This window comes from Homo sapiens, chromosome 3 (assembly GCF_000001405.40).
Source record: "Homo sapiens chromosome 3, GRCh38.p14 Primary Assembly".
Classification (NCBI taxonomy): domain Eukaryota; kingdom Metazoa; phylum Chordata; class Mammalia; order Primates; family Hominidae; genus Homo; species Homo sapiens.
Window position 1 is genome coordinate 110,550,138 of NC_000003.12, and position 144,179 is coordinate 110,694,316.

Consider the following 144,179-nt stretch of genomic DNA (forward strand, 5'->3'; position numbering starts at 1 on the left):
AGTCTTGAAGCAACCAAACAAATAGAAGTTTGGTAAGATCACAATGGGATGATCCACTTAGTCCTTTGAGGGATTGTGGATAAAAGAATAAACATCTGGGGTTATGGGTTACTATAGTTCTCTATTTTAAATCTTTATTTTCCTAACTTTTCACAATTTTTATGTATTATGTTTGCCATTGTAAAGAAAATTAAATATTTCCCTATGGCTGTCGAGAGTGGAGTGGCATATCTAAGCTTGGGTACATATGAATAAAGGTAGATTGAAAAGGTTTGGGCTAAATTCCATTAAAGGTTGTTTTAAACAATGAGTCAAAAAGAGACTGGGGAAAAGAAAAAGTCATTTGATCAGATAATAAGTGTCTTTTAAAAAGCAAATTGCTGGTAGAGAGAATCGATTACTTCTATTTATGGCAAAGGGCAAAGAGTGGGATTTTTCATGAATAATTCTGGGGTCATTTTTATCTAACATCTCATAAATGATCTGAAGCAGAAGCGCAGAGTAAAATCTCACAGTTCAGAAGCACGCAACTCTTCCAGAGAGTAAAGTGACAAGTGAATGAAGATAAGCAGTAGTAAATTTCTCAGCGTCTGCAATGGACAGTATAACAGATAAAGGGCCCTTTGAAGGTAGAGACCGTGTAATTTCATTCAACTCTCTATCTCTAGCTCCAATCACATGGTATGCACTCCAATATTTTTGCATAGAAAAAAGAAGGAAAGTTTGTCAAGTGGAAAACCAAAAAGTTAAGTCAAGGAGAGCAATCTATGATACTAAAGAAGTACAATTATAAACTTAAGAACAGTCAGCTGCAAAGGGACAAGAAAATAGATGGAGGTAGTGAGCTCAATATGCCCCTGGGACTAAGACCATAAAGTCAATTCAGTTCAATGCAGCAAACATGGAGCACATGAGGAGACCCTGGTATAGATAGACTTGAAGTGAATGACAGCAAAGGGGCCTGGATTAAATAATTCCATCTCCCACTTGAACGTAATTGAGCTCTTTACAATTCTCTAATTTTAGTTAGCTATTTTCACTTGGCTTATACTGTGATAAATCTCAACACTTGTAGTAAAGCAACTTTATGAAAGACAATGGCCAAACAGAGAAGTTAGAACAAGAGATTATTTGTTGAAAAATTTAGATGTTTTTATCCTGAGTTTTTTTTTCAGCCTTGATTTTATAGATTGCATTTCCATGGCCACATTTGATATATTTCTCTGTCCCTTTGGTTTTCTCCAAATTGATAGTTTTACAGGTTCCAGCAGATTTAGGTTCATCTTTAGCAAAAATATTATTTGAGGATATATTTATTTTAAGGAGACTCTCAAACGTCTTCCAGAGGCCAATGTGATGGGAAAAAGGGAGTTTACTTGGATAATATCATTTTAGGGGTGTATTTCAGAAAAAAATGTAACTCAGAAATAGAAGATTTATTTACTAATTTCACTCCAAATAGCTGTACAGACAATTCCAAAAATGGTTGCAAAGACTTTTTTTAAAGCTCTGTCATTGAAATAAATGTAAGACACTCTTAAGGTGACAATTTTCTTGTGAAGTATGAAATTCCCTGTATGTTTGGAAAATTGATCCTTGTTGCTGTTGTTTTGCTATTTTGTCTTATGATCCTGATTCTCAAGAGTTTAAAGCCTAGTTGGGGATCCACAATAGACAAAATAATTAATGAATACAAACAAATGCATTAAAAGGTACTTAATAAAATGTCCTTGGAAGTAGGTGGCAATGCCTTAATAGTTGTCAGGCCCAAGGGCCCCTTCCATTCTTGTCAAGGGGAGTGCTAGCCTTCTCTCCTTGCATAGCACACAAAAAAATGTCCTTGGGAAGAGATAATTCTCACCAAGAAAAGAGAGAGTATTTTCTATATTTGAGGAATATCCAATACTATTAAATTCTTTATAACTAAGTCAAATTGGAAAACATGTAGTTATTGGCAGGAAGAAATGCTTAAGGATAGAGTCATTTGATGACTCTTGAAAGAAACAGAATGACAAAGGAAAAAAAGGACCTATTAAAATTCTTTAAATTTCCAAAATTCAATGACAATACAAATGTTTAGACAAGTTACACCTGTGCTTGATTTTAGGTTCATATTTTATATGTCAAACAGGTGTAATAATGTCTTGTTAAATGTAGCAAAGTTAATAATAAATTGCGTTCACTGTGAACAAATAAATAGGCAGTGACTTTAATAACTACTATAAAAATAGCTTAGGAAGTAGTGGGTTGGAAAAAAAATTATAAGTTAATACAGTATTAGAGTAACATTAACAGAATCTTTCAGAGTGTGAGAAAATGTGTTCACAGGTGGTTATCAGTGGTTAAGCTAATCAAGAAAGAAACTCAGTAGAACTTTTAGTCCAAGGACATTCCCTTATCAAGATTTTTATTTAGGAGCTCTCACATAAGTCATTCTGAGAATTACAAAATATGTCTTCATGAGATGCACTTCTCAATGGAATACAAAATAAACCATATGATAAAATATCCTATAATTCTACAATGGTATTCAGTGTGGGGTAATGTGATGCAAAAATGAGTAGATCATAACTTGGAAATTACCTGATGAAAGTGTTGTGTAGGTAAAATACAAAACATCTTTTTGCCACACCATGTCCCTCCTCATGGTAGATCCTATGAAATACCCCGAATTGTGTCCACAGAAATATCACCTTCAATTGTACTGTGGGCCTATAAGAGAGCTGGGTATCTGTCAACAGTAATCATGATATAAAAAGAAAGTATGAGTGCATATTTATGTGTGGGTGATTGTTTATCTATTTGGGATGAAACTGTGACTAAATTTTGTGTCCACTGAAAATTGACCTACACTTTTCTCCCTGCCTTTTCATGTGGCTAAAAGATAGCAGCAGTTTAATTCATCCCCCTGACATTTTCTCAAACATATTTCTAGTGATCTAGGTAATGTATTCTAGCCAATGTATCTTACTTGACCTATCAGGAGTATTTGACACACTTAATCACTTCTTATTCATTGAAACACTTCTGTCTTGGCTTCCAGGACATCACACTTATCATTTCCCCCTTCACATCACTGAATTCTCCTTTGCCTTTTTCCAGCTATTTTTCATCCCTTTGACCTCCAACCATCAAAGTGCCCCAAGGATGAGTCCATTGATCTTTGCTTTATCTACAATCCCTCTGTTGGTGATCTTATTCAGTCTAAAAATTTAAATACTAACTATGCCAAACACTCCCAAATTTAGACCTCCTGCCCACTTTTCTCTCAAACTGTAATCTTCTATTTCCAACTCCCTCTTCAGGATCTTCACTTTAATATCAAATAGGTAACTCAAATGCAACATGTCCCAAACTGTACTCCTGTATCTCAGTCCCAACCTACATTCTACAATCTTCTCCATTTGGTAAGTGTGATGCCATCTTTCTGGTTGCTGAGACAGGACCACTAGAATCAGTGATGGTTCTTCTTTTCCTCTCAAGTCCCAAATTCAATCTCATCAAATCCTGTTGATTCTATTTTCAAAATATGTCCAGAACTGACTCTTTTCTTCACTTCCCAGGTGCTGATACCACCCAGTTCCAAAGCATCGTCATCTTTCACCTGGATTAAATCTGTAGCCTTGTGACTGGTTTCCCCGCTCCAATCTTGGCCACAGTCCTTCCACCCCTTACCAATCTGTTCTCAACCCAGTGGCCAGAGAGATTCTTTTAAGCCTAAGTCACGGCACGAAACTCTTTCCAAATCTCTTCTCGTCTTTCCTAGATTAAAATCACTCTGCAATAAGGGAAAGAGATGGAATTAGAGAGGAAATGAAGCTGGAGCCTATCATGAGGGCTCTGAAGGCCTTCTTGAGAGCTTGGGATTCTTCTGTGGGAGAGAGGGGAGACTTGAAATGTTTTGAGCAGACTATTTTATGTCACATGGTGATAAGAGCTCCAAGGAAAAATAAAGCAGAGAAGTGGGGAGGAGTACTGGTGTGAGAAGTGATGGCAAAAACCGCATTTATTTTTGCACCAACCTAGTAATATTAAACAGACTGGGTCAGGAAAAGCCTAAAACCCAGAAGGGAGCAAGTTGTATGAATATCTGGGGGTGTGTTATTCTAAGAAGAAGAAATAGTAAATGTAAAGGAAGACCCTAATTTAGGAGTATAGCTTACTTATTCAAAGAAATTTTACTTCACAGGATATGCATTTAATAACAACTTATTGAATAAATGATTAGATAACTCAATTTAGATGTAATTATATATATTGACTCAAACTTTAAAATTATTTTCAGTGGTCTGATTCCATAATTAATACAGTCCCCATAAATTTCACAATCTACTGGCTTTCACTTTTCACATGGCACTAGCTAAAGAGAACAGAAGATGCTGTGAGTACTCATTAAAAAAATCCTTTTGTGACAGCTCCACTCTTCCCAGTCTGGGTAAGGTATCCCTGTGCTATTATTCTTTATTACGCTTATCTTAACCCTCATTATACTGGATGTACTTGTGTCTAACCCCACTATTGAGATTTTAGAGGTTAATGGATAAATTCTTCCTTGTCTAAGAAAGGTAGATAGACACAGGAATTGAACACATAGAGATTTTAAGATGTTAGTTTTATTATTGACTTATTAAAAGAAGAAAAAGTTTGGAATAAAGATGTATGACCAAATAATCATGATAATATACATCATTGAGTTAGATATCTAATACTCACCTTACTAGTTGTCACAGCTGGACTAACATTGGCCTTCTCTGATCCGTGGAAAATGCCCCTTTTACCGCGTAACAGAAAGCAGATATGAGCACTTGCTTCCTGTAAGCAGAAAGATTCCAAATCTGAGTACTTCCACAGGGGTGAAGCCATGCATGCCTAGTACTCAATCCTAAATTCTCCATCAGATAAAACATTTAACCTTCTCTGGGGAGGATTGGTAAAGAGGCAGAGAACACTCAAGATTGATGATTTTCCTCTACTTGGAAACAAGATTGATCCATAAAGACTCAACACTCAAGGATGCCTGTCTGTCATGTTCTCTAATTCTCAGTGCTTAAGAAAGTGCCTGGTGTATAGAAAGTTAAAAACAATATTGGATTAAATAAGTAGTTAAAGATCATGGTAAAAATCTAATGTTATCCTTGCCTCACACCCTAAAAACTAAACCCGTCAAAAGTATCCAGAAGAGGCAGGTTAGATGGAATATATGCTTAAGGTTCTTGCTTAGTTTCCACAGCATCCTGCTAATACTGCCAATACTTATCTTTATGTCTAGTTTAAAATTAATCACCAAGATAGTATTTCTCATTCATCTAGGAAAACTACACAGTGAAAACAATATTAAGAACCACTGTCTTGTTTTGGATAAATAGGAGCCAAGGACTGGCCAGAGGGTACGGAATGGGTGATCCGAGTGATCCAACACAGTGTAGATGAAAGGAACATGTACCACCCAACTGAGGTATCACTCCAAAGAAAAGAGGCAGAGACACAAAAATCCAATTTATTTTTATTTTTATTTGTAAAGGCTACATAATAGGTATATATATTTATGGAATATCAAATATGAGATATTTTGATACAAGCATACAATGCATAATAATCACATGAGGGTAAATGGGGTATCCATCACCTCAAGCATTTATCCTTTCTTTGTGTTACAGACAATCAAATTATACTTTTTTAGTTATTTTTAATTGTATCATAAATTGTTGACTGTAGTCACCCTGTTGTTCTATCAAATATTAGATCTTATTCATTCTATTTTTTTGTACCCATTAACCATTCCCCAACCTTCACCACCCTTCATAACCTCTGGTAAACATCATTCTACTGTCTATCTCTGTGAGTTCAATTATTTTAATTTTTAGATCTCACAAATAAGTAAGAATATGTGAAGCTTGTCTTTCTGTGCCTGGCTTATTTCACTTAACCAAATGAACTCCACTACCACCCATGCAGTTTTGAATGAAGGATATCATTTATTATGACTAAATAGTACTCCATTGTGTACATTTTACACATTTTACATTGTGTACATGTACTACATTTCTTTATTCATTTATGTGTTGTTGGAAACTTAGGTTGCTTCTAATTCTTGGCTATTGCGAATCATGCTGCAATAAACATGGAAGTGCAGAAATCTCTTCAATACAGATTTTCTTTTTGGAGGGCATATACTTAGCAGTGACATTACTGGATTATATGGTAGTTCTATTTTTAGTTTTTGCAGGAAGCTCCAAATTATTCTCCATAGTGATTGTAATAATTTATATTCCCGCCAACGGTGTACAAAGGTTCCTTTTCTTCACATGCCAACCAGCATTTATTATTACCTTTCTCTTGAATAAAAGCTATTTTAATTGGGGTAAGGTGATATCTCGTTATAGTTTTGATTTTCATTTCTCTGACAATCAGTTATATTGAGCACCTTATAATGTACCTGTTTGCCATCTATGTCTTCTTTTAATAAATGTCTACCCAGATCTTTTGCCCATTTTTGAATCATATTATTAGATTTGTTCCTACAGAGTTGTTTGAGCTCCTTACTTATTCTGGGTTTTAATACCTTGTTAAATGGATAGTGTGCAAATATTTTCTTCCATTTTTTGGGTTGTGTCTTCACCCCGTTGTTTCCTTTGCTGTGCTGAAGGTTTTTGACTTGATGTGATCCCATTTGTTCATTTTTGCTTTTCTTGTCTGTGTTCATGATATCTTACTCAATAAATCTTCACCCAGTCCATTGTCTTGGAGAGTTTCCCCAGAGTTTTATTTTATTAATTTTATAGTTAGAGGTCTTAAGTGTAAGTCTTCAGTCCATTTTGATTTGATTTTTACATATAGTGAGAAATAGGGGTGTAGTTTCATTCTTCTGCCTGTGGACATCCAGTTTTCCCAGCATCATTTATTAAAAGGCTGTCCTTTCCCCAAAGTATGTCCTTGGCACCCCTGTCAAAAATGAAATCACTGTAGATGTATGAATTTATTTCTGGATTCTATTGTATTCCATTGGTCTATGTGCATGTTTTCATGACAGTACCATGATGTTTTGGTTACAATAGCTCTGTACTATAATTTGAAGTCAGGTAATGTAATTCCTCCAGTTTTGTTTTTTTTGCTCAGGATAACTTTGGCTATTCTGGATCTTTTGTGGTTCCATATAAATTTTAGAATTGTTTTTTATTTCAATGTCTGTGAAGAATATCATGGTGTTTTAATAGAAATCACATTGAATCTGTAGGTTGCTTTGGTTAGTATAGATATTTTAATTATATTGATTCTTCTAATCCATGAACATGGGATATCTTTCCATTTATTTGTCTTTCCTTCAATTTCTTTCATCAGTGTTTCACAGCTTTTACTGTAGACATCTTTCACTTATTTGGTTAATTATTAGGTATTTTATTTTATTTCTAGCCATTTCAAATGAGATTTTTCCTTGATTTTTTTTTACTTTTTTAAAATTTTATTTATTTATTTATTTTTTAGATGGAGTCTCACTCTGTCACCCAGGCTGGAGGGCAGAGTGCAGTGGCGCCATCTCGGCTCACTGCAACCTCCACCCCCTGGGTTCCAGGGATTCTCCTGCCTCAGTCTCCTGAGTAGTTGTGATTGTGATTACAGGCATGTACCACCATGCCTGGCTAATTTTTTTTTTTGTATTTTTGGTAGAGATGGGGTTTCACTATGTTGACCAGGCTGGTCTTGAACTCTTGGCCTCAGGTGATCTACTGGTCTCGGACTCCCACATCCCTTAATTTCTTTTTCAGATTGTTTGCTGTTGGCATATGGAAATGCTACTGATTTTTGCATGTTGATTTTGTATCCTGCAATTTTACTGAATTTTTTTTAGAGTTCTAACTTTTTTTGGTGGAATCTTTAGGTTTTTCTAAACATAAGATTATCTCATCTGGAAAGAAGAATAATATGACTTCTTTCCTTCCTATTTGGATGCCCTATATTTCTTGTCTGATTACTGTAGCTAGGACTTCAGTACTATGTTGAATAACATTGGTAAAAGTGGGCATTCTCCTCTTATTCCAGATCTTAAAGTGAAGGCTTTCAGTATTTCCCCATTCACTGATACAAGATATGGGTCTGTCATATATGGCTTTTATTGTGTTTAGGTATGTTCCTTCTATACCCAGTTTTTTATGGTTTTTTTTTTATCATGATGGGATGTTGAATTTCATTAATTAGGTCTTCAGCATCAATTGAAATGACCATGTGATTTTTGTCCTTCATTTCATTGATATGATATATCACATTGATTGTTTTGCATATATTGAAGTATCCTTGCATCCCTAGAAAAATTCTGCTTGGTAATAATTATGGTTAATGTAATGTGTTGTTGAGTGTGGCTTGCTAGAAATTTGTGGAGGATTTTTGCATCAATGGCCTTCAGGGATATTGGCCAGTAGCTTTTTTTTTTTTTAATATGTTTTGTCTGCTTTTGGTATTATTATAATGCTGGCCTCATAGAACGAGTTTGGAAGTATTTTCTCCTCCACTTTTTTTCGGTGGGGGGTGGGGAGAATAGTTTCAGTAGCACTGTTATTAGTTCTTCTTAAAATGTTTGTAAAAATTAACAGTAAAGTCATGGGGTTCTGGGTTTTTCTTTGCTGGCAGATGTTTCTTTACAGCTTCAGTTTCATTACCTGTTACTAGTTTGTTTAGGTTTTGGATTTCTTCATGGTTCAATCTAGCTGGGCTGCATGTGTCTAGAAATTTATTCATTTCTTCTATATTTTCCAATTTACTGGCATATGGTTGTTCCTAGTCATCTTTGAATTTGTGCATTATCAGTCATATTATCTCCCCTTTTTCATCTCTGATTTTATTTATTTGGATCTTCTCTCTTATTTTCTTAGTCTGGCTAAAGGTTTGTAGATTTTGTTTATCATTTTAAAAACCCAATTTTTCATTCTGTTGATCTTTTGGGTTGTTTTCTTCATTTAAATTTCATTTATTTCTGATAAATAAAATTTATTATTTATTATTTTTTTCTCCTACTGATTTTGGGTACACTTCATTCTTGCTTTTCTAATTTTTTAAAATGTATCATTAGGTTGTTGATTTGAAATTTTTCTACTTTTTTGATGTAGACACTTATTGCCATGAACCTTCCTCTTAGTAAAACTTTCCCTGTGTCCCATAGGTTTTTGCATGTTGTGTTCCATTAGCATTTGCTTCGTGAAAATTTTCAATTTCCTTCTTAATTTCTTCATTAACCCACTGGTTATTTGGAGACATATTGTTTAGTTTTCAACTGTTTGTATAGCTCCCAACATTTTTCTTGTTATTGATTTGTAGTTTTATTCCATTGTGGTCAAAGAAGATACTTGAAATAATTTGAATTTTTTTGAATTTTTTAAAACTTGTTTTGCAGCCTAACGTATGATCTATGCTTGAGAATTACATGCTGAGGAGAAGAATATGCATTCTTCTGTAATTGGATAAAAGGTTCTGTAAATAAATATTAAGTTTATTTGTTCTATAGTGCAGCTTACATCCAACATTTATTGAATTTATGCCTATGTAATTTGTCCAATGCTGAAAGTGAGGTGTTTATGTCTCCGATTATTATTGTATTGGGATCTACCTCTCTTCTTAGCTCTAATATCTGCTTTATATGCAGGGTGCCCCAGTGTTGGTTCCATATATCTTTAAAGTTGTTGAATCTTCTTGCTGAATTCAACCCTTTATTATTGTACAATGACCTTCTTTGTCTCTTTTTATAGTTTTTGTCTTGAAATCTATTTTGTCTGATATAAGTATATATTCTTTTGCTTTTTTAAAATTTCCATTTGCATGGAATATCTTCTAACCCTTTATTTTTTCAATCTCTGTGTGTCTTTATAGGTGAAATGTGTTTCTGTTTGGGTAACAGAGCTTTAGGCCTTGTTTTCTTATTGACTTAGCCACTCTTTGTGTTTTAATTGGAGAGTTTAACCCATTTACGCTCAGTAATATTATTGATAAGTAAGGACTTACTCCTGTCATTTTGTTATGTGTTTTGTGGTTGTTTTGTGCTCTCTCCCTTCTTCTCTTCCTTTTAGTAAAGAATATTTTCTCTGGTGGTATATTTTCATTTCTTGCCTTTTGTTTTTTGTGTATCTTTTGTAGATTTTTTTAAAATTTGTAGTTACTATGAAATTTGCAAATACTATCTTAAAACCCATTATTTTAAACTGATAACATTTATTGCATAAACAAACTAACAAGCAAAGAGAAAGATAATAAACACTACATTTTATCTTTATTCTCCCACTTTTAAACTGTTTGTTTTATCTATTTATACCTTATTGTACTGTTTATGTTTTGAGAAGTTTTGTAGTTATTTTTTACTGGTTCATCTTTTGGTCTTTCCACTCAAGATATGAATAGTTTATACATCACAATTACAGTGTTTTAATATTCTGTGTTATTCTGTGTACTTACTATTACCAGTGAGTTTTGCACCTTCAGTTGATTTCTTATTGCTCATTAACTTTCTTTTCTAACTTCCTTTAGCATTTCTTGTAAGACAGGTCTGGTGTTATCTCTCAGCTTTTGTTTGTCTGAGAAAGTCTTCTCCTTCATGTTTATATAAGTTTTTGCTTTTATATAAGTAAAAAAGAGTGAAACACACCTAGAAGATTTAGAAAATTTATTTTCTTTTGTCTCATCTGACTGTGTATTTTCAAATAGGCTGTCTTCAAGTTCACCAATTCTTTCTTTTGCTTGACCTATTCTGTTGTTAAAAGATCCTGATGCATTCTTCAGTATGTCAGTTGAATTTTTCAACTCCAGAATTTCTCCTTCTTTTTTAATTATTTCAATCTCTTGGTTAAATTTATCTGATAGCATTCTGAATTCCTTCTCTGTGTTATCTTGAATTTTGTTGAGTTTCCTCAAACCAAGTAGCTTGATTTCTCTCTGAAATATCACATATTCTGTGCCCTATAGGGTTAGTCACTGGTGCCTTATTTACTTTGTTTAGGCCATTTCCTGGATGGTCTTGTTGCCTGTTGATGTTTGTCAGCGTCTGGGCAATTGAAGAATTATGTAGTTATTGTAGGTTTCACAGTCTAGGCTTGTTTGTACCTATGTTTTTTAGGGAAGGCCTTCCAGGTATTCAAAGGGACTTGGATGTTGTTATCTAAGTTTTTGCTCACTGCCATCTTATCTGCATTAGGGAACATCCCAAGCCCAGTAACATTGTGGATCTTGCAGACTCGTTGAGGTACTATCTTGATAGTCTTATTAGATAATATATGGAAAAATTATTTGTATTACCACACAGAGTCTCTTACTCTCTTCCCTTTCTTTTCTCCAAATAAATGGATTCTCTCCCTGTCTCTGTGCTGAGCTACCTGGAGCTTGGGATGGCATAACACACTCCTGTGGCCGCCACCAAAAGCCAGCACAGCACTGTGTCTCACCAAAACCTGTTTTAACAACTGCATTGCCACTGCCTCCATTTACTTAAGGGCTAGGGCTCTACAATTAGCAAGTGACAAATCCAGCCAGGCTTGTATCTTTCCCTTCAGAGTGGCAAGGACTCCCCAGTCCCAGGTAGATCCTGAGATGCCGTCTTCTAGGTGGGGCATGATGGCAAAAACTTTAGGAATCTTTCTGATGCCCTATTCTACTGCAGCTGAGCTGGCACCCAAGCTGGAAGACAAAATCCTCCTCATTATTTCCTCCTCTTTACACAAGTAGAGGAGTGTCTCCCTGTGGCCACCAATGCCCCAGAACCACAGCAAGTACTGCCTGGATATTGCTAATGTTCATTCAATGCCCCAGTCAGACTCTGGTGAATGCTGCCAGGTCTGGGACTCTCTCTTTAGGTCAGTTGGCTCCCCACTGGTGCAGGGTAAGTCTGGAAGTGCCATCCAAGAGCCAAAGCCTGAAATCGGAGATGCTAAGAGCCCAGTTGGTGCTCTATCCCACTGTGGCCAACCTGGTACCCAAGCTGCAAGACAGTGTCCTCTTTATCCCTTTACTCTTCTCTCTCTTTTTCTTAAGCAGAAGTGCTGGGTCAGACCTGAAGCCAATATTTCTCTCAGTCTCACCCAAGATCCACAGTGAGTACTTCCTGGGTACCACTATTGTTTATTCAGGGCCTAAGGGCTCTTTAGTCAGCAGGTGATAAACTGTCCCAGGACTGGGTTCTTCTCTTCAAACAGGCAGGTTCTCATTTCACCCAGGGTATATTGAGAAATGTTGTCCAGGAACTAAAGCCTAGAATGGGGACTGCCTAACTCTGCCTGGTGCCCTATCCTGCTGTGGCTGAGCTGGTATTTAAGTTGTACGACAAAGTCCCCTTTACTCTTTCCTCTCCTTTCCTCAAGTGGATGGGAGGTGTCTTTCCCAGAGCTGTGAGCTCAACTGCTTGGAGCTGGGGGAAGGATGGTGCAAATGCTCTCTTGGCTACTCCAGGAGGTGTCTCAATAAGTTGCATGCCCCACAAGTCTACTGACTCTGGGCCCAGAACAGCACAAAGACCTCTCCAGGAATTACAATTATTATGGCCTTGACTGCCTTTCATGTTTATTTAGGACCTCAGAGCCCTTTAGCCCATGGTAGCAAGGCTTACCAAAACTCAATTTCCAACTAGTGGGATAGACGATTCCCCTCTGACTAGGGCTGGTCTAAGTGCTCCTTCTGTGGGCACTGGCTGAGTCATGCTTGGTGTTGTTTTCTGCTGTGACAGGGCAGTACTGAATTCCAAAGCAAAGTCCCACAATCACTGCATTCTCCTTCCCCCAAGTGTACAGCTTTTCCATGCCAGGCAGCCAGTGCCAGGGAATGGGGGTGGAGTGGTATCAGCAATTCAAGACCATTTTTCCTACTCTTTGCAGTGTCTCTTTTTAAATATCTGTTTAAAATCTAATTTTTGGTTCTTTTAAGGTACTGTTTCTGTGTTCAATTTGGTGATCTTAGGAGAGGAGATGATGGAGGAGGCTTCTATTCAGTCATCATGCTTTGCCTCCAAAAATCCAATTTTAATACATTGTAAAAGATAGGAATACTAGACCAGAGCACAGGAGAGTAGGCAAGAAGAATAGGAGATAATGCCTGGAGAGATTCCCATTCAAATAATACAGGAGGTTAACATTTGTGCTTTTGATACTCCAGATTTCTACAACCATAAATAGCAAAGATTTAGATCCATATTCACTTGCTCCCCCATTGGAAGAGATTAACAAAAAGAAGGTCCACAAAGAAGCACTTGTTGTTTCAATTGATATGATTACTGACACACTGGGAATCATTTTACATTTATGTAAATCCCTACTCCCATTTGGCAGAGGTCATGCTCATGCTTTTTTGAGTTTTATATTTAGTTTTTAGCATGTCTGTATCTAAGCATATTTAGAAATAATTAAATAATTACACTATCTTCTTATCCTTAAATTTATTGATTTTTTTTATTGGTTGTGTCCAATCAGATATTAATATTGTTGATTATATTTGATTTTTTTTTCTGAATCCTTCCTGGAATTTCCCCTAACTTTACTTGATTATTTTCCTGTGGTTTCATTAACATATTGATCACAGTTAGTTTAAATCTCTTCACTGATATTTTCAACATCTTGATTATCTGTCCCTTCTTCCATTGACATTTTTCTAATTTTTGCAGTTTTTGTATTTTTTATTGAATTCTGAGAAGTGTGTTTGAAAGAACAACAGAGGGCTATGATAAGCAGACTTCTGAGATGGCCCCTAATTAACTCTAATTTTTGGCATCGCTGACCTTCTGTAATGGCCTCCCCTTGAGTGTGAGCTAGACTTAGTGGCTTGCTTCTAACCAACAGAATATGTGAAGGTGATGAGATAGCACTTCCATGATTAGTTGACAAAAGAGTGTGACTTCCATCTTGATAGCTGACTGTCCCTATTACCTTCTTGTCTTGCACACTTTGATGAAGCAAGCCACCATTTGAGAAAGGCCCATGTGACAAGGAACTAAGAGTGGCCTCTGGCCAACAGGCAATAAGGAACTGTGTCCCTCAGGTAAACAACATTAAAAAAAATCGAAGTTGTCAACAATCATTGAATAAGCTTGGAAAAGATCCTTCCCAGATGACCCTTTAGATAAGATAGCAAGATCTTCGGCCTTCGTTATAAACTGTGGGAAATTGTAAAGCAAATGGAGAAGCTAAGCCACAGAATCTGTGCAATTATAAGTATGTTTTTGTGGCAATTTGTTGTACAGCAATAAATAACTAATGAGAGGTCTTTACTTTGTGAGGAAGCTACAGTAAAATTGTGATTAGTTTATTTCAATAAGATTTTGAATAAGTTCAGAGAGAGGCTGAAACTTTAGTCTTTCTAGCAGGGCAGAAGAATTTAAGTACCAGGAGATTAAAGAAATATCTCTTTGCTTTTCCACCTAGCTTCCAACTTTCTACATAGTCACAAGGTGCTGATATATTTGATCTCACCAGAGGTTAAAATGCGTTGTAGCTTTCATTATTTTGCCTCTGGATTCAAACGTTTTGAAGGTGAGTTCAAGTCTCTTCCTAAGATAGGACCTTGGAACCAAACACCATTAGACTTCCAGACCTCCAAATTGTGGAGAGTTTGAAAATGGCAGACATTGATACCATGAGAACATGGGGCTGAAAACCTTAGGACTGCAGGGCCATGAGATTTGGAAATTGTGAGATTCAGAGATCATGAGATCTCTTTCCAATTTCTAGTGCTGCTTTCAACTTCTACTTACTCAGCAAAATTCTCATATGAAACAGTTACTTCAGGAAGAGAATTCTTTTGGTGCTGGGCAATGTTATAGACTCAAATTCAACATTCCAGCACAACAGTTCATCAAAAGTTTGGCTGGTTTCTCCTTCTCTGGACAAAGTCCTGATCTGTAAGCTGTAGCTCCCCTTTCCCCAACACCAACAGGTGGGTTCAAATATTAAAGCATCTTCTGTTACTTGTTCAACTGGAAAAGTTTGTCCCTGTGGAGTTTAGATGTTTTAGATTTATTTGTGTACATAAGTCTTCAGTGAAATTTTTAACTGTATGATTTTTTGGTTAATCCTTTTACTTTTTTTGCTCTTTCAGCCAGAATAAAGGCCTTTCATATTCTTCCACACAATATTCAAAAGTAAGTCACCTTGATGTTCATTTGTGAATTTATAAATTCGCTACTTAAAATAAGTTCATTGTTTTTATCTATATAAAACTACCTATTCCATTCATAATTGAAGTGAATATTCAGAACGTCTAAGTTGAAATCTCTTAAATGTAATATATTCACATGTTGCTGCAATACATGTGAGTAAAATTGTTTAGCTCAAGCTTTGTATTATTTTAGCCTACATAAGAGCAAAATAAAATTTATTTTTTCATTATTTAACAATCCTTAGACAATCCAGCCAAGTGTTAATTTGAACACGGAGGAAGATCAATAAATATATTTTTTCTGATTAATTGATCTCATCTCTTTGTATAGCAGAACTAAATGCTACTATAGAATCTAATTTCAGAATTTTAAATAAAGTACATTATATTATCAAATAAAATTGATATCCTTAAGATTTCACTACAATATCATGAAACCAGTGTATAACAAATTTAAGATGCATTTTAAATGATTTTCTTAAGATCAAATATATTGATAAACAAGAAAATATTTATTTACTTATTTATTTATTGAGAAGTGAAAAGGTTGATCACTATTTGGAAAAATATACTCATATTTTCCTTCTTTAATAGTTTAATCCTCTTTGATTTGATATAGTTATGGTGAACCTTCTTCTAAAGTGTAAGTTTAATGGTGACTTTTTTTCTTAAAGATCATAGGAAAGGTCATTATGTAACTTAAATTGGAAAGCCATATTTTAATTTAAAACTGAATAATTAAATTCCAGTAGTAGTTAGTGTTCACAAGAAATAATCTCCAATAAAATATTAAAATATATCATTGCTGTTTGTCTGTATTCAAGATAATCAAAAGTATTATTCTGAAAATTCTAAACAAGACAGAAATACCCTTCTCCAATTACCAGATAATTATTCTTATTTGTTAGGTAAATGGTGTATTTACATCTTTTTGTTATAATCTTTCAACAAGTGAAATAACTCATTAAGACTTTATATTAATCAGAATACTCAGATATAGAAAATACAAATACTGTTGTCTTCTTGCATGCATTTTTTCCATAATGAAACTCAAATAGACAGCACCATATGTTTACTTAGTTATATAGGTAGTATGAGAAGAGGAAATAGCTGTGTTGGGCACAAGTTAGTATTATAAATGAAGATAGTTGAGAGTTAGCCTATGTGGCAATTTTATAAAATAGTCTATAAAACTTTCTACTTAGAAAGAATGGTCCATTATTTCTGGGCATCAGATTAAGAGCAAACTTTGTGCTCTTTACTCCTTAATCTTCTCCAAAGTTTAAGGAATATTTTCATACTTAGTTTTTCTGTACTCAAAAAGCACTTTTATTCTCACATATCGGGATTCAATACCTGGATAATTTTAGCCTTTTGATTACTATTGTTGTAGGCAAAAGAGCACTTTACAGTTTTTTTTTCCTTTCTTTCTTTCTTTCTTTTTTAAAATCTGGTACTAAAACTTCAACTTAATTTATTTCAAACTGAAAGTTAAACTCAGATTGACTTTGGAAAAACCTTCTAACATCTTAAAAATGAAGAAACATTACATTGATCACAAAATAAATATTAAAATTTTATTGATAGATCAACAATTTAATTTATAAAACATTCAAGGCCTATGACTTTTCTACAAAGTTAATCAGTGAAGAGAAAATGGAAAGCCAGAATATATGTCTGGATATCACAATACTAAGAGCAATAAAATGTTTTCAATTGCCTCAGCATACATAACATTTTTATTTAAAATGAAGTCCTATAACCCAGAGTGCAGAATATTTAAACTCTGCTGCAATGAATTGATTGTCTTGATATAGAAAACTACTGCATCCACAGTGATTAAGATGGAATACGTTAATGAAGTAAGAGGGCATTTTTCAGTCAAAGTTGGTGGTGTTCTTGGATGTACTGTCTTTCCTTCTTTACCTTTTCTCTGCTATGTTTATCCTCTCCGAGCTGCTCTCATGTGTAAAGGCTCTGGAATTCCTGAAAAAATGATACACTAGCTTCATTCTCTACTAGTATAGTTTAAACAAGATGAGCTCATGTTAAACAAAAAGGGCAGCCACTAAGGGATTTAAAATGTACAAGTTGGTCATCTGAGAGGGTTTTGTACTTATGATAAGGGAGGAGACCACCCCTCATATTGTCTTATGCCCAATTTCTGCCTCCAAAGAAAGAAAAAGTAAAAACTAAAAGGCAGAAATGAAATCCACAAGCAGACAGCCCGGCGCCACACCCTGGGCCTGGTAGTTAAAGATCGACCCCTGACCTAATCGGTTATGTTATCTATAGATTACAGACATTGTATAGAAAAGCACTGTGAAAATCCCTATCCTGTTTTGTTCCGATCTAATTACCGGTGCATGCAGCCCCCAGTCATGTACCCCCTGCTTGCTCAATCGATCAAGACCCTCTCACGCACACCCTCTTAGAGTTGTGAGCTCTAAAAAGGGACAGGAATTGCTCACTCAGGGAGCTCAGCTCTTGAGACAGGAGTCTTGCCGATGCCCCCGGCCGAATAAACCCCTTCCTTCTTTAACTCGGTGTCTGAGGAGTTTTGTCTGCGGCTTGTCCTGCTACAATGAGACTTGTATATAGCTTTATGCTATTAAATGAGTATAGCATAAGTTTTATGCCTCAATTAGCATCTTTGAAGCTCTCTGTTCGTCTCCCCTCTAGTGGGTAGATCCTTTCTCTATTGCATACTTTTATGTCAGTGTGGTTTAATTTCAGCTAAATCCTACAGAAGCATATTGAATACTCACTGTGTGCTACAGCCACGAAGATGAACATGACATTGCCTTGCCTCAAAAATACTTAATATTTAGCAGGCCATTAAATATTATATATTCAAGGAATACTTCAAAGCAGATTCAAAAACTATAGCAATTCATCAAGAGGGAGCCTCTTCCTCTTGTAGGTACAAAAATCTTAGACCTTACTCAATAAACATGCTGAAGAAAACTACTATAAAATCTGGACATATTGCAAACAGCAACTCCCTGAAGGTGCTGGAGATTGAGCAGAAACAGATTCTGCACAGACTAACCTGAGGAAGAAAGACAGAAGCTGGACAGGGAAGTAACAGTCCCCACAGCTTTTAACCTTGAACTAATTTCAGTCCACACCTCTCATACAGTAGTAATAAAGACATGTGTACCAAAAGCCCACAGTCTTTCTGGCCTGGGGAACCAGAATACTGAAGCAGAGAAACCACAAATGCTGCAGAGAGTCGGGGAATAGCCAAAGGGAAAGAGTCATAGAGGGAATCCCTAAAGTTTTCTCACATCTCTGACTAATTCCTGAATCATGCATTTACAGAACAGACTAAAAACGATTCACTTAAAGACCATAGGCCTAAATTGAGACCAGAGAGCTGTCCAAGAAGCAGTTTGCAACTCAATCCCATCTGAAAAAAAGTTACTTTATACAACAAAGGAAACACTCATTGGAGAAAATAACACAATACAGATCCTCCATGACTTCACATTCAGAGTGTCTAATATGCAATCCAAGATTATGTAAAATAAGAACTAAGAAGATGGAACATTTTCTCAAAAGAAAAGAAAATATTGAAACTAACTGGCATGAATTTGAAGCTACCTGTTATATCTATTCTCAGTGAAATAAAATAAAACATGATGTCTTTATAAATAAAAATATAAGCAAAGAAAAAAGAAAGATTAAGGGGACTTTCAGACAGGTGATGAAAATCATCGAAGGTGAAGAATATAGAGAAAATAATAAAGCCATAAGGACTTGTTAGATTATACAAAATTGTCAAACATACATGTAATTTTAATACCAAAATAATAGAAAGGAAACAAATCAGAAAACTAATATTTAAAGAAATAATAGTGAAAATTTTTCTAAAAGTGTTGAAAGACAGGAATTTGGAGATATAAGGTGCTAAAGGTACCCTAAATAGAAAAAACCAACCAAACAAAAAAGTCTGTGCTGAGGTACATCATAGTGAAACTGTTGAAGGACAAATATAAAGAACAAAACTTGAAAGCAGCAAATAGAAAATGACATATTATGTACAGGGTGACAACAAACCCATTACTAGCTGACTTCTCACCATAAATAGAGGTTCCCACAAAAGACTGAAACAACACCTTTGTGATGAATGTTTCGAAAAGAAAAAGAAAATAAAAAAAGGGAGGAAAACCTGCTAACCCAGAATTCGATAACTAATAAAAATATTACTTAAGAATGAGGGCAAAATAAAGATATTTTCAGAAACTCAACACCAGCAAATCTGCACTATAAGACATACTAAAGTAAATTGTGCAAACTGAAGAGAAGTGATACCAGATAGAAACTCAGATTCCAAGAAAACATTAAAGAACACAGAAAATAGTAAATACCTGCAAAATTGCAAGTTGTTTTTTATTTTACTTTTTTTTCCTTTGGTTCTTTATATACCATGTCGATGTTTAAAACAAACTTAAAACATTTTCTTGCAGTACTTGAAGATGTACTTATATATTATACATAACAACTACCTGTTATAACCAAAAGGAAGCTAAAATGGATCTACATGCTTTCAAGATTTCTATAATTGATTCTAAGTAGTATGGTGTTAATTATAAGTGGACTGTGAAAAGTTAACGATGTATGCTTTATAAAAAACAACCACTTAAAAATGCAAAAGTGCCACAAAAATGTTTATTAAAAATTTTAAATAAAATTCAAAGAATCATCCAAATTATTTTTTATTTATTTATTTTATTTTTTTTTTTTGAGATGGAGTCTCACCCTGTCGCCCAGGCTGGAATGCAGTGGTGCGATCTCGGCTCGCTGCAACCTCCGCCTCCCGTGTTCAAGCAATTCTCCTGCCCCAGCCTCTCAAGTAGCTGAGATTACAGGCGCACGCCACTACCGCCCAGCTAATTTTTGTATTTTTAGTAGAGACGGGGTTTCACTGTGTTGGTCAGGCTGGTCTCAAACTCTTGACCTCATGATCCACCCCCCTCGGCCTCCCAAAGTGCTGGGATTACAGGCGTGAGCCACTGCGCTCAGCCCAAATTATTTTTTAAAAGCAGAAAAGGAAGAACAGAGGAACAGAAAACAAAAAAGATAACCAAAAAATAAAAAGCAAAATAGTAGTCTCAAATGCAAACATGTCAATTGTTACATTAAAAGTTAATTAATTAAATATTCCAATAAAAAAAGTTTGCCAAAAAAAATTTTAAGCCAAACATTTACAGACCACTTACAAGAGATGTGCTTTAAAATATAAAGATTAGTTAGAAATAAATGAATAAATGTGAACACTGAGCATAGAGGCTAGAATGACTACATAACTATGAGAGAAAATAGATATTAAAACAAAAAAAATCATAACTGTGTGTCAGTTCATCAGAGAACAATAATAGCTGATGTGCAGATAATAACAGAAGTTTAAAATACATGATGCAAAAATTAACAAAATTTCAGGAAAAATTATACACTTCTATAATTTTATGTGAAAAAAACTCATTTCTCTAAGTAATTTATTAAATAGCTAGACAAAAATTAGCAGACATGGATCTGAACAGCACTATCAAATATCTTTCGTTGATTGATATTTATAAAAGGCTACACCTCAAAATAGAAGAATGCATATTTTTAAAATGTATATTGTTCATTTTTCAGGGTAAATTATATTTTGAGGAATTAAAAATGCCTTAATAAATGTAAAAAGTTTGAAGTCATACAATATGTTCTCTAATCCCAATGGAATTAAATTAAAATTTCCTAACAATATTGCCAGGAAAATCCCTGGTATTTGGAAATTACACAATATATTTCTCAATAAATATTTGGCTAAGAAGAAATTATAAAATTGGTGATAATAAAAATATAAAGTATCAAAATTTGTGGGGTTCTACCAGAGCAATGCTTAAAGGAAAATGTATAGCACTAAAAGTTTCTATTAGAATATAAGGATGTCTGAAATCTATGATCTAATTTTCTACTCTAAAAAAAAAAAAAAGCAAATTAAGTCCAAAGCAGGCAAAAAATTAGAGCAATAATCAATGAAATACAAAAAAATAATAAAAATCAATGAGATTAAAACTTGTTTTTGAAAAACAGTCAATATAATGAATAAATGCTTAGCCAGAGAGAATGAGGAACAAAAGAAAAAAGGAAAGAAGGAAGGATGAAAGGAAGGAACAAAAGAGAGAAGCAGAGTTAAGGCACAAATTATTAATAACAAATGAAAGAAGTAACATCATTACAGAGCCTTAAGAGTTCAAAAAGATAGTAATGAAATATTATGAACAACTTTATGGCAATACATTTGACAATCTATATGAGATTAACACATTTCTTGAAAGAAATAAACTACCAAAGCTAATGTAGGAAAAACTAGAAAATGTATATTGATGCACACAAATTAAAGAAATTGAATTCATAATTAATCCACTTCCTCCTCCACATTATTTTAAAATATTTCTTCCAGCTTATAAGGCTCCATTGATTATTCTTTTTTCAAACATTTAAGAAAGAAACAATTCCAATTCTACAGCTTCAGAAAATAGAGGTCTGAACAATTCTCAACTTATTTTGTTGAGATATAACAGGAAACGAGAATGACAGACTAATAGTCCTCATGAACATAGACACAAAAGCTATAATATATTAGCAAATAAAATCCAATGAAATGTAAAAAGAATAATACATTATGACTATGTGGAAGTTTATCCTTGGAATTTAAGGTTGGTTTATATGTGAAAAATCAATCAACTTAATTCAGCATTTTAATAAAATAAAGGATAAAACCATATGACCCCTTCAATGCATGCAAGAAAATTATTTGAAAAATATTTAAACCTTTTCATTGATAACAATTCTCAGAAAACTGAGAATAGAAGAAAACTTTCTCAACCTGATTAAGAAAATCTGAAAAATCAACAACTAAGATTATCTTCAAAGCTGAAAAGATGAGTGATTCCTACTCAAGGTTAAAACAAAGAAGGTCAATTCTCACCACTTCTATTTAAAATTTTACTGAATGTTCAACTAACACATTAAAGCAAGTAAAAGAAATAGAAACCATATGGAGAGATTATAAAGGAATTATAAAACTTTTCTTATATGCACACGACATGATTGTATATGTAGAAATAAGCTAAGAAATGCATAAAAACTTTACTAATATAAATAAGTGAATGTTACACTCTTTTGGGATGCAAGATCAATATACAAAATTAGTTATATTTTTATATAGCAGTAAAAATGATTAGAAAACAAAATTTTTAAAAAGCAACATTATTTATTACAATAGCAACTGAAAATATAATTAGGGCTAAATTTGACCAAAATGTGCAAGAACATAAGTTGAAAGTATAAAATTAAAAAAAAAATGAAGTTAAGGAAGACCTTAATATACAAAGATATATACTATATTTATGAATGGAAGATTCTGTAATGGTAACATGAAAATCTTCTTCAAATTAAATTGTAGGTACAATGCAATCACAATCAGAACACTACTGGACTTTGTGAAGAAACTTGTAAGCTTATTTTAAACTTCATATGAAAATGCAAAAGACCAAGATTATTCAAAATAATTTGAGAAAATAAGAGTAAATGTTGAGCACTTACATCAACTAATTTAAAAACTTATTCTAAAAATAATCAAGCAACATGGTCTTGGTATAAGGGTGGATTAATTGATCAATGTGACAGATCGGAGAGACCAGGAATAAACCACACATACATAGTAAACTGATTTTTGACAAAGGTCCAAAGTAATTAATTAAGAAAAAATATAAGCATAGCCGTAAAATGTATGAATTTTATTATATGTAGGCAGTATTTTTAAAAGAATATGAGAGATTACACCTTGCTCAGAGGGTCAAGAGAGTTTTCATTCACAGTTGATGTACAAGATAAGGCTTCAATGATGGATAAAATGTTTATTGTGCTCTCGGAGGTAAAAAAAATTCCAATACAGAAAATCAAAATATTTCACACCAAAATACACTTCTTTGGCATATTTTGAGATTGCGGTTCAGAGGGCCTGCAAAGAGAAATAACCTGGAAAGCTGTCTTTTGTGGGTGAGATTTGCATCTGTAGCACAAATCGGCATCTGAGGCAGCCAGGATTTCTCTGAGACCTTCCGTTGGCTGAATTTAGGGAAAATTAACAGAGAGTCTGACACCTTTAAAAGTCTGAAAGAAATATTCACAACAGCAAAGACTTGGAGCCAACCCAAACGTCCATCAATGATAGACTGGATTAAGAAAATGTGGCACATATATACCATGGAATAGTATGCAGCCATAGAAAAGGATGAGTTCATGTCCTTTGCAGGGACATGGATGACACTGGAAACCATCATTCGCAGCAAACTAACATAGGAACAGAAAACCAAACACTGCATGTTCTCACTCATAAGAACAATATTCTTATGTTCCATGTATTCTTGAACAAAAAGAATACATGGACACAGGGAGGGGAACATCACACACTAGGGCCTGTTGGGGGCTGGGGGACTAGGGGAGGGATAACATTAGGAGAAATACCTAATGTAGGCGACGGGTTGATGGGTGCAGCAACTACCATGGCACATGTATGCCTGTGTAACAAAACTGCAAGTTCTGCACATGTAGCCCAGAACTTAAAGTATAATTTAGGCCGGGCGCGGTGGCTCACGCCTGTAATACCAGCACTTTGGGAGGCCGAGGCGGGCGGATCACGAGGTCAGGAGATCGAGACCATCCCGGCTAAAACGGTGAAACCCCGTCTCTACTAAAAATACAAAAAATTAGCCGGGCGTAGTGGCGGGCGCCTGTAGTCCCAGCTACTTGGGAGGCTGAGGCAGGAGAATGGCGTGAACCCGGGAGGCGGAGCTTGCAGTGAGCCGAGATCCCGCCACTGCACTCCAGCCTGGGCGACAGAGCGAGACTCCGTCTCAAAAAAAAAAAAAAAAGTATAATTTAAAAAAAATTTTTTTAAATAAAAAAAAAGAAATATTTACCATCTATTCTCTCTGAGGGCTGCTACCTGTGAGGTTTCATCTACAGGACAAGGCTGTCTTTGCTTGCCAGGCCTCATCTTTCTCCAACTCCCATAACCTGTTTACCAGCAGAACCTATTTGGCTACAGTCCAAGCCTCTATTCTTTCTATAACCTCAAGATGATAAATAAGCTTCTGAACCCCATGGGAAGGTTGAGGGAATTATTCTGTGGCTCTCCTCCATGTACACAGTCTCACATATTTATGCCTTTTTTTTTCAGTTAATCTCCTTTTGTGAGCTGGTTTTTCAATAAACCTCAGAGAGGAAAAAAAAAAAAAAAAAGTTTTGTGTCCCCTTTGGCCCCTACACCCATTGTAGTGACTGCACTACTTAGCACAGCATCTAATTGATATAAAAACATCAGAAATATTTATAAAGGAAAGATAGGAAAAGGAAAAGAATAGAGAGAGATAAGCCATGATCAAAAGAGGAGAGAAAGTTCAGGATGGACAATTTGTTTCAAGTTCCCAGGTCTCTGAAAAAAAGGAGTACTTGATTTGTGAAAGCATTTGGATTTTATTTAGACTATAATATAAATGTAGAGTGAAGTTTTCTCGTTTATGTTTTAAGATTATTCTGGCAGCTGGGTAAATTGTGTATATAAAGGGGGACAAAATGGACACAGGAAGAAAGAGTAGGAGGAGAATATTATCACAGTGTACATGAGAGATGTTTGGAATAGGATGGTAGCTCTGCAAATAAACAAGTGAAGAGCTATATTTTGGAAACAGATCTACAAGATTTGCTGGACTAGTGGTAAAGGAAAAGAATGAAAAAAAGGATGATACCAATACAAATCACTTGAGCAAATAGGTAAGTGGTGATGCCCTCTCCTTAGACGGAGAAAATTTTACTAAAGAAGAAGGTAACCTTATGAATTTTTAACATTTTATAATTGTCCCCTTTAGTATATATAATTTGACTTTTCACCATTCAATTTTTGTGACCTTATTTTATATAAAGGCAGACAAAGATTTATACTTAAAGATGATTTGCTCTATCACACTTCACAATCGGGTACTGAATTTTAATATTCCAAGCAGCAAGTTTCTTAAACATGAGATTTCTGATATCAAAATATAAGAGTGTTCTGGAAAAGATGTACTTTCATTAAGCATTGGGATACAAAGTTTAAGATAAATATGTTAGACAAGATGCCTAAGAGTTTTACAATGCTACATAAGCAACGATTGGCCAGCTCTGATTCCATTTTCCTAATTTCTCCAGAATCCTGACAAAAACACAGTCTGAGGGAAAAACGAATCACTTTTCAGCTGGTTTCTTGTGGTGATGTCTTGTCTGTCATGAATCACTTCATTAAAATTAAACCACTTATTGTTGTGAGAATTAAGATGACTTGAAATTAAAATTAAGCTCCATGGATGAAAAATTTTCTATGGCTTATATTTATGGGCACTGGAAATCTTGGGAGCTTGCAAGTCCACAAGATACTACAGAATTAAAACCAACAAAAACATCTCTGAAGTGACTGCCCAGATTTAAGGCTATGTGGCTGAAAGAAAATCTAAGGCAACTGGATCTTCATAATTCATTAAAGTCCAGGAAGAAGGGCTCAGAGCCTACTCCCTGCCCAAACCACACCTGCCTTTGTAGCTGACAAGCATCACCACCAGGAGGTGAATCTGTGGGTACCATGCTAAAACCGGAAGGGAATTCTCCAGAGCACGATGAGGACATTTTGCTTCAAAAACGTATGTTTTAATACTAAAATTTGATGTCCAAGAACTTCTTAGTATGTTAATACTATCATTCAAGCAAGGAAAGAAACAAGTAGAGAGATGGAAGTAGACAGATGGAAGCAGGCACTTACTTCAAACTCCTGAGTGGACACATAGATGTTTTGTAAATTTTTGTTTAGTGATGTATTCATTGAACAAAAAGCATTTAAAAGAGGATGGAAAAGATATGATTCCATGTCTTGAAATAGCTCACTTTACCAGAATATTTACAAATGATACTATACGCTATATATGTGACATGTAAGCATTATTAGCCTACTTTAAAACTACAAAGTCATCCTTTTATTAATTATTTGTAACACTCTTCTGTGGCTTTTTAATTTTTTTGCATTTACGTTTGCACATTATGTCATTATTGGTTACTACAAACTGTAAAGCTCTCTGATAAGGGGTTTAATTTTTTTTTAAAAAAACACATGATTTCAAAAACTAATCAATTACAATTTGAAATGGGTTTTGAAATAATTTGGTTTCAAGGTAAGCTATTGTTTTCCCTGGTGCCATCTGTAAATATTTATAAAATAAATTAGTTCCTTAATAAGCCCTCTGGTTCACTCCCTGACATCATTGCTACCCCAGTTGTACTGAAGAATATACCTTTCAATCCATTTTGAAAGCACTTGTTTACATGATATAATGCACTCAATTTTTCCATATGTCATTATTAAACACCCACTTCATGTCAGGCACCATATTAGGCTTTTAGAAAGAGAATATTAATAATAACTCAGTTTAAGTTATTCATTAAAGATGTGTCCAAATGATTTCTAGGCAATATTTTGTTGGTTAATTGTTAACATAATACTTTTGGTAATAATAAATTTGTATACATTTTGTAATCATTTAAAATTTTTACTTAAAAATGAAATGATGAGTATATCTGATAGTTCTTGCCTCTGGTCAGGACTTTTCAATTCATCTTAAACTCCAGACCTTTCTATGCACAACCTTTGATAATGTACAAATACAGCACCTACTCTCAGCTCAACCTAGAATTTCTCATCTTCTGTTCTTGGGCATCTCTGACTCAGCATCAAGCAGTCATGCAAATGCAATGCAAACAATGAGGAAGTTAATACCCCATGGAGCAATTGTGAATAAATGTGCCAATCTTTTGTTCCTTGGGTAGGTTTTGTGAGATGACTCCACAGAAAGCCCCAGCCTAATCAGCCCCAGATGCCCTTGCAAGGACAGCTTAGTATTTATTGAACCTTGCATGGCCTTGTCCTCCATCCTCGTTTCCCTCATCCCAGCGTCACTCTCTCCTGACTCGGGATGATTTCTCAAAATAAACTATCTCCATGTAAGCCTGTGTCACAGGCCCTGCTTTCATAGGGGAAGCCAGGGTAGGAAGTGAGTTTTCACAAAAGTCACAAATCCAGGTAGGCATGTGGCTGCAAATTCATACACCACTGCAAAAGTAGTTAAAAAAAAATAAAAAGACTTCATTATTATATTCTGTTCACAACTTACCTAATAAGACCTACATTTCTTGCTTAGCATTAAAGATTTTTAATACTCTGTACCTCAACCCTGGCCCCTTCCACTCACAGTATGCAATCTTACTCCCTTTTTGTAAACTAACCGTACTTGCTACTCAGCCAGGACCTCCAGCTAAAGGAAGGCCCCTTCTATCGCACCCACTGGTCAAGCATATCCTGCTTGGACATCTTTCTTCCCTGAACTCCCATTGCTTTCATAGCCTGCATTACCAAGTTTTTAAAAGATTGTATTGCCACAAAATCTTATCTAATAATATTGGGGATTTTTTTTTTTACTCTCTCCAATTATATTTTAGCAACTTGAAGACAGAGACACTAAATTTTGTTTTTACATTTCATAGCATAGAGAAAATTGCGGACACATAGTAGGTCTTTAATAAATGTACAGTGTTCATGGATTCTCCCTTCAGTATACTTGACAGAATCTTAAAATCTATTATAATATCAAGATGCCAGGAAAGACAGCCTAGCTTTTCCCTGAGGTCAGACTCATCACTCTCTGCTTTCAAGAATGATTAAGATTATGACCAAGTCTCACAGAAATTAGCATGCACACATGCACACAGGCACGCAAAAAGTAACTGCTAAACTTCTGCTTCATATTAAAATATCCTTATTTTTTTCAAAGGAAATTTTCAGTATGAAGAAGTCTAATTATTAGAGAAATGTAGCATTTTAACTTTCTTGGCCAGTTTGGGGTGCAGAGAAGCCTAAATTAGCTGTGAGGAAATAATGCCCAGACAAGTTGTGATGCTGTTCTTGAACTTCCTTTCTGCAGTAAACAGAACTACAGTATGCCTTAGTTCAAGCCCGTCTCACTCCCTTTCTCAATTAGTATGTAAAATTGCCCAGGGTCTGTTCATTGGATAAAATGCAGTCTTCTTGTGGGGAGCTTCAAGGTCCTTCCTGATTTTCTCTCTGAATACTTCCTCAATCTAGTCCCATAAGCCTCTACCTTTCCCAGTCTTAAGTTCCAGTCATTTGGAATTAATTGAAATTTTCTTTTAACATTGTTTTTAAACATTCTATTTCTGCTTTTTGAAATGTTTCTTCACTTGACTAACTTATTTTTGGTGTTCAACACTCAGTTTAGTTACTATTTCCTTTAGGAAGATACCTCTGATGTTTCCACTCTAGTTTTATAATGTATTGTTTTCTGCCTATCACTATAATCCTATGCATCACCTTGAACTGCATTTAGCTGTTTATCTGTATCTGTTTCATTAACCTCCAAGTTTCCTATGATCATAGATCAATTAATACTAGTATTAGTTCCTCAACATATAGTAAGAATTCAATACATGTTTAAAGAATAAATTGACACTAAAGGAGATTGAAGTAAGAGTGGGTATGTGATTAGTGTTATGAAGGAAGTAGTGAAGCAAAGCTCTTAACTATAAAAAGAAAACTGAAAAATTGGGACTAAAATGAATTGAGCAAAATAAAGAGAAACAGTGTGGGACTGAGATGGTCACATAAATCCATGACTAGTGATCCCCAAGCAGGGCTGACTGGGATGGCCTGTCAAGGAGCAAACGAGATCAGATCAGAGAGAACAGGAGAAAGAGCTCTGTACATGTGGCTTGCTGTACATGATTTACAAAATGAAACTCTTCACACTGGTAAGCACCTCTTGCATATTAATTAACTAAATGATGACTAAATTTGCATTTGGGGGCTACAGCGACAGGTACAGATGCTGTGTTCACCATTTACTTTCTGTGTGTGTTTAATCGTTCTAAATCAGTTTCCTCACCTGCAATATGAGATGAGCAATATATCTGAGTTATAATGGGGACTAATAATAGAGCATACAAGGATTTCAGGACAGATCCTAACACATCCTATTCAATAAATGGCAGCTACTGTTCTTAGTAGCAGTAGTAGTAGTTATTGCTTTCATTTTAGTGGTAGTAATAATAATCTTATCTGAAGAAGAGGAAAACCTCAAATTTTTTTGGTGGCAGCAGCAGAACTAGCTGGAGGTAAAAGTGAGAATTCCTCTACTGAGAGTCTGTTATATACCCTCCATAGGCTCTGCAGAGGTCATTTCCTCTTTTACCAGATTTGCTACTGTCAACAGTCTGAGCTACTTGAAGCACATCAAATTAGGGAGGTATTCATTATTGTGTGACTAAGAAGATGCTTGAGCCATGGTTGTCTTCACTACAAGCATTCCAATAATTGAGCATCTTCTCACCCCTTTATTTCATGATCATTTTAAGGGCACCAGAAAAAATAAAAACAGAGAAGTCACAGTGAATTGGATACAGAAATATTGTTCATTCTTCTTCTACCATGTTTTACACGTCTTTCTCAGGTGGCCTACTTGCCAGCAGCTTCGGATACCTCTAAATCCTGGAAGCTAGGCAAGTATATTTTCTAAAATGCCTGAGTAGCAAATTAATTTTAACAACACCTCCCATCTCTTCTTCTATGCAAGAGCATATGACTCAGAAACTACCCTCCCTCCTGCTGACTGCAATTCCTCTCTCATTCCAGGATAAATAGACCAATTTAGTGTCGGTAACCACTCCATTTATGCTGGGATTGCCTAGTTAAAGAGACCTATGCTTGATATCTGTAGGGGTCCAGTTAGATATTACTAGAAAACAGGATATCTTTTTCAAGTTTGATCTGCTGCAAGGGTTTATACACAAAGTAAATATCGATTGCTTTGTCAGGATTTTGCTTGCATCTCTCCTTTAATTCAAGTTTGAAGCAAAATATAATGATGAGACACAAGGCTACTGAACAATATTCAAATACCTCTCTGATGGCAAAACTCATTAAAAGCCACAGGGCTCTTGTGATGAGCCAGTGCTTTCCACATGACATCAAGACAATATGTGTATGACCTTCTCAAAAAACCTGCTGGAAATTACATCTTTTCAAAAAGCAGGGTCAGAACTATGAATCAGCCCATAGAATATGTATAAAAATCACCGGCATTTTGGTGAGCTAAGAAACAAGCTAACTGCCTGCAGCAGCATCCATTTAGTGACAAAGAAGAAAACACTAGATTTCTGTAGTGATCCATCTCTGTAACTTCTATAATCACCTAATAATCCTAACATCTAGCAAATTTCAGAAATATAGAAGGAATACATTTTATCTTCAAACTTATATAGGATATTCCTACCACTTCACTACATTATTTTAGTAAACAGTAGGAATATTTTAAGATAAATTTTAAAAGGATACCTTCTCAGTAATGCAGTTGAAGATGGTATGTATCTTCACACTGAGAGAACACTTTTTGGAACTATAATCACTACTGTACAAATTAGAGCCCAAAATAAGATAACATGTTATCAAAGGCCTATACTTATTACTCTATATAATTCATAACATAGTAGCTTTCAGGAAAATTACATGTTTCTATAAAAAAGCCAAGCCACAGTCTTTGGTTTAGATAATTCTTGTGAAGCTGCATCTTGTAAACCTAGGAATACGGAGTTTAAGAATGTCATACCTGTAAAATCAAATACTGTTCTTGATGCTATTGCCTATCCAGGATTTTAAATAATCCTCTTGTTCAAAATTTTGTTTATAGTAATAGATGTGTGTAGCAACACACTTTTTAAAAAATTATTTATTTATTTTATTTTTATTATTTTTTTGTGTGTGAGACAATGTCTCTCCCTGTCTACCCAGGCTGGAGTGGAGTGGTGCAATCTCAGCTCACTGCATCTTTTACCTCCTGGGATCAAGTGATCCTCCCACCTCAGCCTTCCGAGTAGCTGGAACTGCAGGGCGCATGCCACCATGTGTTGCTTTTTTGTTTTGTTTGAATTTTTTTATAGAAATGGGATTTCACCATGTTGTCCAGGCTTGTCTTAAATTCATGGGCCCAAGAGATCCACCCACTCAGCCTCCCAAAGTGCTGAGATTACAGGCATGATCCCAGTCTTATTTTTTTATTTTTCAATAATATCAACGTTCATTTTAGAGTCAGGGGTACATGTGTGGGTTTTTACATGAGTACTTAGTGTGATGCTGAGGTTTGGGATATAATTGAACTTGTCACTCAAAAATTGAGCATAGTACTCAATAGTTTTTCAACCCCTGTCCCCTCCACTCCTCCAGCCGTCCCCAGTGTCTACTGTTGCCATCTTTTCATCCGTAAGTACTCAATGTTTAGCTCTCACTTGTAAGAACGTGTTGTTTGGTTTTCTGTTCCTGCATTCATTTGCTTAGGATAATGGCCTTCAACTGCATACACGCAAAGAACATGATTTCATTCTTTTGTATGGCTGTATAGTATTCCATAGTGTATATGTACTGCATTTTCCTCATGTAATCTAATCTCTATTTAATTAATCATTGATAGGTACCTGGGTTGATTCCACGTCTTTGCTATTGTGAATAGTCTTGCAATGAAGATATTAGTGTATGTGTCTTTTTGGTAGAATAATTTATTTTCATTTGGATATATACACATTAATGGGATTACTGGATTGAATGGTAGTTCTGTTTTAATTTCCTTGAGAAATCTCCAAACTGCTTTATACAGTGACTGAACTAATTAACATTCCTACCAACAGTGTATAAGTGTTCCCTTTTCTCCACAGTTGTGCCAGCATCTGTTGTTTTAACTTTCTTTATTAGAAATAAATAATGGTCATTTTTACTGATGTGATATCCCACTGGGTTTTGATTTACATTTCTCTCATGATTAGTGACGTTGAACATTTTTTCAAGTTTGTTGGCTTCTTTTGAGAAGTATCTGTTCATGTATTTTGCTGATTTTTTAATGGGGTTATTTGTTTTTGGTCTGGTGTCCAGGCTGGAGTGCACTGACATGATCTTGGCTCACCTCAACCTCGACCTCCCAGGTTCAAGTGATTTTCCCACCTCAGCCTCCTGAGCAGCTGGGACAACGATCAGATGGATGTAGGTGTGCAGCTTCCTTTCTGAGTTCTCTATTCTGTTTCATTGGTCTATGTGTCTGTTTTTGTGCCAATACCAGGTGTTTTGTTTACTGTAGCCTTATAGTATAGCTTGAAGTTGTGTCATGTGAGGCTTCTGGCTTTGTTCTTTTTGCTTAGGACTGCTTTGGCTATGTGGGCTCTTTTTTGGCTCCATATTAATTTAGAATAGTGTTTTCTAGTTCTGTGAAAAATGCTATTGATAGCTTGATAGGAATATGGTTGAATTTGTAGATTGTTTTGGGCAGTATGGTCATTTTAACAATATTGATTCTTCAATCCTTGAGCACAGAATGTTTTTCCATTTGTGTCACCTATTATTTCTTTAAGCAGTGTTTTATAGTTCTCTTTGTATAGGTCTTTCACCTCTCTGACAGAGAGTGACTTAGACAATTTTGGCTGCTATAACAAAGTCTACTTAGTTAGAAACAACTTTACATACATAAAATATCTATTCTTCAATGGTTCCTGTACATGGTTCCAAAACATACCCCAGGATTAAAATGAATTTTTCTCACATACATGCCAGTGTTTTTTCAAACCACTTTATGACATCCTACTACTTTTTTCTTTTGCCACAGCAGTTCAGTTTGAGAGGTTCTGTGAGATGTCTTTGATATGGAAGAGTTACTAAAAAAGGAAACTTAGAGCTTAGAGAAACAGGAAATTTTGCTTCTAAACATTTAAGTATAGAAATAAACACAGCTATACATTGGTGAAGACAACATACTGTTAGTATCACAATGAGATGTGGCATTTGGATTAAGTTGAAAGGAAAGTATTTCTAATTATACAACTGAATTACAGATGACAATTTGAACTGCTTAATGTAGTTTATAGATTAAAAAGTTCATAGTGACATTTTCCTTTTTCTTCTAGCCACCCTTTGATAACCCCTTTAATGGAATGTTGTGAGCCACAGGTTCAAAAGTAGTGAACGCTTAGGAGGCTTAACTTATCCTAATGACCTTTCAATGCAAAGCAAAAGGTCAACAGTTAGTGTTACATTGAGGCTGACAAAGAATGTTGCCTAAACCTGAATGACAAAAGCTTGCTACTGGAGGTCACCTCTTAATTGACTTTCCTGACATTAATGCTTGTTGTAAACCAGGAAACTCATTTTGAAGTTGCAGTCCTTTCTTCAAAGTCTTGCTTATTATAGATAACATATTTGTCATATCGGTCACTGTTTACTCAGCCTTATGAATGTTTTATAGAAACCATCAAATGTTGCTCATTCTTTCACAAGTCACATATTAAGTACAATTTCTTTAAACTCAATTGGGGTTTCAAGCTTTGTCTGTAATATGTACACGCATCTAATGAACTTTAGGTCTTTGGCATTCCTGGACATGTCTATTGTGTTAATACCCTTGGTGTGTTCATCATTTACAGAAGGCAAGGTGGAATGCAGACTGGACTGAGCAGACCAGTGTTACAGTGCCCACACTAACATACCTTATTTTTTAACTTGGCATTGTTTAGATGCTACTCTTAAATTCAGGAGATGCCTAAAAGTTTATATGCGAGCCTAGTAGACAAGAGTCCTGTTTCTCAAACTTTCTAGGTCTCATTGTTCTAATTTATAAATTTAGAATTTTTGTAAGTGATCTATAACTCTAGTTATACTGATATTGTATTTCAAACATGTTTGTTCTCTGTTACCTTTAGCTGAAATAGAACAATGTGAATATTCCATAGCCTCTGATTATTCATATTTTGTTGAATATCTGTTCTCTACCACTCCTCCAAATTTGGCAAACATGTCTTTAAAGTACTTGAGACAATCCAAAGCATATTCATCAGTCTTTTCCTCCTAGATGTCTGTCCCTTATTCCTTATAGAGGAAATATGATCTCATAACCTCAAGTTTAAAGAACCATACAATATTAAGCTAGAAGAGACTTTAAAAAGTCATATACTCCAGCAGTGCTATTCATTGGCCACTCAAATCTGTTCCACTCTTCCCAAGAGGTCTGCTAGACCTGCATTGTACAATATGAAAACCATCATTTAAATTTAAATTTAAATTAATAAAAATTAGGTAAAATTAAACTTTACTTCTTCAGTTGTACTAGCCACATTTCAAGTGCTCATAAGCTACATGTGGCTATCAGAGTCCATATTGCACAGCACAGAAATAAATTACTTCCACCATCACAGAACGTTCTATTAGACAGTGATGATGTAAACTAAGCTTTAATACTTTCATTACATTAAGCCCACCACCTCCCAGGTACTTTGATACTTTTACAATACTATTTTGTTAAAATTTTTTTTCCATATTTGTAATCAAACTCTTGAAATATCTATCCATTTATTCTTAATTTTATTTTTTAAAATTAGCCTTCTAGTCACGCGCTCTTCTGCATTTCTATCCTTTCAGATATTTAAAGAAAATTGTCATGTGCCTCATTTTCTCTTTTTTGTGTCCTCCTATATAGCTATCTCCTGTATTTTAGGTGTATGATAGAATTTGCCCTGGAAACATTATTTTAAAATCACAAAGTTTTAGTTGCATTCTTAGTCACAAATTGACAAACTTAAGTCACAGATATGTAAATACATAAACATTTACATAAAAAGAAATAATAACTTTTCCTCCTAATCCTCCCACCCATCCCCAGTGCCAGGCATAGAGTAAGCAATCAGTAAATCCTAGCTGAATTAATGCATGAATAAACTTCACCATGTTGCTCTTAATATATTAATGCTTGTTCTTGATGTGTTATCTTCTCCATGTAGTAAATTAAAAACTCTTATTATAAAAATAATATTCATCCTAGATAACCTGGTATATACATAAGAAAAAAAGATCAAAATACTACCATTTGAATGGGCAGTCAAATCTGTCACTTAGACATGACTAATATTAATCTTTTTTTCCTATATAGGTTTTGTTTAACAAAGTTGAAATATGTATTTATGTTTTCTAAATTTATTCTTTCACAACATATTATGTGCATTGTTTAATGTCATTGAAGAAGCTTCTATTTTTTATTAACTATATTATATTAGATTATTTTATATCAGTTTATTTTGGATCATTTAATATTTGCTTAATGTTATGAACTGAAGGGTATACTCCCCAAAATTTTTAGGTTGAAGCCCTAACCCCTAATACCATAGAATGTGACAGTATTTGGGGGTAGGACTTTTAAAGAAATAATTAAGTTAAAATGAGATTGTTAGGGTGCGTCTTGAATCCAATATGACTGATATTCTTATAAGAAGAGATTAGGACAGAGACAACACACAGGGCTAACCATGTGAGAACACTGCAAGACAGCAGCCATCTGAAAGATGAGGAGAAAGGCCTGAGTAGAAAGCAGGCCTGCTGACACCTTCATCTTAGACTTCTAGCCTAGAGAACTGTGAGAAAATTAATTTGTATTTTTCAGCCACTCAGATTGTGATATTTTGTTATAACAGGAAAACTTTATTTTCAAGTTTTTATTGTGATAAATAAGACTGTAATTTCACAGAATTTTTGGCCCATCTCTGATTATTTTCTTGCACAAAATTTTTACAAAAAATAGTCTTTTAAAAATCTATGAAAAAGACTTTATATATACTTTTAAACTGTCTCTCGAAAAGTTGTACTTTGCAACATTTTCCTCAATTCAATAAGGAAAAAAATCACGTCACTCAGTGTATTTCATTTTGCATTTTAAAAAATTAAAGTGAAGTACAACTTTTGTAATGGCTATTGTCCTTTTTTGTGGTATTGTGATGAGTAAATTTTATAGTCTTAACTCACATGTTAAGTACATATTATTAGTTTTACATGTATTTAGACATATATATTTATATATGATATATGACCTCTGTCCTTTGGTTTTATCACTTAAAAGATTATTTTGGTGTGAATTTGCATGGTAGAGTCAGTTCATTTTCACTGTTGTATAATATTATTCTACATGACTATATCTTGATTATTTACCCATTATGATATAATGGATTTTTAAGTCATTTCTTTTTTATTTTTTTCACTAACAGCATAATTGCTACGAAGATTGTTTTAATGCATTTTGAGCTGCTGTAATAGAATATTACAGACTGGTTATGGTAGCAAGAAAATAAATTTACTGTCCTGGAGTCTGGAAATTTCAATATCAAGGTGTAGGTATCTGGCAAACGCCATCATACCTCATTATCCCATGGCAGAAGGTAAAAGGGCAAGTGAGGGCAAGAGTGAGAGACAGAGGGATGAACTCGATTTTTTTTTTTTTGAGATGGAGTTTCGCTCTTGTTGCCCAGTCTGGAGTGCAATGGCATGATCTCAGCTCACTAGAACTCTCAGGTTCAAGTGATTTTCTGCCTCAGCCTCCCGAGTAGCTGAGATTACAGACATGCACCACCACACCCAGCTAATTTTGTATTTTTAATAAAGACAGGTTTTTCTATGTTGATCAGGCTGGTCTCGAACTCCCGACCTCAGGCAATCAACCCGCCTCAGCCTCCCAAAGTGCTGGGATTACAGGCGTGAGCCACCACGCCCAGCCCTGAACTCAATTTTACAGCAACCCACTGTCATGATTTTATAAACCCACTTCAATGATAACATTAACCGATTCATGAAGGCAAAGTCCCCATGATCTAATCATCTCTTAATGATTCCACCTCTTAATACCATCACAATGATAATTAAATTTCAACATGAGTTTGGGAGAGGACATTTAACCTATAGCAAACATATTCATACTGTTTCTTTTTGCCATGGGGAAAATTCCTCTATGATATATGTCAATAAGTGAAATTACTGGCTTTACTTGTTGGAAGGGACAGCATAATATAATGGTCCCTTATAAAGGGACAAACTCTGAAGCCAGACTACTTGGGTTCAATGCTGTTTGTACCATGAATAGGTTTTTTGATTTTGGCGGTTACCCAACCTCTCTTTGTCAGCTTCCTCAAATATAAATAATGAAAATGGTAGTATTTACCTCACAATTATTAGGATAAAGTGATTTTGCATTTGCACATTTAGGAAAATAACTAATATAGAGCAAACACTCCACAAATGTTTATTGTATTTTCAACAAACCTGATAATCATAAATTATTTTCCAACGTGGTCACATAAATTTATATTTCCACTAGTGATACTATGAGGTCATGCTAACTCATCAGCACGTTGCATTACAGGACTTTTTTACCAAGATGAATGTGATTAGCTATAGTTTATTCATTGTCGCTACTGTATAGTATGCCAGTGTTTACATTTATCGCAGTTCAATCATTCTTTCAAAGGACTGTTGAACTGTTCTCCATTCTTGCTATTACAAACACCACTGATACAAACATTCTGATACGTGGTTCTTGATGTCCACTGGCAAATGCTTCTCCTTAGTATATGCAAAATATAGGCATCCCAAAGACAAGAACATGCCCCAAATTTGAGAGCAAATCAGTTAAAAAGCCTTAGATAATGTATCCATGTCTAAAGTTTAGGCTCAAATCACCAATTCCTGAATATTTCTAAAGGTTTCCCAAAAATCAGCCCTGATACATACAGTATTTCCAAGTCATAAAAACTGATTAGCTTCTTCTCCTAAGAGATTCAGTGGCTGTGTTTCTGGAAAGAAATAAAGGGTTTGAGAGAAGAACTTCAGAAATGAAGTAACAAGTGCTACAACATGCCAAGATAATATGTATTATCTCCAAATGAATATTCTCAATAGCTTGAGTTTGGGAGAGGACATTTAAACTATAGCAAACATACTCATACTGTTTCTTCTTGCCATGGGGAAAATTTCCCTAGGATATATATGTTAATAAGTGAAATTACTGGCTTTACTTGTTGGAAGGATTGCAGAGTTGAACATTCCCTTCACCATCCACAGATTCTGATCATTGGAAAAATAGCACAACAATACCATTGAATAAAGGAAATATTCTAAGTTTATTCCAACATGTGTAGGTGAGGAGCACACAGTAGCAGAGACATAAAAAAAACTTTATCTTCTGCCTTTCCTCATCTGCTTCCCTGCTGGGATTATACCAATCATCCTCAATTTCTTGCCTTTTTATTTAGTCGCTTCTTTAGTATTCATCTTTAATAATGTGTAACCACAACCTGTCATTACAATCAAAGGACAAAATCAAACATAAAAATGTGAATAGAGGCTACATAAAAAAATAATCAGTTTGCTCATTACAGAACCACTGGCAGCTGCCTTAATTCATATTAAGCCAAATCATCTCATTTTATCTTCCTCAGGCTTGGGCTCTCATTCTTCCTTCTGCAATGACCAGAGAGTCTTTGGCTTCTTCCGTCTTGCTGGAAAAAGAACATTCATGGGTACATATGATCTTTTAAGAAATTTCTACATTAAGCCTGTAAAAACAAGGTGGTGGAAATCTCCATTAGATGAGATGTTACAACATGCCATTCAAGTTAGTTAAAATCTAGAGTCCCAGATCTTGTAATAAAGGCAGAAAAGAAATATCAAATGTTATGTGTGAAAAACATGCAATGAAAATAGTGCTGGTTTACAAACGGTTTGAACTTGATGCTTTCAAATTCCTCATAGTTATAATGTTAGAAGCTATTTTAAGCGATAAGTACCACTTGATTAATTTTAACATGGCCAAAGCAATATGTAAAAATGAAACACTGGAACTGAAGTCAGGAGGCATGACTGGTCTTTTACAGGCTGTGTAACTTTAGACAGATCACTACATTTTGTGATTTATAGTCTCACTTTGGTAATAACACATGTGGAATTAAATCACTTTCACTCAATAATCAGAATAGTCCTCCCCTTGATTCACGTACAAGGACAAAAATCAGAAACCCCCTTCTCCATGTTAACCAAAGCTACTTTAATCTGTTACACATATTGGATCAGATGATCTCTAAGGGGCCTTGCAGGGTCTCTAAAATCATCTTAAATAACTAAAGCCATTATGCTCAACCTTGGCTGCAAATTAGAATCATCTTGAGAACTGAAGAATTCTCAGTGCCCAGAATACACCCTCAGAGATTCTGACTTAATTGGCTGATGGGGTCTTGCCAGCAATAATATTTTAAAACTCTTTAGGGAGTTCTCTGCAACCAGGGTCAGGAAACCCTTTTCTCAGGAATTATAAATACATGACTGGATTGGGATTCCTGCTTTGTCCCTTCACATTAACCCACATGCCAAACACCCAAAACCATCCAGTTGGCAAGAAATTAGGCAGCAGACTTGAAAGAAATTGAATAAATATTGTCTCTCCTTGTTAATCCCTCTGGCTAGACTTTCTGTGGAAATAGATTGTTATAAAGTTAATGTGGGCAGCAGAAGCTGGTGTATCCTTAGGCCACGAAGATGAGGAACCAAGAACTGTCTGGGAAAAGCTAGACAGGGTGCATAGATTCAATGAAGTTCAGTAAACTTGGTGGAAACTTTGTAAACCTTTCAGAAAACCTGCAGACTTCCTGCATCAATGCCCCAGGGCAGAATCTCAACAATAACCATGCCAATTTTTGCTGCTGGTTATGGGTGAAGAAGCACAATTTCATGAATTAGTGGAAGATTTATTCTCATTCAGTACATCTAGTCTGCCCTGATTCAGAGAAAGTAGGCACTCAGTTGGTTTTTTATTGTGAACTTTGTAACCTAAATAATCTGTCTTACTCTAGGTATAGAGTAACTCTGTAACCCTAATTCATTAGTTCATGAAGCAACATTCATTAGTTCTATTAGCATTCTTCCCAAGACATGAGATCAATCTACATTTCATGTTTTACAGCACTGTTCTTTGCAAATTATACATCATAGAACTGTTAGTTCCATTTCCATTGGCAAAAAAACAAAAACAAAGTTATTCATCTATTTTAAACAAAACTGAGAAAAAACTATGAAAATTTCTTTGTAATATGAAAGTGCCTATTATGAACATAAGCTTGGTTAAATAAAAAGCTGTCTCTTTATCACAATATGGCAGCATATTGAAAAATGGTGAATAAAAATAATAATTTGTTAGTATTAATATGTATTAATGTATTAAGTACACAGGATCTTATATAATCTGAAAATATCAATAAAATTAGATAGATGATACAAATTGATAGATAGCAATACAAATGGGATAATATAAAAATAACTGATGAAATCATTAAAATTGAATAGAAAGGGCAAAACACAGAACTGAATTGGACATGAGTGCATATATTCTTATTTTCTATAAGAGGCTACATTTGTAGAAATGGTTGAATCTTGTTTAAAGCTGCTAAATATGATGTCAGTTTTTACTTAACACTCAAATGCTCAGTTTTTAGGGTACATTGTTGAGGAGGGGACAACAGAAAGATGACTTCTCTTCTTTATTTGAGAATGTAAGTGGTAAAAAAAAGAAGCATTAATATATAATAACTAAATGTTACATAAATAATGTCTATCATTTGAAATTACTATGTTTCAGGTAGTAACAGACTATATGTCTTATCTTACTGAATTATGAAAGATGAATATTACTATCTTTGTGTTACATGTGAAGAGACTGTCTCTCAGACCTTACATAACTAGCCTAGGTCCATATAACTTATAAATGATAGCCCTCTGTGAGTAACAATGAATATAATTACTATAATGCATGACAATTGATAAATGAATCTGAAAATTATTCTGGCTATGTAAGGAATTGGTAAAACATCTTGGAGGAAATAAGCCACTTATTAGCCATTATTTTTGTCAGTCTCTATTTCCTCATCTCCAAGATAAATAACACCATCCTTGAAGCATATTTATGCTCATTTAATGAGATTCCAAAGCCTCTATCTCTATGAATGGCACCAATAACCACTTAGCTAAACACCTGGAAGTCATCCTGACCTCACTTCATGTCTAATTAAGCCATCAAGTTCAAGTATTTTCCTCCTAAATAGCTCTCAAATTCATGTTGTAGTTCCTATCTCACTGACATGGATTGGTTCAAACCCTTATCAATTCTCACTAAGGTTACTCTCACTATTCTTTAACCCATTCTTTTCATTGTGAAAAGTATCATTTTAAACAGCTAATATAATTGGTTTCTATGTTCATTGTTTTTGCGTTACTATAAAGAAATACTGGAGGCTGGGTAATTTATGAAGAAAAGAGGTTTAATTGGCTAGTTCTGGAGGCTATACAGGAAGCATGGCATGGGCATCTGCTCACCTTCTGATGAGAGCCTCAGAGAGCTTACAATCTGTGACAGAAAGACATGCAGGAGCTGGTGTATCACATGGTGAAAGGGGAAGCAAGAGAGAGAATAGGGGAGGCGCCACACTCTTTTATAAAAACAGATCCCATGTGAACTTTCAGAGTGAGAACACGCTCATTACCAAGGGGAAGCACTAAGTTATTCATGAAGGGTTCACATCCATGATCCAATAACTCCTACCAGGCCCCACCTCCAACACTGGGAACTAGATTTTAACATGAGATTTGGATGGGACACACAACCAAACCATATCATTCTGTCCCTGGTCCCCCAAAACTCATGTCCTTCTCACACTGAAAACTACAATTACCCCTTCTCAATAGCCTCCCAAAGTCTTAACTGATTCCAACCCCAAGTCCAAAGTCCAAAGTCTTATTTGAGACATAAGTCAAGTTCCTTCCACCTATGAGCCTGAAAATAATATATTTTTTAAAAGAATGTATTTAACTTCCAAGGTAACAATGGTGGTAAAGACATTTGGTAAACATTCCCATTCCAAAAAGGAGAAATCAGCCAAGAGAAAGGAGCTATAGGCCCCAAACAAGTCTGAAACTCAGCAGGGCAGGAACTAAATTTTAAACCTCCAAAATAATCCTTGACTCCATGTCCCGTATCTAGTGGTGGGTTCTCGAGGCTTTGGGCAGCTCCACCATGGTGACTTTTCAGGGTGCAGCCCTTTAGCTATTCTTATGGGTTAGAGCTGAGTGCCTGTGGCTTTTCTCAGTGCAGGCTGCAAGCTGCCAGTGGATCAACATTCTGGGGTCTGGAGGATGGTGGCCCTGTTTTCACAGTTCCACTAGGCAGTGTCCCAGTGGAGACTATATAGAGGCACCAACCCCACATTTTGCTTCCATACTGCCTGATATGGTTTGGCTGTGTCCCCACCCAAATCTCATCTTGAATTGTAATTCCCACAATCCCCATGTTTTGTGGGAGGGACCAGTGGGAGGTAACTGAATCATGGGGTGGTTCCCTCCTTGCTGTTCTCATGATAGTGAATGAATTCTCACAAGATCTGATGCTTTTATAAGGGCTTTTATAAGGGGCCCATCCCCCGGCCCTTTGCTCTGAACTCCTCCTTGCTGCTGCCATGTAAAGAAGGACATGTTTTCTTCCCCTTCCACCATGATTGTAAGTTTCCTGAGGCCTCCCCAGCCCTGCAGAACAGTGAGTCAATTAAACATATTTCCTTTATAAATTATCCAGTCTCAAGTATTTCTTTGTAGCAGAACGGCTATGAAGAATAAAAATGGACTAATACAGTAAATTGGTACTGGGACTGGGGCATTACTACGAGGATACCTTAAAATATGGAAGCAACTTTGGAGCTGGGTAACAGGCAGAAATTGCAACAATTTGGAGGGCTCAGAAGAAGATAGGAAAAATGGGAAAGTTTAGAACTTCCTAGAGAGTTGTTAAATGGCTTTGACCAAAATGTGGGCAGTGATATGGACAATAAAGTTCAGGCTAAGGTGGTATCAGATGGAGATGAGGAACTTTATGGGTACTGGATTAAAGGTCAGTTTTGCTATGCAAAGAGACTGGTGAGATTTTGCCCCTGTCCTAGAGACCTGCAGAACTTTGAACTTGAGAGAGATGATTTAGGGTATCTGGCAGAAGAAATTTCTAAGCGGCAAAGCATTCAAGAGGAAGCAGAGCAAAAAAAGTTTGAGAAATTTGCAGCCTGATGATGCAGTGTGAAAAAAAAAAAATTTTCTAAGGAAAAATTCAGGCCAGCTGCAGAAATTTACATAAGTAACATGGAGCCAAATGTTAATCCTCAAGACAATGGGGAAAATGTCTCCAGGATGTGTAAGAGACCTTCAAGGCAGCCCCTCCCATTACAGTCCTGGAGACCAAGGAGGGATAAATGGTTTCCTGGGCTAGGCCACCAGGTCTCTATGCAGCCTTAGCACATGGTGCCCTGCATCCCAGCTGCTTCAGCTCCAGCCATGGCTAAAAGGGGCCAAGGTATAGCTCAGGCCATTGCTTCAGAGGGTGCAAGCCCCAAGCCTTGGTGGCTTACACATGATGTTGGACCTGCAGGTGCACAGAAGTCAAGAATTGAGGTTTGGGAACCTCCACCTAAATTTCACAGGATGTACAGAAATGCCTGGATGTTCAGACAGAAATTTGTTTCAGGGGCAAAGCCCTCACAGAGAAGCCCTGCTAGGGCAATGCAAAAGGGAATTGTAGGGCTGGCACCCCCACACAGAGTACCCAATGGGGCACTGCCTGGTAGAGCTGTGAGAAGAGGGCCACCATCCTCCAGACCACAGAATGATAAATCAACCAAAAGCTTGCACTGTGCACCTGGAAAAGCCACAGATACTCAATGCCAGCCTGTGAAAACAGCTGGGAGTAGGGGCTGTACCCTGCAAAGCCACAGGGTCAGAGCTGTGCAAGGCTGTGGGAGCCCACATCTTGCATCAGCTTGACCTGGATGCAAGACATGAAGTCAAAGGAGATCATTTGGAACTTTAAGGTTTAATAACTGCCCTATTGGATTTCAGACTTGTATAGGTCCTGTAGCCCCTTTGTTTTGGCCAATTTCTCCTCTTTGCAACAGGTACATTTACCCAATGCCTGTATCCCCATTATATCTAGGAAGTAATTGATTTGCTTTTGACTTTACAGGCTCATAGGTGGAAGGGACTTGCCTTGTCTTAGATGCGATGATTGGACTTGGACAATTGTGTTAATGCTGGAATAAGTTAAAACTTTGGGGTACTGTTGGGAAGGCATATGGTGTTTTGTAATGTGAGGACATGAGATTTAGCAGGGGGTAGGGGTAGAATGGTATGGTCTGTCTGAATCCCCACCCAAATCTCATCTTGAATTACAGTCCCCATAATCCCCATGTGTCATGGGAGGGACCCAGTGGAAGGTAATTGAATCATGGAGGTAGTCACCTCCATGCTGTTCTCGTAATAGTGAGTGAGTTCTCACAAGATCTGATGGTTTTATAAGGGGTTTTTCCCCCACTTTGCTCTGAACTTCTCCTTCCTGCTGCCATATCAAGAAAGGTGTGTTTGCTTCCTCTTCTGCCATGATTTTAGGTTTCCTGAGGCCTCCCAAGCCCTGCAGAACTGTGAGTCAATTAGACCTCTTTCCTTTATAAATTACCCAGTCTTGGGTATTTTTTCATAGCAGCATGAAAACCGACTAATACATTGCCTTAGTAGAGTTTCTCTGTGGGGTTCTGCCCCTGTAGCAGGCTTCTGCTTGGGCACCCATGCTTTCCCAGACATTCTCTGGAATCTAGGTGGAAGCTGCCAAGCCTCCTTTATTCTTGTATTCTGTGTGCCAGCAAACTTGACACTATGTGAAAGCCACCAAGGTTTATGGAAGCTTGCAATCTCCAAAGAGATATCTCAAACCTGTCTCTGGGGCCCTATGGGCCACAGCTGGAGCCAGAGGGGCTGGGGATGTAAAGAGCAGTGTCCCGAGTCTGAGCAGGGAAGTGTTGCCCTGTTCCTGGCCTGTGAAACCAGTCTTTTCTCTTAGGCCTCTGGGCTTGTGATGGGAGGGGCTGCCTGAAAGATTTCTGAAATGCCTTTGAGGTCTTGTTCCCATTGTCTTAAATATTAACACTTGGCTCCCTTTTAATTATTCTAATTGTTTAGCAACTGGTTGTTCCACAGCCTGCTTGGATTCTTTACCACAGAGGCAGACTGCAAATTTTTCAAACTTTTATGCTCTGCTTTTATTTTAAATAAAAGTTCCAGCTTTAAGTCATTTATTTTCTCTGCATCTGAAATAGTCTATAGGATATTAGAAGCAGCTAGGCCACATCCTGAATGCTTTACTGCTTAGAAGTTTCTTCTGCCAGATAACCTAAATTATCACTCTTAAATTCAAATTTCCATAATTCCCTAAAGAATGGACACAATGCAGCCAATTTGTTGTTGTTGTTGTTGTTGTTGTTGTTGCTACAGCATAACCAGAATGACCTTGGCTCCAGTTCCTAATAACTTTCTTATTTCCATCTGAGACCTCATCAGCCTGGACTTCACTGTACATATCTCTGTCAGTGTTTTGGTGACAGCCACTTAACAAGTCTTCCTTTGACTTCCTGTCTTCTTCTGAGCCCTCCAAACTCTTCCAACCCCTGCCCATTACCTGCTTCCAAAGCCACTTCCATATTTTCAGATATCTTTATAGCAACACCCTATTCCTCAGTACCAATTTTCTGTGTTAGCTTGCCTTTGCATTGCTATAAAGATATACGTGAGGCTGGGTAATTTAAAAATAAAAGAGGTTCATGGTTTTACAGGCTGAACAGGAAGCATGGCACTGGCATCTGTTTGGCTTCTGGTGAGGGCCTCAGAGAGCTTACAATCATGGCAGAAGGTAAAGCAGGAGCCAGTGTGTCACATGGCAATATGGTGGGGAGGTGCCACACTCTTTTAAACAACCAGATCTCATGTGAACTACCAGAGCAAGAATTCACTCATCAACAAGTGGATGGTGCTAAGCTATTTATGAGGGATCTTCTTTCATGATGCAGTAACTCCCACCAGTGTTATACTGGGGAGTTCTCTCACCCTCTAAATCACTGAGCTTCTTAGAGATCACCACAGCATCTATATCCTTATTTTAAATCACAGGCCAACTGAAGGTTGAGGTACCTTGAGGTCCAGCATTCTATGCAGACACTATAGTTGTCTTCCTTGTAGACAAGGAAGGGTTGGTTAAATGAAGGAATGATTGAATGAATGTGTAAATGGAATTTGAACCTTCTAATGCAGACCTTCTGGACACTATTATTGCTATACAGAGTTTAGTTTCTATATCACCACTCCTTATTTGCCCCATGCAATTTTTAGTTCAAAATTTAGCAAGTATCTGAAGTTATTCTTATGAAATACCAAAATCACCATTTGATTTGTCAGTAAAATCAAACAAAAATATTCTGATTATTTCCCTTTAAAATGAACATATCTATTGTTACTGCACTAACAGTTTAGTGTATTCAAAATAATTGAATACACTCTAATACACATCATCCAGTTAAATAGAGATGTAATTGGCATAAGTTTGTATTACTGGAGTTTTTATATTCCAGATATGGTTAGGCCAGAGGTTGAGAATAGGGGAAAATACAATTCTCTCAAAGTATTATTTTTTCTAAACCAGTGGTTGCTGCTGATTTCTGCCCCTCCCTCCCCATTTTGTAACAGGTTAACTTGGTCTAGGTATTTCTGTTTTTCTTCCACCACGTCATTAATGATATATTTATTTTGATGTCGGTATAAAATGTAGTTCATAGGCATTAATGGGGAATTTGTTCCAAAAGTCTAAAGGTCATAGTTAGTAGAAATATTGATTTTATAGATCATTACTTAATGGCAAATTATGATCTGCTCTCTTGACAATCCCTAAATTGATGGAAATGTTTGCTTGTTGAATAAAATTTAATATTTTCTGCTTAAAACTATAACTTATCAACAATTTTTGAATCTTTTTAAATAAATTATTTTTAACTTTTCCAAAGTCCAAGAAGATGTTTACTCAAAATACTGTACTCAAACATCTTCGGTGAATGCTATACCTTTCTTTTTAAAACCTCTGAAGGTTTCTGCTTTAGGAAAATCTGTTCAAACTAAAATTTTCTAAACCTATTTGCCCAGGGAACTTTCCCATTTTTAACCCAAGAAAACCATTGTATTCATTTATTTAAATCTGTTGATACAAACTAATTTTTACTATTTTTATTATGGGCTTTCTCCTGTGCAAAGCATTGATCTGGGTAGGCATGCAAAACATGTAGAGGGATAAGGCATGAGTCTCAAACACAAAGTGCAATACATTCTAGAAGAGAGGTAGAAAATGAATAGCAATACTGTACATTGTAAATTCAGAAAGACCTGAGTTTAAACTTCAGTTTTCCACTTAAGAATTTTGAAAACTTGGACAAAATACTTAAAATATTTTATATCAGTGTTTTCCTCTAAAAAAAAATGAGGATGATAATAATATGTACTTCATACCATACATGGCACACAGTAGGTGTTCAATAAAAAGCAGCCAAAATCAGAGTTAAAAAAAAAAAAAAGATGAAAGAAGAAGGAGCATAATTTGATGGAGGCTTAAAGACAATATAAGAGATTTTGTTAAAAGTCAAATTAATTATATGATTATTCTGATCAATTGCAGAAAAGATCAACTAAAATGGATGAAATAAATCAAACAAGAACCAATTTAGAAGTCATGTAGAGATTAGTCATTTGTATTCACATTTTGCCACGTACCTCTATTTCTATTTCAATGCAAAGTCAATGCTAATAATTTTAGTATAATTAAGATTATTTATATTTATCATCTTTATTATGCAAGCTTTGAAACAGGCAGATATTGTTATTATATTTCTTTTTACAGACAAAGCAGTTCTAGAAAGAAAATTAATTTATCAAAGCCAGTTAGCCTTCAACTAAGTAGAATCTCCTAGTTTCTATTAAAAGCTCATCCACTAGACTTCACTAATTCCAGGACCTAGACCTAGACCTAAAACAGCGATATGTTAATTTACCTGGCCCTACCTATGGACAAAATTGCATGGCTGGCTTTCAAATCATGAGTTGATAGCCCTTGCTTTAAACCATCACAACTAATCAGCCTTGTAAATAGTAAGAATATCCACAGGGATCAGCAAATATTTTCTGTGATTTACCAGATAGTAAATATTTTAATCTTTGAGGGCAATATGGTCTGTCACAAATACTCAACTCTGCCCTTTTAACGCTAGAACAACCATAGATACAAACACACACACACACACACACACACACACACAACACCATAAGCCATTATTATTAATATCACATTAAGTAGTCAGTATTCACTCACATTTACTCATGTAAACCAAAAATAAAATTCTAAGTCCCCCAGTTGACTGAATACACTTCTCATCTTTGTCAATGGAATTTCAAATAAAACCTAAAAAACTACTTCAGGCCATGATGGGAAGGCAGGTCAAACATGCCTCCTTATATACTTTTTCCTTGAGAATTTAGGCACAACTGACCAGCATTAACATTAAAATAGCAATCATAAGACCCTCAAAACAGACTCTTTGTAGAAATGAGATACTAAACTCCAACCTGACTCTGGTATAACATCACATGACAGATAGCAGGTTCTAAAGAAAATAAAAGCATTCTAACACAAAATATATTTCTTTGACATATTTTGAAATGGTCATCCAAAGCCTTCTCTTGTGGAGAAAATTTGCATTCTATAGAGAATGCCCTTCCCTTTCCAGGTCTTTTCCTGAAGCAAGAGAGATTTAACTAAAAGTGTGACACCTTTTAAGGTGCCATAAGAAACATTTACCATCTATTCTCTCTGAAGCCTGTTACTTAGAGGCTTCATCTACATAACAAGAACTTTGGCTTCCAAACCCTTCTTACATTAACTCATGCATTTCTTTATGCTGACTTAAACTCTTCAGGAAAAGCTTAACTCTTTTAACCAATGGCCAGTCAGAAAATCCTTGAAGCTATCTGTGTCCTGGAAGTCCTGATTTTGAGATGTCCCACCTTTCCAGGCCCAACCAATTTATACTTTACATGTATACTTTACATGATTTATGTCTTTGCCAATGACTTCTGTCTCTAAAATGTATAAAACCATGCTGTAACCAAACCACCTTGGGCACACATTCCTGGGATCTCTTAAGACTGTGTCATGGGCCAAAATTATTCAAATATGAAGCTTAGAATAAACCTCTTTAAATAATTTACAGTTTGGTTTTTTTTGTCAACACTCACATAAATAGCTTTCTTGTTGCTCTTCATTCTTTCTTTTGTCATTGTATTTCAGTCTGGGATTATTTTTCTCCTGCCTAAAGAGCTGTCTTTAGTGTATGCTTTCATATGTATCACATAGGAATAAGTTTTTGTTAATTTGAAACATCTTCATCACTTTCATTTTGAGGAATATTATCATTGAGTATAATTTTCCAAGTTGCCAGTTATTTTTGTAGTTCTCTAAACACGGGATTATTTGTCTTCTGGCTCCCTTTATTTTTCCAAACAATATACATTGTTGATATATTTTTGCTTCATTGAAGTTAATGAGCATTCACTACTTCTATAACTGCATGCATTTAAGATCTCTTGTTTTTAGCTTTCAGTAATTTTATTATAATATGTCTGGGTGTGCTTTTCTTTGTATTAATAATTTCTGGAAGTCACTAAACTTCTTAAATCTCTGGGTTCATGTCTTTAACCAGTTTTGGGAAATTCTTGACCATTCTATCTTCAAAACTTGCTCCTTCCCATTCTCTCTCTTTCTTTTCTCCATCAAGAATTCCACTTACATATATGTTGGGCCTTTTCATATGTCTTGTAGTCTCTTATCCTCTCTTCTGTTTTTCCATTTTTTGGTTTTTCTTTAATTTAAAAACGTTTTCTGGTCTTACATTTCCATTCTGTAGCCTTCATCTTTTTTTTTTTTAATAAAGTAAGCAGTTAAGCTACTTTTGTCTACCAATGCATAATAATACTAGTAAATTAATCATTTAAACTTAGGTTTCTGTTATTTTCTCTTCTCTTGGCTTTCAGTTATTTGGTCTTCCTTCCTGAAATGCATGGCTATTTGAAAAATTCTAGAAGAATAAGAGGAAAAAGAATGGAATAAAGACTAGTAGACTTCTGGAATTTTAATCTTTCTTATGGGAGAATTTAATTTTATCCTGGAAGATAGATAGAGTATGATCAGAAACTATGGAAAGTATAGATTAAGTCTTAGAGACATGCCAACCAAACTGAAAAGAAATGAGGTCAATTATATATTAATACCTTAACCATTACTAGATGAGAGTTGCTTTGGGAGAGTTGAATATTCAGAGTTTCCAGTGTGCCCATACATGAAACGAATGTATTTTTCCATAAGACGAAGCTTGCAGGCAAAAAGTCGCAGATACATTCAAAACTTAGAGATGAGTGTGCTGATGAAATTGGTGCAACATCAAAAATGCTTGCTATAAATTTTCTCTGTAATCTTGGACCCTTAAGTCTTTCTGCCATGAAAACTTAATTCTTTCATGAATCTTTAAGTTCTTAATTATTTTCTTATGCCTTTAAATATCTGTTTTATGTAATAATTATAAACTTATTAATGATTTAGAAATTGTTTAGCTTAATAATCAATAATTTTAATTATTTACTTACATTAATAACTGTTCTTGGTGGGAGAAAAGAATTTCCACCACAACGGCCACATGTAGAAATCAGCTCATCCTTTCCCTTCTAAATTTAAGCTATAAACACTGAGAAAGAAGCTCCAGGACACCAGAAAAGAGATGAATCCACAACACCTTCCATTAAGTAGTTTTACAAAATTCTAGGTTTGAGGCTCAGCAAAAATGGAAACTGGGAGAAAATCCAAATATTTGAAACCAAATAAAACACTTGCAAGTAACCCTCAGAATTCAAGGAAGAAAACAAAAGGAAAATTAGGAAGTGTTTTGAAATGAATGAAAATGAAACATGTTAAAATTATGGAATGTAGTTAAATCAGTGCTTAGAAAGAAAATTATAACATAGAGTGCCTATGTTAGAAAAGAAGAAAGATACCAGAAATAAACTCTCAGCTTCTACCTTAAGGAAATAGAAAAGAAAATTTTAAAAAGCAGAAAAATATCAGAGGACAAATCAGTGAAAGAGAAAACAGAATGATAGAGAAATTCAATAACACCAAAAACTGGCTCTTTGAGTAGATCAAAAAAATTGATAAACCCCTAGTTAAACTCATCAAAAATTAAAAAAAAAGACACATATTATCAGGGTCAGGAATGAGATGGGAAAAATCACAACAGATTTTACATAGGTTAAAAGGAAAATCAAGAAATACTATGAACAACTTTATAGTCATAAATTCAGCAACTTAGAAGAAGTGGACAAATTTTTTACAATACACAAGTTCAAATAAACCATATAGCCTTATATGAATTAAATAAATTTATTTCATAGCAAAAATTTTTCCTATAAAATAACCTTTAGGCCCAAATGACCTCATTAATAAATTCTACAAAATATTTATGAAAGAAAAATATAAATTCTACAAATACTCTTCCAGAAGATTAAAGAGAAAGGAATGCTTGCCAACTCCTATGAGACCAGTAGTACTTTGGTATCAAATCAGAGAACATCACCACAAAAAGAATACTAAAGACCAACATCTTTCATGATTATAGATATTTAAGTTATTTTTATTAATTTAGTAAGTCAAATTCAATAATGCATTAAAAGAAAAATGCAGTATGTCCCAGTGGGGTTTTTTCCTGGGAAAGCAAGCTTGGTTTAATATTTTAAAATCCATTAGTATAATTCACCATATTTACAGTCTAAGCAAAGAAAAACCATATAATCATCTCATGTAATGCAGAAGAAACATTGATAAAATCCAACATCTATTTCTGATTGAAATCCTTCCTAACTTGATATAAGGAATATACAAAAAACATAGTTCATATCAGAAGTAATCCTGAGATACTGAATGTTTTCCCCCTAAAATCAGGAATAAGAAAGTCTTATTTAACACTGTCCTGAATGTCCTAGCCAATACAATAAGGCAAATAAATAAATAAATGCCTAAATCAATCAATAAATGGCACCCAGATTGGAAAAAAAAATTGTCTTTATTCACAGACATCCTGATTGTCTATGTAAAAAATTTTATGCAATGTACAAGAACACTACTAAAACCAATAAGTGAGTTAATCAAGTTTGCATAATGAAAGACCATTATACAAAAATCAATTATTTTTCTATGTATTAGCAAAATGCAATGGGAAGGTTCCATCTTAAAAATATCATTTATAATAGCATTGAAACTGTAAAATACATGGGAATAAATCTAACAAGATATGTACAAGACCTGTATACTAAAAACTACAATACATGAGAGAAACTGAAGACCTTTAAAGAAGTAAAAATATGTACCATTTTAATGTGCTAGAAAATTTTGCTATTTTTATAATGCTAATTATTGATAAATTAATCTATAGTTTTAAGACAATTGCAACCTACATTCCATGAACATTTTCAAAGAAGGTCACAAGCTAATTCTAAAATTCATATGGAAATGTAAAAGGCAGAGAATATTTAAAATAACTTTAAAAGCACGAATAATTTCTTGTTTCAAGACTTCTTGTCATATTACAGCAATAAAGGCAGTATGGTATTGTCATAAAAATAGAAAAATAAACAATTATTGGAAGATGGCAGCGGAAGAAGCACCAGGAATCCCTCTCCCAACCTAGACAACAATTGCACTGATGTGACTATTTTGAAACTCTGGAGTCTTTTGAAAGATTGCAACCTCCAGAGGAAGGCTTACATGGTAAGTTGCATCTAGTTCCAGTCAGTTTTAACTCTTACCACAATAGCAGCTATCCATGCCCTACCTCCACCTCCATTACAAGCAGCTGTTCGCAAAATCCAGGAGCAGTTTGCACACAGTTTGTGGGTGCCAGGGTGGGCAAAAAGAACCTTTGTTCTTCAAATATTGAGTATCAGTTCTGAATACTGATTGCTCCTTATGCTCACAGAGTTGCAGACAAAGAGGAAGGTGGCCATTGTTACGCCTCCCTCAATTGTTCCAAATCCCTCCCTCTCTGGTCGAAGTGACTTCTAGAAAATATGAAGGGCCAGTGCCTTTTCTCCCTCTTTATTTATTTATTTTTATTTTTATATGTTTTTTTGAGATGGACTTTCACTCTTGTCACCCAGGCTGTAGTGCAATGGCACGATCTCGGCTCACTGAAACATCCGCCTCCCAGGTTCAAGCGATTCTCTTCCTCAGCCACCCGAGTAGCTGGGATTACAGGTGCCCGCCACCACCCCGGGCTAATTTTTTTTTTTTTTTTTTTTTTTTGAGACGGAGTCTCACTCTATGGCCCAGCCTGGAGTGCAGTAGCGCGATCTCGGCTCACTGCAAACTCCACCTTCCGGGTTTACGCCATTCTCCTGCCTCAGCCTCCCGAGTAGCTGAGACTACAGGTGCCAGCCACCACACCTGGCTAATTTTTTTGTATTTTTAGTAGAGACGGGGTTTCACTGTGTTAGCCAGGATGGTCTCGATCTCCTGACCTCGTGATACGCCCACCTTGGCCTCCCAAAGTGCTGGGATTATAGGCGTGAGGCACTGCCCCCAGCCTAATTTTTGTATTTTTAGTAGAGATGGGGGTTTCACCATATTGGCCAGGCTGGTCTCAAACTCGTGACCTCATGATCTGCCCACCTCAGCCTCCCAAAGTGCTGGGATTACAGGCATGAGCCACCGCTCCCAGCCCCTCTTTATTTTTTTATTTCCCCCCCTTTTTGGTACCAAACGTTAAAGACTAGGTCACTAAGAAGCAACTACTTATATGAGGAAAATTAGAAAGTGACCATATATGCCCAGAGAAAGACGCAGGCTCAGAAAACACGTGAAAAGACCTTAAGTTTACACCTCAAGCTGATCCTTGGCATGGAAAAAAAAAAAAAAAGCCTACAACAATAAAAGATAAATAAAATAAAATAAAATAAAAACAATAAATAAACAACTGCAATAACAAAATAAGGGCAAACTCTGGAGAATTGGGAGAACCTAATTACCAGAATTACCATATTATTAAATTTAAATGTCCAGTTTTCAACAACAACAACAACGACAAAGTCACAGGCGTACAAAGAAATAGGAAAGCATGTCACATATAAAAGAAAAAATAAGTAAACAGAAACTGTCATTGAAAAAGACCTATTATGCAAAAATTCTAAAACAACTGTCTTACAAATGCTTCAAAAATTAAAGGAAGATGTTGATATATAAACAAAATAGAACTATCAGTACAGAGACAGGTAACCTAAGTATGAAACCAAAAGTAAAGTCCAGAGCTGAAATATAGAATAACCAAAATGAAAAATACACACAAGGATTCAAAGGCAGATTTGAGTAGGCAGAAAAAAAAAATTGCAAATTCACAGATAAGACTGTGGAAATTATAGTGTCTGAGGAAGCAAAAGATAAAAGATTAAAGAAAAGTGGACAGAGCCTAAGGGACCTATAGGACAGCCATCAAGTGGACCCACATATACATTGCTGAGTCCCAAAAGGAGATGAGAAAAAGAAAGGAGAAAATAAAATATTTAAATTAGTTATGGCTGAAAACTTTCCAAATGTGATAAAAGGCATTAATACAGAAATCTAAGAAGCTCAACAAATTTCAAGTAATATGAACTCAAAGAGACTGACTGGAACACATTATAATAATACTTTCAAAACTCAAACATAAAGAGAAAATCATGAAAGCAGCAAGAGAGAAGCAACTCACCATATAAAAGGGATCAACAATAAAATTATCAGCAGATTTCTCATCAGAAACTTTGCATACCAGAAGGCAGTGGGCTGATGTATCTAAAGTGGTAAAAGAAAAAAATAAAGTCTGCCAAGCAAGGATCCTATCTCCAGCAAAAGTGTCCTTCAAGAATGAGAGAGAAATTAAGACATTCTCAGATAAAAACTAAGGGGGTTCATTACCAATAGGCCTGCACTGCAAGAAATGCTCAAGGGCATTCTGCAGGGTGAAATGAAAGAGCACTAGACAGTAGCTCAAAGCCATATGAAGAAACAAAGATCTCAATAAAGGTAAATACAAGTACAATTGTAAAAGCTGGTATTATTCTAACAACCGTTAGCAATTCTACTTTTTGTTTTCTACATGATTTAAGAAACTAATACATATAATATATATAAATATATATAATTATTAGTCTAAAATCTAGTATCATAACCTTGGTTTATACCTACATTTTGGTTTTCACAAAATTGAGGACTCTAATGTACGTGAAAATTATTACTTTATGTTTTAGGGCACACAATGAGTAAAAGTATCATTTTCCGGCATCAATAACAGAAAGGGGTGGGGACAGATTAGTAAAGTAGTAGAGATTTTATATTTTATTAAAGTTAAGCTGGCATAAGTTGAAATTTGTGCTGTAACTTTAGGATGTTTAATGTACTCTTTACAGAATAGCAATGGAACATACACGAAGAATATGGGCAAGAAATTAAACCATTTTACTTCAAAAAATAAACTAAACACAAAAGAAGAGATTGATGCAGTGAATGAGGGACAAAAACTATAAAGCATCTGAAAAACAAATAGCACAATGACAGGAATAAGTCCCTCCTTATCAGTAATTATTTTACATGTAAATAGATTAAACTCTCCAATCAAAAGACAGATTGTAAGAATAAATTTCTTAAAAAATATGTTTTAACATAATGTTATTTATGAGGACTCACTTTAAACACAAAGGCACAAATAGATTGAAAGTGAAATAATGGAAAAGATGTCCCGTGCAAATGCAACCAAAAGACAGCAGGTGATAGCTATGCTAATACCAGACAAAATACACTTTAAATCCTAAAAAAGCTACAAGAGATAACAAAGAACATTATATTTTTATTTTTTATTAACCAGTTATAATTGTATATATTTATAGTATAAGATGTGATGTTATCTGTATATAATGCACAATGATTAAGTCAAGCCAATTAACATATTCATCACCTCATCCACCATTTTTTAGGGTGAGAATGTTTGAAATGTACTCCCTTAGCAATTTTGAAATACACAATACACTATGCATGATGTGTGCAGTAGATCTCAAAAAATTATTCTTCAATGTAACAGAAACTTTATACACTTTGACCAACATCTCCCCATTCTCCTCATCACCACCAGCCAAGTGTAAAAATCATTTAACTCTGTACTGTTACAAGATTGACTATATTAGATTCTACATATCTGTGAGATCATGTGGCATTGTCTTTCTGTGCCGGGCTTATTCACTTAACATAATGTCCTTCAGGTTCATTCATGTTGTTGCAAATGAAAGAATCTTCTTCTTTTTTTAAGGCTGAATAAATTCCTTTGAATATATATAGATATTCTTTTAATCCATTCATTCTTTGAGGAACCCAGGTTGATTCCATATCTTAGCTATTATGAGTAATGCTTCAATGAACATGGGAGAGCAGATATCTCTTTGACATACTTATTTCAAATCTTTTGGCTATATACACAGAAGTGAGATTTCTGGGGAATATAGCAGTTGTATTTTTACTTTTTAAAGGAAACTCTATACAATTTGCCATTGCGGCTATACCAATTTACATTAATATCAAAAAATGTACAAGGATTCCTTTTATTCTGTATCCTCTTCAACACTCATCTTTTGTCTTTTTGATAATAGCTATTCTAACAGGTGTAAGGTGATATCTCAATGTGGTTTTAATTTGTCTTTCCCTAATGTTTAGTGATGTTGAGCATTTTCTTCAACTACATATTGACCATTTGTGTGTGCTCTTTTCAGAAATGTCTCTTCTAGGTACTTAGACATTTTTTAAGCAAGTTCTTCCTTTTCTTGCTGCTTAGTTGTTTGACTTCCTTACACAGTTTGGATATTAACCCCTTATCAAATGTATGGTTTGCAAATACTTTCTCCCAATCTGTGAGTCATCTTTTTATTCTTTCAATCATTTTATTTGCTGTGCAGAAGCTTTTAATTTGTATAATCCCATTTATCTATTTTCGCTTTTGTTGCATGTACTTTTGGGGTCACATCCACAAAAATCACTGCCCATGTCAATGCCACAGAGCTTTTCCCCTATGTTTTCTTCTAGTAGTTTCACAATTTCAAGTCTTACATTTACGTTTTTAATCCATTTTGAGTTAAGGACTGCAACACTACTTTCTCAGCAATGGGTAGAACAACCGGACAGAAGGTAAGGAAAGAAATACAGGACTTAACCAACACATTAAACCAACTTGATTTAACAGACACATACAGAACACTACCTAACAAAAATAACATACATATTCTCCTCAAGTATACATCAGATTTTTTTCAGGATAGACCATATGATAGGCCACAAATAAAGTATCAATATATTTTAAAATATAGATGTCTTATGAAGTATCTTCTCCAACCACGATGGGGTAAAAATTAAACAACATGGAAACAAGCAATGGATCAAGGAAGAAATCACAAGAATAAATAGAAAATACTTAAAAATGAATAAAAGTGAAAACGTAATGTACCAAAACTCATGAGACACAGAGAAAGCAGTGATAAGAAAGAAATTTATAGCTATAAAGGCTTACATTTAAAAAAAAAAAGTCTGTAATCAACATCTTAAATGTATAACTTAAAGAATTAGAAAAAAAGGAAGGACAAAGTAAACTCAGAGCTAGCAGAAAAAAAAGGAAGTAGTAAAAATTAGAGCAGAGATTAACAAAATACAAATAGAAAACCACTCAAGAAAATCAATAAAACTAAAAGTTGATCTTTTAGAAAGATCAACAAAATTGAAAAATCTTTAACTAGATGGACAAAGTAAAAAGAGAGAGAGAGAAGACGTGGCCAGACATGGGGGCTGATGCCTGTAATCCTAGCACTTTGGGAGGCTGAGGCAGGAGGATCACTTGAACTCAGGAGTTCAAGACCAGCCTGGGCAACATAGTGAGACCCCATCTCTATTATTTAAAAATAAAGATTTAAAAAGATGGAAGACACAAATTACTAAAATTGGAAATGAAAGTGGAAACATTATTACCAATTCTACCTAAATAAAAAGATTATAAGAGAATACTATGAACAATTATACACCAATGTATTGGATAATGAAGATAAAATGGAAAAATTTCTAGAAATACAAAAATCCACCAAGACTAACTCATGAAAAAACAGAAAATCTGTATAGACCTATAGCTAGTAAGGAAATAGAATCATTCATTTAAAAACTCCCAAAAAAGAAAAGCCATGGAGCTAATGGTTTCACTGGTGAATTCTACCAAACATTTAAAGAACTAACATTGATCCATCTCAAACTTCTCTCAAAAAAACTGAAGATAAAGTAACACTTCCTAACTCATTCCATGAGGTCAATATTACCCTGATACCAACTACAGACAAAGACACTGCAAGAAAACTACAAACCAATGTCCCTGAAGGCCACTGATGCAAAAACTCTTAACAAATAATAGCATATTGAATATAACAGTATATTTAAAAGATTGCACCATGACCAAGTGCAAGAATGGAATGCAAGAATGGAATGCAAGAATGATTCAACATACAAAAATAAATCAATGTCATACACCACATTAACAAAATGAGGAAGGGGAAAAAGCACATGATTATCTCATTTGATGCAGAAAAAAAACACTTAAAAAATTTAACATTCTTTTATTATAAAAGTACTCAATGAACTAGGAATGAAAGGAAACTACCTCAACATAAGAAAAGCCATATGTGAAAAAGTCAGTGGACAACATACTCAATGGTATAAGATTGAAAGCTTTTCATCTAAGGTCAAGAATAAGGCAAGGATATCTACTTTTACTACTTCTGTTCTACACAGTACTGGAAACTCTAGCCGGATCAGAAAGGTGAAAAATTAAATTTACAAAGGCATCCAAGTAAAAGAGAAAGAAGTAAAATTATCTCTTTTCACAGATGTTATGTTTTATGTAGAAAACTCAAATGATTCCACAAAAAATGCCTAAAACAGATCAATGAATTCAGAAAAGTAGCAAAACACAAAGTCAACACACAAAATTCAGTTGCATTTCTATGCATTAAAAATGAACAATAAAAATGGAAATTATAAAACAATTCTAAAAAATAAAATATTTATAAATTAATGTAAGGAATAAAAGACATCAACAATAAAATTACAAAACATTGCTGAAAGAAATTAAAGAAGACATATATGGTTGGAAATACATGCCATGTTTATGGATATGACAACTTAAAAATGTGAAAATGTCAATATTACTCAAAGTGATTCATAGATTCAATTTAATCCCTATCAATATCCCAATGACCATATTTGCAGAAATAGAAAAACCCATCCTAAAATTTGTGTAAAATGTCAAAGGACTCCTGAATGGCCAAAACAGTCTTTAAAAAGAAGAACAACCTAGAAGACTCACACTTCCTGATTTTAAAAGATACCAAAAAACTAGAGTAATCAAAGGAATATGGTAGTAGCATAAAGTCAGACATTTAGACAAATGGAATAGAATGGAAAGTTCAGAAATAAACTCTTACATATATGTTTTTGCATCAAAAACACTATCAAGAGAGTAAAAAGGTCACCCATGGAATAGGAAAAAATATTTTCAAATTATATTTCTGATGAGGGATTAATAATACACAGAACTCCTAAAACTCAATAACAGAAAAAACAAACAAGGTGATTCAAAATGGGCAAATAATTTGAATAGACAAATACATGGAATAGAATATAGTCGAAAATAGACCCACATACTATAAAATTTAACAAGGGGCAAGGGCAATTCAGCAGAGAGAGAATAGCCTTTTAACAAATGTTGCTTAGACAACTGGATATGCATATGCCAAAATAAAAACAAATAAGCAAAATAAACAACCAAAAAACTTTAACACTATATCCATCACACTATATATTTTTTAAACTCAAAACGGTCATAAACCTAAAACAAAAAGAAAACATAGGAGAAAATCTTTGTAAGCTTGTACTAGGCTTGGATTTCTTAGAAATAACACCAAATGCATCATCCATAGAAGAACTATAGATAATTTGGGCTTTATTAGAATGTAAAACTTCTATTTTCTGAAAGGCACTGTTAACAGAATGGAAACATAAGTCACAAATTTGGAGAAAATATTACAAATCATATATTTGGTAAAGGACTTCTTTCCAGAATAACAAAGAAAGCTCCAAACTCAATTAAAAAAAACTCAGTAAAAAATAAACCAAAGGTTTGAAGAGACACTTCACCAAAGAAGATATACGAGTGGCAAATATGCACACACAAAAAGTGTTCATCAGTTGTCCTTAAGCAAATGCAAATTTAAAAAATAATGAGATACTACTATACACCTAGTGGAATGGCTAAAGTTAAAAATCTGATGATTCCAAGTGTTAACAAGTTTGTGGAAGAACTGAAAGTATCATACATTGCTGATAGGAATGTAAAGTAGTTCAACTACTTTGGAAAACAGTTTGAGAGTATCTTAAGAAGTCAGATATACCCTTAGCATATGTTCAGCCATCTCATTCCTAGGTATTCATCCAAGAGAAATGAAAGCATGTCTGCCCACACAAAGACTTATACACTGATGTTATAGCATTTGCATATTTGTTATCATAGTTGTAATTTACAAAAATGTATTTGTAATTTACAGAAACTAAAGACAACCCAAATATCCATCTTGAGTGAATAAATAAACAAACTTGTAAATTGATACAAGGAACCAATCAGCAATAAAAAGAATGGACTATTTATACATGTAATAACATAGATGAATCTCAACAATAATTATGCTGAGTGAGAGAAGCAGTTTCTATAAAATTCTAAAAACTGCAGATGAATCTCTGGTGAGAGATGGGAGATCCACTGATGCCTGAAGGTAGCGGATAGGAAGAATAGATGGTACTGATTAAAAAGGGGCATAAGGACACTTTTTCAGGTGATAAATATGTTCACTATCTTGATTGTGGTGGTGGGGAGTTCATGGATATATATATGTCACATATTATCAAATTGTACATCTTAAGTATATGCAGTTCATTTTGTGTTAATTATACCTCAATAAAAGTGCTTTTATAAAGTCCAAGGAGCTCAAAATACTCTTTCTCTTATACTTGGGGAAGGAGATAAGGGTTTGCCTGTCACTTCAGCATGGGTTCAAAGATACTACCTACACTTGCTGAGGAATGATGGGAAGTGATTACATCCAGTGCTAAATTTGTACCCTCACTTGAGGAAGTTCCAGTGGGTTAGACTTCACCTACTCTTAAGGATATGCATTAACAGATCTAAGAAAAGTTTCTGTACAAAGAATCTTCTCCCCTTATTTTGCTAAGATTACTTATTACAATATTTTGTTTCTGAGAAAAGCTGTAGAAAGCCTTACGCAGTACACTTTATTGTCACATTTATTAATTCTGTTTTTCCCCAGGAAAAATAAAAAATTAATTACACAGTAAAAATCTAGAAGGATATCTTTAGGCTCATGAAAGGAAAGTACATTCAAAAAGAGGATTTTACTGAAGACTGTCTAGAACCAACATACGTTATGAACTGAGCCCTTAAATGCTAAAATTTGAGAAGGAGGGGGATATTCCAGGTGAATAAAATAGAATGATCAGATCAAGCAATGTTAACATAAGAGTAGTAAAAAATTACAATGATTCTTTCCCTAATATCCATATTATTGCTTTCCCATCTTGTCAGACCTCTGCTTAGATGTCATCTCTTCACTCAGAACTCCTAATGCCACTCTGCATAATGTTAGCCTTCAACTCTTTTGCACTACCATCTTACCCTGCTCTGTTTTTTTTTTTTTCTTTTTTGGAGCATTATCAGCACCTGACATCTGTAGCTTGTCATGAAGTATTTATTTGTTTCCCTTTTCCCCACAAGAAAATAATATCCATAAATGTAAAAACATTGTCCAAAGGTCATGTTCACACAATGTCCTCAGATCCTAGAACAATGCCTGGCACACAATACCAGCTCAATAAATATTTGTCGAATAACTGTAGTAGTAGTAAACTACAAATAAGCAAATATTTGTGCCTCTTCCTTACTACTACTCTGTTGTGAAGCGTTTAGAAAGCAATCAATAAACTAGATTCTATCTTGTGTTTCTTTCCCCAAACTCGGAGCTTCTCCTGGATCACAAACACCTGCTAACACGATCCTTTGAAGCCAGAGCCCATTCTTCATTTTAAAGCTTTTTTTATGTGTTCTGTATCCCAGACTGGCAAATAAGTCCCCTACGTTCCAGAAGCTTACATTCTAGACTTGCTTCTTATTACAGGCTTCCTGGATACCTTTGTCAATAAAAAAAGGAAACAGGAGAAAAATAATTAGATTTGCATATCTGCAAGAGTCGTTTAATTTTCTATCATAAGTGTAGCTCCTGAAAAAAAATTCCACTAAGATTCATGCAAATCACTTCCAAAAGACCTCACACTGAATAAAATTCTTAGAGTAAAATAGCGTCTTCAAGGGTATAGCCAGATACGCCTCTGTAAAGTTTAGTGTATGAATGTAGACATGGGCATCTGTTTGGTGGGTTTGATGGATCACAGCACCAACTGGCGACAGGGTCCGTGGCTCCCTTGGTCCCAACCCTGAAAATCTCTCCTCCACTATGGATATGTAGGAGTAATTATCCCAGGTCCCAGACTTCAAGATGGGTCAAAAGATAAATAAATTATGGGTTTTCTACAAAAGGAGCCTGACAGTGGTATCTTGGTTCCAGATAATTTTAATAAGGTCCATGGTCCTCTCTATAAGCTGTAGAAAAGAGAAGTACTGTCAGTTTGTCAGACACCTTCATGCTAACTCACTGGTATATGAAGCAATTAGAACTAACTTGTGCTTATACCATTTCACAGCCACACCTCAAAATGCTGCTAACCTTTAGCTAGAACACCATGCTCAATCATCCTCTAATATTACCGGTGCCAAAAAAACTAAAAATTCCCTAAGAGATAACAATAAAAAGTCATCCATTTATGCTGCAAAATGCATCTCCCCATGCATATAGCACAGAATGCAGAAGCTAGGAGGACTTTAATTAATAGGATGCTTAGATTCTGATTCAACTGACATAAAGAAGTGAAAGATACAGGAGGTTAAATAATTTTCTCACACTCTAGGAAACAAAGCTAGGATAAGAACCTGAGTCCCCCAACTCCCATTTCAGTTATTTTTCTACAACCTTCAATAATGTTCTAGATTTGTGGTATTTAAGCATTTTTGTTTAGCAGCAGGACCCTTTCACAAAAAAATTTCTACTATAAATCTAACATAAGCAACAAAGATGAGGTGATCTGATGGGAGAATTGTGGAGCCACCCCTCCACAAAATAGCAGAGTCCAAGCTTTGCTTTTTGATATGGTTTGCCAGCCCCACCTCACCTTGAATTGTAATAATCTCCTTGTGTCAAGGGCGGGACCAGGTGGAGGTAACTGAATCATGGGGGTGGTTTCCCCCATGCTGTTCTCATGATAATAAGTGAGTCTCATGAGATCCAATGGTTTTATAAGTGTTTGGCATCTCCCCTGCTTGCACTCATTCTCTCTCCTGCTGCCCTGTGAAGAGGTGCCTTCCACCATGAGTGTAAGTTTCCTGAGGCCTCCCCAGCCATGTGGAACTGTGAGTCAATTAAACCTCTATCCTTGATAAATTACCCAGTCTCATGTATTTCTTTCTTCACAGAAGCATGAGAATGGACTAATACACTTTTCCTATCAACAGTTGAAGACTAGAAGAAATGACTAAGAAAAAATTGCAAAGTTTTTGAAATCTGACTACAGCTCACAGCACCACTGTTTCTAATACACTTTTCTCTATTTGGTGGTCTAACCTGTCCTAATTTATGATGCATTTAGCCCCTCTGAACAATAACCCTATTATTTAAAGCTGGAAGCAGTCATTGGTACATTGATTTAAAACTATTCTCACTAATACTTATCCAGTCACAGTCCAATTTGCCTTACAAGACTCTTTTTAATTTTGAAATATAAATTTCCCTCCTGTTAAACATTTTAAACATTTGAGAACAGTTTAGGGCAACCATGTAGACAACAGAGCTATAAATCTGCTATATGAAGCAGAGATCTCTAACTGACTTTGGTTATTTCAAGCAACCCGAGCTGAAATCAGGAGGACTATATATTTTCTTTTCAGCTCTACATGCCTGAATTGTAAAGCTGACCCAGCCAGTTACTTGCTATGTAACCTTTAGTACATTTCTTTACTTTTCCTAGTATCAATTTTCTTATCTGCCAATTGGGCTTAATCATTCTGTTTCAGAAGTTTGTCAAGAAGCAACAAAGATGATAAAGAATATAGTACAGCGTACAGTGCTTAGGGCAACAGTAAACATTGATCCAGTGTCTAATTTCTTCTCTCCTTTTGGAGAGATGATGGTTTGAGTAAAATAAGCTGTGACTGCTAATGTCCTATTCCAGGTAGCTGACGGAAAGGAAGATACCATCAGCTACAGTGTTTTGGAACTGGTACATATTCTTCCCAAATAAAAGCTCACTCTTCATTCCAGCCCTTTCCCAATCTTGATTTTTACTCCTTTGCTTTCTAGATGGTTCATTCATTCAACAAAAGTGGGGTTTTAATTCCTGGTTTCTTTCTTTCTTTCTCTCTCTCTCTCTCCATCTCTCTCTCTCTCTATGTCTCTCTCTCTCGCACACACACACATACACACATGCACACAAATAAGGCACAGTTTATTTTCTTAAGGGTTAAGGTTCTGTATAGAAAAGCTACACATTTTTCTCATAGCCACACACACCTAAGGGTTTCACAAATACTTATGGGGTGGTTTATCATATGTAGGAGTCCTTAAGATACTAACAGAATTATATAAATAATTATAGTTTAGGATATGAAAGTGGTTGTGTATATATACCTGTTTATCCTACAGTTTTATAAATGGCATATAGTTAATTCTATAAAATGGGTGTTAATTCTCATCTTTATGTGGTCTTTTTGAAAACTCAAACTAAAATAACTTTTCAGAAATTGAAAAGAAACTTAATTAAATGGATGCCAGTGATAAACTTAATTAAATGGATGCCAGGATTTCAGTGTCCAGAGTGGGCAAATAAATCTAGAAGTCTTCCTGTCTCAGTCATAGCATCACTTGACCAAGGGCTTCCTATCAGTCTCCAGCTTAGTGCATCCCCCCCTTCCCCTGCTCTGTTTTTGTTCCACAAGAAATAATATTTCCTAGGATCTTCTGCCTCTGGGCCTCTGGATAGATTTGGCCAATAAGAAGACAGTGGCAGGGGATTGGAGGATAGGATGAGGAAGTAAGCTGAGGTACTTCTCCGCCTTCTCTATTTCCTGTAGTGTCTTCAGCAGTGGCTATGTTTCCTCCATGACAATAGCTCCTGTTGGACAAATGGACTGTGGTCCAGTTCCTGTGGAACATCCTCTCTGTCTATCTAGCCAGGTGATAGGGACTTCCTGCTAATTCTGATTGCTTGATTGCCTCACTAGCTATTTGGCTTCCCAGAGATTCTAGCACCTGTTGAATCAATTCCAAGAGTTAATTTTCTTGTTTTAGATATATACAGTGATCTCAGTATTTGGACTTTGCCTTATATACAAGGCTTGTTCTGATGTAAGTATACTATACATTTAGATATGTGCTGTGCATATGTCTGTGTAAATGCTGTGAACACAGATAAAAAATTAACTTATGTTATATCCAACACATTACCTGGGATGCAGTAGGTATTTAATGTGCATTACTTGGTGAATTGACTGTATATGGTATCAGGGAAAATAGCATAAAACGTAATTCAAATGTGAAAAATACATACTAACTATAATCATTTTATGACTTAAAACCATTTATGCCTCTTCACTGTTGTGACAGTAATACATGTGTCAAATCAACAGTGTTCAGTTTCAATTGAATAGGTATATAAACTATACATAGGTCCACCCCTTCATTTTTCACTCATTTGAAGTGATTGCCTTCTCAACACTTAAATATTTATATTGCTGCCAGGCACAGTGGCTCATGCTAGTAATCCCAGCACTTTGGGAGGCCAAGGTGGGCGGATCTGAGATCGGGAGTTCGAGACCATCCTGGCCAACATGGAGAAACCCCATTTCTACTAAGAATACAAAATTAGCCGGGTGTGGTGGTGCATGCCTGTAATCCCAACTACTCAGGAGGCTGAGGCAGGAGAATTGCTTGAATTTGGGAGGCGGAGGTTGCAGTGACCTGAGATATCTCCATTGCACTCCAGCCTGGACAACAAGAGTGAAACTCCGACTCAAAAAAAAAAAAAAAAAAGAATGTATATTGTCTGTTTTACAGGAGACTCCTTTCCTCAAAACTCCAAAATTTGGTTAATGTAGTTTTTTGTTTGTTTGTTTATGTTTTTTGGTTTGGTTTGGTTTTCTTTTGTTTTGAGAGACAGGGTCTCACTCTGTTGCCCAAGCTGGATGGATTGCAGTGGCACAATCACAGCTCACTACAGCCTCGACCTCCTGGGCTTGATCAAGCAATCCTCCCACCTCAGCCTCCCAAATAGCTGGTACTCCAGGCACACACAACCATGCCCAGCTAATTTTTAAATTCTTTTGTAGAGACGGTGTCTCACTATGTTGTCCAGGCTGTTCTCAAATTCCTGGACTCAAGCAATCCTCCTGCCTCAGACTCCTGAAGTGCTGGGATTACAGGTGGGAGCCACAATGGTTGGCCCTGATTAATAATCTGTTTAGCAACAATTAATCAATATTTTAATGGCATTATATCAATACTCTCTGGAGTTGATAGGGCAAATGAGAAATCAAAATTGATTAAAAAATTAAGTATCCCCAGAGAAGATATAATGATATAGTTGATTTTTTAGTCTAGACTATCCCTATAAGATATAAATATTCTGAGTTATGGAAACAATTAGAAAATAAAATTTTAAAATAATTTACAATGGAAAGAAGTAGAAAAACTGATTAGAGAAACATTGTTAGCAAACCACTTAGAGTATTAAATCAATATTTTTAGGAAGATTAATCAGTAATGTGGCAAAGTGAGTGAAAGAAATTAGCAGGCTATCATAATTAATGCATGAGATGAGACGAGCACAAATGACAGTGGTCACCGTTATAGTGAAAAGAGTGGAATGAGTGCTAGAAACGTGGTGAAGAACACATTTTTAAAGAGTTATGTCTTCTTGATTAATAATACAAATAATGCTAATTACCATTAATATTCAAAAGAAAAGATGGCAATAACAATGACTTCAAAGTTTCTAGTCAAGATCCAGAAGACTGGTGATACTGTCTACAGAAATAGTTAAGGTAAAACAAGAAACCAGCCGGGTATGGTGGCTCACGCCTGTAATCCTAGCACTTTGGGAGGCTGAGGTGGGCGGATCACGAGGTCAGGAGATCGAGACCACGGTGAAACCCCGTCTCTACTAAAGATACAAAAAATTAGCCAGGTGCAGTGGCAGCACCTGTAGTCCCAGCTACTCAGGAGGCTGAGGCAGGAGAATGGCGTGAACCTGGGAGGCGGAGCTTGCAGTGAGCCGAGATCTTGCCACGGCACTCCAGCCTGGGCAAAAGAGCGAGACTCCTTCTCAAAAAAAGAAAAATAAATAAAATTAAAAAAAAAAAACACAAGAAACCAAGCAGGAGGGAAGATGGTTAATTTTGGCAGGTACATAGAGTTTAAATAATGCTAAATATCCACATTTAAATGTCCAGCATAATGGGAAATTTCAACCTTCAAACTGGATTATTTTCAAAACTTAAATTTATTTATAGGTGAACTACATTCTTACCCTGCTAATTAGTTGGTGAAATACTTTAAATAGAAGGAAGCAACTAAATTCACACTTTAAAAGTCCATGGAAATTTTTTCTAAAGCACCAATGGGGAGGAAAGTCAATATTTTTATTTGTTCATTTGATTGATAGTAATGAATACTGGCTTTGCTCAGACAAGGCAAAGAAATTTAGGATTTCCAAAGCAGTAGCCAAGTATGATTTGTTTATTTCATCCATAATCTTCTACCTGAGTGTTTCTTTCTGAAGAAAATTACACTTCTTGCTCTTAACACCACTATAAAGAGTGGAGTGCATCACGTTGCTTCCCCTTCAGCAGGTTTAACTTTATTTTGTAATTAACAATAGCTAGTTTGGGAATTATACTGTGATATCACTTGGTTTTGAATTTTCATTGAGTCTTTTTATGAAAAATTACAAACTCCTCAGAGGGACTGATGTAGTTTGTTGCCATGGATAATTGTCTCTAAATAAACTCAGGGTAGTTAAGTGGATATGAACAGATGGAAATAAATTGATTGAAGTTGTCTATTGTGCCTCTTGGCTCCTGTTTATTTGTTACCAGCAGCATATCTTTTTGTCTTGTCAGGCCTGGCATTTTGTGCACTTGAACTTTAACAATGTCAGCTGGATTCCTCCTCAAAACTGGCATAGAAATTGCTCCAGGGTACAGCCCTCTGCCAACCTGGCCAGAACCACAGCAGAAACCAATAGCCTAATTACAGTTCTCTAAGCCTCATAGGAAGAAGGTCACATATATTGGTACAGCTGTCTAACCATGTCCAAGTTTATCTAACCTCAGATGAATTGTAGGCAGGTTCTATTAAAGCATCACAATCTCTCCACTCTTATTTTACATATAGGGAAAATTAAGTTAGAGGAGAGAAAAATATTCAGCCTGGTGTTTAGTCATTCATTAAACTAATTTCACAATTACGTATTAAGTGCCAACTACAGGCCAGCCACTATTCTGGGCACCAAGAATTCAATAGTGATAAGGCACAGTCTCTGCCGTGGTGTTGGTAAGGGTGACAGACAAGTCAGCAGGAAATTAAGATACAGTATGATCAATACTTTGAAAAGCACAAGCTAAGAATGTAAGAATGGTATAGGAGCTCACAAGAGGGACACTTCCCTTAGTCTTGATGACTAGTTTCCAAAAGAAGGAACACCTATTGTGACCTGAAAGATGATCAGATAACTGGCCAAAAAATAACTCACTGCCAAACTTACTGGCCATCCAATCAACCTTGGCTCCTAAATATTTCAATTTAAACCAATAAATGCTTATGAGAATCCTGCATGTTTCTAACACTTTGATAGAAATTCTAGGAGAATTCCAGAAAAATATAATACCAAGATGCCTGCCCTCAGAAGACTGCAGTTCTATTGGAGAAAGCAGAATCAAAACACTTGAACCAATTAGGAGACAGTAAGAAGAATATTAAAGACTATGACATGTGTTATAAATAATATTATTGTATGAGAGATCCTCAGAGTCACTAGATAGACATCAATTGAAAGGCAGAGCTAAGCTGAGGCTTGACAAATGGGTAGGCAGTAAAGTGAGAATTTTTATCTTCTCCAGATATCACTAATCTCACCCCAAATTATGGTTAGATTCTACCCACAACATTAATGCTGAAAACATTTTTTTTCAGACTGATTCTTTTGGAAACCACTTCTTTTCTCAAACCAACTCTTACAGGCTCAATGGCGTTGCCCCCCAAAACTAGGCTGAACTCCCAGTAACTGGAAATGTTACCTTATTTAGAAATAGGGTCTTTTCAGATATAATCAGGTTAACATGAGGTCATACGAATTAGAATGGGTCTGAATCCAATATGACTGGTGTTCTTATAAGAAGAGAATCAGAGACAGACACACCAAGAATTAGTATGATGTGAAAACACACAGAGAGAATGTCATGTGATGATGGAGGAAGAGATTAGAGTGATGTGTCTATAAGCCAACGGGCTCCAAAGATTGCCAGTAACACCAGAAGCTAAGAGAAAGGCATACAACAGATTCTTTTACTGAGCCTTCAGAGAAAGCATGAAAGTAAATGACACCTTGATTTCAGACATTTAACCTCCCAAACTGTGAAGGAATAAATTTCTGTTAAGTCACCTGGTTTGTGGTACTTTGTTATGGTAGCCCAACGAAACTAATACACAAACTGGGCGTGTTGACTCCTGAAAGAAATTTGGCATGTGTGAATACTGTAAATGAATAATAGCTTTAAGATTGTGTGGAATTTCAAGTGATATGAAAAGATAAAGGATTCAGCAGCAGGGCAAGGTTGATTACCCAAAGGGCGTTATTGCAGATAATGAGCTTCTGAACACAGAGATTAAGCCCTCCACAGCATCAGCCTCAGACATAACGGCATTAAGGAACTGGAGAACCTCTGCCATAACTAGTGTAGGCTTCTCAGGGGCTCTGGTTCTCCTCTCCTAGGAATATCCTTTTAAATAAAATATTATAATATCAAAGGTGTGAATATTTTGCTCAAGGAGTATGAAAATTGCAATATTGTTTTATGTAGTTTTGGTTAGCTGATAAGTTTTACAACATCATGTAGTTTTTTAAATCATATTTAAAAAAATACATATAGAAAGAAAATAATAAAGAAAAAATATATATACATAATCACCAAATGTTTAGAAAGTACATATTTACACTGATGGTGGCATTTCAAACATCCTGGTAGCTCTACTTTTAAAATATATGCGACCACTTTCCATAAATAGCAAATCTGCATTTATGGTCCAAGCCACTGCCATCTCCTACCTGAATTATTGCAACAGGTTCCTCACTGTTTTCATTCTTACCCCACAAGGGTCCACACAACAATCAGAGCAATGTTAACAAGTCAGTCTACATCATTCCTCTGATCAAAACTCTCCAATAACCCCCTATCTCTTCTAGCATGAAAGAAACCCAGAGCCCTTACAGACAGTTCTTCAATGCCTTATAAGATCTGGACCCAGTTACCTGTCTGATCTCATGTCCTACTATTCTACTCCTACAGAATTTCTATCTTCCTAGGACTACAATCATGCCGGGCATGTTCTTGCCACAGGCTAGATATCCCAGAACGTATCCTTCACTCCTCGAAGCCTTTGCTCAAATGTCACCTTCCTATCAAGGTCTTCCAGACCATATTATTAAAATGACATCACACACTCTCTACATTCCCCAACCCCTTTCTTGCTTTTTCTCCAATGCACTTATCATCTTGAAGTATACAACATAATTTGCTTATTTAATTGATTTACTGCTTGTTTCTTTCCCAGCAGCTATAAGATCCATGAGAACAAGAATTTCTATTTATTCTGTTGGCTGCTATATTTTATTGCCTAGAATCATATCTGGCATAATAGGTACTCAATAAGTATTTGTTCAATGACAGGATAAGGATATTTATCTCAGCATTATTTAAAATAGCAAAACATTGGAAATGACCTACATGTCCAATAAAGGAATGGCTAAATGAACAATGATACTTTTCAACAAAATATTATATGCCTGTTAAATTAACTATATGTGCTGCATCATCTGTGCAATTATTTACAATCAAATAATTTTAAAAGTTGAATACAATCATAGGTTTCTTTTAAAGGCAACTACATCAAATTGCTTGTGAATATGGAATAAGAAAAAATAAAAATGCTTTGTTAGGGTGATGGAATTATAGTACATTTTGGAGTTTTAAATAATAATGTTTGATATCTGTGTCACTATACATATTTTTAAAGTAAAATTGAGCTATATTAGAATACTAAAAACAGAACTGGGTTATATTTTGAGAGAGCTACATTCATTGTCACGTGGTGAAGTTTTAAAAATCAACTTTATTCTGATTATTAAAACTAGCAGCTTCATTCTTGAAGAGCAGAAAATGTCATTGATGTATTCAAGTTATATAAATGAAGCAGAACTTTTCTGTCATGCATGCTGAGTTAAACTATTACATAGTTTAAATTTACTCAGAAAATTCTGAACATAGTTTCCCTATGGTTCAAAGTAGGAAAGTGTTATTATGTTGACTAATACATGCCCTGAATTCAAATGGGCTTAGGGAAATTTGGGACTTTAAAGAAATATTGACATACAGGCCAGGTGCAGTGGCTCACACTTGTAATCCCAGCACTTTGGGAGGCCAAGGCAGGTGGATCACTTGAGATCAGGAGTTCAAGACCAGCCTGGACAACATGGTGAAACCCTGTCTCTACTAAAAATACAAAAATTAGCCAGGTGTGGTGGCAAGCACCTGTAATCCCAGCTACTCTGGAGGCTGAGGCAGGAGAATCTCTTGAACCTGGGAGACAGAGGTTGCAGTGAGCCAAGATTGTGCCACTGCACTCCAGCCTAGGCAACAGAGTGAGATTCTGTCAAAAAGGAAAGAAAGAGAGATAGAAAAGAAGGAAGCAAGGAAGGAAGGAAGGAAGGAAAGAAGGAAGGAAGGAAGGAAGGAAGGAAGAGTCTTGACATACAACCATATGTAATAAAGCCTGAATATCAACAGGGAAACCCAAGGCTTTAGGAGAAACATTGCTTATGATAAAAAATATTCCTGCTGAAGGAGAAAGGCTGATACAGTTCCAGAAAAAAATGTATATCTAAACTTTAGGTGAAGTTTTTTTCTGGCTTTGCAGTAATTACCCCAATATCCTCAATCTTCTCTAAAAGTCTAAGCTGTCCAGTATTTATATTGATTGTGCTCTATAGAACCTGGGTTCATCCTTGGAGCAATATATGAAAGAAAACAGAAAACAGCCACAGGAGCCTGGAGGGACAGAGGAGCTGGTCGCTTTGTGGACCACTGTACACCTGAGAAAGGTGACTCTTGAAAGGAAAAGAGGTAGGAAGACACGGGATCCTGCTGCCTCTTGGGTGGACACCATGCAGGTGGGAACACTTTGGTTATACACAATTCCTTTCCTATCTACAAGGTTGCATCCTGTCACATTTTATGAAAATTAGTGAGACAGCATACATGGCAGTTGTTTTTTTATACACACATAAAATAAGTAAAATGAATAAGTAAATAATATAAATAAATGAGTGGAAGAATGAATGAGGAGGAAGAAAAAGCAAAGGAAGAGAGTGGAATGAAAAGAAACAAAAAGAAAGGAAAGGAAGAAGCACTATCACTAAATATGAAAATCAGAAAGAAAGAAAAGAAAAATAAATGACTAGGAAAATAAATTTGGAATGAAATAGATTAAAAGAATGACAAAAATATAAGAAATTTAAAGTAACTGGAAAAGAAAATAAAAGAAAGACCCAATTGTTAGAAAATGCCTAGTTTTCCAAACAACATTTCAAGTTTTTTCAATATTCTGTGGGAGTCACACATGTAAAGAGAATGATGGTTTCATCTGAAGGAGAGTGGACAAATATCAATGGAAAGATTACTCTAAAATATTGGTTTTTAAAGTATCTGGTGATTTTTGTTCTCTTATCACTTTTTACATTTGGAATCAATCATGCTAAAAGGATAGTTCACTAATATTAGGTTTCTACATACAGTTAACAAAGTTAATAGAGAAGACATTAGGTTGAGAGAGCTCTACCACTTTGATTTTCTGTGTAAACAAACTGAAGTCCGAGGTAACCAGTAAAACAAAACTAGACTTAACCAATCAGAAACCTCCAGCTAACCTCTAACTAGGGACTTTCCATCAGATAATGCCCAAATAAGCCAAATGCTGAGCTGTTGCCAATCAGTAATTTCTTCACTTTGCTTCTATAATCACCTTATGAAAGTCCACTGCCAAAACTGATGAGGCAGAGCTCTCTGAATCTCTTCTGGTCCTAAAGCTGCCCAGTTCATGAATGGATCCTTGCTCAAATAAACTCTGCTAACTTTAATCTGTCTGAAGTTTTTTTTTAGACAGTAACTTACAACAAAATATTTCTTCATATTTCAAAAAGCACAGTAAATCATGAGGCAGGTATTAAAGAATTCATCAACCCTTTTGAAGGCCATTATTATTATTACATTAAAAAATAATTAATATTTAAAATGATATGGTTTAAAGACGTTAAACCCTTGGTGGAGTAAAGAATTGTCCTAAAAATAATACTGGAGATTGGTTGTATAACACTGTGAATGTACTTAACACTAGTGAATTATACACTTTAAAATATCTAAAATGGTAAATTTTATGTTATAGGCTTTACTATAATTTTTTAAAATTTTAAAAATTAAAGATATCTTAGATCATAGAGCAAGAACATTAATGATTCAGGGAGAAGCACTTAGTTATAATAAATCTGATATAAATTTAAATTGCAAAATCTAAATACCTATCCTAAAGTGATGATTTTGTATTTGTAAATACCTTAAAATTAGGCATGTGGGGAATTGTGAACGTAATAACATAGTTGCCTAGGAGATCAAATTTTGTAAAATGAAACAGAGCCTGAATCCAAAAGTGATTAACTTCCAGAAGCTTGATAAATAAACATCCACAAGATTTTAAACCTTAAAAAATTTTGATTTTGCTATTATCTCTGAGACTGCAATGCTTGAAATTATATGCGTGCATATTTTGTATTATGCTATCTAACTATCTTCTTATCCCCTCTTTGCTAACCTGTAACATCCACATCTCCCCTGCTTCTCTTATGGGGGACCCAGGTAAGTAGCTACAGCTGTTTACTTCTCTTTCCCTTGGCATCAATTGTTGGGTTTCAGCTTAAGTTGTTTAAGGAAACGTCATCACTCAAAACTGCCTTTGGCAAAATGCCTCAGATGCTAGCCTGTGAAGAAAAAATTATATGCTGAACTTTAGAGAAAATCATTATATTACGTGTGGTGAGAAAATATGAAAATTCTCACATATAGAGACCCTCTAGGAAACTGAGGTCTTGATTCTACCTACATGTAAGGGCATGAAGAAGTAAAACAGGAGTGAGATAGACTGTCCCATTGTGAGGAAGGGTATTTAACAGATTTAGGTAGAAAACAGCCAAGCATCAACCGTGCCCCTCTCTCCTCCAAGAAGCTCTTTCCCTAATAGCCTAAGTAATACTAATAGATGGACCTGCATTGAGTGAGAGCAGAGGCCTGAGCACCTAACACCTCCACTATCATGTAGATTGTTAAGGGGCAGACACTTCCACTTTTTGTTGGTTCTCCTGTGATAGAAACATTTAATTTATCAGTACTTACACTCTTCCATTAAGACTCCCCTGCTTCCAGCGTTACAAGGAATAGAAGGCCATGAGTATATCAGTTATGCTTGAGTGAGGTCACTGATGTGAACGCAGGTAGGAGAAGCAAAATACAGCCTGGCAGCTTTGCTGCAAAGGCTGCCAATTTGAATGCCTAAGGAGGGGCTTAGTGGGAACTGTGAACTGCTTTGAACCAGAGTAAAAAGTGCCTTATGAGAAGAAAGTCTAGGGTTACCAGATCTTCTGGTTTGTCAAGAAATGCTGAGATATCTGGATTTTAACATGAAATATCCTGACTTTCAAAGGTTGGAAAGCAATTCAAATTTTTCAACACTATGTGAAGGCAAAACTCCAGATGCCCGAGGGCTATATTCAGACTGCAGGTTATCAAATCGTGACCTCAGCTTTCCATACCAAAGACTGAGCAGCTGGAGGGGGACTGGAAGGGAGAGATAAGAAAAACTGAGCTTTAGATAGCTGTTAAATGGAGTGGAATTTGGAGAGAAGGAGATTCTTAAGGGAAAATCTTAGGGTTGTTTTCTGTGTAATGGGTGGTGTAAATCCATTTGTAAACCAAAACACCTTCAGTGCTTTTAAAATTGGATTTGTATTTTTTTGGATATGACAACATGCTAATACAGGCTTTAGAGTAAGAGGGAAAAGACTTAGCTATACATGTTTACATTTACAAATGATAAATATTGAACTGCCAAATTTTTATGAAAAGATCCTATTGGATTTCATGTCACAGTTTACGATAAAACCACAACTCTCAGAGACTTAGTAAGGCCATCAGAGCTGTTCAAATAGAGTATAAAGGTGTAATGCCTCACCAGGTTATTACTATTTCTAGCTAGCAGATGAACCCAACCCAGAGCATAAGTATGAAAAGATGGACTGTAATACTTTCAAGATATCTATTTTGTAATCTCCAGACATACACACACATGTGCACACACACACATCTGACTCTATAATAAATGCTATGGACTGAATCATGCCTTCTCATATTCACATGTTGAAGCCCTAGTCCTCAATGTGATGGGGTTTAGATGAGGTCATCAGTGTGCAGCCTTCATGAATGTGTTCAGTGCCCTTATAAGAAGAGACACAAGAGAGTTCTCCCTGCCTCCCCGGTCCCCCTGACTCTGCCATGTGAGGATACAGCAAGAAAGCAGTCATCTACAAGCCAGAAAGAGGGCCTTCATCAGGCCCAACCGTGCTCTTACCCAAATTTCAGACTTCCCATAATTCCAGAACTGTGAGAAATAAATGTCTGCTGTTTAAGCCACTCAGTCTATGAAATTTTGTTACAGCAGCCATAGCCGACTAAGACAAATGGATACTCCAAAATTGCAACATATCATTGGGAAGGTATTTATAAATACCTAATTCTTCCAGTGAGTCTTCAAACTACCTCCATATGTGGGCAAAAATCTCCATTATCCAACCAACCTACTGAGGTACTAAGTGGCTAAGTTGGCTGGACTTCCTGGGTCAGTAGGGACTTCACCAAGGGGACTTTCCTCTAAGCCAAAATGAGTCATAGCTGCAAGCTAAGGGATTGAAACTTCAACCAATCATATAGGGAGTTTAAGCTATAGCTGCAGCCTGATGGTTTTAACCAATCAGGCCCTCCAACCCACAAGCAGATAGAAAATAAGCTAATCTTATAGGACAGAAAAAGGAAAAGGGGAGGAGTCATAAGGGGATATAAGCATAAGACACCCAAGCCAGAAACAGCAACCCTTCTGGGTCCCCTTCCACTGCATGGAAGCTTTACTTTCACTTTTGCTTTAATAAATCTTGCTGCAGCACTCTTTGGGTCCGCGCGTTTCTCTAATCGAGCTCTAACACCTGCTGCTGCGGTCCATGGCTTCATTCCTTGAAGCCCATGAGACCACAAACCCTTCCATAGAGAAAAATCTTTGATCAGAAGAAGACTTCTCATCTCATTTCTAAAATAAATTTTAAAATCAGTCCTTAAGTAGGGTGTAATTATAGAATACCCGACTATTAACTGAATGTTTGGGTCCCCCTAAAATTCATATGTTGAAATCTAACTCCCAAGGTGATGGTATTAGCAGGTAGGGCTTTTGGGAGGTAACTAGGTCATGAGGGTGGGACTCTAATGAATGGGATTAATGCCCTTAAGAGAAGAGGCCAGAGAGCTAGCTCTCTGTACTCTCTCCCATGTGAGAATACAAAGAAAAGATAACCATCTGCAAATCAGGAAGAGGGTCCTCACTAAACATGAGATCTGCTAGCACTCTGATCTTGGATTTCCTAGCCTCCAAAGTATGAGAAATAAATGTTTGTTGTTTAAGCCACACAATCTATGGTATTCTGTTATAGCAGCTCAAGCTAACCAAAGCGGACTCCCTTCACATTTTATATTCTTAGTTATTTTACTTATTTAAGTATGGTTTTTAAATTTAGTTCTAGAGGCATCTATAACATTATAAATATTACTTGTACAATCTACACTCCCTGTTACATTAAATGAGAGAGTTAAGTTTGTTTAAAGAAAATAGGCTTGAAGTCAGCAAGACCAGATTCTATTGTGACTCTGCCACTTACTAGTTATGTGATATGGGGCACCTTATTTAAGCAATCTGAGAAAAGAATTCCAGCTCTGTAAAATAAGGATATTACTGCAACTGCCTTTGCAAAAATTTTAACAGTGAGAAAATTATGGCAATAAAAGGGATCTGATCTAACTAACCCCATCTTGCCTTTAACCTCCAAGCTGTCCTTAATCATTCCTGGGCTAAGGCCAAGCTAACATTGAGAGACATTTAGTTTATAGTTTAAACGATAACAGCCCTTCTCCCAAACTAAAACACCTTTGTAAAGCTAATGAAAGACCACCAGGTTAGGAGGATAAGAAGGCTAAATTCTGCCAAGGTGTAGACATAAATGATTACCAGCAATTATTCTGGAGGTCACAAGGTTTGCAACTTCTCCAATTACTCCTGCAGATAACATACGTATTGTAGAACCTAAGACTGGTCTCTTGAAATGTTTTTTCAGGTTTTTGCATTTCTGACAATCAGTGGCTCCACCTGGACCCACCAACTGGTCCTGTGGCCCCATATAGAAGCAGACTCCCTGGCTCAACAAACTATCCTGAAAAAAACCCTAGCCTCCAAATTTTCAGAGAGATTGATGTGAGTGTTTGATTTGAGGGACTGATTAAACTCTTTATTGCAATGCTATGGTCTCAGTGAATTGATTTTGTCTGTGCAGTGGGCAGGAAGAACCCATTAGGCAGTTACACTACTAACTAGCTACAGGATTGTTAAAAATATTAAGATTTGTAAATGTATCTAACCCATAGAAAACCATAATATTTATTTTGCCATTTCTCCTAAAAGTGAAGCTATTGCTTAAATCTAACCGAAAGAATTATCCTTGGGTAGTTGTGAGGAGCTAAGTTTTCCCTAGGGGCAATTGCTAACTCAGGAAGAGGTAGCTAAAAGTATAAGAAGCTGATCAGAACTTCCAACAGGCCAAAGGGACAAAACTAAAAATTAAAAAAAAAAAAATTGGACTCCAGGGTCCTCCAAAGTTGAGGCCTCTTCAAAACTGCAAGCTATAGGTCAGAACACTGAAGGACCATACACTAACAGAGACGTTGAACAGGAAGCAGGTGATTTATGTACTGAAGCCTAACTTTGAATTAACTCAATGCACAAAACTAAATTAAGAAAATCTTAGCTTTCGATTGCCCCAAATTACCAGAAAAAAAAAAAAAAACTGTTACAGGAAAGGGGTCCTGATCCAGACCCCAGGAGAGGGTTCTTGGATCTCACACAAGAAAGAATTTACAGTGAGTCCACAGTGCAAAGTGAAAGCAAGTTTATTAAGGAAGTAAAGGAATAAAAGAATGGCTACTCCATAGACCCAAAGAGCAGAGCTGAAGGCTGCTGGTTGCCCACTTTTATGGTTATTTCTTGATGATATGCTAAACAAGGGGTGGATTATTCATGCCTCCCCGTTTTAGACCATATAAGGTAACTTCTGACATTGCCGTGGCATTTGTAAACTGTCATGGTGTTGGTGGGAGTGTAGCAGTGAGGACAACCAGAGGTCACTCTCGTCACCATTTTGGTTTTGGTGGGTTTTGGCCCGCCCCTTTACTGCAACCTGTTTTATCAGCAAGGTCTTTATGACCTGTATTTTGTGCTGACCTGCTAACTCATCCTGTGACTTAGAATGTCTTAACCATCTGGGAATGCAGCCCAGTAGGTTTCAACCTTATTTTACCCAGCTCCTATTTAAGATGGAGTTGCTCTGGTTCACACACCTCTGACAAAACCACATATCCTCTCTAGAGAAAGATACCATAATGCTAAGCTGGAAAATATTTTTTAATTTTTTCACATAAAATAACTAGCAGTCAGCCGGGCACGGTGGCTCATGCCTGTAATCCCAGCACTTTGGGAGGCCGAGGCGGGTGGATCACAAGGTCAGGAGATCAAGACCATCCTGGCTAACACGGTGAAACCCTGTCTCTACTAAAAATACAAAAAATTAGCCAGGCGAAGTGGCGGGCGCCTGTAGTCACAGCTACTCGGGAGACTGAGGCAGGAGAATGGCATGAACCTGGGAGGCGGAGCTTACAATGAGCCAAGATCGTGCCACTGCACTCCAGCCTGGGCAACAGAGCGAGACTCCGTCTCAAAAATAAATAAATAAATAAATAAAAAATAACTAGCAGTCAATAAAAAATGATCATGAATATGAAGAATCAAAACAATATGAAAGAAGAAAAAAAACAGACATTAGTAGGTTTGAGAGGCAAAGTTAAGTCACTTAGAAACAGTTTGATCCTTTCTAGTTTTGCTTTTAAGCAGGACTGCTTCACAGGTATATGACCTGGTCAGTCACACAGGACCAAAGGTTAGAGAGGCTGTAGGCTTGATTTGGTACTCTACTCTTGCCAACGTGGAAGTCTTAATTTTGAATAAGGGGTCTGGCATTTCCATTTGGCATTGGGTCCCTCAAATTATGTGGCTGGTCCTACTTTTAAGATTCATTAGATGAGACCAGAGCAATGTTTAATCTAGGGCTGAGTATACTACTGAAGCAAGACTTTGCAAAGTACTCCACCCAATGCCCTGTGAAAAATCAGATTTCCCAGTTGGACTGGAGGGATCAGGTGCTGTTCCCAGCCCTGTGTGAGGGCATGGTATTTTCTCTAATATTCTCAGTTAGTTTTTCCATCTACCTCAGATAGTATCTTCACATGCACATGCTGATGTGTTCTCCTGAATACCCACAGAGACTCTGAAGATTCATAAAATTCTCCCTATGTAGCTGTCCCTCTCTGGTTTTGTTTCTTGAAAACCAAGGGAGTCCATCTGGGATCTCCGTTCCCGCACCATGGCCTGCAAACTCACTTAGTAATCAATTGTTTGGCCACCTCATTTATTTCTCATCTCATAGGTATCACTGCCCTTCATTGTCTAACATCTTGTGTTTTGAAAACAGTTGTTACATATCTTGTCCAGTTTTGTTGTTGTTACTATCCCAGATGGAATAATTTATCCCATCCTGTTACTCCATATTGGTTGGAAATAGTAGTCCAAAAGCATTTTATGTAACAGCTTACAAAAGTCTAAACATCCCCAATATTGATGAACGGTAATATAGATACACAAATTGTGGTATGATCCTACGGAAAAAAATGCCATTAAAGAAATAAAAATAAATAAAGTGCAACCACATTCAGCAACAAGGATGAATTTCATAAGTAATGTTGAGCAAAAGAAATAGAACACAAAATAATGTAATAATGCATGCTGTATGACTCCAACACAGGCAAAACTAAACTGCTGTTAGAATTCAGGATAATGGTTATCTTTCAAAAGAAGAGAGGGAGAGAGGGTCATAATCTGAGGGAACATAAAGGAGGCTTCTGTGCCCTGGCCATGTTTTTTTTCTTGACCTGAGTGGTGGTTATGCAAGTGATCTCTTTATGATAATTACTGAATGTTCTTTGTACTTTTCAGAATTCTAACAAGTGCATTTGGAAAGCATTTGTGTCAAGTATATAACATATTTGCTGAGAGTATTCTAAAATTCCTGAGACACAAGCTATACGTGCTTACTAAAATAGAGTGGTTTTTGACATTGATATACATTGCCATGATGTATGTATGTTATATGTCAAGAAGCTTCTCTGCTAAAACAAGCCAAATTTCACTAAATTGTTTCCTTGTCTATGGAGACTTTTAAGTGTATTTGTTTGCAATCATTTCCATTAAAATATTTAGTACATGACTAACATCTTAAATTTTGGGTTATTGATAGGTTGCTTGACGTACCCTTTGAAGTTCACGGGCACTGCAAAGAATGCATTTTTGTAGCTGATCCAGCTCAAATGCCCAGATTCATCCACATCTGCAGCTTATGTCACAGGGCTGGCAGCTAACAGAAACCATCAGATCTGCCTTTGTTTTCTTATCAAATCATATGTGATAATGTCACAACCAGTAAGTTGTGTTTTCAGGTATGTGTTTGTACTGACTTGACAGTGAACCTAAAAAGTGAAATAAATATGAAGAACGAGAAATTCTAAATTCTCACCCTTCAGGGGTGTTGGTATTATCAATTTGCCTGTGTTGTCTTTAAACACACACACACACATACACACACACACACACACACACACACACACATCTTCTTTAGCTCTGGTGTATAGAAAAGCAGGACAAATCCTACATTGACAAATTAATGACAGTAGTAAGCTAAGTCATTTTATTTTATTTTATTTTATTTTTCTTTATTTATTATTATTATACTTTAAGTTTTAGGGTACATGTGCACAATGTGCAGGTTAGTTACATATGTATACATGTGCCATGCTGGTGCGCTGCACCCACTAACTCGTCATCTAGCATTAGGTACATCTCCCAGTGCTATCCCTCCGCCCTCCCCCCACCGCACAACAGTCCCCAGAGTGTGATGTTCCCCTTCTTGTGTCCATGTGTTCTCATTGTTCAATTCCCACCTATGAGTGAGAATATGTGGTGTTTGGTTTTTAGTTCTTGTGATAGTTTACTGAGAATGATGATTTCCAATTTCATCCATGTCCCTACAAAGGACATGAACTCATCATTTTTTATGGCTGCATAGTATTCCATGGTGTATATGTGCCACATTTTCTTAATCCAGTCTATCATTGTTGGACATTTGGGTTGGTTCCAAGTCTTTGCTATTGTGAACAATGCCGCAATAAACATACGTGTGCATGTGTCTTTATAGCAGCATGATTTATAGTCCTTTGGGTATATACCCAGTAATGGGATGGCTGGGTCAAATGGTATTTCTAGTTCTAGATCCCTGAGGAATTGCCACACTGACTTCCACAATGGTTGAACTAGTTTACAGTCCAATCAACAGTGCAAAAGTGTTCCTATTTCTCCACATCCTCTCCAGCACCTGTTGTTTCCTGACTTTTTAATGATCGCCATTCTAACTGGTGTGAGATGGTATCTCATTGTGGTTTTGATTTGTATTTCTCTGATGGCCAGTGATGGTGAGCATTTTTTCATGTGTCTTTTGGCTGCTTAAATGTCTTCTTTTGAGAAGTGTCTGTTCATGTCCTTCGCCCACTTTTTGATGGGGTTGTTTGTTTTTTTCTTGTAAATTTGTTTGAGTTCATTGTCGATTCTGGATATTAGCCCTTTGTCAGATGAGTATGTTGCAAAAATTTTCTCCCATTTTGTAGGTTGCCTGTTCACTCTGATGGTAGTTTCTTTTGCTGTGCAGAAGCTCTTTAGTTTAATTAATTTGTCAATTTTGGCTTTTGTTGCCATTGCTTTTGGTGTTTTAGACATGAAGTCCTTGCCCATGCCTATGTCCTGAATGGTAATGCCTAGGTTTTCTTCTAGGGTTTTTATGGTTTTAGGTCTAACGTTTAAGTCTTTAATCCATCTTGAATTGATTTTTGTATAAGGTTTAAGGAAGGGATCCAGTTTCAGCTTTCTACATATGGCTAGCCAGTTTTCCCAGCACCATTTATTAAATAGGGAATCCTTTCCCCATTGCTTGTTTTTCTCAGGTTTGTCAAAGATCAGATAGTTGTAGATATGTGGCGTTATTTCTGAGGGCTCTGTTCTGTTCCATTGATCTATATCTCTGTATATCTTCTTTCATATTGGTACCAGTACCATGCTGTTTTGGTTACTGTAGCCTTGTAGTATAGTTTGAAGTCAGGTAGTGTGATGCCTCCAGCTTTGTTCTTTTGGCTTACGATTGACTTGGCGATGTGGGCTCTTTTTTGGTTCCATATGAACTTTAAAGTAGTTTTTTCCAATTCTGTGAAGAAAGTCATTGGTAGCTTGATGGGGATGGCATTGAATCTCTAAATTACCTTGGGCAGTATGGCCATTTTCACGATATTGATTCTTCCTACCCATGAGCATGGAATGTTCTTCCATTTGTTTGTATCCTCTTTTATTTCCTTGAGCAGTGGTTTGTAGTTCTCCTTGAAGAGGTCCTTCGCATCCCTTGTAAGTTGGATTCCTAGGTATTTTATTCTCTTTGAAGCAATTGTGAATGGGAGTTCACTCATGATTTGGCTCTCTGTTTGTGTGTTGTTGGTGTATAAGAATGCTTGTGATTTTTGTACATTGATTCTGTATCCTGAGACTTTGCTGAAGTTGCTTATGAGCTTAAGGAGATTTTGGGCTGAGACAATGGGGTTTTCTAGATATACAATCATGTTGTCTGCAAACAGGGACAATTTGACTTCCTCTTTTCCTAATTGAATACCCTTTATTTCCTTCTCCTGCCTAATTGCCCTGGCCAGAACTTCCAACACTATGTTGAATAGGAGTGGTGAGAGAGGGCATCCCTGTCTTGTGCCAGTTTTCAAAGGGAATGCTTCCAGTTTTTGCCCATTCAGTATGATATTGGCTGTGGGTTTGTCATAGATAGCTCTTATTATTTTGAAATACATCCCATCAATACCTAATTTATTGAGAGTTTTTAGCATGAAGGTTGTTGAATTTTGTCAAAGGCCTTTTCTGCATCTATTGAGATAATCATGTAGTTTTTGTCTTTGGTTCTGTTTATATGCTGGATTACATTTATTGATTTGCATGTATTGAACCAGCCTTGCATCCCAGGGATGAAGCCCACTTGATCATGGTGGATAAGCTTTTTGATGTGCTGCTGGATTCGGTTTGCCAGTATTTTATTGAGGATTTTTGCATCAATGTTCATCAAGGAAATTGGTCTAAAATTCTCTTCTTTGGTTGTGTCTCTGCCCGGCTTTGGTATCAGGATGACGCTGGCCTCATAAAATGAGTTAGGGAGGATTCCCTCTTTTTCTATTGATTGGAATAGTTTCAGAAGGAATGGTACCAGTTCCTCCTTGTACCTCTGGTAGAATTTGGCTGTGAATCCATCTGGTCCTGGACTCTGTTTGGTTGGTAAGCTATTGATTATTGCCACAATTTCAGAGCCTGTTATTGGTCTATTCAGAGATTCAACTTCTTCCTGGTTTAGTTTTGGGAGAGTGTATATGTCGAGGAATTTATCCATTTCTTCTAGATTTTCTAGTTTATTTGCGTAGAGGTGTTTGTAGTATTCTCTGATGGTAGTTTGTATTTCTGTGGGATCGGTGGTGATATCCCCTTTATCATTTTTTATTGTGTCTATTTGATTCTTCTCTCTTTTTTCTTTATTAGTCTTGCTAGCAGTTTATCAATTTTGTTGATCCTTTCAAAAAACTAGCTCCTGGATTCATTAATTTTTTGAAGGGTTTTTTGTGTCTCTATTTCCTTCAGTTCTGCTCTGATTTTAGTTATTTCTTGCCTTCTGCTAGCTTTTGAATGTGTTTGCTCTTGCTTTTCTAGTTCTTTTACTTGTGATGTTAGGGTGTCAATTTTGGATCTTTCCTGCTTTCTCTTGTGGGCATTTAGTGCTATAAATTTCCCTCTACACACTGCTTTGAATGCGTCCCAGAGATTCTGGTATGTTGTGTCTTTGTTCTCGTTGGTTTCAAAGAACATCTTTATTTCTGCCTTCATTTCGTTATGTACCCAGTAGTCATTCAGGAGCAGGTTGTTCAGTTTCCATGTAGTTGAGCGGTTTTGAGTGAGATTCTTAATCCTGAGTTCTAGTTTGATTGCACTGTGGTCTGAGAGATAGTTTGTTATAATTTCTGTTCTTTTACATTTGCTGAGGAGAGCTTACTTCCAACTATGTGGTCAATTTTGGAATAGGTGTGGTGTGGTGCTGAAAAAAATGTATATTCTGTTGATTTGGGGTGGAGAGTTCTGTAGATGTCTATTAGGTCCACTTGGTGCAGAGCTGAGTTCAATTCCTGGGTATCCTTGCTGACTTTCTGTCTCGTTGATCTGTCTAATGTTGACAGTGGGGTGTTAAAGTCTCCCTTTTTAATGTGTGGGAGTCTAAGTCTCTTTGTAGGTCACTCAGGACTTGCTTTATGAATCTGGGTGCTCCTGTATTGGGTGCATATATATTTAGGATAGTTAGCTCTTCTTGTTGAATTGATCCCTTTACCATTATGTAATGGCCTTCTTTGTCTCTTTTGATCTTTGTTGGTTTAAAGTCTGTTTTATCAGAGACTAGGATTGCAACCCCTGCCTTTTTTTGTTTTCCATTTGCTTGGTAGATCTTCCTCCATCCTTTTATTTTGAGCCTATGTGTGTCTCTGCATGTGAGATGGGTTTCCTGAATACAGCACACTGATGGGTCTTGACTCTTTATCCAATTTGCCAGTCTGTGTCTTTTAATTGGAGCATTAATCCATTTACATTTAAAGTTAATATTGTTATGTGTGAATTTGATCCTGTCATTATGATGTTAGCTGATGATTTTGCTCGTTAGTTGATGCAGTTTCTTCCTAGTCTCGATGGTCTTTACATTTTGGCATGATTTTGCAGCGGCTGGTACCGGTTGTTCCTTTCCATGTTTAGCGCTTCCTTCAGGAGCTCTTTTAGGGCAGGCCTGGTGGTGACAAAATCTCTCAGCATTTGCTTGTCTGTAAAGTATTTTATTTCTCCTTCACTTATGAAGCTTAGTTTGGCTGGATATGAAATTCTGGGTTGAAAATTCTTTTCTTTAAGAATGTTGAATATTGGCCCACACTCTCTTCTGGCTTGTAGAGTTTCTGCCGAGAGATCTGCTGTTAGTCTGATGGGCTTCCCTTTGAGGGTAACCCGACCTTTCTCTCTGGCTGCCCTTAACATTTTTTCCTTCATTTCAACTTTGGTGAATCTGACAATTATGTGTCTTGGAGTTGCTCTTCTCGAGGACTATCTTTGTGGTGTTCTCTGTATTTCCTGAATCTGAATGTTGGCCTGCCTTGCTAGATTGGGGAAGTTCTCCTGGATAATATCCTGCAGAGTGTTTTCCAACTTGGTTCCATTCTCCCCGTCACTTTCAGGTACACCAATCAGACGTAGATTTGGTCTTTTCACATAGTCCCCTATCTCTTGGAGGCTTTGCTCATTTCTTTTTATTCTTTTTTCTCTAAACTTCCCTTCTCGCTTCATTTCATTCACTTCATCTTCCATCGCTAATACCCTTTCTTCCAGTTGATTGCATCGGCTCCTGAGGCTTCTGCATTCTTCACGTAGTTCTCGAGCCTTGGTTTTCAGCTCCATCAGCTCCTTTAAGCACTTCTCTGTATTGGTTATTCTAGTTATACATTCTTCTAAATTTTTTTCCAAGTTTTCAACTTCTTTGCCTTTGGTTTGAATGTCCTCCCGTAGCTCAGAGTAATTTGATCATCTGAAGCCTTCTTCTCTCAGCTCGTCAAAGTCATTCTCCGTCCAGCTTTGTTCCACTGCTGGTGAGGAACTGCGTTCCTTTGGAGGAGGAGTGGTGCTCTGCTTTTTAGAGTTTCCAGTTTTTCTGCTCTGTTTTCCCCCCATCTTTGTGGTTTTATCTACTTTTGGTCTTTGATGATGGTGATGTACAGATGGGTTTTTGGTGTGGATGTCCTTTCTGTTTGTTAGTTTTCCTTCTAACAGACAGGACCCTCAGCTGCAGGTCTGTTGGAGTACCCGGCCGTGTGAAGTGTCAGTCTGCCCCTGCTGGGGGATGCCTCCCAGTTAGGCTGCTCGGGGGTCAGGGGTCAGGGAGCCACTTGAGGAGGCAGTCTGCCCGTTCTCAGATCTCCAGCTGCATGCTGGGAGAACCACTGCTCTCTTCAAAGCTGTCAGACAGGGACATTTAAGTCTGCAGAGGTTCCTGCTGTCTTTTTGTTTGTCTGTGCCCTGCCCCCAGAGGTGGAGCCTACAGAGGCAGGCAGGCCTCCTTGAGCTGTAGTGGGCTCCACCCAGTTAGAGCTTCCTGGCTGCTTTGTTTACCTAAGCAAGCCTGGGCAATGGCGGGCACCCCTCCCCCAGCCTTGCTGCCACCTTGCAGTTTGCTCTCAGACTGCTGTGCTAGCAATCAGCGAGACTCCATGGGCATAGGATCCTCCCAGCCATGTGCAGGATATAATCTCCTGGTGCGCTGTTTTTTAAGCCCGTCGGAAAAGTGCAGTATTTGGGTGGGAGTGACCCGATTTTCCAGGTGCTGTCTGTCACCCCTTTCTTTGACTAGGAAAGGAAACTCCCTGACCCCTTGTGCTTCCCGAGTGAGGCAATGCCTTGCCCTGCTTAGGCTCGTGCATGTTGTGCGCACCCACTGTCCTGCACCCACTGTCTGGCACTCCCTAGTGAGATGAACCCAGTACCTCAGATGGAAATGCAGAAATCACCCATCTTCTGCGTCGCTCACGCTGGGAGCTGTAGACCGGAGCTGTTCCTATTCGGCCATCCTGGCCCCTCCCTCCCGCTAAGTCATTTTAAACTGGATAGCTGAGATATTTGGATTTGCATTTTGATGGAGGTTTTCAGAAAGATAATGTGTAATCCACTGTGTTATCCGCTAGATAGAGAAGTAGTTTGTGGTGGAAGAAAAGGGAGGGTATTTGAAGGCAGGAGCTCAGAATTGGGCTTTTCACCCCACCACTTAATAGCTGTGCTACCTCCACTAGTCACCAAATTAATTTAATTTAATTATCATTTTTCCCATCTGTGACATGAGAACTGCTTCACTGGGTAGTTATGGATATAAGATGAGGAAAATGTGTTTTATGCCCAAAAATGTGTGAGACTACCAACTAAATGTTTAAACTGAGACTCAGAAAAGGAAGTGACCCATTCAAGGTCACAACTAATTAAATACCTTGCATATAATGTTACCTTTTGTGGAAGAAACTTACTTCAGTCCTCCCATTCCAATGCCATGTTGCTCTTGCCAGTGCTGTGAGGACCTCAGCTACTAAGGCCATTAAGGTATTCTGAGCGGCAGGAATGCTGCAGTTGTTCTGACTAAAAAGCAAAAGTCATTGAGCATGATTCGAATTTAAATTAAATAATAGAGTTGTGTCAATGCAGGTGAACATGATAATTTTTCATTAATAGTTGTCGTAGCCTTTAATCAAAATTGACTCAACATGAGAGTAATCTTCTCAGCTGGACTTTATCAAATAATTTGCTTATATTCAGCTGATTTAACTCCTCAGCAATAAAGGGTAACTAACATCGGTTTTAAAAATAGACGGTATAATATTTTATCAGCTTCTGAATCCCCATTAGGGTTCAGATCTACCTGAAGTTCGGCTCCAGCTCTCCATCCTATGATTTTTGCTTTATTCACAATAAACTCACACAGTCTTCCCCCAGCATGTTTCCCCACATTTCACATGTAAAATATACCTTCAAGTAACGTATTAGGAAGAAGTAAAGTCATTGTGTGGAATAAAAAAGAAAGTACTATATAAATGTAAACAGTTATTGAGATGAGGAAAGAAGTTTATTGATTTTGATTGTAAAAGATCTTGTTGAACATGTACTTTTATACTATAGGTAATGGGAGGTTAAAACAAAAAGGCAACATAACATAAGAGAAAGTCTCTAATTTCATAGAACTCATAATCCCATTATGAAAACAATATGTGTGTCCATAAAATATCAACAGTACTAGGCATTTAATAATTAAAGACAGAATTACTTAGAATTGGAACTTAAGGATTTATGGGCTGGAGGAAATGATACTTAAACTGGGTTTAAGGCTAGGAAGTAAAGTTCCAAGTGCTTACAGAGATTGTGTCAGGGAACTTGTGGAGGAGATAAGGGGGATTTTAAATTCTTCTGGCTGAACAATCAATTTCTAGGTAATGGAAAATGATGGAGAGTTTTACGACTAACTCATAACCATATCTCAATGACCTAAGCTCCAAGTACACTTTGTTCCAAAATTGAGCTTTCAGCAAAATGTCCTTTCTATTATGATTCTGACACTAACTTAAAATGGGTTGAAATGCTGATAGATATATATTCTTTTAAACACCAAATCAGGAAGTAGAGAAATGGGACAGATAATTGATCTCCCCATTCCCATACTCATTAAGCATCCACTTGCTCTCTGGGAACACAGATTATGTGTACTCACAAAGCCTGGTGCATCGAGTAGGTGTGGATCCCTTAATATACTCGAAGAAAATGCCATATGAATGGATTAGAATATGTCTCATATTTGGTGAAGTAGAAGCATTTTCCACTGTCTACCTAAATGAGCCAGAACTATTCCCAATAGTTCTGCATCATAAATGAAGAGAAGGTAGATAGTTCTTCCAGGAATTCTTGAGTGCTTGCAGAACTTATTAATGTATTAATTTAGGAACAGAATTCCCAGGAATATAAACAACACTTGCCTCAAAATATCAAAACAATCTTGGGGAAAACAAACATGTATTTTTTAGAATTAAATTTTTTCTTTCCATTCAATCTAAATGATATATGTTTACAGAGAAGTGGTAGAGGTAAAATTCTCTCTCTCTCTCTTTCCTTGTCCCCTTTCCATGTATGTGTGTGTGGGTGTGTATGGGTATCTTTCTGAACAAAAAATATACTGTGAAAATACTGACTATAGCACAGTAGTAGAAAATATGTTAGAATCAGCTTAAATTAATTGTGAGGTTCCATGGTGTAATGGTGAGCACTCTGGACTCTGAATCCAGAATCAGCTTAAATTAAACCTATACTGTTACTGATAGCCTCAAAAACATTTAAAATTTTTTAAACTAATGAAAGTCTTCATTATTAACTTCATCATAATTGTTATCTACAATGAACTATTTTTAGTTTAATAAGCAGCTATAGATGCGAGTATTTTGATTTGAAGCATTTATTAAAATACATATTTTTTAAACTACCCAAGGCCAGGATTATAAGAGCATTTAGTTAGTCACTTTAGCATATATATTCATGGGTAGAGGGAGAGCAAAGAGAAGAATATAGAAAAAAAGAAAGCATTTACCTGACTGATTAAAGACTTTATGGAACCAGATATAGCCTTAGATTTCCTAAGGGGCAGCTTTAGACCACTGACTGCATTTTCCCTCTGTTCGTCTGATATCTCCAAATTGTAGAGCAATTGATGCTGTTTTAGGAACAAAGCAAATACTTAGTACATATATTTCAAATAATTAAAATATATAGAAATCTACAGCAATGCAAAAAAAAGTTACACTCCATGCACAGCCTAAATTACAAACAGTATAGGTTGAAACACTTCAATTCTCCAAAGACCACAACTCCCTTTGTCAACCAAAACCACGTTTTTTGCATTTTCCTGAAAACAATCATGGACCTTTAATGCAAGAATCTAAGAAGTAGCGATGATTCTGAAATTGATTGGTGGCTAAGACACTGGTTCACGTACTGCAGTTGGCTTTAATGGACTTTAAAAATAATTTTCTCTAGGACACCTCAGAGACATGAAACTAGATAATAGTGACAGGTAGAAGCCACTTTTTTTGGAAATTTCAAGGCATAGGTGAGGGAAAATTAAAGACAAAACTTAATGTGAAAGAATCTTAGAGATGACTCTTTATATATCATTTGGAACCACAGATTTCAAAGCAACTTTACACAGCATAATATTAATTGGAATTTGCAAACAAAAATAAAGCTTATGCCAAGTAAATGAATTTATACACACCTTTGTATAATTTGTTGGGATCCTCTATTTTTTGATGCATTGTATCTATTTCCAGGAAACATTGATGTGGTATGCAAAATTTTAAGATAAACCTCAACATTTCTATCCCCTAGAGTACACATCTCCTATAACACTCTTCACTTGAATCCAGGTGCCATCTATGATTATGATGGATGTCACTCCAGTGATTATGCTAAATTATACAGCAAAGAGATTTTGCAGATTAAGGTCCCAGATTAGTTTGAGTTCATCAAAAGGGTGATTATCCTATGCAGGCCTGACCTAACCAGGTGACCGTTTTAAAAGAGGGTCAACGTCTTTCCTAAAAGGGAAATTCAAAGAGATAAATTCACCTGCTGACTTTGAAGAAGCAAACTGCTTTGGATGAGGCCATGTGGCAGGGGGACCTCCAGTAGATAAAAGTGGCACCTGACTGACAGAACAAAAGAGCAGGGACTCAGTCTTACAATCCCAAGGAAGTGATTCTGTCGAGTTTGGGAGAGGACTCTGAGCTCCAGATTAGCAGGCAGCCCTGGTTGACACCTTGATTTCAGATGTGTGAGACGCTGAGCAGAGAACTCAGCTATGCCATATCCAGACTTCAGATGTGCCAAAACTGAGATAAGAAATGAGTATTATTTTAGGTTGCTGAACCAGTAGTAATTTGTTTTTCAGCACAGAAAACTAATACAGTCAATCTGTATTGAACAACTACTATTTTTTTCTGCTTCCTGTCTATCCATCTACCCATCACTTTTTCCTCTTTTTCTAGAAACAAGTCATATTTCCTTTAGCAAACTGGTCCTCACAAGTTCCGACCACATAATTCTCTTAGAGGTTGTTAGTCACAGTATTCTCTTCACACTGACCCTAGCAAAGGGTCTGTGACAATCCACACCAGTTATAGAACCCAGTGATAGTGGTCGGGCATGCTGAATGGCCCAGGCATTACCATTTGGCTCAAACAAGACCAAGAGAATTCCTCTATAGGAAGGTTCTTAAACTATCTAACAGGGAAACTGATTTTCACTCACTAAACTGAAACTATGCCCATGGCTCTGTTCTCTCTTTGTTTGCTGAATCCTGGAAAAAGCTTGACTTAATATAAGAGTATATGAAACCAATAAGTAGAAAGAAGCAGACAGGAAAGATGGGAAGAGAGAGACTTTATCCCAGTAAAGTCCCCAGTTCTAATTCTTGGAGCTGTTCTTGTCCCCACTCCACTTTTTTCTATTACTTGTGCTTCTAAAGTTAATTTTTATTGAGTTCTGGTAACCAAGAGTGCTGAATTGGGTTTTGGTACCAAAAGGGAGCTATTCATTATAATATCTCACTTTCTTACCCCAAAATTTCTAATGTAACACCCAGAATTTTTTCTCTTGCCTAGAGAAGGTAACTTAACCTAGAGAAGGTAAATCTTTGCTTTTGTTGTATATACCAAATGCTATAACGTGCCCTTTTGACTTATTAAGTAGGAGGAGAGTAGAAATGACACTCAACTCTTAATAAGATGAAAGAATTCAGACACAGACATGTGTTCAGTAAGGCTTTCTTTCTTTTTCATTCCCCACAAAGTTAGTCTTGTCAGGAAAATCACTGCACTCTTTGAGCAAGAAATTAAAATCCCTCAGATTGATATGAAAACACCATACCTTTCAGGCTACCAACTAAAAACGGAGGCCAACACAGGCAGAGTGATATGCTTTGGCTGTGTCCCCACCCAAGTCTCATCTTGAATTATAATTCCCATAATCCTCACGTGTCAAGGGAGGGACTTGGCGGGAGGTAATTAGATCATGGGGGTGGTTTCCCCCATGCTGTTCTCCTGATAGTGAGTGAGTTCTCATGAGATCCGAGGGTTTTATAAGCATCTTGCATTTCCCCTGCTTGCACTTCTCTCTCCTGCCACCATGTGAAGAAAGTCTTTACTTCCCTTTCACCATCTGCCATGATTGTAAGTTACCTGAGGCCTCCCAGGCCGAACTGTGAGTCAGTTAAACCTCTTTTCTTTATAAATTACCCCGCCTTAGGTATAATATCTTTATAGCAGTGTGAGATTGAACTAATTCACAGAGGATGACCAAGTGACTCAGTTTAGACAACTCCAAATGAGAAAATGTTATGGAATCATTTAGGACATTGTGCTGAGTCCTTAATTACAACCTACACTTAAGAATTCTGTGACACTCTGGATTTTGATACTCATTTACCTAATTCATCTGAAAGACATATTTATTTATAATCTTAGCCTTAAATCCTCATTGGTAATAATAAAGCTGTGATTTTCAGTTGGTGGTGGTCTCATTAGAGTATTGTAAAGTCCTAGGACACATTAGAAGAGAAACATTCTTTATGTAAGAACTAAAGCAAATACAGCTAAGAAGCCACACCTTTTATATCAGATCAGCTACTGCCTTTGATTTTTATCTCTGTGATGCAATTACTACAGTTTAATATACTTCTCCCATCTATGGTCCCTTACCCACCACACTAAAATTTAAAAAAGAAATTATACTTTTCTCATGTGGATTCAGAGATTAATTATCAAAATTAAGGAATAGCAATAACTTCATTGAAAGTAAAGTAAGGGAATGAATAGTGATTACTTCTTCCAGTCCTTCCTGTGTGAGGGTCATCTAAGAGAATATCATCCCGAATTCAGCTGCTGATTCCCAGGGAAACTGTCAGCAGTGGCATCCTGCAAAGATCTGCTCTATTTAAGTGACAAAAATGCTAATCAAAATGGAGAGGAAAATTTTATAACTAAATACAAAACTTCGATTTAATAATTATTTATCGAGGGAAAATTATTGACTGAGTAATGTAAGGACATGAAAAAAGTATGAAACATGGCCTCTACCCTCACACAATATAGTTGGGAAGAATTAAAAAAACCACAAAATTTCTAAGAAACAATAAAATATTATGTATCATTAGCTTCATGGAAGAGCTAAATATTGTTGAATGTCAGCAATATACATTTTGTAATTTTTAACTCCTCTAGTTTTCAGTGTCTTCATCAGTAAGATATGAACAATAATCTTCCCAAAGTGAGGGTTGCCGAGTCTGTCCCGCAGGCTCTGGCCGGGCGATGGATGGAAGAAGTTCGCTGACGTAGGTATTCTGCCTGACAGCGCGACTAAGGGACCACACGGCTCTGCCTCGCCGACGAGAGAGACCAGCAGCCACCGAGAGTGCAGGCCCCATAAGTCAGCCCCGCTCGAATTTATTTAGTACAGGTTTAATGACAAAGGCTTGGAGTAAACACAATTTGTGGGTAATAAACACTGTTGACCTCCCCTCCCCGCCCCGAGTAGAGAGCAGTCCTGCACACAAATGATCAAAGTTTGATTTCTGGAGGCAGGAGTAAATAAATTTATCTAGTTAAGGTCCTTTACATTCCCTTGTTATCTAACCCTTGCTCTTAAGAAAATTTAACCACCTTCAGCCAAATACTCTTTCGAAGCTTTTGCAAAACCTCCTGGACTTCCAAGAAGGTTTGCATCTTTCCCTATAATTTTTATAACTTTTCCCACCACCCTGACTGATCTCCTACAAGGATTAAATGGGATAAGGTGGAGGTACTCAATATGGGGTACTATTACTTTTCACATTTTTTATACACTATACTGTTGCCCTTTTCCCTACAGCCAAACAATTGAATATGAAAGATACAAACCTATTAAAGTGAGATTATTGTTCAGTAGGGTAAAGACTTACCAAACCAGGTGATCTATGTCAATAGAAACAAGATATAAACTCAGGAGCTCAAATCAAGCCAAAATAAACTTCTACTGAAAGAAACTTAAAGAGGGAGAGAAAGTGTAATTTGGTCCACTTCAGGGCTTAAATAACCTGAAAGAAGTCAATTAACTAATCAGAAACAGATTAAATAGTCTGATGCTCAATAAATGTATCTTGTGAAAAAATAAAAAAACAAGAATGAAAAAAGATACTTCCATGCACATGAAATCTAGGATTTGAGGGGCAAACCTGAATTTCAGTCTAGACAAATGGCAAACCAGTAGCTATAGGCCTTCACCATTTAATCCCTAGGATTTCCCCAGGGAAAGACAGGAATGAAGAAAAGTGTGTATGCTTTCTCAGCAAATATGGCTTCAGAAGAAACAATCTTGTTCACCTTCTAAACAGATTAAACCTAAGATACTCCTACCTAAAATTTCTGACACCATTACTGTGTGAGTTTGGGGCAAAAGAGACAGTGTATACCTTAGTCAATAAACAGAGCAGCTTAGATTTACGTACACAAAAATACGTATTAGATAAGAAATTGGAAGTGAAACAAGAGGTGACGGTTGAAGTCTGATCATTATTTTAAGCTCTGCAAAGCAGAATTAAATAACAAGACTGGTATTTATGATATTTGCTGTCATTTTAGACATGTGTCTTTGTAATATTTTGTTAGACTTACAAGATTTAGACATTTGTTGTTGCCCCATCTTGCAACCACAGTGTTTTTTACCAGTCAAGCACTGATCTGAACTACAGATCAAAGGTACATATCTAAACCATGGATTTTCATCTCATTATCCTTGTTAAATGAAATCAGAACACTTGACTGAAGCTACTGAAAAGATACATAAACCAGTATTACTAGACTTTATACTTAGATGAAATAAAATATGAAAAGTATGAATTTGGCAGTGTTACATCATATAATCACTTAATTCAGGAGAATTCAATCTTACTTGTTTATCTAGTTTTATGATGCCTGTAATTAAGTAATCAAAAAATTAAAAATAAGTAAAAATAAAAACAGTGTAAGTAGTGCAGTTAATTTTGTCTACCACTACATCCAGCAGGCACATACCTTATCCTAAAATGAGTGTGAGATAGGAAATGTGTAACTCCTATTATTTTAGTCTTTTACATTTCTAGCATTCCTGTGTATGTGAGCAATTTACTTCATTGAATGTAATTTAAATATTTAAAGATTAATATATATGTACATATATATACACACGTTTACATGTATATATATACACACCCACATACATACTTTTTTGACTCACCATAGCTCTTAAACACAAGCCAACCACTTGTTCCCTCTAAAAAAGAACATCACTGTATACATTATATATTTATAGGTGTGTAATGCTGCACAGGATTGTATTTTAAAAGCATCCATTTGTGCTCTATGAACCTTTCAGAGGTTTTTCAAATTTAACTTTGACTCTATAAAGTTTTATCCTTACCTATAGGCAGCAGTACCTAACCTCTACCAAGGCTGCCTCTATGCTTGTTAGTTTACAAGGGAAATAAGGTTTTGGGAAAACTAGAAAATTGAAGGCAGAAATACAGCTTAACATTGACTCTCTTTGTAATCACAGATGAAATGTCTTAAGAATCAAATCTGGAGGGCCCCAGATAGGGCAGAAGTAACCACAATTCAAAAAAAACATTACAAAAGATCAGATGTTGGTAAAATAATACTTCAGAGTGAAAAGTTTTTGGTCAGAAGCTTTCAAAAAATGATTACTTAATTGTCAAAATATGATAAATATGAGAAGAGAAAAAGCAGCTTTTAAAAGACTGACAAATCAGAAAGAGGTAGATATAACAAGTTTTGAGATCTGCCTTGAAGAAACTTAAAACAGAGAAATAAAAGTCAAGTGAGGAGTCAGGGTAGTGAAAACGGCTGTATAAAAACACCAAGGAGAGGAAAGAATGGGGAACAAATCAGAGTATCTCATTAAGGCCAGGGTGCCCCCAAAATGACAAGTATTATTCATGGAAATGTCTGTGAATGGAAACCATGAGGACAATTGCTTATGGGATCAAGAGGCTGTCTTTTCCATGGATTATTAGTGGCTGGGGAGCCATGACCCGAAACTATCCTTCCTCTTTGAGTGGGAGCCAAAAGAGATGTTAGAAAGTGATGATGGGAGGTCTAAGGAAAGATAAAATGATACGCCTAATGAGGGTTACTTTGGGAAATAGAATTAACCAGATCATGAGCCAAAGACAAAGAATGAGGCCATGGGCAAAGGGAATGAGCCACCCAATCTATACACTAAATTAAAAGTAGCAATATGTAAATATCTGACTCACCCCCAAAAAACTATGAAGAATGTGCTTGCTTATCTCATGTATCCAAGCTTCTCAGGTTGGTGGGATGATTATGGTGAAGAAATGGAAGGACAAGCAATGGAATCAAGCTAACGTGAGGTTAAGAAAGGCAGTTCTGCAGGTAGCTCTACAAACTGTTTTATACTTTGAATGTCATGCAATATTTTGCGCTAGATATGATCAGAGCTTGTCTCTTAAGAGACAGAGTTACCCCAGGTGTCTTGTTATTCACTCTCTCTGAAGTAAGGTTTTGGCCATTCTCAGAAGACTCCAAAGTGGCAAGTGACAATAATTTATTCTCAGATAGAAAAGATGCAAACTCTTATAGTACTAACATGTTTTTCTTACAAAATATTTTAATAAAATAACGTGATATTTTAGTAAAATATTTATTAAGAAATATTCTAATAAAATAAAATATTAAAATATTTTAATAAAATAAGAACTGTTTTGATAAAATAGCTGATTTTAATAAAATAAAAATAATTTTAATAAAATAATATATGCCAAAGACATTACTAAATTTCTTTTACCTTGTTAGCACGTTTGGAGCATCAATTAACCTAACAGACAGAAGTTTCAGGTTTTAGAATCAAACAAACCTAGATTTCAATCTTAGCTTCTCCACTTAGTAGACATAGGACTAATAAGTTTCAGTTTCCTCACCTTTTAATCAGCTACAAAAATTAGCTAGCTTAAAACTTTTTTGAAAGTATTAAATAAGATAGTATATGCAGATATGTTGCTGTCTGTGAAAATATAAGTATTTAATAAAGGTAACTACAAGTATTAACTAAACATCACTTGAAATAAATATTTTTAAGATTTAGTTCTCAAGCCCATCTGAGACTAGTACATGACAGAGACACATATTTTCTTATTCACAATCACAGTGATTATGAAACTCATTAGGTACTTGTATAGCTATCACGGTACAAGCACCTTTCATTTATTAGAGCCTTAAATTTCTTTTTTTTTTTTTTTAAAGACAGAGTCTCGCTCTGTCGCCAGGCTGGAGTGCAGTGGCACTCAGCTCACTGCAACCCCCGCCTCTTGGGTTCAAGCAATTCTCCTGCCTCAGCCTCCCAAGTAGCTGGGATTACAGGTGTGCGCCACCACGCTCAGCTAATTTTTGTGTTTTTAGTACAGACAGGGTTTCACCATGTTGGCCTTAGATTTTAAAATGGTCTAAGCTAAGATGAGCAAAGCATCAATTTCTATACCTTTTCTGTAATCACATACTTGAGCCCTATGTAAATATAAGCAAAAGTGTAAATTGAGTAATATTATCCTAAAGGGGAAGAAAATAACAAGTGATAAACTGGTTTTCAAGGACTTGTTTGTTTTCAAATAACAATAGATACAAGCCACAATATTTATATAAATAAAAAATCAAATCATCCGATCACAAAATCCAAGGACATATTTTCAAGTCATAAATATTAATAAGCCAAGTTTGACTTCAAATATTAACATGACTGAATCAGCCAGATGTTATTCCATGTATTTTTGTGATTTTGATTTCTGCACAGATATTCATTCCACCATAAAAATGTGTTCAAAGATTGTGAAAATATCACTAGAAATTGAAAGATAGAAATAAATGGAATGCAATATGATTCCTGAATCTTTTATTGGTGTATACCTATTATGGTTATATTAATAGTTCCATCATGATAACAACAGTTAATGTTGAGAAGGTGTGTGAAATGGTAGGTCAGCTAAGGGATCAACTAAAGAAACCAGTGATATTCAGTTTCCATTTATGTATTCTCCTGGTCTCTTTTCAGCCAGCATAGAAAATCACCAGCTCTTGGCCAAATATTGTAGTCCCCACATACACAGTTGAAGGGAAAGACTGTCATTATATTGCTAATATTTGTGAAAATATGACATGACTTTTAAAAAGTCATTTTAAAAAGACATTTAAAAAGTCAAAAGATGTAGCAATTGCCTTTGAAGCATGTTTCCTGTGTCTGTTTCCTCTTCTTCATTTTTGTGCAAGATATCTACCTCTCCATGCAGGCCCTTGAGTCTGCTTTACTCTCTGTAACACCTCCCTCTCTATCTCTGCTTGTTTATTAAGAGTATCATAAGATGAAAATCAAGTCCATGACAGATGGGCATAAGCAGTGATCATAAGATAAATTTGATGAAAGCATGGGGTAAGCACCAAAAGCAAACTGCTATAGCAGATACCAGTATCTATTACAGGGACTCAGTACATATTTCTAGAATGGATATTTCATTTAACCCCACTAATAACACAGTAAAATATGTGTTATTATTCCCTATTAATAAATAGAAAAACTGGTGTTAAACTAGATTGGGTAAATTGCACAGCAAAAAATAAAAATATAGCAAACTGGAAAGAAAAATTACATCAAACAGAATGTGAAGTACATGTTTTTGCCTTTATTCCATTATTCCGTATTTGCCTTCACACTGGTCTCTGTCTATATATGTATGTGTCATATATATGTGTCTCTTCATTTTAACATTGTTTCTTCCTATCTCTTCTGGCTTTTATTCCCTTATAATAACTATAACATCACACAAAAGTTTACAACATTTGCTGCAATTATCAAGTAACACTTTATGTTCTCTGGTTCTCATTTCTAAAAGGAATTTGGAGGCATAAAGGAAAATGTTGAATATGTCTTATTTGAAAAAAAGAGAGAGAGAAAGAGACAGCGCAAGTACAAAACCCTATAATTTTTTTTCTCCCCACGGATCAGGTCAATAATAAAAAATAATAATTTTATATCCCTCCCTATATCATAAAACAATATCTCTTATTTTATTGCTACTAGGCAAGTAAACCAAAATCAAAGACTTCATATTTTTTAATGTGTATACTTAAGTAGCTTAAAGTATAATAGGAAATACAGCAGATGTAGGAATTGAAAACATAAAGCCATTTTTAGCTAATTATACTTTTTAAACTAACATTTATTTTTAAGCTCATTCTGCTGCATTTATCATGGTCATCATGAAGTCAAAGTAGATGGGAAGCAAAAGCAGAGCGGGGGCAGTTAGAAGAAGAAAGACAGAAGAAAAAAGATGTTAGGTCAGTTGAGGATTGGGGTAAGAGGGAAAGAGAATAGACCAGGGAAAATAGCACTTTATGTGAAGAGAATTAAGATTTTTCTTTTTTCAAAAAGCTGTTAGGGAAGAAAACAGAACCCCAACCCATGCAGAAGATAGACATATAATTAGATATTTAACATAATACAGAAAGAGATGGCATTGAGGCATGTTAGAGTAATAAGAATGCCATAGATATTAATAGGACACTTAGCCTAATCTGGGGATGTAGGGAGAAGGAGATTTTGAAGGGTTTGCCCAGTAGAAGTCTTACAGGATGAATAAGAGCGAACAAGAATAGGAAGGCCATTCCAGGCCAAGCCAAATCAAAGCACTAAGAAAATGTGTTGTGTGCTGAGGGGCATAGCAATCTGAAGTTACTGGAATATAGCAGGTAATATGAAGAATAGTGGGAAATAAGTCAACAGATAGATACTTGCAAGTTCATAGAGAGTTTGTCCCTTAGTGTGGGAGTAGTGCCTGGAATCGATGTAAAGTAATATGATCTGCAGTCATTGTTTGGTTACCTTATAATTATTGCAAAGTAGATTTGTTTATATTTTCCCAGCCTTTCATCACCACTGACTCCTTTCATACAAAATTAAAGTAAACATATAAAACATGGACAATTCTTCAACATTCTTTTAAAGAGAGCTATCATTATCATGGAAGCTTTTAATGTTTTTAAGCTGAAGACAAAAAAAATTAAAAATATGAGTGAATATTCCTAACAGCAGAGGTGATTTTTTTTCATGCCTGCAGCATGGAGGAATGAATTTCAACTTAGCAAATACAATGGTAAGTCCTTTATTTTTGTCACTTACAAATGAATAGTAGCAAGATCTCATTTTTTCAATTGCTTTTTTAAATACACATGTCACAATTAAAGCTTTTGAAAAGTGTAGAAGTCCCAGAAAATTATGAGGCAGTCATGTAGCACTGGAGTCCTCTGATCTCCATGCCCTTCCAGGCCTAATGATTATTTTCAATCTTGTAAAACGTAGATAAATCAGCAGAAACCAAATCAAGCTGCTCCACAGCAAATGCCTGACCTCAAGTTGTCTGCAATTTCTTTTCACTCAAATAGGATGTCTCCTTTCAAATTCTCTACTCCATTTAGCACATGCAATTTCTAAATCCATAACATATTCATTCACTTTTTTGTCTCTCCTGAGAAATGTGCCCTGTTCTTGGCATGCTGGGATAACTAAATGAATTTTCCTTCAAAAGGCCAATGTTTTCTAAACTCACTGATTTATCTCAGTCTGCATCCATCAACTTTTGAGTATCCGTCTGTGTTCAGTGCTATGCTAGCTACAGTGGGAGACACCAATAAAACTCCAAGAAAAGAAACTCGGTACTTTTCTCATTGACTTTATGATCAAGTTTTGGGAGACAAGACAACATGCATACAACATCTAGGAAACAATTTGAGACAGTGTATAATTAAGTGTTGAATGTAGTACTGACTGTAAGTGCACAATTCTTCACTAATTACCAATTGCTTTAAGGAATTAATACTTAACTTTGGGGATTTCAATCACAATTTCTCTGTAAGCCTTAATTCTTGAAACCAGCAATTCAATTCATTTCAAAGAGTTACAAACATACCGTGGTTTAGTAAATTATCAGCATTGTTCTCAAAAATGTTTTTTTCCATTAAGCAATTAATTTAAATCCTGATTGTTCTGACCGCCAGGGCCTTTCGGGAGGTGCTTGTTTCTCAGACACAATTTGATTTTTCAAATGAATTTTCAACTGGTGCAGGATTCAGAGCCCTGAGGGGAATGAATATGTTTTCTATCTAGAAGCAGGAAAAAAGGAGAAGTCCATAGCAGGCCAGTTCTCCCCTCTCGTGGGAATGAAACTCCAGCCCTGGGCTTTCCTTTTTCCTGTCTTCCTTTCTTTTCTTTTAGCTACTTTTCTTTCCCTCTTCCTGTCTCCCCTACTTTGATTGTCTTATGGCCCCTCTTCTGCCTTTGTTTTAGTCTGGCTGTAACATTTGATGCAGAAGGGCTGGGCTCCCAGCTAAACCCCACCTTTAAGCCTGGAACTGCAACTCTAAGTGAAAACAGTTGACCCCATTTTTCCACCCAAATGTTGCCTTCTTGGTCTGCCATGCCCCTATCCTGGACCCATAAAAAAGACTTCAACTGGCAGAGCAACACAGGTGGCTGAGGGGCGAGGATACAAGTGGCTGATGGGCGAGGATACAAGTGGCTGAGCGGCGAGTAGAAAAGTAACTTAGTGTCCGAGACTACAGATAGATGCATCTAACTTCAGACAGTGCAGCTTCAGGGAAAGATCACCTTCTTCCCACACCATCTCTTTTCAAACTCCCCATCCTGCTGAGAGCCACTTCCATTGCTCAATAAAATATCCTGCATACACTATCCTTCAGTCCGTTCACGTGACCTGATTCCTTCTGGATGTGAGATAAGAACATGGGTGCGGAGTGGTCGGGGCTTGAGGGTTGCTGCAGGGCCCACACAAAGCCTGCTACCGCCAGAGAGGAGGGACCAGCTGGTTCCAGGGTTTTATTTGCTCTGGTTCCCACACTGTCTTGCTCACACACTCCCTCTTATGAGGAATGGCCAGCGGTGGGATGAGTGAAACAAGCCACTCCAGTTCCCGCCTACTAAGGGGGTCAAGGTCAAGGGAACAATCCTGTCTCACATGGCAGAAAAAGTCTCCTCACTGACACCCCTCAGAATGGAGGAGGCTCCTGACTCTGATCTTTGATGCCTCCCTTGCCAGCATGTTGGACAGGGGCATAGCATGGATTATGGCAACAGAGAATAAGCTCTTTCCATCTATGGAACGTTTGGAACCTTTAGCCAGTTTCCAGTCAGCTAGTAGGTGTGCTAAGAGGATTGCAAACATATTTTTCTCACTTCCTTCAGCTCCCCTGAGCATCTTCATGGATTCAATCAGCAAGGGCAGTGTAAAGGGCAGCCATACCCAAACTTGCCCTTTGTTTCCCTTTAACCAAGAAATAATGGGCCGCTGTTATGTTTGAAATGACACTTGTTTCCTCTTCTGTCTGAATGTGGTATAGGCTAGAGGACAAGTACATGTTACTCCACTTCTCTGAGCTTCTGTTTTCTCCTCAGTAAGAAAGTGGTATCCACACAATGAGTTGCTATGGAAATGAACTGAGAGGACAGCATGGCAGAAAAGAAAACACAGACTTCCCAGCTTCAAGTCCCAATTCTGCATCTTTCCAGGTAGATAGCCTGAACAAGTTGTATAACTTTTCTATGTTTTAAGTCCTCATCTCTAAACCAGGGATAATATCAGTATCTATTTCATGGACTTTATATCTCAGAATTCAATAAGTTGAATTATGTAATACATATACAAAACTCTGTAAATATTAGTCTTTGTTACGTAAAGCAACTTGTACATAGTTGATACTCTAAAAATGTAAGTTCTCTTCTTTCTGTTCATTTGGAACTACTGGAGGGTGTAATCCCCAGGAGAATGACTACGGCTGTCTACTAGGAAATGTTATTTCCTTATGTTCACTGACCATCACAAAGCCTTCGGCCTTTAGTACACGAGCTTTCAGCAGATCTAGCTATATGCACTGAAGACTTCCTTAGTAAGTCACTAAAAACTCTAAATAATGGTCAAAATAGGACAAAAACGTGCCAACATCAAAAGCATTTTTGCAGTAGACTGTGCAATTAGGAAATTTTAATTTGATGAACATAAAAATATCCAAGAATGCTCAAACAACTTAGATGATAAAAATAGAAATGAATGGATTTGAGAAATTTCTGCTATTATTTTACTTTTTACAAGTCAATGGAAAACAAAATTTATGTAAGTGGTTGAATAAAGATATTTTTTCTTAACATATAGCCCTACCATAATTGATAGCATTTATCTTGTTCTACCTACAATGAGGGTTCAAAAGTGGTCTTGAGCATTTAGTAGATAAACAAAAGATGAAGAGAAAGGAATTTAAAGCATATCACCAAAAAAGTCATCAAATCAAAAAGGAAGACAGCAAGAAAGGAAGAACTGAAAGTAGGAACTACAAAGCAATCAGAAAATGACTAACAAAATGGCAATAGTAAGTCCTTACCTGTCAATAATTACTTCAAACAAAAGTGTTTTTGATGGTGAGCACATTCCTGGGATTGACTAAACTGATGACAGGGGAATAAGAGTACAATTTCCAGTAAGTCTCCCACCCTCCAATTACTAAAACTTTAATTAGTAATTTCTCTCCAAAGCTAAACACCCTGGGAGCCAGATTACTTATGTGATCATGATAATGATAATGATGGCTGATACGTATTGAGTGCTTGCTCTATGTCAGACACTGTCCAATACATTTCACATCTCTTATCTGATCGACTTATATGATCACATTTAATGCTATCACAGCTTAATGAGCAGAAACTATACTTTTTCTTTTTTACAAATAAGTTAGTTCAGAGAGTCAACTACCTTGCTCAAGTTCACACAACTGAAAGGATGATTCCTACTAGTGCAAAGGCAGATAATGCAAATCCGAAAGCAGTTTGCAGTTAACTTTTAAAGTGATTTAATTGGGTCAAGGTTCGTCAACAGCAGAAGTTATCCAATATAAAAATCTGCACAGTCATTAACTTTTATGGTTGCAATATTGGCCTTAAATATCAACTACCTCCTTATTTGCCAAGTCATATAATTCTGCTCCTAGGCACCAAAAACTGAAAATTTTTAAGATACCTTATTTGTGCTGTACCAAATCTCTCCAATCCAACTTATAAAACACAAGCCCTTTCCCAATAGACAGGATCTGTATAAAATCTAATCTTTTTCGTTTTACAAAAGAACAAGTAACAAGGCTTCTGGCCAATTTATACAACAGGTACAGAGGCCTTTAAATTCCTCACTGCCTTCTCCTTATCAAGAAAGTGAATTATTACCAAACTCCCAGCTCTCAAAAAGAGGTCAAAAGTCACTTTGCTCCAAAGTCCTTGCCAGGTAAAATAAAGTGGGAGGAAAATGGCAGTTTTATTCTGAACCAAATTCTTGATTCTCTAGATTAACACAACTTTTAAAACCCAGATAAAATTTGCAAGAATAGTTGTTACGTGAGGGTGGGAGACACGGGGAAGAGGAGGGAGTTGGAGAGAGAGTAAAATACTTGAGAGCCACAAAGAAAGACAGTTCAGAGTAGACAGTAGATAATCAACTATTCCTAAGGTAAAATGGTAGAGTTCGAGTGATGTATATTAAAGCATTATTAAATGAAGAGCTAATCTAGTAATATTGCCTGCTCTCTTACTGTGCATAGAAACTTAAAAGCTATCCAGGCCTTGTCTGGAGGAGAAATGTCCATTAAAGATTGAAGTGCTTTGGAAATCATGTCTCTTGGTATCCCTTTGATGCCCAAAACCAACCTGGAGAACAAAATAAGGGCATGGTACACATATCCACGTATGCAGAAATATGAAGAGGGAGAGAGACCGAAGGGAGATGATAAAATACAAAACAAATTTCAAGACAAGTCAGTCATCAGAATGTCTTTCAGTTTATAGAACCATTTGTAGAAATCAAATTCTTGTTTGCATGTGATTTTGGAAACATGGATTTTCCTAAAGCTAAATGGATAGTGAATTATTTTTTTACAGAAAGTAACCTTGGAGGCCTTTAATATTCTCAGAGGGCTGTTTTGGCTTTGCACATATGGACTACAAAGATTGTAGGAGAATTCTAACTTATAAACTCAATTTGTTCAGATGAATTAGAAAAAAATAGCCTACGAAAGATTAACTTGTAATGCGGTTAAGACAAAAAGGTTACAACTTTATAGTAAGGTTGCTAATACACATGAAGATTTGATTATGAAGTACTGATCCCATATGCCACACTCAAAAGATGCTTTAATTCATGAATAGTAGCGTATCATAACTATGAGAATAGCAGGCAAAATGGCTTCACATATAAATAAAAATTCCAAGGAAGCTGGATACTTAAATGACTTGTTTTCTGGCAAAAGATCCATAGAGTATAGAATGGGTTTGTGTCAAAGTCAATTGCCTGAACGACATGGAAAGCATGTGTATCACACGCTAGACTTCTTGCCAAAAAGGAAATGTCTTTTTCAAATCAACAACTTTGTTATCTCCTTTTGCAACAGTGATTACATTTGAGTTTTACATTATGGGTGCAATGAAGCTGGAATTTACTGCCTTAATAATAGATCAAAGCAAATCAGAAAGTAATTAGTTGATAGAGCAATGAGCTGCTTATCTGAACAACTCGTTTATGGAACATAAAGGAACAGGAAACCCTTGACTTCTATAGCTTTTGAAATAAAGAAGAGGGAAATCTCTATGGAAGTACAGTTTATCAGCAGGGTGAAATCCAACTACATCTATTCTTTTCTCTTGCAAATTAGTTCCTTTTATTCCTTAGGACTAAACTTCCTAATCTGAGAATCCATTTACCTTCATTGCATATGTTTCCCTAAAGGCTGCATATTCATTTTCTGGATATTAGATACCCTATTTACCACAGCCTGGAGCCTGGAGCCATTTGCTGTGCAGGGTTTTCTCCCCTCCCCTTTCAAAGAAGAACGTTATAGTGAAAATTACTGATAAAGGAAGTGAGTGACAGACCCTTATTGAGCAGCTAGTGATCATTACATTTTGATTTTATATTATTATTATTATTTAGCATATTAAGTGCCTACTCTATCATTATTGTGGGTGACTTCTCAGGGAGTAGCAGAGCATTAAGTTTCAAGAGGACAGAGTTTAATATGAGGTTGAAAATGGTTAACAACAGGCTGAGGGCCTAACGAAAACACATTTAGAAAGTCAACCAGAGGGATTTTTATTTTAATGAAAAAGAATAATGAAAAGCCCTCTGCAGGGAGAGCAAATTTGACAAGGTTATTTAAACATATATGTGGGCTTTAATGTTTCAAAGGAGTTTTTTTTAATAGGATTTAATCTAATTTGTAGGTTTGGACCTGAGTTTCAGGGTAGTTGCAAGATAGTCTTAGAGAGCAAGACTCCTTTGCCACCAAATAAGAATGTAGAATAGATTTTAGGGTCTTTGTGTTGGACAGGGACTAAGAGATGGTCTAATTTAACCTCTTCATTCATAGGACAAGACACTGAAGCTCAAAAAGTAAAATGAATTCTCCAAGACCATGAAGCTAGTAAGTAATAGAGCTGTACTGAGGGTCACCATATGATGAGCACTTATGCAGGCCATGTCTGTTAGTAACTTTATATCTGTAATCCCTACGATATACTGCAAGCAAGTATTATTATTGCTATTTTATAGCCAAAAAAAGGAAACTCAAAGGATTTATGTAATATACCAAAAATCACATAGTCAGAAAAAGAAGATTGATGCTGGGGGTTGCCCTTAGCTGCTCACCCCAGCAGAAGGCAGAGCTGTCCGCTGCCCATCACAAAGCCTTCAGCCTTTAGTGCACTAGCTTTCAGCAGATCCAGCCAGGCTCTGTCTTCCAAACCTGTACTATCAACTGACCTGTTTCCATTTGCTTATGCTTTAATTCTGATCTCCTTGACTTGATATTTTGAATGCACCCTAGTTTTCAATTCAGCCCTAACCTCTTCAGAAATTAGATCTTATTCCTCTTGGCTCCTACTTGGGATCACTCCCACCCCTTTTTTCCTTCAGATCCAAGTCCTGAGACCCTACCAAAGGCCAGTGATCCTGGTTCAGAATCAATTGAGGGGCAGGTCAGGTAAAAATCTGATTGGTGCAACTCCAAATTGGGTGGAATGGAGGTGGTAGTGGGTGTTGTGTGATGGCCAGGGTATGCTGGAAAGGAGGGATATGGGACCAATCTGGCAGCCCAGTGATTCAGGTACCATTTCTGTCATCAGAGATTGGTTTATGATTGGAATGCAACTCCCAAATCTACCCTCTAAAATCTGTAGGGTAGTACAGAAGCTGCTGACCTGAGGATAGTCAGCATCAGATTGAGTCAGAGCTACTTTGGCAGTGGGGATCATCTATGGTTCCAGCAGTGAGGTGTGAGGACCAGCAGAAGCAGAGAACCTGAGGCACAGCCTAATACACTGCTCCCCTTCCCAGACCTCTCTGTCACTTCCCCAATCTTCTGCAGGTGGGATCTGTTGCAAGTTGTCAGCAATGCCAGGACCAACTCCCCTGCTTTCTGCTCACATGAGCACCATCTTGGGAGAATAACAGTTTGGGGATTTTCCTCCACTATATCTTGCGCCCACCGTTAATGATCACTTTTAACTTCTTTCAGCCCCAGTTTTATCTCTTAAATAGTATATACCTTAAAAGAATGAATGAAAACTTTGTTTACAGCTGTGGCTGTGACACTGAGGTCTCTTAGTAAATTTAATATATTAAGCCTGAGCCAACGTAGGCCAGAAAGTATGTGAAAATAAATTCACGAATGCATTTCTACTTTTATGACTAATTTCTGTGAGGTAGATCAGATATTTTAAATTTAAACTAATGATCAATATGCCTGAAAACTGCCATTGATATAGCATACATTATAAAAATATTGCAGCTTCCAAACAAAATATGAGAAATCACATCTTAATAAAACTAATATTTTAATTCTTGGGTAAATCCATTAGGAATTTAATTAAACGAAAACCAGCCACTGTACTGCAAAGTTTACAGAACCAATGAAACAATTCCAAAAAAAGTCTCTAATCTACTAAATTTCCTCCTATCTTACATAAGATATAATATAGCATACTATATAAGTGATCCAGTGGATATAGTTTGCTCAGAATTTTTAAATAAGCTTTTTTAAAAGTTTCTTTATAACAGATTATAAAGGGAAAGAAATCAGTAGAGGATAAAGGGCAAAATACTGTGAAGAGTTGCTGTGAAGAGTCATGGAAGTCTTAGTGAACAGCTGTGACTAAGAATGAAGTTAGTAATTAGATATCCAGAGGTCTAGCATTGGTTCTAGCATTGTTCAATACAGTGTATTTGATGAGAAAGAGGTGGAGAAACTGGGAGATGCATTAGTATGTATAGGGATATAGGATTTGACTGCCAAATCTGCCAATGACTCTGCTTTAGGTAGGTGGACCAAGTTGGTCAAGAACAATGAAAGTTATCACATGAATTCAGCATTTTGAGATTTATGCAGAAATGAAGGCACTTACGATTCAACTTGTACCAATAGTCATACCAGCAGAAATTAATCCAAATTTCTCTGAAATCTTTTCTGCAAAGTAAACTGGGTAAAAGACAATCTAATGTCTATGTAAATAGTTAAATGACAAGAGCAGAATGCAATTCTAACATGAATCAGTTGTATAAATATAAAATGTTTATCTATGAATTTCTATAAATTATGATAACAAAGACAAGTACTCATTAATTTTTTTAAATGATTCAATATACTTTGTTTTTATTGGATATTCATGTTATCCTACATTGCCCTAGGCCTTAGCAGACTGTGGTACAAATGAGTTCATATTAGCATTGATACACAAATTTTCATGGAAAAGAGTTATCACTTTCACAACTGCCTCAAAACCTTCAAGGTTTCCAGAGGACTAGCATCATTTCTTTCCTGAGAAAAGCCCACTTTAGCACTAAGACTGGAATCTGGATGCTGCGTGAGAAATCTGCATCCCTAATGTCCTCAGCATTTCTCCCAAAACCACTTAACTGATGTGACAAGAACTTCTGCAAGCCCTTGAGTCTTTAAGAAGGATGTATTCTTCACAACGAGCCACAGCATTACTTTTGATATCACATGCTCCTCCAGGACCTTGCTACTCTCTCATTAAGAAGTAGATTCTCTTTTTTCTACCCTTGAAACTGGGCAGGCTTGAAACAATAGAATAAGTAGAATAAGGCAGAAGTGATGCTATGTGACTTCCAAGACTAGATAACAAAAAGGATATAGCTTCTTCCCAGCTGTCCCCTTTAAGATCTTGGCACTTAGAACTCAGCCACCATTTTGTGAGGAACCACAAACCACACGTAAATACCATGTGTAAGTGTTCCCATCAGCATCCCCAGGTACGATATTAGTATACAGCTGCATCAATTGCTAGATGTGCACAAAAAGCAGACTTCAGGCTAGGTACAGTGGTTCACACCTATAATCCCAGCATTTTGAGAGGCTGAGCCAGGAGGATTGCTTGAGTGCAGGAGTTCGAGAGCAGTCTAAGCAACACAGTGAGACTCTGTCTCTACAATAAAAAAAATTAGCCAGGCATGGTGGCACACACCTGTACTCCCAAATAACAGGAGTTCCAGGCTGCAGTGAGCTGTGATTGTAGCACTACACTCCAGCTTGGGAGATGAAGCAAGACCCTGTCTCAAAAAAAAAGCCTTTAGATTATTCCAACTGCTAGCTTTGGAGTTGCTCAGCTGACTCCTAGTCAAGCAGCAATGAGTTATCCCTGCAAAATTCTGTCCAAATTGCAAAATGTGAGCAAAAGAAATGTTGTTATTGCTTTTTGCCACTGTTCAGGGTGGTTTGTTATGCAGTATTACATAGCTGAAGCAATCCTCCTTCATTGCAGCTACACATATTTCAACACGGAACTGAGAATACCAACATCCTTAATTCTATGTGAGAATTTGAACATAAATTCCAAGCCTATGCCTACCCAAATACTACAGAATCCTTCACAAAAACAAGCCTCATGGCTTCTGCTTTAGACATTTCCCAAAAAGAAGCCACTGAAGATTCTTGGCCCAGCACAAAGGTCTTCTGTCATCTCAAGGTCACTATTTCTCCCCAAGGAACTTTATTCCTAAATTTCCTAATAGCAGACTCCTTTTATGCATACATTTCAACATGTAAATAGGTGCCTGTGCATTAAAGATAGGGCTAAGTAACTGTTCCATAATTTCAGATGGAACATGAGATTCACTCAAATTCCCACTTCAGGCCCAACTTGCTCCCATTATGTTTTATAACCACATCTGAAAGGGAAACCTTCTAAGAGGCTGTGATTTCATTCTCTGTCATGGCAATGTCATTTGATGAGTAAAGTGGCCAGACAATATAAATAAAAATAAACGAAATTTTATTCTTGGAGGGAGACATTTTCTTGTTAGAAATCTACTTTATGAAGGTTACAGGGCTACAATAGAAGTCAAAAATGTTAATACTTCTTAGAAAGAATGTCACACTACCAAGCTAACACTTAGCGGGGGTAAAGTAGGAGGGTTATTGACAGGGTTTGGCTCTGTGTCCAAATCTTATCTCAAATTGCAATCCCCATATGTCGAGGGAGGGACATGGTGGGAGGTGATTGGATCATGGGGGCAGTTTCCCCCAGGCTCTTCTTGTGATACGGAATGAGTTTTCACAACATCTGATGGTTTAAAAGTGGTACTTCCTGCTTTTCTCTCTTTCTCTCTCTCTCTCTCTCTCTCAAGATGAGGAACTTATTGGGAACTGGAGTAAAGATTACTCTTGCCTATACTTTAGCAAAGAGACTGGCAGCATTTTGCCCCTGCCCTAGAGATCTATGGAACTTTGAACTTGAGAAAGATGACTTAGGGTATCTGGTGAAAGAAATTTCTAAGCAGCAAAGCATTCATGATGTGACCTGGCTTTCTCTAAAAGCTTACATTCAAATGCATTCACAAAGAGATGGTTTGAAACTGCAAGTGATATTTAAAAGAAAAGCAGAGCATAAAGGTTTGGAAAATTCACATCCTGACCATGTGGTAGAAAAGAAAAGCCTATTTTTTGGGAAGAAATTCAAGCCAAAGCCAGCTCCAGAAATTTGCATAAGTAACAAGGAGTCTAATGTTAACAGCCAAGACAATAGGGAAAATGTCTCCAGGGCATTTTGGAGATCTTCACAGCAGTCCCTCCTATCATATGCCTGGAGGCCTAGGAGAGAAAAAAGGTTTTGTGGGCCAGGCCCAGGGCCCCACTGCTCTGTGCAGTCTTAAGACAAGGCACTCTGCATCCCAGAGGCACCAGCGCCAGCCATGGCTAAAAGGGGCCAAGGTACAGCTCAGGCCACTTCTTCAGATGGTGCAAGCTCCAAGCCTTGGCAGCTTCCATGTGGTGTTGGGCCTGTAGGTGCACAGAAAACAAGAGTTGAAATTTGGAAGCCTCTACCTAGATTTCAGAGGATGTACAGAAATGCCTGGATGTTCAGGCAGAAGTCTGCTGCAAGGATAGAGCCCTCATTTCCTCTCTGCTAGGGCAATACAGAGGGGAAATATGGGATTGGGACCCCCATACAGAGTCCCCACTGGGACACTGCCTAGTGGAGCTGTTAGAAGAGCCCACCAACCTCCTAGATCCACTGACAACTTGGACTGTGCACCTGGAAAAGCCGCAGGCACTCAATGGCAGCCCATTAAAGCAGCCATGGGGGTTGTACCCTGCAGAGTCACAGGGGCAGAGCTGCCCAAGATCTTGGAAACCCACCTCTTGCATCAGGGTTTGGTTCTGTGTCCTTACCCAAATCTCATCTTGAATTGTAATATGCATATGTCAAGGGAGGGACCTAGTGGGCAGTAATTGGATCATGGGGGAAGTTTCCCCCATGCTGTTCTAGTGATAGTGAATGAGTTCTCATGAGATCTGATGGTTTAAAAGTGGCACTTCCTGCTTCGCTCTCTCTCTCTCTCTCCTGCTGCCATGTAAGACATACCTTGCTTCCCCTTGGCCTTCTGCCATGATTGTAAGTTTCCTGAGGCCTCCCCAGTCATGTAGAACTGTGAGTCAATTAAACCTTTTTCCTTTATAAATTACCCAGTCTCAGGTATTCCTTAGAGCAGTGTGAAAATGGACTAATACAGTTATAGAAAAAACTCTTTATGCTTTATAAAACTATGAAAAGCTATGAGTTATAAGACCCTACACTGGACAATTAGAGAAGAACTGAAAGGATATTCCAAATAAGTGATATGGAAATAAATAAATCTCTTGTTAAGAAATAAATGGGATCTAAAATCAAGTGAAAAACTATATAACCTTCACCCTAAGCCATAGGATTATATATGTCCTCTATAGCAGAGAACTTTTAAACACAAAAATTGAAATTAATTATAAGATAATTATGAGATTCAGAAATTGAAGCAAGTACAATAATTTTTTTATTTTTCTTATTGATAACTTCATTTTACAAAAGCAGTACAAATTAGAGAGTTCTAGGTACATACTAAAAATTAATACACATTTGAAAATCATACATAAATATAATCATATATAATATCTCATAAGTTCATTGCAATACTTTCATTTTGAGCAATGTTTGGCTTGATAATTTGTAAAGAATTATGGCTTTTTAATTTTAATAGCTAATTATAACTAATAATAATTGTAGCTTCTAGCCATTTAGAATTCAATGGAACCAGTCACTGCACTAATTACTGACAGTATCTTCCTTCATCCTCATAACAACTCTTTGAGATATATATTATTATTTGTTATCTCTGGAGCAAAACAGCTTAAATAACTTTCTCAGTATCCTACAACTGGCAGAACCAGGCAACTAAGGGAGGCTATATAACCCCAAACTTGTGTTCTGAACCCCTGAAATAAAATCCTCCTGTAGTCATGTGAACTGTGGCATCAAAACTTTTATGTTAAAGGAAGTCCTTAACACCTCAGTTTAGGATTAAGAAGACTACGGCTCAATCTAATTCTAATTATTCCCCAATGTGTCACTGACTGCTTCCCAGAAAAGAAACCAGTTATCTTCTTTCTCCCTCTGCAACAACCACCATGACATTTCATCTCAGGGGCCTTGCTTCTCTTATGTATTTCAGGAGTGAGATCCAGGGACTCGGGATTTAAGGGGTATCAGGAAAAGGAATTTGATTGTAGGGAGAAAAGTATTACTTCCATGCCAGCTTGACAACCACACCCCTAAAAGCCCTGCCAACCTCCATGTTCTCTTTTTTTATTTTCTTAAGGAGATATTCAAAATATGTTCATGCCAATGCAATGACACTATATCTTACTTTCCTCTTATTGAAAAGGTCAAGGAATTTGGCTCTTAGAAAAGGAAGTAATGGTAGGCAAATTCCAAATATAGACACTTCTAACTGATTTGGGCAGAAAGGACATTCCACGTTGATTGAGCACTCAGCTACAGAATCATTATTAGCCAGCTTTCCATGATTAGCAGTGTCAGAGAATTGAAATTAATGTAAATATGATATTTTCACTTTAAAAGGATGACCACAGAGTTTTAATCTTGTCTATTAGCATGAACAATTTATCCTTAATATGCCACATATATTAGTAATTGAAAATTACATGATTTAATTTGCTCTCAGGCAGCATTTGTAGGGTGGCTAATTTAATCATTAATATATAATTAAAAGTAAAATCTCACAAATAAAGGAAGATCATCAAACATCCTTTATACACTGCAGTAGATATGACAGATGATTGGTTTAAAAGAGAAACAATAATCTTTGCCATGATCTTTTGCAATGGAATCTTGTAAGCTTTTCCCTTTAGGAGGCATTCATATCTTCTCCCCATGTTTCTTTACTGGAGTTATGACTTCTTCAACCAGTAAAATGTGGCAAAAATGATAGTGTACCAATTTCAGGTCCACTTCTCAAAAGTCCTAGTAGCTTTCACTTTTCCTCGTGGGATCCAACCTATACCCCACACACCCCTGCAACTGATAGGCAGGCAATGCCTGCTAGAGCTACTAGCCCAGCAGTCTTGCCTCTGTGTGAACTCAGCTGGAGAGTGCAGCTTCCTAATGTCCTGCTTGAGCATGCCCCCACCACTGGTAGCCAGGTGGGCAACATTTGCTAGAGCTTCTGACCCAGCAGCCACAATTCTATGTGAACTCAGCTGGAGGGCACAGCCTCCTGATATTCCAGGAAACATTTGATCAGCAAGGCACATGACTCTACCACCCCCACCACCAATAGTCAGGTGGGCAACACCTGCTAGAATGTCCAGCCCAGAAGCCCTACATCTGCTTCAATCTGCCAAGGGGCACAGGCTCCTTTTTCGCTAGAAATATCCAAATAGCAGTGCTGACAATCCCACCCACTCCCACCTTCCATAGCCAGATAGGTCACATCCACTAGAGTTTCCAGGCAAATCATCCCACTTCAGCCTGAACTCTGCTGGCAGATGCAACCTCATCTTTCCCCAGAAAGTACATGAATAGAAGATTAAGGCCAGCTTGACAAGGAAACAGCTTGTCGGCCAACTGCAGCCCCGGCCTGAACAAGCCCCATGCACCAGAATACCCAACAAAAAAAGTGCAGACACTAGACAGTAATTGGAGGGGGCTCCTCCAAGACCCAGGAAAAATCTAGAATTGAAGACAGTCAACCAAACCCACCTTATACCATAATCAAATTCCCAAGGGCATCAACGAAGAAAAAGGTAAAACAATCCACCCAAAGGACACCAACTTCAAAGACTGAAAAAACATCAGAATACACAAATGAGAAAACCAGCACAAGAACTCTTGGCAACTCAGAAAGTCAGGGTGCCTTGTTTTCTCTAAATGATCATACTAGTTCTCCAGCAAAAGGTCTTGACCAGGCTGAGATAGCTGATGACAGAAATAGATTCAGAAAATGGATAGGGGAAAAGAAGCGGCTTGCCACTGCAAACTCCCTGAGAAAGACGAAAAACTGCGGGTGCTCAAAATGTAAGGGAGGAAAGTCTTTCTCCAAACATACATCCTCACTGGGGAACCTGAAAATCCAGATCATGGGAGAAGGATTTAACCTTACCTAGACCTGAAATGAATTTAAAGAGCCAAGCAAAATATAAAAGTAGAGGCAGCAGAAAGAGCCTTGTAGGCACTCTTGTTCCCCAAGGAAGCCATTTCTGACTTTATCTCACAGGGGCCCTTGGGGAGGGCTGCCACTGAAATTGAGAGGGACAAGAGGGAGAAGGCAACTTCCAGCTGAACTTCATAACAATTTTAACTGGGTGTGAATTTTCCTGGACAGAATCTAGGGGTCAGGGAGCAAATGAGATATGCAGATACAAGCGCAGAAGCTGTGGCAGGCAGGGAGGGACAGGGCCTGAAAGCCCTTTTTGCTTTCTCAATGCGGAGGCTTGTATCCTGGTGCAAAATCTCAGCCCTGCTCACCAGCTGCCTGGATATAAAATTCAGTGCTGTTGGTGGGGCATGGTGGGAGTAAAACTGGCCTTGCTGGCTGCATGCAAGCTGGATGAGGCCTGTCACTGCTGGCCTTCCCCCACTTCCCTGGCAGCCAGTATGACACAGCAGAGACACCCATAATCCCCTAGAAACATAACTTGATTAGCTTGAGAACCACACCCCCATTCCCCACAGCAGTTGCAGCAAGCTCCGCCCAAGGAAAGTCTTGAGTTCAGACACCCCTAAACCTGCCCCTACCTGATGGTCTTTCTCTACCTCCCCTGGCAGCCAAAGACAAAAGACATAATCTCTTGGGAGCTCTATGGCTCTGCCCATTGTCTGAGAAACTCGAATACTTATCCAGGTGACCTTAAGGAAAGCTTGTATCCCCACTATACTACTGCAGCTGATGCAACTCTGGAAAGTACCACCTCCTGGTTAAAGGCAAACAAACTTAAGCCATTACAGCAACTCATAAAAGAACAACCCTACTCCAAGAAAAAAGAAAACAACAGCTAATTCCACCATCTATAACATTCTGGCTAACCAAAGGTCTTGAGTCTGTCCATGTGACAATTCCACTGCTACCACAACCAGCATTTGAGAAAAACAGCACAAAACAAAACTATGACCAAGGACCATCACAGAGTCCACCTCACTCCCCTGCTACCTCCGCTGGAGCAGGTGCTGATATCCAAGACTGAGATATCTGAAGACAGGTCACATCAAAGGACTCTTTGCAGACACTTTCCTAGTACCAGCCCAGAGATCGGTAGCTCCACTGTGTGCCTAGACCCAGAAGGGCAATAACAATCACTGTCGTCCAGCTCTCAGGAAGCACCATCACTAGCAGAAGGGGAAGAAAACCACATCAAGGGATCACCCTGTGGGACAAAAGAATCTGAATAGCTGGCCCTGTGCCCCAGATCTTTCCATTGAAACAGTGTACCCAAATGAGAAGGAAGCAGAAAAACAATTCTGGTAATATGACAAAGCAAGATTTGTTAGCACCCCCAAAAGATCACACTAGCTTACCAGCAATGGATCCAAACCAAGAAGATATCTCTGAATTGCCAGAAAAAGAATTTAAAAGGTTGATTATTAAGCTACTCAAGGAAGCACTAGAGAAACATGAAAAACAACTTAAAGAAATGTTAAAAATTATACAGGATATAGATTAAAAACCTCCCAAGAAATAGATAGCATAGATTAAAAAACCATCACAACTTCTGGAAATGAAAGACACACTTGGAGAATTGCAAAATACACTACAAAAAGTTTCAACAATAGAATCAAGCAAGTAGAGTAAGAACTTTAGAGCTTGAAGGCAAGGATTTTGAATTAACCCAACCCAACAAAGACTAAGAAAAAAGAATTTAAAAAATGAACAAAGAATATGCATTCTATTCATTACCACATGGAACAATCTTCAAGATAGACCATATGATAGGCCACAAAATAAGTCTCAATAAATTTAAGAAATTCAAAATTATATCAAGTACTCTCTCAGACTACAGTGGAATAAAATTGGAAATCAACTCTGAAAATAACCCTCGAAGCCATTCAAATACATGGAAAATAAATAACCAGATCCTGAATGATCATTGGGTCAACAATGAAATCACGATGAAAATTTAAAAATTCTCTGAACTAAACCATAATAGTGACACAACCTATCAAAACCTCTGGGACACAGAAGAAGTGGTGCTAAGAGGAAAGTTTATAGCATTAAACATCTACATCAAAAAGGCTGAAAGAGCACAAATAGACAACATAAGGTCACATCTCAAGGAACTAGAGAAACAAGAACAAACCAAATCCACACCCAGCAGAATAAAAGAAACAACAAAGATCAGAGCAGAAGTAAATGAATTAAAAAAAAAAAAAGATAAATGAAGCAAAAAGCTGGTTTAAAACTGATAGACCATTAGTGAGATTAACCAAGAAAAGAAGAGAGAAGATCCAAATAAATTCAATTAAAAATGAAACAGGAGATATTACAACCCATACCACAGGAAATAAAACAGAATATGGATAGGAACAAAGATCATTGAGATTCAGGAGAATGTTGAAACCCACTCCAAGAAACCTAAGAATCACAATAAAACAATACAGAAGCTGATAGACAAAATAGTCAGTATGGAAAAGAATGTAACCAACCTGACAGAGCTGACACACACACTACAAGAATTTTATAATGCAATTGCAATTATTAACAGAGGAATAGATCAGGAAGAGAAAAGAATCTCAGAGCTCGATGACTGGCTTTCTGAAATAAGACAGAAAAGAAAAGAATGAAACAAAAGAATGAAATGGAACAAACAAAATCTCCAAGAAATATAGGATTATATAAAGAGACAAAATTTATCAATCAGTGGCATCACGGAAGAGATGGCAAGAAAGAAAACCACTTAGGAAACATATTTCAGGATATCATCCATGAGAACTTCCTCAACCTAGCTATAGAAGCCAACATTCAAATTTAAGAAATGCAGAGGGGCCAGGTGTGGTGGCTCACACCTGTAATCCCAGTACTTTGGGAGGCCGAAGCAGGAGGATCATGTGAGGCCCAGAGTTCTAGACCAGCCTGGCCAACATGGAAAATGCAGTCTCTACTAAAAAATACAAAAAATTAGCCATGCATGATGGTGCATGTATGTAATTCCAGCTACTCAGGAGGCTGAGGCACAAGAATCACCTGAACCCAGGAGCCAAAGATTGCAGTGAGCCAAGATTATACCACTGCACTCTAGCCTGGGCAACAGGGAGAGACTCTGTCTAAAAAAAAAAAAGAAAAAAAAAAACAGGAAAAGAAATGCAGAGAACCCCCACAAGATACTTCACAAGAATGACTTCTTCAAGACACATAGTCATCAGATTCTCCAGGGTCAAAATAAAAACTAAAATGTTGAAGGCAGCTAGAGAGAAAAAACAGGTCACCTAGAAAGGGAACGTCATCAGGCTAACATCAGACTTATCAGGACAAATCCTACAAGCCAGAAGATACTGATGGCCTATATTCAACATTCTTAAGAAAAGGAATTCCAACCAAAAGTTTAATATCTGGCTGATATGGTTTGGTTGTGTCCCCACCCAAATCTCATCTTGAATTGTAACTCCCACAATTCCCACAAGGAATCTGGTTGGAGGTAACTAAATTATGGGGCGGGTCTTTCCTGTGCTGTTCTCATGATAGTGAATAAGACTCACCAGATCTGATGGTTTTAAAAATGGTAGTTTCTATGCCCAAGCTCTCTTTCTCTTTGCCTGCCACCATCCATTTAAGATGTGACTTGCTTCCTCTTGCCTTCTGCCACAACTGTGAGGCCTCCCCAGCCATATGAAGTTGTAAGTCCATTAAACCTCTTTCTTTTGTAAATTGCCAGTCTTGGTTACGTTTTTATAAGCAGCATGAAAACGAACTAACATAGTAAATTAGTACAAGTAAAGTGGGGCACTGCTGAAAAGATACCCAAAAATGTAGAAGTCACTTTGGAACTGGGTAACAGGCAGAAGTTGGAACAGTTTGAAGGGCTCAGGAGAAGACAGGAAAATGTGGGAGAGTTTGGAACTCCCCAGAGACTTGTTGAATGGCTTTGCCCAAAATGCTGATAATGATATGGACAATGAAATCCAGGCTAAGATGGTCTCACATGAAGATGAGGAACTTGTTGGGAACTGGAGCGAAGATGACTCCTCTCATGTTTTAGCAAAAAGACTGGTGGCATTTTGCCCCTGCCCTAGAGATCTGTGGAACCTTGAACTTGAGAGAGGTAATTTAGGGTATCTGGCAGAAGAAATTTCTAAGCAGCAAAGCATTCAAGAGGTGACTTGGGTGCTGTTAAAGGCATTCAGTTTTAAAAGTAAAACAGAGCATAAAAGTTTGGAGAATTTTCAGCCTGACAATGCAATAGAAAAAACAAAACAAAGCAAACATTATCTGAGGAGAAATTCAAACTAGCTGCAGAAATTTGCAGAAGTAATGAGAAGCCAAATGTTAATTGCCAAGACAATAGGGAAAATGTCTCCAGGGCATGTCAGAGACCTGTGAGGCATCCTGTTCCATCACAGGCCTGGAGGCCTAAGAGGAAATAATGGTTTTGTGGGCTAAGCCCAGGGCCCCCCTGCAGGGATTTGGTGCCCTGCACCCCAGCTGCTCTAGCCATGGATAAAATGGACCAAGGTGCAGCTTAGGCACCACTTTAGAGAGTGTAAGCAACAAGCTGTGGCAGCTTCCATGTGGTGTTGAGTCTGCAGGTACACAGAAGTCAAGAATTGAGGTTTGGGAACCTCTGCCTACATTTCAGAGGAAGTTTGCTGCAGAGGCTGGGCCTTCATGAGGAACCTCTGCTAATGCAGTGTGAAGGGGAAATGTGGGATCATAGCACCCACACAGAGTCCCTACTGGAGCACTGCCTAGAGGAGCTGTGAGAAGAGGGCCACTGCCATCCTCCAGACCCCAAAATGGTAGATCCACTGAGAGCTTGCACCATGTGCCTGGAAAAGCTGCAGACACTCAATGCTAGCCCATGAAAGCAGCCAGGAGGGAGGCTATACACTGCAAAGCCACAAGGATGGAGATGCCCAAGCCTGTAGGAGCCCACCTTTTGAATCAGCATGACCTAGATGTGAGACATTGAGTCAAAGCAGATCATTTAGGAGCTTTAAGATTTGACTGTCCTGCTGAATTTTGAACTTGCATGGGGCCTGTAGCCCCTTTGTTTTGCCAAATTTCTCCCAGTTGGAATGGCTGTATTTTCCCAATGCTTGTACCCTAGTTGTGTCTAGGAAGTAACTAACTTGCTTTTGATTTTATGGGCTCACAGGCAAAAGGGACTTGCTTTGTCTCAGATGAGACTTTGGACTATGGACTTTTGAGTTAACGCTGAAATGAGTTAAGACTTTGGGAAACTAAGGACTCTCTTCCGAGATGGCCGAATAGGAACAGCTCCAGTCTGCAGCTCCCAGCGAGATAGATGCAGATGAGTGATTTCAGCATTTCCAACTGAGGTATCTGGTTCATCTCATTAAGACTGGTTGGACAGTGGGTGCAACCCACAGAGGGTGAGCCGAAGCAGGGTGGGGCATCACCTCACCTGGGAAGCACAAGTGGTCAGGGATTTCCCTTTCCTAGCCAAGGGAAGCCATGAGAGACTGTACTGGGAGGAATGGTACATTCCTGCCCAAATACTACACATTTCCCACCGTGTTTGCAACCAGCAGACCAGGAGATTCCCTCCAGTGCCTGACTCAGGGGGTCCCACACCCATGGAGCCCAGCAAGCTGAGATCCATTGGCTTGAAATTCTTGCTGCTAGTGCAGCAGTCTGAGATTGACCTGGGATGCTGGAGCTTGGTGGGGGGAGGGGCGTCTGCCATTGCTGAGGCTTGGGTAGGTGGTTTAATGCCCACAGTGTAAACAAAGCTGCCGGGAAGCTTGAACTGGGCAGAGCCCACCACAGCTCAGCAAAGCCAAGTGCCTCTCTAGAGTCCACCTCTGTGGGCAGGGCATATCTGAATAAAAGGCAGCAGCCCCAGTCAGGGACTTATAGATAAAACCCTCATCTCCCTGGGACAGAGCACCTGGGGAAAGGGACAGCTGTGGGCAAAGCTTCTACAGACTTAAATGTCCCTGCCTGACAGCTCTGAAGAGAGCATGTTTCTCCCAGCGCAGTGTTCAAGCTCTGATAATGGACAGACTGCCTTCTCAAGTGTGTCCCTGACCCCCATGTAGCCTGACTGGGAAACACCTCCCAGCAGGGGCTAACAGACACCTCATACAGGAGAGATCTGGCTGGCATCTAGCAGGTGCCCTTCTGGAATGAAGCTTCCAGAGGAAGAATCAGGCAGCAATATTTGCTGTTCTGCAGCTTCTGCTGGTGATACCCAGGCAAAAAGGGCCTGGAGTGGACTTCCAGCAAACTTCAACAGACCTGCAACTGACGGGCCTGTCTGTTAGAAGGAAAACTAACAAACAGAAAGGAATAGCATCAATATCAACAAAAAGGACATCCACACCAAAACCCCATCTGTAGGTCACCAACATCAAAGACCAAAGGTAGATAAAACCACAAAGATGGGGAGAAACCAGAGCAGAAAGGCTGAAAATTCCAAAAGCCGGAATGCCTCTTCTCCTCCAAAGGATCACACTTCTCGCCAGCAATGGAACAAAACTGGATGGAGAATGAGTTTGATGAGTTGACAGAAGTAGGCTTCAGAAGGTGGGTAAAACAAACTTCTCCGAGTTAAAGGAGCATGTTCTAACCCATCACAAGGAAGCTAAAAACCTTGAAGAAAGGTTAGAGGAATGGCTAAACTAAAATAATGAGTGTAGAGAAGAAAATAAATGACCCAATGGAGATGTAAAATACAGCACGAGAACTTCATGAAGCATAAACAAGTTTCAATGGCTAATTTCATCAAGCAGAAGAAAGGATATCAGTGATTGAAGATCAAATTAATGAAATAAAGCAAGAAGACAAGATTAGAGAAAAAAGAGTGAAAAGAAACTAATGAAGCCTCCAAGAAATATGGGACCATGTGAAAAGACCAAATCTATGTTTGATTGGTGTACCTGAAAGTGACGGGGAAAATGGAACCAAGTTAGAAAACACTCTTCAGGATATTATCCAGGAGAACTTCCCCAACCTAGCAAGGCAAGCCAACATCCAAATTCAGGAAATACAGAGAACACCACAGAGATATTCCTCAAGAAGAGCAACCCCGACATACATCATCATCAGATGCACCAAGGTTGAAATGAAGGAAAAAAATGTTAAGGGCAGCTGGAGAGAAAGGTCTGGTTACTCACAAAGGGAAGCCCATCAGACTAACAGCAGATCTCTCTGCAGAAACCCTACAAGCCAGAAGAGAGTGGGAGCCAATATTCAATATTCTTAAAGAAAAGAATTTTCAACTCAGAATTTCATATCCAGTCAAATTAAGCTTCATAAGCAAAGGAGAAATAAAATCCTTTACAGATAACTAAATGCTGAGACATTTTGTCACCACCAGGCCTGCCTTACAAGAGCTTCTTGAAGGAAGCACTAAACATGGAAAGGAACAGCCAGTACCAACCACTGCAAAAACATGCCAAATTGTGAAGACTACTGATGCTATGAAGAAACTGAATCAACTAACGGTCAAAACAACCAGCTAGCATCATAATGATAGGATCAAATTCACACGTAACAATATTAACTTAAATATAAACAGGCCAAATGCCCCAGTTAAAAGACACAGACTGGCAAATTGGATAAAGACCCATCGGTGTGCTGTATTCAGGAGACTGATCTCATGTGCAAAGACGCACACAGGCTCAAAATAAAGGGATGGAGGAACATCTACCAAGCAAATGGAAAGCAAAAAAAAAAAAAAAAGAAAAAAAAAATGCAAGGGTTGCAATCCTAGTCTCTGATACAACAGATTTTAAACCAACAAAGATCAAAAGAGACAAAGAAGGCCATTACATAATGGTAAAGGCATCAATTCAACAAGAAGAGCTAACTATCCTAAATATATATGCAACCAATACAGGAGCACCCAGATACATAAAGCAAGTTCGTAGAGATGTATGAAGAGACTTAGACTCCCACACAATAATAATGGGATACTTTAACACCCCACTGTCACTATTAGAGAGATCAACAAGACAGAAAATTAACAAGGATATCCAGGACTTGAACTCAGCTCTGCACCAAGCGGACCTAATAGACATCTACAGAACTCTCCATCCCAAATCAACAGAATATACATTCTTCTCAGCACCACATCACACTTATTCTAAAATTGACCACATAATTGGAAATAAAACACTCCTCATCAAATGTAAAAGAACAGAAATCACAACAAACTGTCTCTCAGAACACAGTGCAATCCAGTTAGAACTCAGGATTAAGAAACTCACTCAAAACTGCACAACTATGTGGAAACTGAACAACCTGCTCCTGAATGACTACTGGGTAAATAACAAAATGAAGGCAGAAATAAAGATGTTCTTTGAAACCAACGAGAACAAAGACACAACATACCAGAATCTCTGGGACGCAATTAAAGCAGTGTGTAGAGGGAAATTTATAGTAGTAAATGCCCACAAGAGAAAGCAGGAAAGATCTAAAATCGACACCCTATCATCAAAATTAAAAGAACTGGAGAAGCAAGAGGAAATAAATTCAAAAGCTAGCAGAAGACAAGAAACAACTAAGATCAGAGCAGAACTGAAGGAAATAGAGACACAAATAACCCTTCAAAAAATCAATGAATCCAGGAGCTGGTTTTTTGAAAAGATCAACAAAATAGATAGACCACTAGCAAGACTAATAAAGAAGAAAAGAGAGAAGAATCAAATAGACACAATAAAAAATGATAAAGGGGATATCACCACTAATCCCGCAGAAATACAAACTACCATCAGAGAATACTATAAACACCTCTATGCAAATAAATTAGAAAATCTAGAAGAAATAGATAAATTACTGGGCACATACACCATCCGAAGACTAAATCAGGAAGAAGTCGATTCTCTGAATAGACCAATAGCAGGTTCTGAAATTGAGGCAATAATTAATAGCTACCAACCAAAGAAAGTCCAGGACCAGAAGGATTCACAGCCAAATTCTACCAGAGGTACAAGGAGGAGCTGGTACCATTCTTTCTGCAACTATTCCAATCAATAGAAAAAGAGGAAACCCTCCCTAACTCATTTTGTGAGGCCAGCCTCCTACTGATACCAAAACCTGGCAGAGACACAACAAAAAAAGGGAGTTTTAGACCAATAGCCCTGATGAACATCGATGCAAAAATCCTCAATAAAATACTGGCAAACCGAATCCAGCAGCACATCAAAAAGCTTATCCACCATGATCACATTGGCTTCTTCCCTGGGATGCAAGGCTGGTTCAACATATGCAAATCAATAAATGTAATCCATCACATAAGCAGAACCTATGACAAAAACCACATGATTATCTCAATAGATGCAGAAAAGGCCTTCGACAAAATTCAACAGCACTTCATGCTAAAAACTCCCAATAAACTAGGTATGGATGAAACGAATCTCAAAATAATAAGGGCTATTTATGACAAACCCACAGCCAATATCACACTGAATGGGCAAAAGCTGGAAGCATTCCCTTGGAAAACCAGCACAAGACAAGGATGTCCTCTCTCACCACTCCTACTCAACATAGTATTGGAAGTTCTAGCCAGGGCAATTAGGCAAGAAAAAGAAATAAAGGGTATTTAATTAGGAAAAGAGGAAGTCAAATTGTCTTTGTTTACAGATGACATGATTGTATATTTAGAAAACCCCATCGTCTCAGCCCAAAATTTCCTTAAGCTGATAAGCAACTTCAGCAGTCTCAGGATGCAAAATCAGTGTGCAAAAATCACAAGCATTCTTATACACCAATAACAGACAGAGAGCCAAATCATGAGTGAACTCCCATTCACAATTGCTTCAAAGAGAATAAAATACCTAGGAATCCAACTTACAAGGGATGTGAAGGACCTCTTCAAGGAGAACTACAGACCACTGCTCAACAAAATAAAGAGGACACAAACAATTGGAAGAACATTCCATGCTCATGGATAGGAAGAATCAATATAGTAAAAATGGTCATACTGCCCAAAGTAATTTATAGATTCAATGCTATTCCCATCAAGCTACCATTGACTTTCTTCACAGAATTGGAAAAAACTACTTAAAAGTTCATATGGAACCAAAAAGGAGCCTGCATAGACAAGAGAATCCTAAGCCAAAAGAACAAAGCTGGAGGCATCATTCTACCTGACTTCAAACTATTCTACAAGGCTACAGTAACCAAAAGAGCATGGTACTAGTACCATGACAGATATATGGACCAACGGAACAGAACAGTGGGCTCAGAAATAACACCACACATCTACCACCATCTGATCTTTGACAAACCTGACAAAAACAAGCAATGGGGAAAGGATTCCCTATTTAATAAATGGTGCTGGGAAAAATTGACAAATGGGATCTAATCAAACTAAAGAGCTTCTGCACAGCAAAAGAAATTATCCAGAGTAAATAGACAACCTACAGAATGGGAGAAAATATTTACAAACTACACATCTGACAAATGTTTAGTATCCAGAACCTACAAGGAACTTAAACAAATGTGCAAGCAAAAGCAATAAAAAACAACCTCGTTAAAAAATGGCCAATGACATGAGTGGATTATTTTCAAAAGAAAACATATAAGGCCAACAAGCATATTAAAAAATGTCCAATATTGCTAATCATTAGATGAATGCCAGTCAAAAAGCCAAAGAGATATCATCTCACACCAGTCAAAATGGCTATTGTTAAAAACTAGAAAAATAACAGATGATGGCGAGGTTGCAGGAAAAAAGGAATGGTTATACGCTGTGGGTAGGAGTGTAAATTAGTTCAACCATTGTGGAAAGCAGTGTGGTGATTCCTCAAAGAGCCACCATTTGACTCAATAATCCCATTACTGGGTATATATCCAAAGGAATCATTCTACCATAAAGACATATGCACATGTATGTTCATTGCAGCACTATTCACAGTAGCAAAGATATGGAATCAACCTAAATGCCCATTAACAACGAACTGGATAAAGACAATGTGGTACATATACACTGTGGAATACTATGCAGTCATAAAAAGAAAGAGATTGTGTGATTTGCAGAAACATGGATGGAACTAGAGGCCATTATCCTTAGCAAATCAACACAGGAACTGAAAACCAAATACTGCATGTTCTCACTCATAAGTGGGAGCTAAATAATGAGAACACATGTACACAAAGAGGGGAACAACAGACACTGGGGCCTACTTGAGGATGAAGGTGGGAGGAGGGAGAGGTTCAGAAAAAAAACAAGCAACTATCGGATACCATGTTTACAGTACCTGGGTGACTAATCTGTACAACAAACTCCCGAGTCATTAGTTTACCTATATAACAAACCTGCACATGTATTCCTAAATGTAAAATAAAAGTTAAAATGTTTTTAAAAATCAATGACTAAGGAAAGAAAAAAAAAGAAAAGAAAAATACTTCAGGCTGGGCTACAGCGTAAGGAGACATCCTATGGGAAGAAAGGTCTCAGCCTCTGGCTTTCTCAGCAGGGCCTCAGACATACAGATGAGGACATATTAGGCCCAGTTGATCCCCTACGTAAATAAAAAGCATGAGGGATGCCAGGCAAGAGCAGCATGAGCATTCCACAGCCAGACCACACAATTGTGAGACTTAATAAATCATTGCTTTAAGCCACTAAGTTTTGGGATGGTTTATTAACCAATACAGGGGATTAAGTTAGTCCAAAAATAAGTTCGGCTCTTGTTGCTCTAGCCCTCACAAATCATTTATTAAAAGTGCTTCTCAAAGCTTAATCATGGTGAGAATAGTTAGCCCCCTAAATTAGTGCATGTTTATGTTTATAGATTAATTGACATCCTTGTTTAGTATCAGATACAGACAAGATCTTAGATACTACTCTTATCCATAGTTAATAAAGAAATAATGTTCTATATTGATTACCTTGCCTGAAAGAATCAGTCTATTGCTTAGAATCATGTTGCAGCTTTGATGAAAACTATTTTTTCCTTTGAAACACCAATGTCAGATAGTGCCACATCCCTCCAATGGAGGAAAGGAAGACTCCTTATCCTTCTAAATCCTATCCTAAGCCTAAAATATTTGACTCACACTCCAGGGGTCTCAAAATTTAAAACCTTTACAATAAAGTCATGCTTCCTGAGAAAGACAACAAATATCAGTGGAAAAAAAAAAAGAAAAAAAACACCTTGTATTGAGTCTAATTTACAATCCACTCACACTTGAACTGCCAGTGTCATTCAGTTAAGAACTAAACACGACCTTGAAGGGTGGCTGGTTCAGTGTTTTCAAATACTGTTTTTAATCCAGAGTTATTTTCTTTTCTTCCCATATGCCTTATTTTTCCCCAAATCAAAAGAGTTAAGGAATTTCCTACCTTAATAATGACTTAGTTAAGAAGTATTAGAGTTAGAGGATAATTTTATTTTATTTTTTACAATGACGTGCTGGTAAATGTTTAAAACCAATTCTCTGTAAAAAAGAAATGTGTGCAGATACATATATATGTAATTTTACTATAAATTTTCATGATATAAAATATGTGTAGCACACAATTTATAAGACACAGTAAAATATAAGAATATTTATTATAAATTCTGTGTAGCCAATGATTCTCCTGAAAAACATTCATTAATATTTGTCAAAGATTTTTTTTATATGTAGCCAACTTATGGTACAAACCAACCATGATTTGCCAAATGGAATTGTGTTCCAATCCAGTAACTCTTTTCTCAAAAAATTTATTATCATTTAATGTGATATATGACTAAACTAGTTCTCTCACTTTTGTGCAAATTATATCCAGTAAATTGAAACTTCTTTTATTTTCAGCACAAGACATGACATACGTTTAAGTTTAATCTTCATTATTTACATTTACTTATTACTTTCTTCAGTCTAGATAATCAACAAAACAATAAACCAAACCCTTATTATAGTATTTGCAGATTTCTATGGTACATGCTACAGTTTAAATGTGTCCTCTAAAGACCATGTGTTAGAAATTTAAGCTAGACCTAAGCAGAAAGGAACAGGACAAAGAAATTAAATTTGGAGAAGGAATATTCACAGCCTTGTATGTATATGAAATTTTTCTTTACCTTAATCTCTTATATTCCTATTCCCTTGCTCTACTCTTTAAGGATACTGTTCTCCCTCCACGTGATCAGATAAAAACTCTCCCAATTTTTTACTCAGGCTCCAGGACTGAGGCAGTTGAGATGAATGACTTTTAAACTCTAGCACTGCAGTGATACTCAGGAGTACTTCTAAAGCACTCGTTAACACATCAGGTTAATATCCCATTTGGCTGCTAAAGTATGCAGAAAATGCTCTTCTGTATTTACTGTGTAGACTCTCAAACCCTCATTAAGAGTGCACATATTCAAGATTGAATTTTCACACTTGACTCTGGCCAAGCTTCTGAGTGATAAGCACTGATTTCTTTTATTTCCTTGACTTTATTTGGCTACAAGCATGTGGTTTCTCTGGAACCTTCTTTGAACCCAAAATGCTTTCTCTGCTTGAATGTATTTATGGTCTTTGCCTTAATTTTCTGTATTTTAGTCTCTATGGGTCTTTCTAGTCTTCCTCCTTAGAATATAATCTCTTTGAGAGGACGAATGGTGTTTTATTCTTCTTCATATTCTCTGAAGACACAGTGCCTTGCAAGACTCACAGCTGATGTCTTGTAAGGTATCTTATACCATCTATGCAAGGCAAGGCCCAAGGTCTTTGTCTTCTATTTTAGAAATGCGCAAGACTGAAGAACACCAGACTCATTATCCCCAATTATATCTAGGTAAAAATCAAATAGACATCAAGCAAATACACCTTATTCTTACTCAAAGGACTCTTCCCCTTAATAAATAGTCTTCTTTATTTGAAAAAAGAAAAAAATAAAGCTCAGTATCAGGAACCAGAAAACTCTAGCTGGTCAGTCCTGGGTGTCAAAAACAAAGTTAATAGAAAGTATAAATCACTTTTAGTCATAAATTGAAGAGAGTAATTTTTTTTAAAACCTTACATGATAAATAGCATCGTCATTGAGTTCAGGAGTTATCTGAGAGATTTTACCTTTTCTCTTTCATCTTGTATTTTTAAAAACAGGGGGGTGGGGTGCTTTCTAAACACGCTTGTCTATTATATGAAGTGCTGAGGATACAAACACTAGTAAAATACTGACTCTATCTTTAAAGAGCCACAGTCAAATGGAAAAACAGACCTGTATCCTTGATTAGGAAAGAACCACCAATATTTCTGTGTCAATCCAGAAGAAAAGCTTCCAGAATTTATTATCCATTTATTCTGTGCCAGACATGGCTAGCTAGGTTTTTGTATATGTTTGCTCACTTGCTACTATGCTTATTGTGCGCTGCACCGACTATGTTAGCTTACGTGGCTGTGCGGCTTATACCTACTATACCTCCTCTATGTAATTTATACCTCAACAAACAATCCTAAGTGAGAAAATATTTGAAGGGCGGTCTAATGCTTTTTCAATCCTACTCTATCAGAAGTATGACATAATGAATTAGTCAGCTTTTGCTACTACAATAATCTTGCATACCAAATTTAGTGACTTACAAAAGTATTTACTTTTCTCTCCAATGAGTCTGCAAGTTGGCTGGGCCATCTCTGTGTAAGGCTGAAGACTGGATTTTCAAGACTTCCTCAAACATATTCTTTCTGGATTTTTCTAGTCTGAAGGGAAAATGGCTTCTTGGGGGATGCTATTTAAAATGACCATTCATTTACAGGAGCATAAGGATTAGCTCTAAGGCCTCTTGTGGTCATAGCTTGCAACTGGCACAGTAACTTATCTGCCCTCATTCCACACCAAATTGATTCACATGATGAAGCCCAGATCAATGGGTAGGAAGCATATGCCCTTCACTCACCCATGGCAAGACCACATGGCAGAAGAGACTGAAGAATGGAAAACAATTTACCACACGTGAGGCCGGGCGCGGTGGCTCACGCCTGTAATCCCAGCACTTTGGAAGGCCGAAGTGGGCAGATCATGAGGTCAGGAGATCAAGACCATCCTGCCTAACATGGTGAAACCCTGTCTCTAATAAAAATACAAAAAAAAAAAAAAAATTAGCCGGGCGTGGTGGCGGGCACCTGTAGTCCCAGCTACTTGGGAAGCTGAGGCAGGAGAATGGCGTGAACCCGGGAGGCGGAGGTTGCAGTGAGCCGAGATTGTGCCACTGAACTCCAGCCTGGGTGACAGAGCGAGACTCTCCCTCAAAACAAAAAAAAAAAAAAAAAGAAAAGAAAATTTACCACACATGGTTCATTTCATTTAGTTCTCCATAGAAGGATGTATTAGTACCTCCATTAAAAGTATGAGTAAACTAAAGTTCTGAGAAATTAAGATCCAAAGTCACACAGCAAATGAGAGCAAAAATAAGAATTTAAACAAGGTGTAGTTTTGATTTTATGGAGCACTTACTATTTTCATGGCAGCAGTAACCTCTTTTATAGCACTCATATTCCTAGATTAAAAAGAAAAGTTGAGATTTTGCAGGTGGTGGAGCTCTTTTTGCTGTAAAATGGATAAAGATCCAAAACAAATGAAGGTATTCACAGTCTATAGCATCAATCACTCCTCTGATCTTAGCCCTAAAAAAAGAAATGGATTTGGCCTTAAAGTGACTCTCCCTTCCATTGTTATATAAATTATCTATTGTGGCTGCAGTCAGTGGACTCCACATAGCATGTGCTGCTAATTAGCCATGTGTGGTAGCTTAAAATAAAATCTTTTATGAGACTTGCAAAGTCAATTTAACTTTATCTTTCTAGCTAAAGAGGGAGAGTGCAGCAAGCAACAGTGATAGTATGTAATTTTAATTCAGTTCTTCACAAATAAAGATGAGAACCAATAGAAGGTGAATTTTGAAGCAGGTTTGATTTTTTATTAATGTTCTGTGAATATGGGCCCAAATCTATTATGACCAAGAGTTTATGTCAGATAACCAATGAACATGAGAGGGTCACACTGGGTCAAGGCAAACTTGACCCAAGCTACCTTCCCTCCATAGATGGGGCTTATGCCCAAGACTTTGACTTCTTTTTTTTTTTTTAGAAACTGATGTTTATTTTGCATCAACCATTTTTCCATGTTGCTTAAGAGCCCATGCAAGAACAGCTTAAGACCATTCAGTGGTTTCTCCTACCCATTCAGTGGCCTGAGCAGTGGGAGCTGCAGACCAGTCTTCCGTGGCAGGCTGAGCACTCCAGTCTTCAGTAGGGAACTGCTGAATAGGCACAGAGGGCACCTGCACACCTTCAGACCAGTCTGCAACCTCAGGCTGAGTAGCAGTGAACTCAGGAGCTGGAGCAGTCCATTCACCCTGAAATTCCTCCTTGGTCACTGCCTTTTCAGCAGCAGCCTGCTCTTCTTTTTCAATCTCTTCAGGATCTTTGTAGAAGTAGAGATCAGGCACGACCTCCCATGGGTGTTCATGGGAAATGGTGCCACGCATGCACAGAACTTCCCGAGCCAGCATCCATCACATCAAACCCACTCAGTGAGCTCCCTTGTTGTTGCATGGGATGGCAATGTCCACAAAGTGCAGAGGAGAATCTGTGTTACACAGAGCAATGGTAGGTAGGTTAACATAAGATGCCTCCATGAGAGGCTGGTGGTCAGCCCTGGGGTTAGTAACCACAAGAAGCTGTGGATCTGGTTAGTGAAGTTTCCAGGAGTGAAGCGGCCAGCAATTGGAGTGGCTCCAGTGACAGCAGCAAACTTCAGCACAGCCCTCTGGCCAGTATTCCTGGAGGATATAACACTGACAACAGCAGGGTTTTCAATGGCAACAATGGCACGAGCTGCCAACAGAAGCTTCTCCCAGGTCCTCTTCAGATTTATGATGTAGATGCCATCACTTCTCCTTTTATAGATGTACTGTTCCATCTGGAAGTCAAGATTGGTGCCACCTAAATGGGTTCCTGCTGTAAGGAACTTAAGGACATCCTCCTCCTTCATTTGCAGGACATCAAGGGCTCCGGACATTGTGAAAGTTTCCCTTTAAGTTATGACGGGAATCCAGAACAATGCCGTATGGACCCCTCTGTAGGTAGCATGGAAAGCAAGACTTTAACTTCTAAGCAACATTCTCTCATGCACTGTTGTCCACATTTGCCAGCTATTTAAATCACATTGGAGAGCTGATTAAAATTACAGATTGTCAAGATCACTTCCCTGGAGAATTTGATTCAGTAGATAGCATATGCTCTGGTAACCTCATGATCAAACTAGCATGAGGGTCAGTGCATTAAAAAAACTGAGTAGTTATGATTTGTTTTGAATGGCTGTTCCTCATAGCATTTAGAGCTGAAGGAAAAGCTGATACTTTAAGAATTTATCACACGTTATTCTTAACCACCTTGTATTTTATATCTTCAAAAGTGTAGATATAATTCAAAAAGTGTATTTTGAATTATAATTATATAATCATAATTCTATTGGGGAAAATTATGGAATTGTCAAAAATTTCAAGTTTTTTCTTCATAGACAATTGTTTAAACCTTCTCAGACTTCATTCTCTCTTTATTTTTCCATTTTTCTTTCTTTCTTTTTTTTTGTTGTTGTTGTATGCTTTTCCACTGTTTGACCCTTTGCCTCTTGGTCCAGATACTTCAACAGCACATGCTCAACTCCTCCAAATCACACAAATGCAAGTAATCAAATCTGATTAGTCTCTGTCCTGTCCACTGCATGTCTCCCTTGAGTAACAGTGCTGCCTTTCTCCGAATTGTCTCTCAATAAGTTGGGGCCATGAGCTTCATATAGTAGTTATTAACTCAAAACTAATAGAGAAACATGAAAGCCTGATGGGATGACAAATAGTTCCGTAACTCTTAAAGGAGTATTGGAAAATGCTGTAATTTTTGTAAGGTCCTCTGAGCTGGCCGCACCATGGTCAAGCCATCCTGACATTCTCGTGCCCTTGTGATAATGTACTTTGTGATATTCCCTGTCCTTGTGAATGTAGTTTGTAACATCCATCCCCTGCCTGCAAAAAATTGCTCCTAACTCCACCACCTATCCCAAACCTATAAGAACCAATGATAATCCCACCACCGTTTGCTGACTCCTTTCTCAGACTCAGCCCACCTGCACCCAAGTAAATAAACAGCCTTGTTGCTCACACTGAGCCTGCTCAGGTTACAGATGCGCATAACAATTATGTCTCGATTATATCAAGATTAAATCTAAAGTAGAGCTCAGATCGGATCTATTTTTAAGCCAAATCTCTGCTTGTGGCTAGATGTGGACTGTATGTACGGTCCACTGAATGCTGGTTTAAAATGAGATTGCATATCTTCCATTAGCTGCAATTGTATGGAGTGCTTGAATTTGGTTCATTTTCTAAAATGCTTATCAAAATGATTCTTTCAGATATGCATCCAGCTACAAGTTGATCACACCTTAGTATGTGTCATCACGAGTACAGTCTGGTGAATGGCAAATTACCCTTAATAACAGGAAGATGAAATCTGTTTCCTGTCTTGGCTGGTGACTGGCTGCCACTGTGGCCAAATCCCTTCAACTTCTTCCGCCTCAATTTTTAGCCTACAACCTAAATGAGCTGATGGAAAGCACGTTCTCTATAAAGCAGCTGTCTTCAAAATTCTAAGCATAATCACTTGTGATTGTTATCCAGGCAGTTTAGAAGCAACCGAAAAAGTCAGTTTTGTCCTTCCATTTTTAGCAGAAGTAACAAAAATTAGCAATAATATCCAAGAAGAAATATTCATGGTATATCTTTTCTCTATTTTCTTCTTTTTACAATCCAAAAGATTTTTTGTTTCTTCCCTTTATAACACAAATTCATAGGGAATAGAACATTCTATAAAACTTTACATAAGCTTGGAAGAGACTGCTAAATCTGTGAACCCCCAAAAGGGGATAACTCCCAATGCCTATATATATATCAATGTGGTCATGGGTGCCACAAGTGGCTTCCACACTACCTGTAAGTTTGAGGTTTTTCCTAATGCTGAATGCAAATCTGCTATACTACAGGTTTCATTCACTGGAAGATGAATGAAATTTATTTATATATTTGTTTATTTAGTGCTCTTAGGAAATGATTAGGAAATGTTTATTTAATGCTCTTAGGAAATAGAAAATGCTCATTACTTAGGAAAGTGCACACAATTATAGGACAAAATAAAATTTAAATGAGGCAAGTTAGGAAGTTGGAGAACATAAAAAGGAAAATAAAGTAAAACCAGAAACTAAATTATTGCATAAAAGACTTTCCCTGATCTTGTAAATTTACTAAGAATGGGACATCAATTTGCCTCTGAGATTCTGGCAGCTACCCATTGGTCTGACTTTTGCTCCCTGAAGCTACACTTAATAAATCAAGTCTCCCTTCCACAAGCATGTCCCACAGATACACAAAAAGAAGTACTGAGTCCTTTAGGCTAAATCAAAATGAATAATTTTACCTATTGCCCAGAAAACATTATTAATTTACTTAACCTTTGTAAGAAAATTCTAGTCAGCTCTATTGCCTCTATGCTTGAGACTCTAGGGCATTTGACTTCCTAACCTCATTCCACTTAACTTTTCGTTAAGTAGAGCACGTTTTCACATGGAAATTGAGCCATTTGTAGGAGAATAGTGGAACTGACAATAGCGAGGCCACAGTGGTAGCCAAGTCCACTTTTAAAACTTTCTTTCCTGACCTAAATAAAGTCAAGACCCATTTTTACATTCCCTTCCAGTGACCCACAATAGGCAGCATAGAGAGTCGTTACCTACCTGGGGGATTAAGTAGTTATTTGCCTTCCTGACTTGATAGAATTGCACTGAAACCCTGCAAAGTGAAAGGAAACTATCCTATTTTAATTGTTTTGGCAAAGGGGATTATCTGTGGGAACTCCTTGGATATTAGAGTGATCTGGCTCTAATATCCGTCATCCTTACAATGTCAGCATTGTGGTTCAATACATTTGGCTGTTAGACGGGCTAAGACTTTTTCTCCTTCTATTCTGTGTATATTCTTGCCCAAATATGGCATTTGGTGAAGAAGACATCAGAAAAATCACAGAAATGTCTGAACTCCTATGCTCAAACCTCCAGCGAACGTCAAAACACATATCTGAGCAAGATAAACTGTAAAATCTGTTACTCTATGGTTAGCAGGATTAAATCTTGCCTTAGCCTTTAAATTGTGAAAAGTTTATCTTCAGGCCCATGCACAAGTCTACTTGCCTGCTGCCACAGCCAGCAAGAAACAACCAGTGTTTCTGTCTCCATGAACCCAGAACATATAAGTGAATCACACACCACTTTAAATATGTTAAATACCCCTCAAATCAAGTGGCAATTCCCATCAGCCAGCTGTGATCTGCATCTAATTCATCACCAACTTCTTCTCAGATACCATTCAATTAGGCATTCTAGAAAGATTCAAGATGAACCAAACACCGCAGAGATCAGAGCTAAATATGCTTCCCAAGGTTGTATCCTAAGTAACTCGGGTTTGGAAGTCAAGAGAGACAAAAATATTGGCATAACTCCACTGTGAACTAATCACACCTTTTAAGCACCTTCATATTACCATCAGAGCTCTAGTATCAAAGATTTTACAAAGGTATCTCCTGGAATTCATTTTCACCTCCAACCTCTCAGAAATGAGTGACCGAAAATTGTAAAACCATTTTTGTTATTCAGAGAGGTGATGGTGTCCTCAACGATTAAGGCAGCCTTTGGTTGTCTTGGCAACAAGATGCAAGGGAAAGCCCAGAATGTAAGCACTTCTCTTATATCCTGTTTTTGGCCCTGGTACACTGACTTTCTTCAGCATCTAGCTGCCAGAGCAAGTGGCAAGTTGCCATTTTTTTATATTGCCATATCAATATGATGTTTTGAGAGAGAGCTACCTTACTTTTGATCAAGAGATATCAGGCCTCTGATATTTACTCGTGATACTTTGAAAAATCCCTGTTAAGTGCAAAGACTGAAAAAGAATAAAATAAAGCAATCAGAACTTCAGGAAGGTAAATAAATATAATTATACAAGAAAAGCATGATCCAAATAAAAGGCAAGCTACAACAGAGCAGAATGAATTTGAGTGACTGGTAAAATATATACCAAAAACTTGAACTTGATACTAGGACTGGTATATTTTGTGAGTCACAAAGGTTATGACATTGAAACTGTAGAAAAGGATATGTAATCATAATAAACTACTTGGCTATGTAGATAACAATGCTGACTTCTCATAATGATGTAAGCAATTTTACTTTTCAACTTTTAAGATTAGTGTATGGACAAATCACAAAGGCCATCAAACTTGAACTTGCATATGTTATTTTAAGTTCCCAGGTAGAAGCAATAAAAATAGGTAAAGGAAATAGGTCCTCATCTTCCAGGGTGGGGAACAAAATATTCTATATAAAAATAAGAAATGAATATTTAAATTATGTGGCTAGAATTTGAAGTAAAGAAATAAACCTTATTGGTTATATATGCTTTCCTACTTAATGCAATACGCTGGAGAGTATATATAAGCAATAAGTTTCATATATATATGCAATAAGTAAGATAGCAGAATATTTGCATTTCATATAGTAGGAGGTAAATTTTAAAATAATTTCTAAAGTATATGTTTTGAATAGCAGTTATAGTGCATGGTTAACAGAGTTATGGAGGCAACCAGCAGATGAACTAAATTAAAAAATTCTAAGAAACACTTCCTTCTGATAAGTGGTGCTAAAAATGCAGAAGGATAAGTAGGACTCTGTCACTTTTCTGCTATAAAATTTTCTGTATTATTTTACTTCTTACAATATCCATGTAACAAGATGTTTTCAGTGCTATCTTTGCCTATTTACTCTCTACAGTCAACAGAAATCCAGATAGATAAGTAATTATCATTGAAGTAGAAACTGAGGGAGGGCTCAAGAACCTCGTCCTGAGAGTCAAGGAAAGGTCTCTAACATTCAGATTAAGGACATGGTTGAGTTGTTTCATTTAAAATGTTATAGCTTTCTGATTTTTAACAAACACCGAGACAATTTTAGATTAAAGTTAGAAGTGCCACCACATTTAGTATAAAACTTTTAAGGCCTACAGATCAATTCATGCTTCTAACCATCCCACACAGCCTTTCTGCAATGAAAATGTGATCGCACTATGATAGAACCTTGACAAAGAAATGTGTTTAAGAACATATAGTGATAATATCACAATTTTCTTACTTGCGCAACATACAGACTCCTAAAGCCTTAAATATCTTTATGTTTACTATTAACTTATCCAAATTGTAAATGAGGGAGATTGGAAAGAGCACAATTTATTTCACTCAAAATCAAGTGACTCCTTTTAAGGTCATGTGGCCAATAGAGAGTCCAGGCCTTAAGTAAAAATGATTTGATTCAAATTCAGTATTTGGTTTGCTAATCTCAGACTCACAGCAACTATAGTTACTCTTTATTGAACACTAATTATAAGCTAATTTTTATACATCTATTAGCCCATTTTTTTCCTCATATTGTGCAATTATTATACTCATTTACCGATAAGAAAACTGGGAAATAAAGAAATGAATTTATACAAGTGGGCTTAGCTAGTATGTGAAAAATTTAGGATCTCAACACAGAAATCACTGGCATAACATAAGATCAGATTGGAAGAGACCTATAAAACTTCTCAGCCTAACTTATTTATTTTATAATAGGAAAAAATCCTGGATCATAGAGGAAAATTAACTTGTCCAAAATTACACAGCTGGTTAGTGACAGAGCCAAGACTAGAACCCACGGATTCTGGCATCCAATCTAATTCTCTTTCACCACAGAAGGTCAGAAAATGTTAAACTTTGTGAAACTCTACAACCCATCTGGGTTTTTTTTTAAGTGCCAGAATTGTAAGTCTTCATAATAAGTTAACTTGGGATCTAGAGAAATTTAATATCATCACACTTTCACATTTGTCAGGGCCATGAGATTTAATGAAAACACAGCACCCAATGATGCTACAATTTTTCATACTCAACAGTGCAACAAAAAATCCACTTAACCATCTTTGTAGGGACACCGCAAAGTCATCAAAAGAAGCATCTGTCATTCAGATGCCTTCCATGTTGAAGAAATGTTTCTTAGAATTAACTAATGATTAGAACCAAAAGTAAAACTTGTAGATAGGGAAATTCATGTATAAGAAAATTAAAACACAAAATCAAGAATTCAATCCAGATGTCTATCTGGTACACTCTTAATAAAAGTGCTTTAAGTTGGCTTAGGCAGTAAATAAAAAAAAAAAAAGAAACAATTTACTGCTTCCTGCTCTGGCCTCCAAGGTTGTGAATACTGACTTTTAAATATTAGAATGTCTTATGAAGATTTCTCTTCAGCTCAGGAAAAAATTCTATTTTAACTGTATCATCTATCAAATAAGATAATAATTATTAAAAGTAAGCATTGCAAACTGGTTGGCTCACCAGCTGAATTTGGGCCATGGAAAAGTATTTTTTGGAGGTCTGCACTCTCTAGTTCACCACTGCTCTCACCAAGACCATTCTTACATGCTTAGCACCTAGTCTCTACAAACATTTTAATTGGTGATTCCCCCTAAAGCAACACATAGCTCTCCTTCTTCAAGTTCTAAATTTAAAAGCCCTTAGAAAATGTAGTTACTATGTTAGACATTTTTCTACTTAGGAAAAATAGTCAAGGAGAGAAAATCTTAAGCCTTCAATACCCCTTTTAGGTGTGTTTTTCTTTCTGTCTTCATCACCCGTTTTTATGTCTCAAAATGTCCACATCCCAGGGTCCTTGATTTTGGCCTTCACATAATGTTTTTCTTGACTCTTAAATTCCATATAAAACTTATCAGAACACAGTCCTAATCCCTAAGCAAACTAAACCACCAATTTCCAAAATTTACTACTCCAATTGATACATCAATAATCAAGATGATAATATATTGATGTATTCTTCATTCAGATAACTTAAAGTAGAATAGTGAAACTTCAGAAACACATACTTTTATCCCAAAGGACTTTCAAAATTTTAGAAACTATGGCAGTTCAAAAAAAGGAGGCATTTTTTCAGAAGCAGCAGGCCTACCCATTGGCAAGCCCTGCTGACATGAAATGAAAAGAGAATGTTTCACAATAATCAGTTTCTGTTAATAATGAAAGACAAGATCAAACACTTCATTCATAGTGAACAGAGCACAAACTCACCATAATTTCATTTAAATATTCCAGCCAGCTGTGGTGGCTCATGCCTGTAATCCCAGCATTTGGGAGGCCAAGGTGGGTGGATCACTTGAGGCCAGGAGTTTGAGACCAGCCAGGCCAACATGGCGAAACTCCGTCCTACTAAAAATACAAAAAAGTATCCAGGGATGATGGCACATGCCTATAATCCCAGCTACTTGCGAGGGTGAGGCATGAGAATTGCTTGAACTCAGGAGGCAGAGGTTACAGTGAGCTGGGATCATGCCACTGCACTCCAGCCTGGGTGACAAAGCAAGACCCTGTCTCAAAAAAAAAAAAAAATCTGCAACAGCTACCAAATGACCTATTTCTAATCCATATCTGATGACAAGTTATTTTAATGTATTTGTGACAAATAAAAACTCCCTGTGATGGCACCAGCGTGCTTGGTGGGAGAGAAAGAGGAACATCATAGGCAAGCACCCAAACTTGAGAGACACAGTTCTTTCATGCCAACAAAGATGGAAAACAGTATTCTAGCTAGATCTTATTAGAAATGCCACGTGTTTCTTTGAATAAACTGTTGACCAGTGAAGTAAGTACTCAGTAGAAGAATCCACTCTTTACATCGTGCTTCAATCTTCTTACTTTTCATATATTTTGTAAATAACAAGGCATTTTGAAATCTCTATTATGTGTGTGGCTACATTGTATTAGATACTAAGGGGACGTCCTTTTTCTGGAGAAATGTAACAGTCACTTTGGAAGAACATGATTATATATGGAAACATTAATCTGTAAGTAAGTGCTTATTTAACACAGATAAATTTTGCTGAATTCAAAGAAGAGATAAATTAATGTGTCCTGAAACATTCACCTACACCAAAAGTTGAGAACAGGCAGGTCCCTGCATATATGAGAATGCTCAACAACCAAAAGAAGCTTTGAACTCATAATTCATGACTTGCTTTTACCTATATAACTTCTTCAAGGTCAATCCAAGTGGTTTTGTGTAGGAATAGTTTCCTTTTATCACTGAATAGTTTTCCATGCTATGGGTGTACCACAGTGCCAGCATTTGATGTTATTATGTTTCATTGTGGCCATTCTGATAGGTGTGTAACAGTATCTGATTGTGATTTTAATTTGCATTGTCTATTGGCTAATGATGTTGAACATCTTATGTGCTTATTTGTCATGTATTCTCTTTGGTAAAATGTTTGTGCATGTTTTATCCTGTTTTCAAATTGAATGTTTTTCTACATCTCACTCCCCCCTCCACCTCTGCCTCATCTTAAATTTCTTTAATTATCACCCCAGGTGATTCTGATGTACAGTTATATTTAAAAATTAGAGCCTCAGGGACAGGAAGAAGAGAGGAAGAACCTGAGTGGACAGCCAAATGACCTGCTCCAATCATCGAGAGGACACTGTCACTAAAGGATGAAGGAAAGGGAGATGAGAAAATGGGAAAGGATCTCAGGAAGAAAATGGAAAGGTCCGAGTTAAATGTGATTTACTTTGCAATGTTATTCAGCTAACTGTGCTGATACTGAAAGTCACCCTAAAAAGCATGTGCTCTTGGGGGACTCGGCAGAGTTAGGCTATCATCTTCCCAAAGGTATGAACCTGAGACAAGTAGCCTTTCAAGGTTTTTTTCCCCATATCTGTGGTTATGATGGCTGTGGGAGAGTCAGGTGGAAGGTGTACTGAAGCCAGAGCTGCTAGCAAGAACAAGTAACTGCCAAAGTTGGTACATTTCACCTAACCTCATACCTCTTGGATCTTATTTTGTTCCTACAAGAGATGCTTATGCCATCAGCTGAAAACTTCACTGACATACTCACTGTGAAATAATTGAAGAGAAAGGAAGGGACAAAACTCTGAGGTTTTGTACAAGTGTCACAGGAAACAAAGTGAAATGTTGGACTGCAGGAATCTGAGACCAAACTGCTGCTCTGGTCTTGAACAGCTGTTCACCTAGAGAGCTCACTGTGCAGTTGTTCCTGATGGCCAGCTTCATTTTTTTGAAGAAGTTTTATTAAGAAGAGTTTTATTAAGAAGTAAACTGGACAGATTACTAGACTGCTTTAGCAAAGGTTAAAACAGCCAACATGGAGTCTCCTGGTGGTAATTTAAAGAGCTGATGACAGACTTTATCTAAGCATGCTAACCTTAAGAGTTTAGATTTTCTACTTCCATCATCAACTTCCTTTTTATTTCTATTAGAGTCTGGGAAGGTTTTATCCCCACCACAACCTCAACCCCCAGCCAATGAGACCTACCTGGGCAGGCTTGGGAGGGTCTCAGCAACTCAAAAGCAGTCAAATATTTTGTTTTGCTTTTTTCTCAAATATCAGTCAGAAGAAAAAGTGACCTTTTAGGAGCAAAGTTTCATAAAGAATGTGTAGACTATGTCCCTTTTACCCAGGTTATTAGGCCATTCTTGCATTGCTATAGAGAAATACCTGAGACTGGGCAATTTATAAAGAAAAAAGGTTTAATTGGCTTATGATTCTGCAGATTGACAGGAGGCATGGTGCTGGCATCTGCTCAGCTTCTGGGGAGGCCTCAGGAAACTTACAATTATGGTGGAAGGTGAGTCTTACACAGCAGTAGTAGGAGCAAGAGAGAGAAGGGAGAGGGGCTACACACTCTTAAACAACCAGATCTCATGAGAACTCACCTACTGTCAATAACACAGTACCAAGAGGGATGAAGCTAAACCATTCATGAGAAACCCACCCCCATGATCCAGTTACCTCCCACCAGGCCCCACCTCCAACATTGGGGATTACAATTTGACATGAGATTTAGGTAGGGACACATTTCCAAATTATATCACCTAATAGTACCCAATTGGATCAAACACATTTCAGAAGCTGTTTCAGCAAAGATTTAGAACAAAGCAACTCCCTCAGCCTATGGGAATAGCATGTCAAACCTTAAGGAGAAGGTAAGGCATCTTTTTTATTAAATTTCAGGCTGGAAATTCTTTCATGAGTCAAGTTTTTGTTGCTTTTTTTTTTTTTAACAGCTTCCTGTTTCATCCAACCAGCCACTACTTTAACCAAGTTTAGCATAATTGCCAAAAGAGAAATTCCTCAAACCATCAGCAGCATTAATTAGCTTTGACTGTAACTTTTCAAGAACAAATTGTCATCATGTAGGGCAGCAAGTTCCACAGTTTCTCTGTGAAGAAAAAAATTAGGCAGCATCTGAAGGGAACGTCAAAAATGAATTCTCTACTCAAGGCTTACTTTCATGGACAGCATAGATCTAACCTGTTGACTTGAACATCGCTTAGTATCAGCAAGTAATAAAAGGGGAAAGAAAGGAAGCAGAAAACATAAAGAAAGGTGGGGGAAAGGGAAAGCAAAGACCAGTGAAAAGATCAATTTGAACATAGGATGTTTATGCTAAATAGATTATCAGTTTCCAGGAGCCTTGCAGATCCAGGTATTTAATATATCTACATTATGTATTGACAGAAAAGTCATGCCCATGGATGCTTGGTATTCATTATAGTAGTATTTGTATCTCATATCATTATAAAGAGAAAATGAAACAACTTACTATAAATACATTAAATTAATGGATATAATTGGGGAGAGAGTTGGGGTTTGTTTGATTGAGTGGATATATTAGCCATTAAACAGAATGGAGAAAGCAACTCTCCCTCCAAGTCAAAATAGGTTGCTAAAAGGATGAGATTCAAGAAAAGTAAGAGATGATGCCTTTCCAACTCAATGACATTAGGAATAGTGTTCACGACACATGGTCCTCTGTTTAATGAGAATAGCTACTTACCATCATGACTTCCAGAAAAAAAAAAAAAAAAGGGTCAAGAGCTCTGGCTCAAGGAGGCAGGATCTAGGCTTTAAGTCCCTAGAGGGCAGGCTCTATGGCCATCTGCCTTCACTCCTGAATTACTGGCACATAGTAAAAGTCTTGGAATGTCACAAATATTCAGTAGACAAGAGTCAATGA

At 36.9% G+C, this 144,179-nt stretch overlaps 1 long non-coding RNA gene and 2 pseudogenes across 1 annotated transcript, besides 4 other annotated features; all 3 read right to left on the reverse strand.

Moving 5' to 3' along the window:
* Positions 1,708-1,828, reverse strand: RNU6ATAC15P (RNA, U6atac small nuclear 15, pseudogene; annotated as a pseudogene).
* On the reverse strand, positions 4,596-117,156 carry LOC105374037 (uncharacterized). Its single transcript, XR_924328.3, has 4 exons — positions 117,054-117,156; positions 90,447-90,569; positions 88,348-88,456; positions 4,596-4,812 (listed from the first exon to the last, which is right to left on the reverse strand). It is a non-coding gene; the product is annotated as an uncharacterized LOC105374037 (long non-coding RNA).
* Positions 26,669-27,257: an enhancer, noted in NCBI's record as "OCT4-NANOG-H3K27ac hESC enhancer chr3:110295653-110296241 (GRCh37/hg19 assembly coordinates)". NCBI's record gives its function as "activates a minimal SCP1, AML or CMV promoter by ChIP-STARR-seq in naive and primed H9 embryonic stem cells {active_cell/tissue: H9 hESC(naive and primed)}" and the evidence as "EXISTENCE:reporter gene assay evidence [ECO:0000049][PMID:30033119]".
* Positions 48,390-49,244: an enhancer, noted in NCBI's record as "OCT4-NANOG hESC enhancer chr3:110317374-110318228 (GRCh37/hg19 assembly coordinates)". NCBI's record gives its function as "activates a minimal SCP1, AML or CMV promoter by ChIP-STARR-seq in naive H9 embryonic stem cells {active_cell/tissue: H9 hESC(naive)}" and the evidence as "EXISTENCE:reporter gene assay evidence [ECO:0000049][PMID:30033119]".
* Positions 116,421-116,920: an enhancer, noted in NCBI's record as "H3K27ac hESC enhancer chr3:110385405-110385904 (GRCh37/hg19 assembly coordinates)". NCBI's record gives its function as "activates a minimal SCP1, AML or CMV promoter by ChIP-STARR-seq in primed H9 embryonic stem cells {active_cell/tissue: H9 hESC(primed)}" and the evidence as "EXISTENCE:reporter gene assay evidence [ECO:0000049][PMID:30033119]".
* RPSAP29 (ribosomal protein SA pseudogene 29) lies at positions 132,079-133,093 on the reverse strand (annotated as a pseudogene).
* Positions 135,186-135,762: an enhancer, noted in NCBI's record as "OCT4-NANOG-H3K27ac hESC enhancer chr3:110404170-110404746 (GRCh37/hg19 assembly coordinates)". NCBI's record gives its function as "activates a minimal SCP1, AML or CMV promoter by ChIP-STARR-seq in naive H9 embryonic stem cells {active_cell/tissue: H9 hESC(naive)}" and the evidence as "EXISTENCE:reporter gene assay evidence [ECO:0000049][PMID:30033119]".